At 37.5% G+C, this 103,187-nt stretch overlaps 6 protein-coding genes, 2 long non-coding RNA genes and 1 other non-coding gene across 66 annotated transcripts; 4 read left to right on the forward strand and 5 right to left on the reverse strand.

Annotated features, from left to right (window-relative positions):
* Nucleotides 1-29,411: 29,411 nt before the first annotated feature.
* On the reverse strand, nucleotides 29,412-30,227 carry LOC147515073 (protein FAR1-RELATED SEQUENCE 5-like). Its single transcript, XM_086592789.1, has one exon. It carries the CDS (start codon nucleotides 30,225-30,227, stop codon nucleotides 29,412-29,414), a length of 816 nt encoding a protein of 271 aa, XP_086448915.1.
* Nucleotides 30,228-32,029: 1,802 nt separating this feature from the next.
* Nucleotides 32,030-33,348, reverse strand: LOC147515074 (uncharacterized). Its single transcript, XR_015213358.1, has 3 exons — nucleotides 33,074-33,348; nucleotides 32,753-32,949; nucleotides 32,030-32,359 (listed from the first exon to the last, which is right to left on the reverse strand). It is a non-coding gene; the product is annotated as an uncharacterized LOC147515074 (long non-coding RNA).
* Nucleotides 33,349-33,369: 21 nt separating this feature from the next.
* LOC147515075 (uncharacterized) lies at nucleotides 33,370-37,939 on the reverse strand. 2 transcript variants are annotated; one of them, XR_015213360.1, is made up of 7 exons: nucleotides 37,715-37,939; nucleotides 37,036-37,093; nucleotides 36,859-36,926; nucleotides 36,732-36,770; nucleotides 36,241-36,585; nucleotides 33,494-33,578; nucleotides 33,370-33,420 (listed from the first exon to the last, which is right to left on the reverse strand). It is a non-coding gene; the product is annotated as an uncharacterized LOC147515075 (long non-coding RNA). The 2 variants fall into 2 exon arrangements; XR_015213359.1 differs by having other exon boundaries at nucleotides 33,376-33,578.
* Nucleotides 37,940-39,371: 1,432 nt separating this feature from the next.
* On the reverse strand, nucleotides 39,372-58,854 carry D2HGDH (FAD-linked oxidases family protein). 5 transcript variants are annotated; one of them, XM_086585919.1, is made up of 15 exons: nucleotides 58,715-58,854; nucleotides 58,375-58,616; nucleotides 58,152-58,253; nucleotides 57,160-57,207; nucleotides 56,915-56,985; nucleotides 55,955-56,073; nucleotides 54,343-54,438; nucleotides 54,149-54,258; nucleotides 44,048-44,128; nucleotides 43,236-43,336; nucleotides 41,434-41,542; nucleotides 40,922-41,027; nucleotides 40,606-40,691; nucleotides 40,388-40,513; nucleotides 39,372-39,845 (listed from the first exon to the last, which is right to left on the reverse strand). In XM_086585919.1, the coding sequence occupies exons 1-15, from the start codon at nucleotides 58,806-58,808 to the stop codon at nucleotides 39,753-39,755; spliced, it is 1,584 nt and encodes a 527-aa protein (XP_086442045.1). In that variant the 5' UTR covers nucleotides 58,809-58,854; the 3' UTR covers nucleotides 39,372-39,752. The 5 variants fall into 5 exon arrangements, 4 of the variants coding, with proteins under 4 accessions (XP_086442045.1, XP_086442049.1, XP_086442055.1 ...); XM_086585923.1 differs by having other exon boundaries at nucleotides 58,375-58,613; nucleotides 58,715-58,852; XR_015209792.1 differs by lacking the exon at nucleotides 40,606-40,691.
* Nucleotides 58,855-58,952: 98 nt separating this feature from the next.
* Nucleotides 58,953-76,061, forward strand: LOC147515077 (serine/arginine-rich SC35-like splicing factor SCL28). Of its 7 annotated transcripts, none has more exons than XR_015209799.1 (11): nucleotides 58,953-59,095; nucleotides 59,175-59,261; nucleotides 59,325-59,455; nucleotides 59,537-59,599; nucleotides 59,681-59,759; nucleotides 71,581-71,720; nucleotides 73,850-73,900; nucleotides 73,983-74,065; nucleotides 74,160-74,214; nucleotides 74,297-75,467; nucleotides 75,657-75,991. XR_015209799.1 is itself a non-coding variant. In XM_086585947.1 (11 exons), exons 6-11 carry the CDS (start codon nucleotides 71,604-71,606, stop codon nucleotides 75,797-75,799), a joined length of 561 nt encoding a protein of 186 aa, XP_086442073.1. In that variant the 5' UTR covers nucleotides 58,953-59,095; nucleotides 59,175-59,261; nucleotides 59,336-59,455; nucleotides 59,537-59,599; nucleotides 59,681-59,759; nucleotides 71,581-71,603; the 3' UTR covers nucleotides 75,800-76,061. The 7 variants fall into 7 exon arrangements, 5 of the variants coding, with proteins under 5 accessions (XP_086442073.1, XP_086442067.1, XP_086442070.1 ...); XR_015209797.1 differs by having other exon boundaries at nucleotides 59,175-59,235; XM_086585947.1 differs by having other exon boundaries at nucleotides 59,336-59,455; nucleotides 74,297-74,408; nucleotides 75,657-76,061.
* LOC147515078 (uncharacterized) lies at nucleotides 76,020-82,822 on the forward strand. Its single transcript, XM_086585935.1, has 6 exons — nucleotides 76,020-76,300; nucleotides 76,387-76,561; nucleotides 76,680-76,750; nucleotides 77,593-77,770; nucleotides 77,859-77,988; nucleotides 81,796-82,822. Exons 1-6 carry the CDS (start codon nucleotides 76,020-76,022, stop codon nucleotides 82,392-82,394), a joined length of 1,434 nt encoding a protein of 477 aa, XP_086442061.1. The 3' UTR covers nucleotides 82,395-82,822.
* Nucleotides 78,402-78,503, forward strand: LOC147515079 (U6 spliceosomal RNA). The gene has a single exon (XR_015214688.1). It is a non-coding gene; the product is annotated as a U6 spliceosomal RNA (small nuclear RNA).
* An 898-nt stretch (nucleotides 82,823-83,720) lies between the features above and the next one.
* Nucleotides 83,721-98,916, forward strand: LOC147515080 (uncharacterized). 47 transcript variants are annotated; one of them, XM_086586004.1, is made up of 6 exons: nucleotides 83,729-84,034; nucleotides 84,151-84,215; nucleotides 85,713-85,814; nucleotides 85,960-86,008; nucleotides 97,545-98,410; nucleotides 98,495-98,916. In XM_086586004.1, exons 5-6 carry the CDS (start codon nucleotides 97,745-97,747, stop codon nucleotides 98,738-98,740), a joined length of 912 nt encoding a protein of 303 aa, XP_086442130.1. In that variant the 5' UTR covers nucleotides 83,729-84,034; nucleotides 84,151-84,215; nucleotides 85,713-85,814; nucleotides 85,960-86,008; nucleotides 97,545-97,744; the 3' UTR covers nucleotides 98,741-98,916. The 47 variants fall into 47 exon arrangements, 18 of the variants coding, with proteins under 18 accessions (XP_086442134.1, XP_086442160.1, XP_086442151.1 ...); XM_086586001.1 differs by adding an exon at nucleotides 84,326-84,558 and having other exon boundaries at nucleotides 83,750-84,034; nucleotides 84,155-84,215; nucleotides 85,713-86,008; XM_086585997.1 differs by adding an exon at nucleotides 84,326-84,558 and having other exon boundaries at nucleotides 83,760-84,034; nucleotides 85,713-86,008.
* LOC147515081 (uncharacterized) lies at nucleotides 89,611-90,057 on the reverse strand. Its single transcript, XM_086592790.1, has 2 exons — nucleotides 90,025-90,057; nucleotides 89,611-89,939 (listed from the first exon to the last, which is right to left on the reverse strand). The coding sequence occupies exons 1-2, from the start codon at nucleotides 90,035-90,037 to the stop codon at nucleotides 89,611-89,613; spliced, it is 342 nt and encodes a 113-aa protein (XP_086448916.1). The 5' UTR covers nucleotides 90,038-90,057.
* Nucleotides 98,917-103,187: the final 4,271 nt, after the last annotated feature.

Here is a 103,187-nt window from a genome sequence, read left to right on the forward strand (position 1 = left end):
GAGATAATAGAGTCTTCATATTATGTAACTAAAGAAAACCTTGTTCTTTACTTTTGCTTCTACACTTTGTTTCCATCCTTAGCCATATATTTTTTTTTCTTTTGCTTTTGACTCCTTTGATTCTATTTTTGGAGTTCTAACTCTTTATTTTTTTTTTATTATTATTATTTTTTATTTTTTATTTAGATGGAAACTTACTTTTCTCATCTGAAGCGACTAACAAATTCTTGATTTCAAAGGTTCTTCCTTTCTCTATTCTCAGACTTATTCAAAGAATTGGGTAGGTTGATTTTTTATTTTGTTTTGTTTTGTAACAGGGTAAAGGATTTGCGGTTTATGAAAGGCTCAAGAAAGGCTCAGAGGGTCGACTAGCGGAAAATAATTCATAAGTTTGAATTTCTGGCTATATTGATCCAAAGAGGGCCTAAATTCTCTCTTAGGATATGGTATAGTGATCAAGCAAGTGGACGTGTGACTTTTCTATCCGGATTTTACTTCTCCCTTGTGTCATTTCTCAAATGTTTCACTCATATAAGGCTTTAAGCTATATTCTCACAGGATTTGTAGAATAAGTACTCTAGCCTAGATTTCATAAACTTACTACCAACAATCACAGATACTCATGTAACATATTTATAGATAGATGCAAGGATTATTACCTATATATTAGCCTAAGTTTCTAAAAACTATTCTAATGCAAAAGCTACGTGAGACTTTTAGATTATTGAGAGCATAGAGAAAGAAAACAATACCAATATTCCTAAGTGTATAGCATACTTTTTATTTATATTTTTAAAAATTTTGAATTTTTTTTAACTAGAAAACAAGTGCATATTATACATATCTATATCCTAACAGATGCCTTAATTACACATGTTTCTATGCCCCAAAACAAGAAGCATGCTTTGTCCTTAAAGTATTTAAATAAATAGGTTAGAGAAATACCATTGAAACGCGTAAAATTATGGAACATCTGTAAAACAAGGTTAAACATACTAATATAGAAAAGAATAACTAACGCAACTCTATAAGAGTTCCACCCGTAATGGGGTTAATGAGAAATAAATTGCTTGGGACATAAGCAGACACTAACTGAAATAAAAACTAACTTTAACTCCCGTTTAAGCATTTTCCTCATTTCCCTCTCTAAATAGAGGAGGTTCCTTCGCATCCTGCCATGCCATGATAACTTGCCAAGCCCGCCGCCGTGTGTCGTCAACTGGTGCTAACCTGTCTAGTGTTACTATGTCTGATGGGGTGTAAGGAGCAACCAAATGAGGTTGCACCTGCCATCCCCGCCAAGTCATTACTCGAAATGAGCGAACCACCCAATTGGTGGGTCTCATGACTTCAACCCTTTTCCAACCCGTGAACTGGGTACATAATTCAGGCAGACAACTGAGCATGATGCGGCAAACTAAAACAGGCATAAGAAGATACTTATGTCGCATGCTTTCGGCTCTCTTAAGACTAGCCACTAATACTCGGGGAATGTCATATCGGTGACGTCCCTCAGCTAAAAACAAGGAAAACGCGTCCCAATGGTACTATTTGCAAAGCTAAACTGCCAATCCCCTAAAATATTCATCAAGATGAATGACATAGTGGTGCCTACATTTAGGGACAGACTACCAAGGGCTATGTTGTAACGCCCTTGGCCCATTATATGAAATACCCCTCCCCCATAATACTCATGGAAATATGTATAGTCATAGAGGTATGTATTATCGGTTATATATCCCCACGTGTGAATAGGATAAGGTATTGGTATTCTCGAAACTAATGCTGCCACATACTTATTGAATTCTAGTGGTGTGTCATCAACCGTGACGGAGAATTCTTGTTCTCCATCCTAGTTACAATAGAACTTAACATTATTGTAAAAAAATTCAGTAAGCTTAAGTAAATACGAGTCGTCTTCACTTACCAGAAGATACCTCCATCCGAACTGCATGATCCTTTCACGGAACCAATGTCCATAAGTCTCGCTCCCCAACAAGTGTTCGAAAGATTGCTCCGGTATTACTATAGGAGAAGTCATCACAAAACTACTTTTTAGAACAGCTGCAACGATCCTAGAACAACCCACAAAAAATTGGAATTTTTCTTGCCCACAGGGTTCTGGGGTCGGGGTGCGCTCAACCTATGCCTGGGTAGGGCGCGGGGTGCACCTTGGTGATTTTTGAGTTCCACGCACTTGGGCGCAGGGCGCGCTCACTTTTTTCCTGGGATGGGCGCGGGTCGCGCTCAGGATGAAAACTGGAATTCTAGTGTTGTGGGCGCAGGTCGCGCTCAGTTCAGGGATTGGTAGGGCGCGGGTCGAGCTCTGATGAAATTCTATCAGACATTGCCTAGGGCGCAGGTAGCGCTCCATTGGGGCGCAGGCGCACTCCGAGCTGCTGAGTTGCTAAAATGTAGAAGAAAAATGGGAACCGTGGGAGTGAAAGGTGATAGATGAAAGTGAGGTGTAGTGTGGATTGTGAGTGTAGAATGAATGAAGTTTTTATAGGTTTTAAGTTGCTAAAACGAATTGAGAAGTTGCCAAAAAGTTTTGAGGCAATTGCCGGAAACAACTCATATTCTTGATTCTAAAACAACCCTAATATCTTTTAGAGTGAATTTAGGATAGAAACTGCCTAACTCATCGAGATTTCACCCTACCACAATATCTATTCATAGCCAAGCCCATATTGACAATATTCTCAACCCTCACTCCAAAACACATCCTAAACTGGAGGATGATATCACAAATCATGCTAGAGTGAATAATACCACCCCCAAACAATTCGGGAAGGTGGGACTAACGATAAAAATAATGCACAATTTGAAAAGAACCATATTATATTAAAATTGAAATTCAAACAATATTTAACAACCAAATTCCAATTTAAATACGGAATTCATAAATTAACATCTGAACTAAATAAAAAGCAAATACAAAACAACATCAACTCATAATATTCCTAAACCACTCGCTGTTGGTAATGGAAGGGACATGGGAAGGTGAGGGCTCCTGAGCTGCTGATAGGCCCGAGCCATCCGTCCTGCAGCGACGACGCTCGTGCCTCACAGACTGCTCCTCAGAAGAAGCACCCCCCCTGGGGTGGAAAGCGTGCAAGTATATCATCTCGAAACTTGCGCTGAGCTTCCATCTCGACCCTCGTCTGTTCCCACCGCTCATCCTCGTGCTGGGCATGAGTCTGGAAGTTATGATGCATGGTAGCCTGCCGAGTCTGGAGGTCTTCGCAAATAGTATTGAGAGAACGCATGCCACGATGAATCACAGTCATGCGTTCTGCATCCGACCTACACCTCTCTAAGGCATCGGCATCAAAACATGTCGTGTCTTCCTCATCCTCCGAGTCATCCTCTTCAACTACCCTCTCTTCAGGCAACCTCCAAACTCTCTGGATACACTCCGTATAAATATGAGGATTTCGGTGCTCTTTCAGGAAAATCCTATCAAACGTCGGAGTCGCTCTCAAGGTCATCATGATCTTCGTTATCAAAACAGGGAGAGGTGCAATACTCTTCCCAACTCCCCTAATCATGTTACTCAAAAACTCCAAAATACAGAACTCATACTTCTGCTCCTGAAATATCCATAGAATGTGAAGGCAGTTCAGACAGATGTCGCTGACTTTCTCCTTTCCTATGACATTCCTACCAATCCACTGAGCTATAACCAGCTGGTTGGTTCTGAGAGACGACTGGCTAACACAATGCGAGCTCGCATTGTAGTTCCCTTCCGAAACAGTCGCATTCATCAAAGGCCCAGTAAATTGGGAATCCTGTAATGTGGCATCGAGATGGAGTATAGGTGGAATGCCTAAAATCTCAGCCAACAACCCAGTAGATACTTCTCTCCTCCTCCCAGCCACCTTAACAAAAATCCTATTTCCATCTAACTCCCTCGTCCTATAAAACTGTCGGACCAAATCTTCATGGTAAAAATCGTCTGTCGAGTACCACAAGCCACTCCAATCTCTCCTAACCATCTCGTCACCGTAAAACGGCGCGAAGTGGTCGGCAGTAAACGTGTGCTCCGACAAAATCCGACGTCTTTGAGCCATTGATATTTTAGAATGATTTGGGGGTTTATAGGAGGTGTAGGAACAAGTTGAGACAACCTTACACAAAAAAAATGATGGTGGTGGCGCATGGGTGGCGCGGCAGTTCAAATTTTTTTGATTTTTGGTGGTTTCGGTGGTAGAAATTGTTGGGGGAATGAGTTGGAGAAGAATATATGGTTTGGGAATGAATTTGGCAATGGGTTAAGTTAGGCTTTTTTTTTTTTTTGGTTCTAGGGTTGAAAACATGTTAATGGTAGTGGTGAAGGTGAAGAAGAAGAACGCGATACGTTCTTGGGTTGAACTGTGGGCTTGGGCCCAAGCCCAATTCGAATTCCAATTCCAAAAAAATTCGATTTTTAGCGCAACTGCAAATTAAAATTACCGCTTCGTTACCGGTCCGATTTTTGTGAATTAGATATGGAAATGATCAGGAGAGAATTTCCAATCCAATGAACCATAAAACACTCTATTCCGACCGTGGATGACATATAAGAAGATGAAAAATGCCTCAAAATGCGTGCATGACGTAAGTTATGCAAACGAATGAACTCTAATTTCATAGATAATGTCAACCCGAATCGGAATACAATTAAACGGCCTTAACAACACAACTGGAAAGTTGAACAATCCAAGATGGAAACGAACACCCCACCCCCAAACAAATTTTAAACACAGAGTTTAGAAAATTTGTTTTAAAAGTGGGTCTTTTAAAGTCAGATTCCCAAAACTTCCTAAATTACTATGTTTGTGATTTTAACAATTTTTTTTTTATGAAAAATATTTAATATATAAAAAAAACAAGAAAATAATAATTGCATAATTCACACCATAAAAGAACATGACTTAAAATCCGAGAAACATGCAAGAGTGGAAAACGTGAATTATGTTTAACGTGGACTTAGGATCCGGTACTTACAGCCACACACTCCATAGGGAGGGCCCGATTACCTAAATGGTGCACTTACCAATATATGGAATTGAAAGGAAGTACACCAACGAAAAGGTCAGTCCGCATAGATAGGGTCCTGTAAAAGGACTTCCCCTACATCAGGGGATAAAAGCTCATGGAAATATTTCAACCGTTGGCTATTGACTTGAAAGGTACTATTGTCCTTGGGATTTACCAAGGTGATTGCCCCGTGAGGGGTGACTTCAGTAACCAGAAAAGGACCAGACAAACGGGTTTTTAATTTCCCTGGAAAAATATGTAGACGGGAGTTGTAAAGTAAGACCTTTTTACCTACCACAAACTCTTTGCGCAAGATTTGCTTATCATGAACGTGTGTCATGTTAGCTTTATAATTCTTTGCGAGATCATAAGAATCGCTACGGATTTCTTCTAGTTCATTCAATTGCAACTTGCGCTTGACACCCGCCTCATCAAAATTGAAGTTAAGGCTTTTTATAGCCCACATAGCGCGGTGCTCCAACTCAACGGGCAAATGATAAGGTTTCCCAAATACAAGTCTAAAGGGAGACATACCTATAGGAGTTTTGAAAGCAGTCCTATATGCCCATAAGGCATCAGATAGACGCTTTGACTAGTCTTTCCTATCAAGATTTACAGTTGCTTCTAATATCTTTTTGATTTCCCTATTAGAAACTTCTACTTGTTCGCTAGTTTGTGGATGATATGGAGTTGCTACCTTATGTGTAACTCCATACTTTTTCACGAGAGATGTGATAAGAGCCAAAAACTGTAGTTTTAACCCCTTAATAATACTACTTTTAGACCAATTATGCGAGTAATAAATAAGAGTTAATGCTAAATACGTGTTTTTATGTATTTCAGGCATGGAACTCAATTATATGCAAAAATGTGCCACTTTGGCGATATAAAAGAGAAAAGGGTTGGTTGATAAGAAGTTCTGTGATAAAGGCCAAGATTCAAGGAGACAAGGCCTTTATGAAGCCTGGTCAAAAGCTGAAAAGTCAACACGGGCAGAAATAGTGCACAAGTCAACAGAACTTCCGAAGACCATATCTTTGGACTCAGGCCTCGGATTTGAGCCTACCTTACGTCAAAACAACCGTCTCGGAAAGAGCTTTCCAATGGTCTAAGCCTTGACCCAATCAGAGGAGTAGAATTAGACAAAAAGTCTGCTAAAGTCAAAGACAGCTGAAACGGGCTCTGTGGACTGAAGAAAGTGGGCTTTGGGCTCGATTTTCCGGCCCAAAACATGGCTCCTCAGCCCATGCATGAAATTGTGGATCTGGTCTCCTACTTTACATAAAACAAGACTTAGCTCTTAAGAAAAAATGGTTAGATAGCTTAGAATAGAAAGTAACCATTAAAATAACTTGTAGATCTAGTTTTTGGAATTTCAATTAATTAATTAATTAGTTTCATATATTGTTTTAGATTAGTTATTAGAATGATTGTTCTTCATTGATTAGATAAATAAAATAGTAGTTCTTGATCATTTCAATTTTTGTCATTTAAATTTGTAGATCTAATTTCAATTCTTGTTGTTATTCAATTTTTAGTTATTAATTAGATTTGAAGTATTGTTAGTTAAAATTAGTTAAGTTCAAATCTTTATATTATGTCTAGTTTTAATCAATGGGAAATGATAGTTTGATGAATCAAGGCTAAACCTCTATTAGAAAGGTTTGATGAAGCCTTGATGAAAACTTAATTGTGTAGTATAGAATCGTTGTAAGAATATATTCTACTCTAGAAGGTTGTTGATTCGCCATGAGAATGGGTGGACGACCTCACATGCTAGTTATGAATTGGTAGAAATGCCATGTATAATTAGGGATTAGAACGACCAATTCTTACCGTAATAATTGGTTTACAACAATTCTATGCTAGTTTATTAAGTTGGATTCAAGGTGGAGTCAAATTCCCCTAATTCTTTATCTAGATTCAACTCTTAGCATTTTGTCATTTCGTTATTCGTAACTTGTTATTTGAATTCACATCGTAGTATAAATTCCAGCATTACTCTCATTAGACTTTGGATAGACTCGTCAATTGTAGAAAACTTGAATGCTAAAGGACTAGGAGTAGAACGAATATTCTATTCCAACTCTACGTCAATAGATTCGAAAGTAGAAAACAAATATCTTTGATAAATCTAGTAACAGTTTAGTTTATAGTTTTACTTGCGTTTAGAGTTTCATCGCTTTATTTGTGAGTAAGACTATCTTTTTATGGTTATCAAGATGTAACAACTCTGTTGCAAAAATGTGTTCCACCATCACTAATGATGGCTTTGGGAATGCCAAATCGATAGAAAATATACTCTTTAACAAAAAACACAACTGTCTTATGGTCATTATTACGGCAAGCCATGGCCTCTATCCATTTAGACACGTAGTCCATGACAACTAAAATATAAATGAAACCGTGGGAAACTGGAAAAGGACCTATGAAATCAATGCCCCATACGACAAAAATTTCTACCACCATGATTGGATTTAATGGCATCATATTACGCTTCGTGATTCGCCCAAGTTGTTGGCAACGAATGCACGTCTTGCAATGCACTTGGGCATCTTTAAAGAGAGTAGGCCAATAAAACCCACATTGAAGAATTTTAGCAGCTGTTTTCATACCACTAAAATGGCCACCACACTCTTTGTCATGATAGAATGAGAGAACCTCATTATATTCCCATTGGGAAATACAACGAAGAATAATCTGATCCGCACAATACTTGAAAAGGTAGGGCTCATCCTAGTAGTATAGCTTAACTCTAGCCAAGAATTTTTTACATTCATTTCTTGACCAATCATAAGGAATAACATCAGACGCTAAATAATTCATAATGTCAGCATACCATGGTGAAGAAAAAATAGCATACAGATGCTCATCAGGAAAAGAATCCGGTATAGAGTCAGAATCACTATCATCGTCGTTTGTAAGTCTAGATAAGTGGTCGACAACTACGTTTTCGACCCCTCGTTTGTCCTTTATTTCTAATGTGAATTCTTGCAGGAGAAGAATCCATCGGATTAATCTCTGCTTAGCATCCTTCTTTGCGAGAATGTACCTAAGGGTTGCATGGTCCATATAAACTAGAGTCTTAGAACCAACCAAATAAGGACGAAACTTTTCTAAAGCATAAACAACAGCTAAAAATTCTTTTTCAGTAGTTGTATAATTCCTTTGAGCATCGTTTAGAGTTTTACTAGCATAATAAATAACAGTGGATTTATTATCTAGTTTTACGTCCCCAAGATAGCACCAACTGCATAATCACTAGCATCACACATGAGTTCGAAAGGTTTAGACCAATCAGGAGGCTGTATAATGGGTGCAGAAGTTAAAGCGGCTTTTAAAGTTTCAAAAGCCTGTTTATAGTTAAAATTAAAATAAAAAATGGCATCCTTTAAAAGCAAATTAGTTAACGGCCTAGCTATTTTCGAAAAATATTTGATAAAGTGCCTATAAAAACCTGCATGGCCTAGAAAGGCTCTAATATCATGGACAGTCCGTGGTATAGGTAGAGTCGCTATCTTATCTAGTTTGGCCTTATCTACTTCGATTCCATCACTAGATACGATGTGACCTAGTACTATGCCTTTTTTCACCATGAAGTGACATTTTTCCCAATTTAAAACGAAACTCTTCTCTTCACATCGTGTCAAAACTTTAGACAGGTTAGACAGGCATTCAGTGAAAGAGTCTCCATAGATGGAAAAATCATCCATGAATACTTCCATGAAATGCTCTACCATGTCACTAAATATATGAAGCATACACCGCTGGAAGGTACCAAGAGCATTACAAAGGCCAAAAGGCATTCGTTTATGTATGTTCCAAAAAGACATGTGAAGGTAGTCTTTTCTTGGTCATCAATATCAATAATAATTTGGAAATAGCCAGAGTAGCCATCCAAAAAACAATAAAAAGCATGACCAGCTAGGCGTTCAAGCATCTGATCTATAAAGGGTAAAGGAAAATGATCCTTTCGTGTCATTGCATTTAAACGTCTGTAATCAATATAGATCCTCCATTTCATAGGACCATGCGTGGCAACATATTCACCCTTGGCATTACGTACCATGGTAATCTCTGATTTCTTTGGAACTACATGAATGGGACTTACCCATTCGCTATCAGAGATTGGGTATATGATACCCGCATCGAGTAACTGTAAGACCTCTTCCCTAACCACCTTTTTCATGGAAGGGTTTAAGCGATGCTGAGGTTCACGAGAAGTCTTTGTGTTATCCTCTAAATGGATACGATGAGTGCATACATTAGGGTCAATTCCCTTAATGTCGGCTAGAGACCAACCAATCACAGAATGATGTTCCCTAATCACCCTGATCAACCATGTCTCTTCCTCCTTAGATAACAGAGAAGATATAATTACCGGATGACTACCATCCAGATCAAGTTGAATATAATTTAACTCAGGAGGAAGAGGTTTAAGCACCAGGGTGGAAGGAATATCGATAAATGCTTCTGGAGGGTCCTCATCTTGAGTAATGAATACTTGCTTAGGCAACAGGTCTTCAAACTCTGTATATGGATCAACCGAAGGGTCTATGATTTGTGTAGACTCGAAGATGGTGTTGACTTCCTCTACGTAGGAGTCATCGACAAAATCTAAACTTCCAAAAGAAAGGAATTTATGCATATGGTTTTCTGGAAACGTGTTACTAAAGTAATCTTGAACTAAGCTCTCGGTCATGCTAACCTCTCCATCTATAGACGAATCTGGTAACTGTTTCATCATTTTAAAAACATTTACCTCAACCGAAAGATGGCCAAAAGACAAGGACATCAAACCATCACGGCAGTTTATAAGCGTGTTGGCAGTCGCCAAGAAGGGACGCCCTAAGATGATCAGAATAGAGTCGTTAGTGACTTCTGTATCAAGGATAACAAAATTAGCAGGATAGTAGAAATCCTAGACCTTAACAAGCACGTTTTCAACCACACCCTTAGGGTACTTAATAGATCGATCCGCTAATTGCAACGTTATTTTAGTAGGTTGCATCTCTTGTAGACCTATTTGTTTGTATAGATAATACGGGAGTAAGTTAACACTCGCCCCCAGGTCTAGTAAAGCGATCGTCGTGTGGGAATCTCTAAGGTGCATTGTTTATGCTGATGGGGCGACCGGGGTCCCTTGTATAACGATTCCATTGTGTTCCGTTAAAGTTGGAAACCTGTTCGTTAAAAAGGCGTCTTTAGGAATATTTGTCTTACACCTTTTAATGCACAACTCTTTGAGAAACTTAGCATGGTGAGGTAATTTTTTAATTGCGTCCAGAAAAGGTAAGTTTATCGTTAGATTTTTAAAAACTTCCCTAATCTCATCGAAGTTTGTATCCCTGTTTAACATATCTAATTTCTGGGGAAATGATGGTTTCTCTCTATATTTAGCATATAGATCAACTGGATGTCTAACCTTTGCTTTCTATTTCTTAGGTTGGGGTTTAACTGGTACCTCTATAGGGGTAGGCTCTTCAGTTTCTATTACGGTATCTAGTTCAATCTCCGGTATAGGGACAACTGGTGGGGTAACTATAGGCATAGTTACTTTGTTATCAACCACTCTCCCAGAATTGAGAGTGGTGATGGCATTTAGCTCACCTACGTTTTCATTTTCCATACTAGTATTACCATTTACCTCAAAAGCTGTGTTTGTTGTTTTAGGATTAGCTATCGCTTGACCTGGGAACACACCTTTGGGTTGTACTTTCTCTTGAGCTAACTGCTGTAAGGAAAGTTGGATGGCTTGTAAAATCTATTGTTGAGATTGCATAAAGGTATCGAAATGATCCGGTTGTGAAGGAGTGTTAGCTATAGGTTGTGTGACAGGAACTATGTCACGTTGATTATTAATTGGTGGATTTTGATAGTTATTATTTACCGGAACGATACCTCTATTAGTATTATAATTATTATTGTTATAATTATTATAATTACCCTAACCTTGTCCTTGTCGTGGTTGACCTTGGTTGCTATAATTATAATTACCCTGACCTTGTCCTTGACCTTGTCGTGGTGAGCCTTGGTTATAATTGTTTGCTGGCCTAACATTTTGATTATTAAACCCTGTAGGTGTTACTTGTTGATTATTTCTCCAACTGAAGTTGGGATGTTGTCTCCAAGGGGCGTTAGGAATAGAAAAACTATTAATTGAGCAAACATTATCTTGTTGTGACTGTTATTGTTCATAGGCGAGAGGACAATAGGAGTCGGGATGCTCTAGACTCAAACAGAAATTACATGGATTGGAGTTGACATTCATGATGGGGATAGGCGTTTGTTGAACAGAAATAACCTCTACCTTTTTAGTTAGAGATTCGATTAAATTTTTAAGTTCCGGATCGGGTTTCATCTTAAACATACCGGGCTTTAAGCATTTGTAGAAGAACTAGCGAGCAGAGAAATCGTCACTACCCCCCGTTATTATTACGCTTAGTTTGATCTTCTAAAAATTTATAAGCCTTTGAGGCTCCCTTACTTAGGAAACTACCCCCATTCATTATGTCAAGCACCTCCTTGTGGTGGTGTAATAGTCCCTTGAAAAAGGCACGAACTAGCGTGTCTTTCGCGAGGTTATGGTGTGGACACTCTATAAGTAGATCGGTGAAACGATTCCAAGCCTCTGAAAATGATTCATGAGGATTCTGTTGAAAGAAATGAATCTTGGAAAGCATTTCATCGGTCTTCAGTAGTGAGTAAAAGTGTTCCATAAACAGTTGAACAAGTTTAGCCCACGAGTCCACAGAATTTGGCGCTTGGGCAGTTAACCAAGACGCCGCCTTATCGGCTAAAGTGAAGGGAAATACCCTTAGTTTAATTTGTTCAGCACCAACTGTAAGATGGTGGAATGTAGTAAGGACTTGGTCAATCCTACGCATGTGCTGATAATGCTTTTCATGGTCTAACCCATGAAAAACGGGTAACAAATTAAATATATTTGGGGGGATTCGGAAATCCCCCACTGGGTCTGATAGAACGATGCAAGATTTAGGGCTATCATTCAAGGCTTTGTAAAAGTCAGAGAGAGGAGACTCTCTTTCTTCAACCATTACTTCAGGTGTGTGTGTGGTATATTAGCTAGAGGTGTAGTGAATGGTATACTAGAAAGACGTGTTTGTTGACGTTGCCGATTGTTTACGTTAGGCGTTTTTCTTAGGCCTGACCTTAATCTCATGCAAGGCTAAGCCAATCTTAATGAAACACAACAACACTCCAAACAATCCTGATATGCTAGTATGAACCTCTAACAGGAGATGCGAGGTGTGGAAGAAAAGAGTACCTGAATGCCTCCTTGCTTCGCTTATGAATAGCGTCTTGTTTACGCGTGCTCAGTGTGTATAACAAGTTAAAACACTAAAAACTATGAAGAAATGGAAATTTGAAACAAACCTGCGGAAATCGGGCAGTTTCAGCAGAGGGCGCAAGTCGCGCTCAGAATGGGCCTAGGTAGGGCGCAGGTTGCGCTCAGGTCAAGCTAGAGTTCCAGGCGTTTGGGCGCGGGTGGCGCTCCAATTTAGCCTTGGTAAGGCGTGGGTTGCGCTCAGAGAAAACCTCGAGGTCCAGGCGCTTCAGCGCGGGGGGCGGTCGTGTTTTGCCTTGGCAAGGCGTAGGTCGCGCTCAGCCAAAAAGTGGAGTTCTAGGCGCTTGGGTGCAGGTGGCGCTCCAATTTAGCTTGCCCAGGGCGCAGGTCGCGCTCCGTGTAATTCTTCGAGGAAAATTTTCAGTGCTGAAACGGACAACCACAGTGAGAATCAAACAAGGGTGGGTGGGTTATGGGACTTTGGAAAACTAACAATTCTACAGAAAACAAAACAAAAGGGAACTAAGATGGCAGCGGCGCCATTTGATAAATGGATAAAATTGAATATAATTCTACTCCGAATAAACGATGAAGTCTAAACGAAAGTAAAACTAAAACTTTATTGTATACTATTTATCAAAGATTTCTACTCTCGATACTATTGAAGTAGAGTTGGAATAGAAGATTCGTTCTACTCCTAGTTCTTTAGCATTCAAGTTTTCTACTACTATCAATCCTACCAAAGTCAATGAGAGTTTTACGAATTATACTACGATGCAATTTATACTAACAAGATAATGGGATTATAATGATTCAACTACGAAATGCTACGGAATACTAAAAGTTTGAATCTAGAATAAGAATTAGGGGGGGAATTGAATCCACCTTGAATCCAACTTAAGAACTAGCATAGATTGTTGTAATCCAATTCTTACATTCTTATGGTAAGAATTGATCGTTCTAATCCCTAATTATACATTGTATCTCTACCAATTCATAATTAGCATATGTGGAAGTTCACCCATTCTCATGGCGAATCAACGACCTTCTAGAGTGGAATAGACTCTTACAACGATTCTACACTATACAATAAAGTTTTCATCAAGGTTTCATCAAACCCCTCTAATGGAAGTTTAGCCTTGATTCATCAAACTATCATTTCCATATGAATTAAAACTAGACATCATAAAAAGATTGGAACTTTGCTTATTTAAACTCAATGAAAACTACTCATACAATAATTGATTTAAACTAATAATGACAAATAAGTAAATCTAAGAATTGAAACTAATAATTAATGGAAAATGAAATTAGATTATCAAGAACTAAATATTTTATTGATCTAACAACTAAATAACAATCATTCAATACTGAAATTAAAATAAGAATAACAACTAATTAATTAATTGAAAAACTAGATCCAGAACTAAGCTTTAATGGCTACTTTCTATTAATTAATTAAGAGCTAAGTCTTTTGTGTGTAAATGGAGGAGACCAGATCCATATTTTCGTGCTTGGGCTGAGGGTCCATGTTTTAGGCCGGAAAATCGAGCCCAAAGCCCAATTTCATCAGTCCACAGGGCCCTTTTCAGCTGGCTTTAACTTCAACATGATTTTCGTCCACTTCTACTCCTCTGATTGGGTCAAGGTTTAGACCATTGGAAAGCTCTTTCCAAGTCAGTCGTTTTGACATAAGGTACGCTCAATTCCGAGGCCTGAGTCCAAAGATACGGTCTTTGAAAGTTCTACTGATTTTTGTGTGCTGTTTATGCCCGTCTTGGCAACCAACCCTTGCTCCTTTATATCGCCAAAGTGGCACATTTCTGCACATAATTGACTTCAATGCCTGAAATACATAAAAGCACGTAATTAGCATTAACTCTTATTTATTACTCGCAGAATTGGTCTAAAAGTATTATTGTTAAGGGGTTAAAACTACAGTTTTGGGCTCTTATCAGAAATTTGAAATGAAGGATCTAGTACAACTGAAGTATTTTCTGGGTATTGAAGTTGCAAGGTCTAAAAAGGGGATTTCACTCTCACAGAGGAAGTATGTCCTTGATTTGCTTGCTGAAATTGGGATGTTGGATTGCAAACCGATGGAGACACCCATTGAGATGAATCACGGACTTGTCATTCATTCTGACCAAGTTCCTACTGATAAAAGCAGGTATCAGTGTCTTGTAGGAAGGTTAATCTATCTATCTCATACTAAACCTGATATTGCTTATGTTGTGAGTGTGGTTAGTCAATTTATGCATTGTCCTAGTGAAGAACATATGGATATAGTCTTTCGTATACTGAAGTATTTGAAAAAAGCACCTGGCAAAGGTTTACTATTTGGAAAGTATGATGCATTAGATATTATTGGATACACAGATGCAAATTGCGCTAGTGATAAAACTGATAGACGTTCTACATCAGGATATTTCACTTTTGTTGGTGGAAATCTTGTCACTTGGGGTAGTAAGAAGCAGAAAGTTGTTGCCAGATCTAGTGCAGAAGCTGAATTTCGAGGTATGGCACAGGGAGTATGTGAATTGTTATGGATTCGTACTATCTTGATGGAATTGGGCTTCGAACTTCAAAAGCCTATGGATTTACATTATGATAATAAAGCCGCCATTCAAATTGCACATAATCCAATTCAGCATGATAGGACAAAGCATGTGGAGGTTGATCATCATTTTATTAAAGAAAATCTTGACAGGAAGGTTATTCATTTTCCGTTTGTAACCTCTAAGGAGCAATTAGCTGATGTTCTTACCAAAGGTGTATCCCACAAGGTGTTTGACAGCTCAGTTGACAAGTTGGGCATGATTGACATCTATGCACCAACTTGAGGGGGAGTGTAGAAAGCTGTATTCTGCTTTTTGTGTTTAGGGCGTGACCTGTGCCCAGATATAGTGTGGATAGAGCGCGACCCGCGCTCTGACGTTCGGGATGTCTAGTGAATTGAGCGCGACCCGCACCCTTCTAGTTTAAACTAAAACAGTAACCCCATGCCACTGTGTTTCTCAAGCCACTGAATTTTGTTGTTTCCTATTTTGTAAACTCTATATAAACAATTGTAATCTCTTTAGAATTCAATCAAGTAAATATACACTGAATTGAATTGAATCCTCTATTTCTACAACCTTATGCTTTTCAATGCAAAGATTCGATTTTTATTTTCATATATCGCGTGTTAAGATTGAGCTTTTTCTTAGGGGATTTGTGAGAATAAGAAATTGAAGAGGATGCCATCGCTTGAATCGAATATGGTTGAAAAGGAACGAGCTTTCTTTTTCTGCTGTTTTAGGTATGTAGTTGATTCAATGCCTGGACTTATTAGTTTGTTTAGTTTCATCTGATTAGAATAACTTACATCTTAGCCCTGTTTTGGAAATATATAAGTTATAATGTTGGCTCCCATGTATTTTCAGTTCTTGCTCTAGTTAATGGACTTCTTACATTTAGTTGTTATCTAGTAACGGTGTTTCATTTGCATTGTTTTTAACTTATATATTGTTATCTTGTGTGGCCTTGGGCATGTGCACATTTTTGTTAGTAATTCTGCTTCACATTATTAAGATGGAAGCCTTAGTTTTAATTGTGTTGTTATGTCGCTTGTTGTGTTTCTTTAAATTTGTACTACTGAACCTGCATGTGATTGTAGAATACTCTGAAGTGGGGCAATTCATTTCCTTCTTGAGTTGTTACATTTGTCATCAAAGACCACTCTGTTTCTATGATTTCACAATACATTCATGCCATAAATTATAGTTGTATTCCATAGATGTTTGATAATAAGACTACTATTCTTTGGTTTTGCTAGCACCAGAAAATGTAAGATGTAAAATGTTTGAGTAGTTGAAGTGTCATGTAAATGTTTCTAGATTCCAGTAGTTTGAGACCTTGGTTAGATGGAAAGTTGGGATATAAGCGGTGATGATCTTTGATTGTTACTCGAAGATTCAAGTTCCATGGCTATGTTAAGTTATTTGAATATTTTCTTTGTACTTGCATTTAAATGGCAACTAGCTTTGTGTGCACGCGTTGAATGGTACTAGCCAAACAAAGAACATGATAAAAAGGGAAACAATAAATCAATGCCTGCTATAAGCCTATAATAGTATGCCTTACTGGCCATGATGCTTGAGGCATGTCTCAAGAAATCTTACTTTGGTCTGGCTTGAGGTGTACTTCTTGCACTTTCTTTAAAATAGTGCTATAAAATGCGGATGCATACTCTTGGTTTTGTTCAATCTGAAATAGTTGGTAGTTTAATCCAGCAGTAATTTCACTTTGTAATTCATTTATTTTTGGCAATGGAAAAATGGTGACAAAGGCAGACATGAGTTCAGTACAGATGGTTCTCAAACTCCAGTTATGGACCTTAACTTATGCTTCTAGTTGTGACTTAACATTGTTCTTGTCCCATATTAGGTTATATTTTGCTACTGATTGTGCTGATCGCATGTGTAGTAATTCTCATGGTTGAAGATCTTTAACTAATTTCTATAGTTGTAGGTCCTGTGAATCTCCTGAACAATCGGTCTTGCATGATGCAAGATCCAAATTATTATAGCTATTGGCGACATGAAGATCAATGGAGTTTTGATGTGCCTACTGCCAGAATTATTCGTCTTGAAGTGCCAAATCTTTGGTATTTTATTTTTGGTTATGTTGATATCAGCTTCTGGTTTTTCATTTTATATATTGGCATGTTTCAATAGCGCCACTCTCTGAGATAGTCACTGATATGTGATTAGGTGTTTGGTTTGAGTTTCAAAACTGATTACATAAATTCAGTATTCTCTAAGACTTTTCAGAAATTGGAAACGGATTAGACGACTATAAAATCTGACTTAACTCATCTTATATAGTGCTGCCAGGTAAATAGTGTTACATTAATGTTTTTTAAAAAGATATTCTTCCTATTCTTGCTTGATTTGATGTCATGTAGGTTATTGTTCAAAGAATTAACCCATTGGCAGCAACTTGTATATTTTCATTCAATTCAGATGTTCGTTTCGACATATGAGGTTTTCTTAACTTGTATATGTTCACACTTTCTTTGAATTTTAGGGGTGTTTTCTGCAATATTTCACAAAGAATTACAGCTTTTGCTAATTAACTTAGTGATTTCCTCAATTGAAGCAGGAATGTGGGGTGATTGAAGGCTATCATTTTAGGTCCTAGTAAGAACCCCATTTTCCACTTAATTTTTTGAGGCTTGTAGATTTAAATTAGTTGGGTGTTGTATAAGGAACCAAGGCGTAGTGTATGAAGATTGTCACTCCATCAGTTGGTTTATTTATTGTCGTCCTTTTAGCTGGTAAATATCTTCTTAGAGAAGATGATAGTTTCTAGGAGAATAAAATGAGTTGTTGTTGATTGCCTTTTCTGGGTTGATGTTTCCATGCAAATTCTTTGTTGTGATCTGATTTAGTTAATTAGATGACATTGAGTTTAGAACATTTTGTAAATTAAGCATATATATATTGTACAAGTACTCTCAACCCCTTTATAGATTTGGTTGCATTGACATGACTTGCTATAGTTCTGTATAGATGTCGTTCCATAACTTCTTCTCTTAGCATTTCTTCTTCCTAGATGCTAAGTTTACTCAAGGTGAGGACTCTTACCACTGGTATTAAATTTTTTTTGAGTTAATCTAGATTTCTATATTTTTATAGAGTTTAAGGTGGTATTGTTATGAAAATGATGTTAAATCCTTACTCCATGAATGTTGTGTTTGCTCAACAGAGTTTAGCTGAAGAAATTAGACAAGATTGGTGACAAGCAAGCAATTTCTGCCTATCTTTCTCTTAAGTAATGGAGATTTATGATAGGTTGTGTTAAGGTACCATTTCAATAAAGTGAATGTCATTGTGCAGGCAATCTTATGTACGTTTATTTCTTATGCATTTTGTCTGCCATCTTTCCTTTACATCTTAATGTTGTGTCATGTTTCTCAATAAATGTTTACAATTACTCTTTGACCTAAGGCTTTCTAACACAACGGATCAGGGTGAGGCAACGTGCTAGGTTATATAGTTTCACCTTGGACCCCCCCCTTGGAAATAGATATGATAGCAGTTTGCAACTACAATACAAATTGTAACCTTGGGCTTGCGACACATGGATATTATTCTAAAACTGTCGTTTGACAACCTATTATGACATTATGTTAGTTTGTGAATAATTTAGGTGTTGGCACTATGTTAATAATGGCCTCTTGTACCATCCACTATTAGGTGTCTTTTATATATATATTTATTGAGAAATGAGCTTTGCTTCCATCATAGCTTTAGGAAATACCACATTGGATACTTGGAGATTCTAATATGTCAATGTATCTTTTGTAAGGAAGCACCACGTAACTTTTCCAATTATTTTATATGGTTGGTTTATTATATTTCAGATAAAGAATCTTGGTCGTAAAACGACTTACACCTACAAGGAGATACTGGAGTGACATTCGAATAGAGTTTGTTCAGTTCATCCAAGAATGTATTATGGACTATTCTCAAGATGAAAACCAAATGCAAAACAACCACAAGGCTTAAGACATACACATGGGTGACTGACTTGGGCAAGATTAGGTTCTTTTTTTCAATTGGATTTGGTTGATTTAATTTATATGTATTACATTGGGAATGTGTTATTTACTTCATTATGTTTTGGAATATACAAATATATATTGGTTATCCAAAGGAATTGGCCGATAGTTCAATGGAATTAACACTTTATGAATGCTACTTGAAATTTAATGGATAATCTTCAAAGTGGCTTATTCCAGGTCCAATTCCATGTGAGGTCAGTTTTCACCTGTATTCGATATTTTTTTTAAACAAAATATATATTTATCACAGTTTTAACCAAACCGTCATGAATAGTTGTTCTTTTTGTGACGGTTACAAGATGATTACATTACTATTTTGTTAGAACTGTCACAATCGATATGCTTTTTTGTGACTGTTTTTAAGTGTTTGTTACGCTTTTATGTGGTGGATATAGGCTTATCTAGAGGAATTATTTGTGACGGTTTTGAAAAAAAAAATGACCACCACTCCGTCACGGTTTTAGAAAAAAAAAATAGTGACAAAAGAATTTTTGTCACTGTTTTTAACAGTGATATAAAGCTTTTTTTCTTGTAGTGCGACCACCCAGAGTACCTAGTAACAACTATAATATTTATGAACGGGTCAATTTGGTGCAATCAGAGTTGGAGATTCTTAAACTAGATGTGAAAGATATGAAAAGGGTTTTCAAATCGGCGCTAGCAGAACTCAAAGACAGTGTTACAACACTGAGTAGCCTGTTTTATGAATGGAAGAAACCCATACTGAAAGATATACATGCAGGCATTGAGATCATTGATGTGGAGAGCTATGAATGAGATGTCTTTAAGACACCTCCCCTTATGAGAAGATGCAATTGTGTGAGTTTGTTACTATTTCTCTACTTAGATTAACTTTCATATTCATGACTTGTGAACGATTTTATAGTCTGATCTATTAATGGTTTGTTGGTTGGGATGTTCACAGAGTGTCAAATTGAAATTTATACCACATAAAGTGTCATATTCACAACTGATTTCATAGTACTAAACACACCTCAATATGTCACATAGCGTATCATATTGAAAAATATACGACATAAAGTGTGATATTCAAAACTGATTTCATAGTAGTGAGCACACCTCAATATGTCACATAGATTGTCATATTCAAAATTATACCACATATAGTGTCCTATTCAAAACTGATTTCACAGTCGTGAACACAACTCAATATGTCATATAGAGTATCATATTTCAAATTATAGCACGTAAAGTGTCATATTCAGAACTGCTTTCATAGTAATTAATGAACACACCTCAATATGTCACATAGTAATTTATTCGCTTTCTAGATTGAATCGGACAACAAGGTTGAAGATTATCCATTTAAAGATGTGAAGGCAGACTGGGTACAACCTCACATACTGCTAACAGTGGAGGAAGTAATTGTATTCCGCTCAATATACTCACCTTGTGGAAAAACAGGGTAAACGGTGTTGGCTTTTGTACATGGTTAATTTCAGCAGAACTACATCCAACCCATACTGAATTCCTTTTCTTTGGTGTAGGGACTTTATCGTGGACTTCAACAGATGGTTGGAGAATAGATCCACATTTAAGTGCTTACTTGGGAATGGCAGAGTATCTAGCTTCGTATATTACGATCGCATTTTGTTGTGATGTTTTTAAATTATAAACTACTAATGTTTTTGGGATTACAAAATAATTTAATTACGTTGATACTTGTTATATTTGGTGTAGTTGGTCTTTGCTTGGTGTGCGTACCTAAACGCGGAGCAAAACAGCAATCCTACGAACAACAATAGGCACTATTACTACCCTATGCTAATGGGTGCGAGTAAGATATGAAGTGCAAATGGTTTTGTTCTATAATAAAAGGCTAACATGATGATGTTTTGAGTATCCAATGTTGTTATTTGTAGGTTAAAATAAAAAATGAGATGTAGCTAACTTTCGCGGCTCGTGCAATTCACTTGGACAATGATATTAGCGAATATCGAAGGGTAAGATGATTATACAATGACTCATGGTTTGATAAGGCAATTCCCAACTTTGGTAGAAAGTTCCACCTTGAACTACTTTTGATTGTGGTTGTGTAGTGGTTTGTGCCCGTCGTCGACGGTAATCACTGGTGGCTATATGTCTTTGATCCTAGTGCTCGCAAAGTTGTGATATTGGACTCTCTTGCGGGTAGCGCATCCTACATTTGTGGACGGACAGAGTCGATGAAGTCTATGGTTTGTTTTGTAGCTTCAAGTATTTTTGTGATCATTTGAGAATATCTCACAGTCCACACTTCATGTTTTCGAACTATAACTGACTTTTGTGTTTTCTTAGGTTACTAAAATGCACTATACTTTGTCTATGATTGGAGATTTCAATGCCAAATATTGTGGTGTGAAAGACTGGCTTATTGAGAAATGCAAAGATGTGCCACAACAATACAATGGGTATATAACTTATCTTATGGCCCTAACTTATAGTTTCAAATTTGAGTTTAGTGCAATCTTTGAAAGTATAGTAACTACGTATCTTTATATGTATAGCTTCGACTGTGGGGTGTTCATGATGAAATTCATGGAGCTTTGGGATGGGGAAAAGTTGGTACAGTGGTTTGATTAGGTAACTATCTCACACAATCTAGTATCTTTCTCATCGTCCAATTAATTATCTATAGTTTGGTTACCTTACATCTTCATTTTGACTAACCACGCGGATTTGTATATGAACTTGCAGGAGTATATGCCTTATTTCCGGCAACACATTGTTGTCTCAATGGTAATGTCAAAACTAAACAAACTGCGCCCATAGATGATATGGACAACGTATGCTTCGAGAAGTTTGCACGTCTTTTCTTTTGCCTCGATAGTTTGGAGACGTTGAAACTCAAAGACCTAAGCTTTTTGTGAATCTTGTAATTAGCCTTAACACAACATCTCTATCGTAGTGTTGTTCTTTTGGGAACTTTTTGTGAGATATGTAATGTAAGTTGACTTGTGGTGGTTTGTTTTGTTTATGATGGGATACAATACTGTTATTTCTCTACTTATATTAACTTTCATATTCATGAGTTATGAACGATTTTATAGTTTGATCTATTCGTGGTTTGTTGGTTGGGATGTTCATAGAGTGTCAAATTGAAAATTATGCACTCTTTAAGTACGTGTGATATTCAAAACTGATTTCATAGTACTGAACACGCCTCAATATGTCACATAGAGTATCATATTGAAAATTATACAACAATAAGTGTGATATGCAGAACTGAGTTCATAATACTGAACACGCCGCAATATGTCACATAGAGTATCATATTTCAAATTATACAACAATAAGTGTGATATTCAGAACTTATTTCATAGTACTGAACACGTCTCAATATGTCACATAGAGTATCATATTGAAAATTATATGACAATAAGTGTGATATTCATAACTGATTTCATAGTACTGAACACACCTTAATATGTCACATAGATTGTCATATTGAAAATTATACCACATATAGTGTGATATTCATAACTGATTTCATAGTCGTTAACACAACTCAATATATCACATAGATTGTCATATTGCAAATTAGACCACATAAAGTATCATATTCATAACTGCTTTCATAGTAATGAACATGCCACAATATGTCACATAGAGTGTCATATTGAAAATTAGAGCGCATAAAGTGTCATATTCAGAACTACTTTCATAGTACCTCAATGTCTTGAACACACCTCAATATGTCACATAGATTATCATATTGAAAAGTAAAGCACATAAAGTGTGATATTGTCAGAACTGTTTTCAACCATCATATCCTCATTCCAAAAAAAAAATGAAGTCAAATTAACAGGCATCATTTAAAAAGGAAAAGGTAACAAGCCAAGTTTTTGATTTCATAAAACATCTCATAAGCTAATATAACTAGTCCATTCTTCAAACAAGCAGGTCATGCAAATACAACTACGATACTTAGCTAACATAACTAAAAACAATACCAACTCGAGCCCTAAATCTAAGGAAATCTGGATACTTCATTCCAACCTCATGAAAAACCCAAGCATCCACAGTTAAATCCATAGCATCCACAGTCAAATCCATAGCATCCTCAGTTGTAAGCCCCCAGTTAATCTCATCAACATTCGTTAGCTTTTCGGGGGTGTTGCTTCTATTATGCTTTCCAGCAGTATGGTTCATCGGTTAGTAATTTGTACACCAACTCCCCCCTGAAATCAGTCATCACGTTTTGGTGTAATTTTGGGAAGTCATCAATGGAACGTGCCTTCCACTCCATGAATTTGCACACAAATAGTCCGCAATCCACCCTAAAGCTCAAACAAAAGAATTATTAAATCTCAAGTCACATTTCCAGTGTTAGACTAACATTATCACAAAAGAACTAGGCTAGAAGCACTTACGAATCTGGTCGTTGTTGATGGCACTTTCCAATTTCCAACAACGTAGCCTTTAAAAGGGGCTTCTTGCTCTTCTTCTGTGCAATGTGTTCATTTAAAATTGTATACACACGTTCCATCTGTGTTGCCATTTCAAATTGATAGAAGATATTACAAATATCATTAGTCACAAATACTCTAACAAAACCTACAAATTAAAATCGACAACAAAACAGTTTCACATGCAAGTGCACAAACTCAAGTTTTGTAACTCACTATTTTCGTGGCATTCCTGTAGGGAATGGATGTGAGGGGATATCTTGTGTTCATTGAATCAAAGTGTGTCCATACGTTATCCATCATGTTATAATGTAGGAGGGTCCAATGGTATCCCCCATTTTCTTTGACTGTTTTTCCACTATTTATAGGAATGAATAGATTCTTAACATTTTCGTGAAGTTGATGCAGTGGATCAATCAAATAAACCTTCTCAAGGTGTTTTGCAAAAATCACAGCAGTCTGTCAAAAAATATTAATAATAACCTAATAAGAATACCTCATAAGAATATGTAATGAATATACCAATACCAATAGTATGCAACACTGTGTATTATATAACCCTAAGAATACCTCATAAGAATATGTAATGAATATACCAATACCAATAGTATGCAACACTGTGTATTATATAACCCTAGGTTTCGAACATACACAAGTCATAGTGTCAAAGTAATGGCTAAGTGCTCTATTCTGATGCTTACAACCAAAATAAATTTTCTTCTCTATCTCTCGAGGATACCAATTTAATACCTGCATAGTGGATCCCATAAGTAAGTCAATTTTCATCGATGATATATAAGAAATTGAGAACAAAATGTGTGTTTGGCTTACCTTGCCATTAACAAATCTGTCAAGCATCAATTCTTCCAACTGTTTACCGTGTACTTGAATTGTGTCTCCATCCCAAGCAACGGTGCTGCAATGAAACACATACAATACGTGCACCAGTTAATACAATAACATATACATCTCAGTGATGGCCTATTCAATTGTCATTGCAAATACATACGACTACGCATTCTTTACAGTCAAATGAACAGTAGGCATCATAAAAGGTTTTCAAATTTACTTAGATTTTACATACTTTACATCTGCAGACTTGAAAAACCTCCCAAAAACTAGCTGCTTTCGAGAATTAAGACATTGAAACGCTGCTATTGATTCTATTGAAAGTAGTTTTTCACCGAGATTTGTTATAGTCAGACAGTTGTCAACACATATTACCGTAATCAGTTTCTGTTTTCCCTCTCTCATTCTTCTTCTTCACTTTTTGTGTAGGCGTTCTCGTCCTTTTCTTTTGATTTACAACCATTGATCGCAACTCCAGTTGTAGCTCCTCTTGGTTGGCTTCATTTGTTAGCATCACATCCACTGGAACAGACGGTGTTAATGGCAATGCTTGCATATCATTATCTCTAAAAGGTGACATCTCTTTTTCAGCCTCCACCCAGACTCCTTGGACTTCTCTTTAGCATCCTCTTCTCTTTCTTTTAATTTGGCCTTCAAGGCTTCATTCTCTGCCCGCAGGCTTTGATTTTCTTCTTCCAACTTAATACACCTTCCCCTTAAGTCATCTTCTATTGGAATCGGATCACTTGTCAACGTAACAAGCTTCACTTCCTTAAATTTGATTTCGGCGGTCACCTGAAAACACCGATAATAACTTCACACAATAAGAATGAAATGTAAAGTATTCATTTGACATTGAAAATAGGGGATTTGTCTGGACAAAAATTACATTGGAAAAAACTACTGTCGAATGCATTTGACATTGGAAATGATCAGTGTCAAGTTCATTTGACATGGGACAGAAGCTGAACTCACAAGTGATAAAAAATCAAATCAATATCAAATGAACTTGACATTACAACAGAGTTCTGAACAATGAAAACTACTTCCGTAATTGGAATGAAATTCTGATGACATTGAAATTTCGAAGAAGACTGATAGGGGGAAGGGAAATAACTTCAAATTCTAATACATTCACTCACCTTGTCCACGCTCAAATTTGACAAGGCCTGGGTACAAAGCATTTTGCTGAGTGTTACAATATCCCATCTTGCGAACGAATGTACATAATCAACAGGTCTATTTGGCATTACATCAACCAAATTGACGTGATCGCACCACCAGTATTGATATCAAGAGCCACCAAAAAAAAATTAGAAAACATGTAAAAAATGAAATTAATAATAAAATGACAAAAAAATAAAATAAGGCTAAACTAGAGTGAATTCAGATTGTAAGTTACCAAAAGAAGAACTGCGCAAGATTTTACTTTTGTAGGTTCACGGTAGTACATCTTCATTCTGCACATAAGGTTTTGATGTATCACTTTTGGCTAGGATACTTCATTCATTATTCTTACACTCTCTAAGTACTTCAAAAACCACCACTGTGTTCTTAATGGTGTTGGAAAGAGAAGAGTGGTGATAATGTATAATGAAATAAGTTTGATGAAGTCCTCTTCATCCTGCTTGCCATTCCATGAATTCACCACTTTATAAATAGCATTTACAATCAATTCCTTGGACAAGTTCTTTTCTCTGCCAAAGTGACGAGTCACAAACCCCATTTTACTCAACTCGTCTGCATCTACGTTTGTAGTCACATGACTCCCATTCATTGGCATACCAAACACTCTATAAACATCTTCAGCTGTTAATTTGACAAACACCTCTCCTAACTTTAATGCTTCTTCCCTTTCATCGTAAGTTTTAATAATACCCACTATGATGCTTGTTTTTTTTACCAACATTTGTTTGTCCAACAAATCATCAAAGAACACTCTAAAAATGTGACCAAATGGTGTTCTACCCATTAGATCATTGAAATCAACACGAACTTTTGACTCATGGAGTTTATTGGCAAGATAAAAAATTAGTAACAAGCTTGAGCGAAAAGGATAAGATTTCGTTTCTTTCTTATCTTCATCCACTACCTTCTCTTCCTTCTTGTTCTTGTTATCTTCATCCACTCTCTGAACTACCACTTCATTCCCTTCCCTCTTCTTAGCTGCTAACTGTATTTCCTGTTGATTATGCATGGAAATAAGTATAAGAAGCCAATTTATTCAAATTCGATCATTTAATAGCATTACATTCCTCTAAATAATCCAACCCTAAAAAACTCAAATTCGTATGCTTAAAAATCCATAAATTAACAACAAGCTTAAAAATTGTCTTTGACCTTCTCTCTTGGGCATCGCTTTTTGCTCCCCCTCCCCATTGACTCTAAATGCACATTTTCCTCGTTTTTTCTCTTCTTTGCTTTATCAACTGCTTTCATAGGTGTTGTTTTCGTCCTTGCTGGTTTTTTACTGTTGGTTGTTTTCTTCTTCATCTTCTGATGTGGATTTGCAAGTTCTGTTCTTTTAGGTTGTTGGAAGTTTGAAGTTTGGTTCTACCATTTAACTGTTGTCGGAAGTCTGGAGTTTACTGTTTTTACTGTTGATAGAGTAGTGGGCTTTAGGCCTAAACTCTACTTTAACACACTGAGATATGCCACATAAAGTATCATACTGAGAACCGCTTTCATAATAGTTGACACACTGAAATATGTCATATAGAGTATCATATTCCAAATTATACCACATAAAGTGTGATATACATAAATTTTATCATTTCAAAAGACTCATGGACTGACAAGTTCCAACATCAGTTAACTTCTTCCTAAACTGTAATAAACAAAATCATAATATCTATCCGATTCCTGAAGCCAAAATAAATACCATTGTAACAATTGCTCTAGCTATTACAACAATCGCTAAATCTTATGAGAAGCTTAGCAACAACTGCTTCAAACAACAAAAATACTCTACATTGTTCAGTTGCACATCTCTTTCCCTTACATCAAATATCCGTCATGCGGAAAAACACCCGCCCATCCTCACTACAAAACTTCTCAACATTAAATTTTTCTGGAGTGTTGTACCCAATATCATAACCTGGAACATCACCACTAGGAACATGACCAATAACTTCACCATTAAGAACATCACCACCACAAAATCCTGTAAGTTCAACAGAAAATCAAAATAAAAAAGTTGCGCCAACCATACAATCTAAGTTTACACTATAACGTCATCCCCATCTAAGTTAAACAAGTGTGAAACCAAAACATGTGTCGTACCTTGCTCACCATTGTGTTTATACGTATGTGGACACCTAGGCTTTTTATGCTCTGTAGATTGGCAGTTGCTACACTTGTACCTTCGAGATCCCGATGTTCCTTTATCCAATCTCACTAAGGCCACGAAACAAACAACATTTACTTACTTATAACCCAAAGAAATAAAATATGATGTGTTCCAAAAGGAAATTTCTAAAACTAAAAGTGAGATGCACATGCATGCATGTTATTATGTCTTCCCACACCTTGTTGTAACATATTTTGATGTAGGTAAAAGATAAATGGACACTCTTATCAATGCACGCTATCCACAGTTCTATACGGAAATGAATTTTATAACGTCCAACTTTCAATTTACACCCTGTATCTCTGTTCAACTCGTCATCTTCCTCACATAGGTCGGCAACTCGAGCAATGCGTTCGACATAGTTGCGGTTAATACTTGGACCTGTAAAATAGTGCAACACAAAGAAAATGTTGTCGAAATAAAGTAGAATCAACAACTAATCAAAAGATACCATTGGAAATATAGACATTACAAAGTTGGGACCATACCAAAGAAAAAATCGCAAAGGTAAATAAAACTTACCTCCGTCCTTCGGATGCAAGAGTGTGCATGTGGGTTTTGTGTGAGCTGTCTCACCATAATGGCCACACTTATTCTTTTTCGTCTCATTGTGACCTTGAAATCTGCTAGGATTTTACGGTCGGCCTTTGGAATTTACATATGGGGGATCATTAACCGATTGCCGATGTGTGGTTTAGGCGGAGTAAAAGGCATCTCAAAAGGAACACGCGGGCTGCCTTCATAAGCTGGTGAAGTCTCATTGGTTATTGGATTTTCTATTGGACTGTTAGGCATCTGAAAAGGAGCATGTCGACTGCCTTCAGAAGTAGATGGAGTTTGATTCTTTCTAGAAAAATAAGCTAAAAAAACTTTGAAAGCTTCAGTGTTTTCCACTGTTTGGGAGGCCCACAAACATATCTGGCTACATTTGGTTGTAAGATCACTGAAATGTATAACAGAGGCCGCTCGGTCAGAAAAGTTAGGAGCGCCTAATGGAACAACCAATTTAGCAACCCGTGTCCATCTCTTTAAAAAGCAACCCTGAGGTATCACACGAACATTCTCATGTTTGTAAACTGAAATGATATGTCTACATGGAAATCCAGACGACTCAAATAGCCCACATGAACAGCTAGCGTCCTGCAATACAACATTGTATCTCACAATCGACTTTTTTTGCATGTTCAAATGGGGACTCATGGTGTACACACGAATATTGTCACCCACATATTTTTTACCGTCTGCAATGTGCATCACTTCATCCTTTAATTTCTTCTTAAAACATCCAGAAGCAGCTCGAGTATAGATAGATGCAGCCTGATTTGCATATTCGTTCAAGTGGGTATGAAGGACTGGTTTGGTTACTGTCGTCATCACCTCTTCCTTGTGCTCTCGGTGCCAGATATTTGCAACTACCACTTCCATTTTTCCACACAGCTCAAACAACTGCATTCCAGCTTTCACATGAAACCGGATTACGGAGTTTATACTCTAGCAATGTTGGGTGCTTCTGCAACTGATAAAGAACTCACCATGGAGATATGCTTCTGCCCACATCTCTTTCTTCATGTATATCATGTTCACCCATTTGTTATTACTAACTTGGAATTTTTTCACGAGTGTTTCCCACCTTTCTTTGAACTCATTGGACTAGCACTTCATAAACATAATAAAGCATAAATCTTTTGAAAATCCAAGGATGTGGATATTTTTTAGACAATTTTTCATAATGTGCCAACAGCATAAGCGGTGTTTCAAATTTGGGATAGTAGATCTCACAGCCTCGCGCATCGCCGGGTCACCATCAGTGATCACTGACTTAGGGTGTTTGCCATACATCGCGCCAACAAAAGATTTTAATACTCACTCGTAAGACTCCACACACTCACTCGTCGACAATGCAAAACCAAACACTGCTGTTTGTCGATGGTTGTTCACTCCAGCAAACACAACAATCGGCATCATGTACTTGTTGCTCTTGTATGCTGAATCAAACAATAATACATCTCCAAAGCATCTGTAGTCCGCACATGAGGTAGAATCTACCCAAAATAGTCTAACTAGCTGCCCACCCTCATTTAAGTTATAATTGTAATGAAATAAGGGATTTCCCTTCACCTTGTTATCCATGAAATCCAACAGTGTGTTGGCGTCACCATCAATACATCGAATTCTCCTATCAAGCCCCATATGATTATACAAGTCTTTCTTCAAAAAACCAACACTTGAGAAACCTCCAGCCCTATGTACAAAAACATCCATCATCTTGCATTTATGAACACCAACATCAACTAGGCTCGTAGCAAATTGCAAATCTTCTTCACTTACATTTCTATGTGATCTTAAGAACATCGAGCTCGGATCTGATACAAGTGGATGTGTGTGTTCCCCAATAAAATCCTTCACAACCCACAAATTTGATTCAAAATCATAACCAACTTCAAAGCGGGCTTTACATTTAAACCTAGTGATGGCCTTCGATTCTCTGGATTCGATGTCGCGTTTTCTGGGTGTCACATTGTTTATATTTCGTTCACCAGCAGCTGAGCATAGAAATCTCCGCTTAACACGAACACCATTTGTATGCATTCTATAAGTATCTTTACGAACATTAAAACCGACTAACTTTGCATATTGATTGTAAATTGTGAAAGCCTCCTCAGTCGTCTTGAACCGCATAGAATAGAATGTTGCTTTGTCTGCTTTGAAAACTCTACTAGCCTCACACCCATCACTGTCTCTATCACTGTTCTCATGAATTTCAACATTTTCACCTCCCTCATAGATGTCACATCCATAAAATCACTATCCTTATACGTAAAACTATCAAAACATGAATTTCGAAGCCAATCTTCTTCGTCATCAGAGAAGTGATTCATCATCGGATTGCTACATGAAACAAGTGCACTTTTAGTGTATATTCACTCGTTTTCTTACTCTACGAAGTAATCACAGTGGTAATAGTAAAAAAAAATACATAAATGCTTGAACAGTATAATGGTCAGAACTAAATAATTATGGTGCTCAAACCATATACCACTTTGGAAAATTTCAATGTCAAGTTCATTTGATTCAATGTCAACTTTATTTGACATTAAATCACATACCATTCAATTGTGACATTTTACCTAGACATGAAAAAGAGAAGGAGCCAAAAGAGAAATCAACTAACCTCATACTTATAATTGTTGAAGATCAAAGTACACTATGAGAAATGGAGGCAAGAGTTCTCCAGTTGAACGGATTTTAGTGAGAGAAAAAGTTTAGTTTGCACCATATGGAGGTTAGAGGAGAGAAGATGTGTTGTTACTTTCTTACCCTTAACTATTCCTTTTGCTTGTAGCATACTCCTATTAAACTAATAGATGTAGCATACGCCTATTAAATTATTAGATGTAGCATAATCCTATTAAAGTGCTAGATATAGCATACTCCGATTAAATTATTATATGTAGCATACTACTATTAAACTACTAGATGTAGCATATAATTAAGTATCTAACAACAAATGTCATTGTAGTCTACATGCCATTACGTCACTAAACTAGTTCTTAAACCACTAGATATATCATCCGACCTCATATATCATACTATTTTTGTATTTTTTTATAAGTGAATTTTATTGAAATATGATCTGACCTCAAATATGATAATCTGGAGACAGTACAGAGGAAGTGAGATAGAGCCTCACCTATAACAACACATCGTTACAAACAGCAATGCACCCTCAGTAATGGGCAGAAACTAAGTAGTCACCAGTAGTAAGAAGTTCCAAGTGGAGAACCAAGTCCCTAAACCTATAATCCTTCCTCTCTGTTATGTTGTTAGGGTTTTTCGTTTTATTGTTGTTAGGGTTTTTTTTAGTAAAGGGATAAGGATAGCTTCTTCGTTGTTGGTTCCATTATTACTAATGATGGTTTTTTTAGGAGGGTTTTAGGATGGAGAAACTTCTGAAATATTTCGAATTGCCACCGACATTATGCAATGGAAAGTTATTCATATTTGTTTCTGAGGGAATAATAACATGATCGATGATAACTCCTCCGGCTTCAATAAATGCATAGGAATCTTACACTAGAAGTAAAAATTGATCAAATTCAATGTTTAAAAACTGTTAGAAGGTTTGTTTATCCCAATTATCCCCTTGTTTGTGTGCTTTGTTTTTCTAGGCTCCCCTTGTTTCTATTTCTAGGTATTTTTATCTTTTTGGTTTTTTCTTGTTTTAGCTTTCTCATTGTATTACACTGACGAAGGTGAACAAATTCGAAAACCACAATTTCAGTAATACAAACTAGAGGACTAAAAATGAGTCATTGAAAGCCGGTCACTTATTTCTAGCATGATGAAGTACATATGGACCATATGAGTCATTGAAAGCAAATCACTTATTTCAAGCAAGATGAAGTACAGATGGACCATATTTACCAAACAAGTTAAAATCCTTTTTGACCACTAATAAAATTCCAATAAAATTAGCCTCTAAAATTAGGGGATAAAATTCTAAAATTATTACAAGAGGTCGGTTATAACAATGTACTTATGATTTCTGTTATGGCTTGCATACAATACAACAGTTAATGGAACTCTTTTCTTATTGCCTTGTGAAAACATTAATTTTAAGGAGTTCTTCTTAATATCTATCACAAAACGATACTTGACATCTTTCTTAACCATCATCTCAAGTGCTTCATTTATGTAGTCGATTGGAATAACTTCAATCCTTGGGTATATCTTGTTCGCAGCACAGAATTCTAACATCTCCCGTGTATCCTTCGTACCACCCATTACACTCCCAGAGAGAGTTTTGGAACCTACCAAGAAGATAGGAAATTATTTTAGTACCGACACGACCACTAACAGCATATTACTATGCGTTATAACATCTCCATCAATTAAAAACCAGTTTCAGAAAGACCAATTCAGCAGGAAAATAGATAACTAACCTATAGGGATATTGAGGTCTGGATCCTAATAATAGTTGGTTTATTAGGGTTTGGTCCAGAAAAACTTGAATATTAGGGTTTAGTCCTACTTTTGGTTCTTAACTGCAAATCTGACGGTCACACATTTTACATTTTTAATGTGTGACCGTTAGATTTGCAGTCAAGAACCAAAAGTAGGACTAAACCCTAATATTCAAGCTTTTCTGGACCAAACCCTAATAAACCAACTATTATTAGGACCCAGACCTAAAAAACCCTAACCTATATTAAGGCTTGTGGGATGAATTCTAACTTCGCTTGGAAAGAAAGCCCACTAAGACCAAAACACCCATAGTCTTCAAGAGTGCCATGTATGGATCAAAGGGATGATCACCAGATGTAGTATCAACTATGAAGTCAAGAAAAAATTTGGTCACTATTCAAAAGTTTCTCGTCCCTTTCATATAGCATACCACTGTCTGTAGATAAGATAACCTATTAGAGGTATGCAAGCTCAAGAGGTAGACTAATGTGAATCATAAGTACCTATGGGCATTATCAATATCTTATCAAAAAAAAACAAAGAAGGCCAGTATAACTTACGTCCATAACATACTTCCAATTGTTGTTTGTCAGTGATGCGCACAAATCTGTCATCAACTTTAAGGAGATTCAGGGCTTCATCTTTTTTAGATGTACTTCTGCTGACAACTGTTACATGTAATCCTAATACCTTTCTGAACTTCACTGCCATATGTTAGCCATGTTATAATTACCACTAAAAAAGCAATACAAGTTTACTACTTGATAGTATGCAACACTATGTATTATATAACCTTAGGTTTCAAACATACGAAAGTCGATTCAAAAGAAATGGCTAAGTGCTCGTTCGAGGCTTCACGACCACTATCAATTATCTTCTCTATCTCTCGAGGATACCAATTTAATACCTGCATAGTGCATCCCAGAAGTAAGTCAATTTTCATCGATGATATATGAGAAAAATTTGTGTGCATAGTTTACCTGGCCATTAACAAATCTGTTAAGCATCAATTTTTCCAGCTGTTTACCGTGTACTTGAATTGTGTCTCCATCCCAAGCAATAGTGCTGCAATGAAACACATACATTACGTACACCAGTTAATACAATAACTTATACATCTCGGTGATGGAAAATTCAATTGTCATTGCAAATACATACGACTACACATTCTTTATAGTCAAATGAACAGTAGGCATCATAAAAGGTTTTCAGATTGACTTACATTTTACATACTTTACATGTGCAGACTTGAAAAACCACCCAACCACTAACTGCTTTCGTAAATCAAGACATTGAAATGTTGATGAATATTCTACTAAAAGTAGCTTTTCACCAAGCTTTGCTGTAGTCAGACAGTCGTCAACACATATTACTATAACCACTTTCTGTTTTCCCTCTCTCTCATTCTTCTTGTTCACTTTTTGTGTAAGCCGACTTTCTCGTCCTTTTCCCACATTATTTTTGTCACACTTAATCTTTGTGTATGTGATGTAGTACTAGGACATTGTTTATCCATGTCTATGGAACAACTCTTAACCTAAATTATAAGGAAATATTTGAGAAATTGGACATGATAGAGTTAGCTACCCCAGGAGGCTGTCAAGTTATAATGATCTATCCTCTCAAATTGAAAGTTTTTTTCAATTTGAGAAGATAGATCATTATAACTTGACAACCACCGGGATAACCAACTCTATCATAACCTTCTTTTCTTATATGAGGTTCCTATATTTCCTTACCTATTAGGCCGCGCTTTGAATGTGAATTCAAATAATATGGAAATGGCATAGTGAAACTCTCATACCTTTAGGTTAATTGTTCAGTAATAGAAAAGTTAGAGATAAAAATTGTCATAGTATTACATCACATAAACGAGTAGAGGTTAATGACACACCACTAGCAGTACCCAAATCCCCCATGTCATAGGCTCCATCTAGTAGATGATGATTATCGTAACCACTTTCTATTTTCCCTCTCTCTCATTCTTCTTGTTCACTTTTTGTGTAGGTCGGCTTTCTCGTCCTTTTCCCACCTTATTTTTGTCACACTTAACCTTTGTGTATGTGATGTAGTACTATGACATTGTTTATCCATGTCTATGGAACAACTCTTAACCTAAAATACAAGTAAATATTTGAGAAGTTGGACATGATAGAGTTAGCTACCCTAGGAAGATGTCCGGTTGTAATGATCTCTTCCCAAATTGAAATTTTTTTTCAATTTGAGAAGACATCATTATAACCTGACTGCCACCGGGATAGCCAACTCTATCATAACCTTCTTTTCTTATATGAGGTTCTTATGTTTCCATACCTATTAGGGCATGCTTTGAATGTGAATTCAAATAATAGGGAAATGGCATAGTGAAACCCTCATACATTTAGGTTAATTGTTCAGTAATAGAAAAGTTAAAGTTAAAAATTGTCATAGTATTATACCACATAAACGAGTAGAGGTTAATGACATACCACTAGCAGTACCCAAATCCCCCATGTCATAGGTTCTATCCAGTAGATGATGATTACCGTAACCACTTTCTGTTTTCCCTCTCTCTCATTCTTCTTGTTCACTTTTTTGTGTAGGCCGGCTTTCTCGTCCTTTTCCCACATTATTTTTGTCACACTTAACCTTTGTGTATGTGATGTAGTGCTATGACATTGTTTATCCATGTTTATGGGACAACTCTTAACCTAAAATACAATGAAATATTTGAGAAGCTGGACATGATTAAGTTAGCTACCCCAGGAAGATGTCCGATTGTAATGATCTCTCAAATTGAAAGTTTTTTTCAATTTGAGAAGACATCATTATAACCTGACTGCCACCGGGATAGCCAACTCTATCATAACCTTCTTTTCTTATATGAGGTTCCTGTATTTCCATACTTATTAGGCCGTGCTTTGAATGTGAATTCAAATAATAGGGAAATGGCATTTCAGTAATAGAAAAGTTAGAGATAAAAATTGTCATAGTATTATATCACATAAACAAGTAGAGGTTAATGACACACCACTAGTAGTACCCAAATCCCCCATGCCATAGGCTCCATCCAGTAGATGATGATGGTGAGTGTTTGTTGGAAACTGGGAATCAAGTGATAGTAAAAGTTGGACACATGCCCGCACCAATCAAAATTACCATTATTTTTCCTCATTATCAACATAAACAAGGAAAACCAATAAATGAGTATTCACGAGTATTCCACATAAATTGTCATACACTGGACTATATACTATATAAGATGTCATATGAAGGATTACTTCACAATTTTAAGATACTAATATACTACTCAATGTGTTTTATTCACAACTTCTTATAACTTATTAATGTTATCGTACTTTAAATGTCATAATCTAGAGTAGTTCGTTTTGTGTATAGTGCATTATACCAAATAAAGTCTCATACTAATACAGTGAAATATGCAACATGAAGTGTCTTTATCTTGGGCTAGTTCTCATATAGTTAACATACTGAAATATGCCACATAAAGTGTCATATTCAAGACTAGTTCACATATGAACTACGCCTCATATATATACTGCAAAAAGACTAACATACTGAACTATACAAAAAGAGCCTAAAAAGAGTTAGATCACTTTAACTAATTGAATTATGAGTGTTGAATTGTACCACATAAAGTGTCATATCAAAATATTGATGCACTTAAAACTTCACAAATAAATAAGAAATCACAATTCAGACAAGGAGATAGAAGAAATCAACTAACCTGATATTGAAGATTCAACAACATAGTCGGCCCCATATTCACCCTAAGGGATCTCTGCAGGTTTTATATTGGATCGAACTAAGGATGTATGCTGATACTAATTTTTGTATAGTGACATAAACCACCTCAAGTCTCATAATTAATGTCATAGTCGGTACAAACAAGACATTTGTAAAATTTAGCTCCAATGGCAACAAAGAAAGGAAAAGAAAAACTGGAGAAGATACAAACAGTGTCCCCATACCATGTATGATGCATCAATGAATGGATCATTGACAGCTACAACATCAATATCATCTCTGCTTGTTGCAATACGTAAGACCAACTTTCCAATCCGACCAAAACCTGCACGATGTTAATTTTCAGATAGACCGGAAGACCAAATGCATTCTATGCTCTAAAATTAAACTGTGACATTGCTAGTCTAGATGGAACCTAAAAGATGCAAATAAGCTAATAATAAACAAGATTTCAAGAAAAAAAAAGCTCACCGTTGATCCCAATCTTTGTCTTCCCACCGCTCCATGACTCTATACATGAGCAAAAATGACACCAAATAAGACAACTTCACATAATTAAAAACTAATCACCTTAAAAGTCCTATAATACAGCTCTTACTAGGAATGGTAGGGGGTGTCTCTGTGACTGTGGCTTTGATTGGCTGAATACTTCATCCACTACATTTCCTATCATCTCGATTTGAGAATCATGAGATTTCTTGTCTACAATATCATAAAAACCACAATGTTTGATCACTCAACTGTAAGGATAATGAGTCAACATGAACAGAGTTACCGAAAACGCTTGTCTGGACCTTAGCTGATTTCAGACTGTGATTGCCACTGAATGATTGCTGAGAAAGACAAAAAGTAACAAAAATCATTGTAAATTCAAAAAAAAAAAAAAAAAAAAAAAACTTATTCCTCTCTTTGAGACCATTTAATTCTAGAGGACGTCTAGTATGCGCAGGGTGCGCTGCCATAAGAGACATTGATTGCAGTACTTTTTTGTGCAATACACCCTCACTCCTGCCTGATGAGTGTCCTAGATTCTCTCCTGCGCACACTAGCTTTACTCTTAATTCTAACATGCCCATATGATATTGTTCGATCCTCCTCTTGATGTAACACTCACAAATATTGTAATGGATGATTGCAATGGAGGGTGTACTATTCACTATCACACTATGAATCAATAAAAGTTGGGGATGCAACTTAAGCAGTTTCCGACAAACAACACTAGCAACAAGAAAGGTGATAGTATCGAAACTTCATTTATATCTCCACTCATAACGCAAGATACTACCTTTAACCAAATAACCAATACTCATGTCCAAGCTCAAAAAAGTCAATCATTCATTAACAAATTATTTCTACAATTCAGCTCATCAAATCATACCAAAACAAGCAAGTAATCATGACTACATATATATATATATATAGAAAAATGAAATAATATTAATATTATATATCACCTTGGGAGGTTCAATGAAAGAAGGAGGTGATGCTGCTACAGTTGATCTAATCATAGTAGAGAAAGCCATGTTTTCTTCTTCTTCTCTCAGATCTATAAACCCTACTGCAAGAGAGCAGAAGAAGACTGAAATAAGAAAGCAAGCATAGGAAAAAAAAATTGTTTTTGTTCGGCCTTGTCTTTTTTGTTATGGACATTAAAGAGTTTTTGGAGAGAGTTCGTAGTGAGAGAGAGAGCGAGTTTTGGAAAGAGGGAGCATTTACGTTTTTACCCTCACTGTTGTTGTTTGCTAAAACTTAAACACCGGTCACAAATTTTAAAATGAGTAATTCACAGTCCTGCGCACACTAGCTTTTCGGTAAAATTTTCTTTTGTACCAGGAAATTGAAACCTGTTGGCTTTTATCATCACCAATAACTTTCGAAGTACATTTGAACGTTGTCATGAACTCATGGCAAAAGGATGAGAAAGAGTATCATAAAAGTTATGTGCAAAGTACTCAATTTAGGTACAAGCATTATTAAGTAGGCATCCCAATAATTATGGTTGAGTTGGTGACCCTCACATTACTATCTCCCCATATTATATGTTTCCACAACATTATAGAAACAGCAATAATCTCCGCGATTATGATCTCTATTACATTTCCCTCTCAGAGCATATTAACCAACATACGTTAATTATCACTTAATATTTAGAATTAGGGATGTAACACTACTTAGTTATTGTTGTTGTACTCGTACCACTTTCCACTAATTAATGAACATCCAGGAAATTTTCTAACGCAAATAGTTCTTTAATTCATGGATTTCTTCAAATGGTTCGTACAAAACTTCAACTGGCCAAAAGTGGCCTCAATTGGTCTTTCCAAGTTTTAGCTAAATAATTTCGAATCAAAGAACGCAAATTCCCCACAACAAAAATGAATACTAGTCTAGCTACCAAAGCAACTCGCCAATTTCTTCTGTCTTCTTCTCGTTCAAAATCCACATAAGTCCAACTCATGGTGATTCATCGTGGACATGGCCCGCGATATCCAGAGTACCCGCCCTTTGAATGTTCCGTGATTGTGATTGGAAGCCGCCTAAAACCGCACGTCTGTAAATCATGTGATTGTATGACTGTAAATTTTGGTCGCATTTTAAGCACAATTATCACCATGTAAATCATTTAATCATTCCATCTTCTGCAGGTTTTGTCTTAAACGGACATGTTCGTGGGAGCTTATACAGTGTCTTGCCTGCCAGTTTACACTTTACACCAGTTATCTGAATTCTATTACACCCGTTCAAATACAGTCAAGATTAAGTAATGGCAATAAACTAGTTTTCAACTGCTTCTTCACTTGATGTAGATAGCTCAAAATGATATGCTATAAGTTCTTTAACAGAAGTAGGAAGGACAGCTTATTAAGAAAATGACAAGTGAAACTGACAACTCTCCCCCGCCTGGATTCAAAATAGTTCAGAACCTTGCTTAAAACATTGAAATCTTGTTTCTAACTTCTTCGCATCGAGAACCAAGATCAAGACGACTACCATTGGGAGAAGGATGAACTCCCATTGTTTTACAAAGTTAAAACAGTAAATTTTCAAGTTATGGATCAGTTACATAGAGATCCTAATCATATAAACAACAGGCGCCTAGTTACACCGTCCTTCAACATGAATTGTGTATATCTTCAGATTGCCCACACTATTATTCATAACAGATATCTGTAGGTTCAATGATAAATATAGATGCATGTATATATCTTGATTTATTTCCTCGAGGAAACTTGCACATTCAAAATACAACGGCTTCTTAAATGATTATGAAATATAAAAGAAGCTCTACACCAAAGCCTTCCCGTCAGCATCCTTCCCAGTAATAGCATAGTAATGAGATATGATCCCACGCATACTTTATATAGCAGATACAACTCTGTAACTGCAATCCTGACGATGATGTTTTTGAATTGGAAACATCTCAAGGATTATTCAATCAAGTGACCTACCAGTCATAGTAAGAAAGAAGGCTCTGGAGTGAAGTGCCATAAATCATCCCTGCAAGAGCGTCTGTGGAATAACTTTATAGGGGTTCAGTATGCCACTGGGATCGAACAACTTCTTGATAGACGCCATAAGTTGAACCTGATCAAAGCATACCCCAATGCTCAGCTAATATGCACACACAGATATAGTCAAATATATCTGTAATTGGATACACACATAACAACAAAATGTCACAAAATATAGCAAAATCCACTGGTTGTTCAGTGTACTGAAAACCCGGAACTTGTCCGATATGTGACTGAATCTTGGAATCTCATGGTCCTCATGTGTTGATGTTTTCAACATATCAGAACTTCAGTGTCGTTCCGACATCTTACACTGACGCGCGACCTTTCTGGAGTTCACAACCATGGTATTTGAATCAACCACATGCGAGACCTTTACTTGCTGGGTGAACAGGTCTAAAGGGACCAACTCCATTAGACTTGCCGACTATGTAAAAACACTTTTAAAAAGTATGGATCATCACATGTTGCCCGAAGTAAGAAATATTAATTTTGCCAGCAAAATAAGAAAATTCATAATAACTAATAAAATAAAAATGTTATTCAGTTGAAATAGGCAGCACGCTAAACTGGCAATATGAATATAACAAAAAAATTTAAAAGGAAGACACTTACAGTTTCAGGTGTCTTGCTGTAGTGGATCTCATTGGCTTTCATTAGACCAAGACCGTGCTCTGCACTGATACTTCCTCGATGATTGGATGTCCACTCATAAACAAATGGCTCAATTTGTGCTAAAATCTTTAATTCTCAGTCCAAGTGAACAAGAAACTTAGTCAGAGTCCGTCGGGAGACATGAGAGTCTTAAATTAAAGTAGGAACAAGATAATTACAGTATCATCATACTGGGGTACTGATATATTCAGGTGCAAGTTAGCATCTCCGAGGTGACCATAGCCCAATACTTTTGCAGTTTGACCTGGAAATTCATTGCTGATTAAGCTATGAATCAACCATCTGATGGGACTTCAAAGACAGATGCAAACATGACAGTGACAGTATCGTAATACTGGTAACATATTTGATGTTTCAGGTTTTTCACAAAGGCATAAAGAATGCCATTCCATGTGAATGAACCATTCAAAAACACGGATAAAGATTCTAGATTAATATGTCAATAGCACAAGTAACAAATACATGCTCACTTACCAAGTCGAGCCCGCATTTTCTCAACAATGATGTACATTTTCTCAACAGGCAATGACAAATCATACTTATAAATGGCCCCTGCTTTCATCAGTGCTTCTGTTACACCCTGCCAAAAGAATTAGAAAAAACTAATGACAAACACATCCAAGGAAAGTTTCTAGTGTATATGAGTTAGACCGCAACAATTCATCTACAACCTAAAGGCACAACTAAATAAGAAAGAACTACGTGACATGAGTTCACTAAAATTAACACAAACATAAATGATAATAGAGCCTTTAATGATTTCAAAAGTCAACAAGGAAAGGAAACTAGAATGCATTACTCTGCAATCCATACACGAATTATTATATTATCCTCATACTCTCTTGCACTGTGGATTTTGTAGGTTGAGTATACCAAAAGCTCAGTAGACTACTCACTGCACTGTCAATATCTAGTTACAGGACCGCAAGTAAATCCAGGATAAAGAATACCATTTCAATAGAAATATAAAGAATACGATAGATAACCTCACGGATACGCCAGAATGAGGATGCTTGATTTATGTCTTGTGCGACAACACCATCAGATATCAAACCACTTTCCATGGAGCCAAGAAGGAAAGCCTCAAGTTTCTCTCTACAAGAATTGACAACACGTTAAAATGTTTCCGTAATTTTACCATTATTTTCTTTGACACGTAAAATATATTGGTTTCCTGAAAATAATCTTACCATGTTATAATAATGCCCAGATTACCCAAATTATGAATTTGTTCGTTTTAATAGAAAGAACTATAAATATCTGTTAGAGTTCTACGAGGACATCTCCCATGGGGATTTTAGAAAGTTCCTATTATGCAAAACTCTAATATTTTCCTATACATAGAGAGTGATAGGCCAAAATCAGCTAAGGCCTCTTTTTCTCTCTTTTCTCTCCAAACCTTCTTCTCCATTAATAATACTATACTTTTTACTTTATCTAAAGTCACGAATTTTTAAAAAGTTATAATCAAAAGGCATGGTTTTATAGTCATCTTACAGTGTCCAATCTTATCTCATAGGATAGCGTTACAACTTAAGTACTGTACATATGAATGCTCCGAACTAATATCGGGTCTTTGTTGTCCAGTTCAAGTAGCTAAGAGATTTTTTTTCCTTGATTGGTACACTAGTTGAGAGATTTTTATATTCGATCAATTGATGTGAATTAATAAAGTTCCTAGTAGAAGTATCAGTTACAAAAAGCTAATAATGGTACCTTCTTGCTCACTATAGCAAGGAATATTGGTATAGACTAGAGTTACAAGACCGCAAGCGCTGCTATTCCGTACAGCCCAGAGAAAGCATTGAAGAGGGGTTGGACTCCAATTTGGGTACAATACAGTCCATTCTATTCTTTCAAAAATATGTACTGAGCTCTTTTGTAATCCTTTTCTAATATAAACATATTCTTGGCCAAACAAAAAAATTATAGTTGAGGGTGAAGCTCCTAAAATTGATCAGATTTGTTGGATGATCTTGAATTTACAATTCAGGTCCCACTTTCACAAAGTTGGAGACCTCAAAAAGAACAAACGTGTTTTACAAATGTTCGTGGTACAAGATAATTTGTGGGGTAGATCGTCCAACTACCACTATGCTCTCGAAGTATGATATCAAGAAGTAACAGTTTCTCCTAACAACAAGCGAAACATTGGTAATCCTTCTGAATGCTCAGTGAACTGTCAAGAATTAATTTGTCAGAGAGAAAGAAGAAGTAGTGAATAGGGTGCGTGGATGTGCATCCTTCAATTTCAATCTTCGAGGAGCACTATTCGAGTGCTTCAATTATGGAAGGGACATCATAGAGGTGGAGGCTGACATAGAAATACATCCAGGAGTTGGCCCTCCTATTATGTCTAGCAAAACAGATTAGAATTTTTCATTTTTATTCTTTGTTCCTTTGATGAATTTGCATTTATCATCAAACAAAAGTGGGATACAAATACACGGTACAATTAAGTTTCAGAACCTTGAAACAGGATATGTGTAATCAAACCTAACTAATAGTGAATTTCATCATAACAATTAGGGTTGCCACAGTACTAAACCAATAAAGACACTTCAAGTGGGAAGGAAATATTACTTGTCATGAGTTTCGTCATCATCAAACAAAAGTGGGAAACAAATAAACGGTACCATTCAGTTTCAGAACCTTAAAATAGGATACATGAAACCAAACCTAACAACTAGTGAATTTCATCATAATGACTAGGGTTGCCACAGTACTAAACCAATAAAGACACTTTTTTCTTCCAAATTAATGTGAGCAAATGGGAAGGAATTATTACTTGTCATGAGTTTCGTTGCTGCCGGTTGTCTCAATAAGAACATAAAAGTTGTGTAGGGAGGGAGGAAATGGGTTGCGGACACCTTCAAGGTGATTCAAAACCTGATTCAATCCGAGCCAAAATCAAAACCCATGTTAAAGACAACAAATAAGTACTTTCTAAGACTACACTGAGCTCCATTAAAAAAAAATACTACACTGAGCTAGTCAGTAATCAAGACTCCAACTGATTGGGGGATCACCAGGAAGAGCTGAAGGCACTCCTACTTTTTTAGCACAGGAAGTGGGAAGGAAATTAGCAATACCAGGAATGTCACTCTAAATGTGGTAACTGATGAGCCTAATGAAGTGAGGCTCAAGAAGACTGCCTAGCTCCTTAGCTATGAAGAGTGTGATATTGATATAAATAAACTACAGTATTTTTCTACTCAGAATGCAAATCTGAAGAAGAAGTGACTCGGAAGGCGTGCTGACAATGAACGTCATCAAGCAAAATATAGTATGAAGAAGGGCCGAAGAAAAAGCAGTTGGAGAAACAATGTCTGGTTAAAGAAAAAGAAACCCAACAAAAAAGGTATGACATTGGAGAAGCAATCTAAAGATACGAAGAATTAACTCATATCAGGGTTTTCTTGACCTTGTGCCCAGCATTGTATCCGCAATTTAAACACATGTAGATAAACATCAACACGATGTGTGTAATCAGTTTAATAGAGGCCAGTGTAACAGGCAATTTATACCAATGTTGAACACCTGATAGATGTGCCAGTCACATTGTTAGATAGAGTAAGCAAAACTTTAGTACGGCCTTACCATGTCCATTGATTGGTTGTCCAGAAACTCAAATGCAGAAAGAACCTCTCCAAGTTTCCTTTTGGCTTCCATTAGTAGTTTCTGTTTACGTGGACATGAGATTTACTTGTCAAGTTATACAGAAGTATTCATAGTTAGAGATCAAAACCACAAACATGTAAAATAAATTTGAAGACCTATGATGCATGGATATGGGTACGGGTACTGATACAGCAACACCGATACGAAGTACAATACGACTTTTCTAAAATATTAGGATACGGGTACGGCCTATGGGTACGGCTAATTATTAGGAATATTTTTAAATAGAAGTGTATTCTAAAAATTCTCTTAGTAGTTCTTTGAGTAAAGTAAGTCAGAAACATGTGAAAAACTATTATAACACATGTCAAAGTCAACCCAACTTGAAACCTCAAGAAACAGATTACATTTTCAATTGAGCATAAGTGCATAACTATTGGGTTAGGTTTATTTCAAGGATTCCAGCTAGAATCCATTTAGAGAAGTTCACTCTCTTTCGAGAAAGAAGAGAAATTTGGAAATTTTGGTCATTCAAGTAAAAGAATTTTGCTAAATCTCCTCCGCCAGCCTCTCTCTCTAAATTTATTGGGATTCTTTGTTTTTTTGGGTGAGGGACAAGTATCCTAGAAGTATCCGGTACCCGTATCGGTATCGTACCCGACCGACACGGGTGCAATGACATTTTAGGAGTATCCGTGCATCATAGTTGAAGCCAATGAGAGAAACAAAGAGGTTTTGGTTCATTTCCAAAACTTATAAATGGATTTATACGAATCTAAGCATTTGGTTTGTAACTATGCAAGGCACATCCAATAAATAGGCAATTATGAGCTGTATAGTACAGACTTACTAGTAAACGTCCTTTTTTTCGGACCAACAAGAGAAAAATTATTAAAAAACTAACAGAGAATATCACATTAGGGGCCAAAGTAACAATGTTGCTATGCGAGCATAGTACAAAATCTTATGCCGACGTAAAATATCAGACTAGCCATTTTCCAATATTTTTGGTACATATCAGGTACAATAGGTTGGTAAGATGAGGTCAGGAATCACTGAGATCTTGGTAAATTGACACAAATACTGGAATATATCCAAAACAATCAGCAGTAAGATGAGTTTCCTCTTAGGGCCGATGTGTGCTCTAAATTTATATTTGGGTTCCCGTTATTGAGAGATTCCAACATAAACTGGCAGGGTGGAGGTATAGGTGTAGGTATCTCTCGAAAGGGGGTCGTTTGGTCTTGATTAAGAGTATTTTGTCTTCTCTTCCAATATACTTTATGTCTCTTTTTGTCATTCCAAATAGTATTAATAGTGTTGCTAATAGGATTGAGAGAATCATTAGGAATATTTTATGGGATAATTCTGTAGAGCAACATAGGTATTATTTGGTGAGGTGGGAGATTTTTTGCTTGGCTAAACACGTTGGTGGTTTGGGTTTGCGTAGTATGGTAGAATTCAACCAAGCGCTTTTGGGTAAGTGGTTATGACGTTTTGGGGAAGAGAGGAATAGTCTTTGGAGAAAGGTGGTTGTGTCTCGGTTTGGAGAGAGGCATTTTGGATGGGAGGGTGGTCCGGTTTCCATACTTTATGGGTGTGGAGTGTGGAGGGCAATTCTAAGGTGTTCTCTTTGTTCTTAAAAGGTATTCAATACAGTTTTGCAACAGGAGATGGGATTCATTTTTGGGAGGATCATTGGACAGGTGGTGGGGCAGGTGGTTGTGTCTCGGTTTGGAGAGAGGCATTTTGGGTGGGAGAGTGGTCCGGTTTCCATACTTTATGGGTGTGGAGTGTGGAGGGCAATTCTTAAGGTGTTCCCTTTGTTCTTAAAAGGTATTCAATATAGTTTTGCAACAAGAGATGAGATTTATTTTTGGGAGGATCATTGGACAGGTGGTGGGGCAGGTGGTTGTGTCTCGGTTTAGAGAGAGGCATTTTGGGTGGGAAAGTGGTCCAGTTTCCATACTTTATGGGTGTGGAGTGTGGAGGGCAATTCTTAAGGTGTTTCCTTTGTTCTTAAAAGGTATTCAATACAGTTTTGCAACAGAAAATGGGATTCATTTTTGAGAGGATCATTGGATAGGTGGTGGGGCTTTAGCCTTTGTTTTTCCTTTGTTGTTTGGTCTATCTAGTTTCAAAGGGAAACCCATTTTTATTGTATGGATCTGTATGGTTAGATCCGAGGGAGGCATATCTTGGAATCTTTACTCTCCATTGTATTCATTTTCTATCATAATCATATGCTCTAGTTAAGTCGATCTTACACACATTCCCTCCTGCCCCACTCATCCTATCATCATCGCCTCATTAGCAATAAGAATACCATCCAAAATCTGTCCAGGACAAAAGAACCTTGTTCCTGAGCGACCACACCATCTTTCTTAAGCCGAGAGGAAAGAACCATGGACACAATCTTATACACACTCCTAGATAAGCTGATGGGTCTTATGGCTCGAAGATCACCAATATCTTCTATATCTTCCACCTCAGGGATCAGAATCACATAAGTATTATTAAGGTTATGAGCAAGAAACTCATTCCTACTAAAATCATCCGGCATCCTCATAAAATCCGCTTTGATGATCTGCCAACACTTTTATAACCATCGGGGCAAGGAGATCAATCACAACCTATACTACAAATGGCAGACCACACCTCCTAGTCAATCCTCATTGATGTCTCTGAAGGAACTTACCATCTTGTACAAAAATACCCTCTAAAGGATGACCATTAACCAAAGGTTGAAACTAAAATAGGCTCCAAATAAAGCTCTGAATATAAATTCACAATATCATCTCTAAGACAGTCCTCACTCCTCACCTCTACCCTTGATACGAAGGGACTCAAGACAGTTGATCCTATTCCCGACTTAGACCATTTGACTGAAAAAAACTTGTATTTTGATCCCTTTAGACTACTATCTTAGTCTTGCATTTTTGTCTCCAAGGAACCTCCTCTCTCCTAACCACTACATCAAACTCCGAGACCAACTCAGTCTTTCTAAGTCACTCGGGAGAAGACAACCTATCTTCTTCTTCTCCAAATCAAGAACCCTAATGTCTTTAAGTTCTACCCACACGGCCAAAATTTCCTTATTCCATACTTAAATCTTTTCCTTAAGTGCTTTCAACTTATTGGCAAAGACAAAACGCAACCTTTTCCAAAAAAGAAATGACTCCCACCAATCTTTAATATGGTTGATAGTCATCAAACCACATAAGCTCAAACCTAAAGGGGGCAGTCTTATAACATCACACCCACACTCCAACAAGGTGTAGTGATGATCTGAATTAGCACAAGGGCCAAAATGATTGACTAAGTCTACGCCAATCCTCCTCCCACTCGAAGTTCACCAAAACATGATCCAATTTAGAAAGAATAGAGGCCTCTTGCTTATCAAACCTAGTATATCTACCCCAATTAAGTGGGAGATCCATCAACTCAAACCTATTCATGAAGTTCTCAAAATCTCTCACGTCATTACTAATATGACACCCGCCTTTTTTAACATGTGTAAACCTTAAAACACTAAAATCACCCCCACACACCAAGTTAACGCACTGGCAAAAGCAAAAGTATCTTCGAGTTCAGCCCAAAAACTATCAACGTTCTTATAATCAGACGGGCCATACACACCAGTGATAACATTACAAAGAGTCACCTTTGAAAACGCAAAGAATTGACACGGGAAAAAACAACCAATAGCTGACTCAAAAACCTGGATTTTATTCTTATCCTACAAAACAGCAATACCACCTGACGGCCTCACAGAGGGGAGGAACACCCAATCTGCATTGGGAACGTGATATAGGAATGCCCCAAATATCATTAACCAACTGAGGAGAGATGACCTCAAGCTTCATTTCTTGAATAATAACTACACCAGCACGAATACTGCGAATACAGTTCTTGATAGCTGGATGTTTAATATCCGTACCAAGGCCATTGATAAAGAACTGATTCTAAATAATTATAAAGAAACAGTGAGCAATATACACAAAATGTTATAGTGTTGGATAAGAAATACTGATCGCAAAACATTGGCAAATCTGTGAAGTAACTAAGTAGCCTTCAAATAGTAGTCAATACGTAAAATGGATGAGCTTCATCAGTATTGATCTTGTTGAACCATAAGCAATTTCAATTACCAGTGGGTACTGTGCAGCTTGCAACTACGGCGCTACCTCAAAGGCTATGCCCACGGCACTAATGGCTTGGCACGCCCCGCCCCGCCCATACCTTTGGCATAATTTGGCTCGCTTCCAGCTTGCCCAGAAAGGCCATACCTTAGTTTAGCCTATGAATGAACAAAATATATGTTTGTTTTTCAGAGGAGTTTGGTCTTCAAGTGTGGTCTCGTTGTAAATTATCCAGTCAATAGCGTCTCATGTATGTTTCATTTTTACATAGAGGGTCAAGGACCAATAACTCTGTAAATAGGCTGGTACTCAATACTCATCGATCCGGGTTGCAGTATGACACGGGTTTTCTCGGATCTGTTACCTTCTGTGATGAAGAGCAACAACAAATCAACAACCATTTAACCAAGGAAGTGTTAGGTGTAAGTGTAACCATAGTACAACAATGCTGTTCCAGGATGAAATATTGGTACCCAGGAGAACCAAAATTTTGGGAAATTTCCACAACTGGAGAGGCTGAAATATTGGTATCTCATGAAACCTTGGAAATTATTGTAATATTAGTCCTATTGGGCCTATACTTGGGCCCAACCTATGTACACTGTAACTCTGTTATTATAAATAGAAGATGGGTCTTACTTTGAGACCTAACTTTTACTGTCTCTCTTTCTACATGGTATCAGAAAAAAAACAGGAAGAGAGAAGTAAGGAGATCAAACCCTAGTCACCACCCTTAGCCACCACCCTAGCCGCCACCCCCTTCCTTCTTCCTGGCTCGGGCGTATATTAGCGACGCTGTGCCCGATTGATTTCTTTATCCGGCGACTTGTCTTGCCTCCTCCCTTTTTTTCCGGTAGGTTTCCGGCGTTTATCCGCGGTTTTCGGTAGGTTTCGGCGTTTATCACATTTTTCCGGCGGGTTTCCGGCGATTATAACTTTTTTTTTCTTACATCAAGGTACTATTCTTTGCACTATATCCCTTATCATGACGGATAACGACTCTAAAGGTGCGGATGATGTCTCCTTGTTGAATAATTTCTCTTCTTGAGAAAATTACTACCGCTCTTCTTAATGGGCGGAATTTCCACTCTTGGGCTCGTTACGTTAAAGCATTTTTTGGGGCCAAAGGGAAGATGGATTGGCTTGTTCCCAACAAGATGATTTGTCCAATTAATCTGAGACCACCTACCTAATAGTTGGTCCATGACCAACCCTGTATGATTCTAAGTTGGTTGTTCAACTCTATGGAGCGATGTCATGAGATGTTTACCTTTTATGAGACCTGTTGATGGTTTGTGGGCTGCTCTCTCCGAAATGTATGCTACTACGAACAATGAGGTTGAATTTATGAGCTCTACCGTGAGTTGGGTCGCTACCGCGGGGGCTCTTTTACGTCTTAGCTTACTTTGGGTACTTGAAGAAGCCGGAGGAGCTTTCTACTTACACTTCCCTATCCAAGATTCTTGGTATGACACCTACTATTATGGCGCTCTTGAGCGTGAGGAGAAACAGAGTTCATCGGTTCCTTATTGGTCTTCACTCGATTTTGAAGCCATTCGCTCAAGTTCTCAATCTTGCACCTCTTCCATCTCTTGGTGGTATGCCATTATTGAAAAACATGGCGTCGTGTTCGGATTACTTCTTCTCCGGTGGTTTTACGATGCACCGTCTTCTTCACGATCGGATGGCGTTTGTTGCTACTTACTTTCGACCCGGGGGTCTTCGGTGGCTTTCGTTCTCTTTGTTCCATCCGGGAACACTTCGTGGGCGCTTTTGCGATCATTGCAAGGGCGTTGGCCACCTTATTGATAGTTGCTATCGGTTGCATCGAGCCGTCCCAAGAGGGGTCGAGGGCTTAGGAGGCAAAGAACCTCGTATTGCGACTATTGGCGATATTTCCGGTAGTCATCATTCGGGGAGTTTCGAGGATTACGGGACTTTTACCCAAAGACGATTGATCGGCTTATGCATGCTATGTCTCTACGGGGGGACATCTAGTACTTACGCCATGATAACGCCGCCAGTACACCTCTTTGCGTTCCATATTCGTTCCCCTCCCATCCGGTTGGGTCCTTGATTAGGGGCAAATGATCATATGATGGTGAGTCTAGATTATTGTCGATAGCACACCCTTTTTTCACATCATGTCCGCGCATGCGGATGGCTCATATACACCACTATTACCCGTAAAGGTCTTGTTCGATTATCCCCCGCTATCTCTTTAGAGTCGGTCTTACATGTTCCTCATAGCTTAGCACTTAGCACGTTATCCGTTAGTCGTCTTGCTAAAGATTATCAACGTTACGTTGTTTTCTTACCCCATTCTTGTTATCTTGAACACGAAAGAACGGATTTTTTTTGGCGGGGCTATGAGCATCTTGGACTATACTACTTTGGAGATCCCCCTTGTCCCAAAGACTGCTCCACCGATGATCGAGTTTGCATGCTAGTGTGTTGCTGTGTCGGGCCGTTATTTGTTTTCTGGCGAAGTCTTTGAAAAGTTGGCATGCTTTCGGTTGGGCCATGTCAACTTCAAGTATCTATGTACTTTATTTCTGAATTAATAAAAGCATGCAAAAATACTCTTTTCATTGTGATACTTGTTCTTTGTCTAAACATGTGCGTAATTCTTATATTCCTCGCCTTTCTAGATCTCCTTGTATGTTTGATGTGATTCATACGGATGTTTGGGGCCCTTCTCCTGACTACCCTCTCGGCCATAGGTACTTCACGTGACCTTTATAGATGACCATACTTTCGGTGTACTTGGATCTATTTACTTCGCAAGAAATCGAAGTTCTCCCTATTTTCACTCGGTTTCTCCAACTCATTAAAACTTCGGTTCAATATCGGTGGTTCGCGGACTTGATCCGATAATCGCGAAGGAGTATGTTTCAACGAATTTGTCGCCCGTCTTAACTAATGGGGGTATCCTTCAAAGAATCGACTGTCCTTATACACCGAGCAAAATGGTGTTCTTTGAACGAAAAAATCGAGTCTTATGGATGTAGTTCGGTGTTTGTTGCAAGGTATGCATGTTCCTCGATCCTATCGGCATTATCGCGGTTCTTACCGGCCGTCTACGCCGAAAACCGCGACACCCGTAGAGTTCTTAATGGTAAGGCCCCTCTGCAAGTTGTATACCCGATCGTGTTCTCGTTTCCCATTATTCCCCGGTGTTTGGTTGTGTTTGCTATGTTCATGATAAAAGGCCTCTACGAACCAAATTGGATGATAAATCCATTCGATTGTGTCTTTCTAGGGTATTCCCCTATGTCCGCGGGGTATCGTTGTTATCATCCACCTAGTCGTAAATTAAGCCTCTATCATACCTTGGATGTCACATTTGTCGAGCATAGTGCATATTTTGGTCCTTATACATCCGCGCGGGAATCTTTGTCTTCCCTGCAGGAGGCTTCCCATTGTTTATCCTATTCCCCATCTTTTAATACTCCTTTGGTGGTCCCTCTACTAAACCTTTACGGTGTATACTTTCGTCCGACTTCTCCTCATGCTCATGCTTCAATGCTCATGCTCGCCCGCCTCGGGTAACATTCCTTCACCTTCAGTGATCTACCTCTTGTGATTGCTCCTACCGGTTGACTCCTATGATTGCTCTGTTGATTCTCCCCGCTGTTGAGCCCCTCGATTTCCTTCCGGGGACCGGGCATCCCCGGACAAATCACGGTTTTCCCACTAACCATCCTATTCTTGCGGTTTGTCTCTTATCGTATGTATCGCTTCTATCGGACATATCGACTTGGTTTCCTCTATTCGGATACCGCGATCGGTTCGAGGGCTCTGTCGGATCCACGTTGGGTAATTGCGCTATCGCGGTGAGATAACAACCACGAAAGCGAGAATCGGACTTGGGAAATGGTTGCTTTACCTCCCAAGACTTCGCCTGTTGGATGCAAATGGGTTTTACAAATGAAGTACTTGGCGGATGGTACGGTTGAACGATATAAGGCCCGTTTGGTTGCTAAAGGGATTTACAATGTGTACTGGGCGTGACTTTGGTGCGACCTTTGCTCCGTGAGCCAAGTTAAAATCTGTTCGACTTCTTATTTCCCCGGTCCTCCTCTTATGATTGGCCTCTTCATCGGTTGGATGTGAAGAATGCCTTCCTTCCGCGGAGATCCGGGTGGAGACGATTTACATGGATCCCCCACCGGGCTTTTCGTGGGTGAGGGGAGTATGCTAGGAAAGTTTGTCGACTCCAGTAAAGTCCTTATATGGGCTTAAGCGGTCACCACGAGCTGGTTCGATGGATTCAAAGGGTTGTCACTCTGATATGGATTTACCGGTGCCACTTTCGGACCATACATTGTTTGTTCGGGAAACTCACGGGGCGACTTATCTGCTTGTATATGTGGGCGACATTATTATTACACGAGGCGATCGATCGGGCATTGTACAAATTAAAGAATCCCTTCAGGAAGTCTTTTGAGGTTAAAACTTGGGTCACAGACGTTACTTTCTTGGCATTGAGATTGCGTAGTCCCAAGGGAATCTCTTTATCTCAACGAAAGTATGTTCTAGATCTTCCGACCGATCTGAGGGATCTTTGGGTTGTCGACCGGTTTCTACTCCTATGGTGCCTAACGGTAGGTTAGTTCGCGAGACGATGGACCATTATTGTCGGATCCATCGACTTATCGGTATCTTGTTGGGCGTCTTATTTATCTAGTTAATACTAGACCGGACATTGCCTATCTTTGTGGCGCGAGAGTTAGTCGATTCATGCATGCTCCACGTCAATCTCATATGGATCGCGATGGAGCATATTCTCAAATACCTAAAGTCTTGCCTCGGCTTAGGTCTCTTCTATCGCGGCCGGGTTCCACGGGGTCCCTTAGAATCTTACAATCGATTCGATTATGGAGGTTCTATCGATATCGTTCCACTTTACCGGCTTTATGTGCTTTTCGTGGGAATCACCTTATCTCATGGAAAAGCCGAAGCAATCTGTTGTCTCGGATCATCTGGCGAAAGCCGGAAGTATCGTGTGCCCGGCTTTGGGCACTTGTGAGATTATGTGGTTGCGATCTATTTTGGGAGAGCTTGGTTTTGCCTGATCACGGATCATCCGTGACTTCAATTGTGACAATCAAGTTTTGCCATCCATTTAGCCAGATTTCATCCTACATGAAGCGGACTAAGCACATAGAGATTGATGTGCATTTTTCTCATGGGAGAAAGTTAAATCTTTGGGATTGTCTCCCCGCCCTTTGTTAGGACTAAAGGCACGATTGTCGATACTCTTACCAAACCCGATGGGGACCTGGCGATCTTAAGCTCTTCCATTGGCAAGTCGGGTCTATTGGATATCTTCGCACCGGCTTGGGGGGAGTATTGTAATATTAGTCCTATTGGGCCTATACTTGGGCCCAACCTATGTACACTGTAACTCTGTTATTATAAATAGAAGATGGGTCTTACTTTGAGACCTAACTTTTACTGTCTCTCTTTCTACAGAAATATTTCAGATATCAGTTTTCTGAAATTCTGGCCGATATCATGATTTTTATGACATTTTAATACCATCTCTATCCATTTCTCTTGCAAGCTGCTCACTGCTCAGGAATCAAAATGCATGTTCAATATGATCCGATAAGTTCTTACTACTTAAGAAGCTTGGAAATAACCATTAGTGAGCATTGTTGCTCAAAAGATGGCACTCCAAGTCTTCTACTGTGATAGCACACTAAACTCCACCAAAGTAGAACCAGGAAAGAAGGAAAAGTGAAAGAAAGCATGCACCTTTAACTGAAATAGTAGACCTTGTAATTTCATAAGCTCTTGACATAAAACAACAAGCATTTTCCAGAAAGGATGCACTAACACAACTAAATTAATGGCGAAAAAGGCTCAGTGACAAGTAAGCTACATAAGGGAACAGAGAAATTATTCTTAAGATATCAGAGATATAACCAACCTGACAGCTAGAATAATCTTTACAAGCAAGAAAAGCAAGATTTGTAGAAGAAAGTCTTGGAGGGGTAAGTATTGAAATCTTGGTAATGATTCCCAACGATCCTTCACTTCCTATACCAATAAGAGTCGCATGTAGCCGTATCATTGGGATATCCACATTGAATTAACATGCGATCATATATAACTATTTCATACCTATAAATAATTGTTTCAAGTCATACCCTGTGTTGTCTTTGCGTAAAGTACCCAGCATGTCAAGCACAGTACCATTAGCTTGGACAACTTCAAGACCTGAAAGAACAGATTTTTCATAAACACAAATGGGAAAATGGGTTTTACATTTGTACAAAATCCTTCGATCGCCTAAGGAGAGGAGAGCTAATTCTGGAGTACTCATAAAATTTTAGAGGCTCTACAACAAACAAACATACATACCATTAACTTCTGTAATAGATCTTGTAATTCAATTATATGCTTGATTTCATCATAGAAAAACAATAAAATATTTGTACTTTGTAGACCCATCTGCCTCACTCTTAGCATAGAAAAAAGTATAAAAATGTTCAATGTGATCAAACTAATGAAAAATGATAGCTACTCAAACATAAAATTAGCAGGCTATGCGAGATCAACATACATCAGTATCATATAAATGTCAAGTTTAATTTCTTGAAACAACATTTAAAGCATGGTATACTCCTGCAGCGAAGAAGCGCAAAAGGAAAAAAAAAAAGATCATGAGAAACAACAGAACCAATATTTTACATCACTTCAACAATAAACGGATACGGAAACAGATATTCCTTGACTGTTGCATCACAGCTTGAAATTGCCACAAAGTGGCAGGTTTACATACAATCTGCCAAGTGATTTTTATCAAAACCTTGATAAGATGCATCGAATCTCTTGTGTTCAAACAATCTGCAAGACCATCTGTGTAGGATGGTAGAGAAGAATACATGCAATGGAAATCAATCTCCAACACTTCATGATTGGTTTTGAATTCGTCTTATTAGAACAGTTTTACTATGCACGGATGTAATCTTGAACTCCAATCATAAAGTCATAACAGCTGTGTGTATAAGTTATTGCCAATACTAAAACCACCCAGTTTGTTTATCGCTTCCTACATTTTAACATGAAGTTGACATGCTTTCATTGTTGGTCTTAATACCACAACATTGTTTAAACAGCACAAAGGTGTTTTTTTTTCGGATCGTTAAGTTTTGGGATGCAGGTGGTGTTTCTTGTTGGACAACTAGGGACATATGATGGTGGTTGTTTGCTTTTTTGGAGAACTAAATGTGTTGTTTATTTTGCTAATAAATCACTAAATAGTACATATACTGAAAATCATGTCCAGCTAAACAAATACAAATGTAAATACCTCCTTTCAGGTACTGCAAGGTCTCTCATAAACGTTCTTTTACAAGTAAAAATGATTTATATTTCTCAATTGATAAATGATATCCTAAAAACGCATCTTATCAACATAAAATGAGAACAAAACCTATACATTTTCTGTGGTTCCATGTACTAGTTATAAGCATCTTTCTTGTTGGTACAAAATGTACATTGTTATGAGTCCAAAACAGAATATAAAATATAACATAAACTGAAGCAGAGCAGTATGTGCGTCACAAATTGAGCATGAAAGAGCAAAGTGGTGCGCACATCTTAAATGGAAATAGGTTGGTTATACAACTGATACAATGTTATGCAGTTATTAAATAAAACATGACAGCTGGAGCATAGTAAATTATCTACCACAAAGCAACTGTTAAAGCATGTATTACAGAAACCTCACCAAGTATACTCCCATGAAGTGATCCGTAGCGAACAAACCTCAAACCACCAGCATTGGTCGAAACATTTCCACCAATTTGACAGCTTCCTTTTGCACCCAAATCAAGCGGCATAATGAATCTGCATCAAATATAAGAAGTTAGAATCATAAACCGGAAGATGAAAGGGTGCATGTTTGATATATACAACTGGGCATAAGGAGCACCTGAAAATTGTTAGTGCAAGTACAAGATATATACATATATGTATATATATATATATATATATCTGTGTGCTTGTGTGTGTGTTTAAATCTGAGTGTTTGCTTTTCTCAGTGGGAATAAGGCCGTGACTGAGAAAATACAATTACACCACAATGTACACAATGTAAAGCGTTGAAAATGGTTTGAATTCACATCTAATTGGATGACATGATTGTTCCAATTTTTCAGTATTCAGATTTGTATAGCAAGTTTCATTTCATTAGGGAACAAGCCATCCAAAAGAGTGTGTTGCACATGGCCTGAATCATTATCAGAAGCGGAAAGAACAGAATAAGGAGTTCCACGCCCCTCATCTCCATATGTAAATATGAAAATAGTTCTATGTTCATAAGTCCTGATCAGCCAACAATCCAGCATAAAACTTTAAAAGAAATATAAAAGTTTGAATAGAAAATCACGTAACCTAAGGAAGTATCAGTTGGGCACACAAACAGGTAGAGAATTGGCCAATGAGAAATTGAATAATTTTCGTCTGCTCTTATGATGAACTACCCAAAAAAGGTGCACAGAAATAACTGATTCTAATAGCAGAAGTGTGACCCATACTTATTTAGTTATTTTATATTGGATTATTTGGATCGAAAATGACTAGTCTAATGATAGGTATGTATGATCCCCCTTTTGAAAATTTTGAGTTGGCACCCACAATGAACAACAGAACAAAGAAAAGTGTGCGACTGAGTCTAATAGACATTTACCCTTCATTAATCAGGAAAGAATCCAGGTTCTCTAATATGCATCCTGCTTCACATACAAGTATACCACTGACCTATAACATAATGCAAGATAAGCAAGTCATAAAGAAGTACGACACTATCTATAGCGAAGACACAGCAATAACTGACCACCCGGGAATAAGGAAATCCAAATCCAGCCACTATTTACAACAACAACAACAATAAAGAGTATCTATCGATTGTATATTTAGTGTTCAGTAGTATACCTTATCAAGGGAGATAATTTTATTCATGGAACCAAGAGTAACTATCACCTGCACATGACGGCATAATAAATAATTCAAAGACATGCACAAAGTAAAACAATGAATGCATTTATCATGCAACAAGTTTGTTCGTCTGCATGTGCCTTTGTGTGTCCTGGAATATAACTATTACTGGAAAAGCTACAGTTTGACTAAATTTATTTTTTCTTAAAGTTACTATCATAAGCTGACTGGAAATAACAAATATGACATCTAATGTTCCTCGAGTACCAGTTAATTACTGTATATGTGGTCCAATCCATATACTCATATGCTACTTTATATTTATTTTTTTGTTTTTAAACTAAGTAAATAGTCTATTGACAATTTGACACATCAAGTTCTTAGTAAAAGTAAACTGAAAACAACCAACAATAATAAGTATACGTACGCTGTTTTATCAGCCAATACATACATCAACTTATAACAAGCATTAGAAACCACATTAATTAATTGGACGGTAACTGTGTCCATGAAAAAACCTATTCAAGGTCACATTGACACCGGTATGCGTGTCAGTTTTCAAAACGACGACCTATATGAAGTAGATCACTGAGGCACTAAGTTAACAAAAACTTTTAATCAAGTGAGCACAGTGAACGTTCTACGCAGAAGAGAGTACGCAGACAAAAAAGTGGAAGTGTTTGGTTGGTTTCGGTCTAGGTCTATCTGTCTGTCCCATCTGTCTGTCCCTCTCTGCTCACGCCCTCACTACTTAACAGTGTACTAGTATTCTTTAGTTACACAAATACACTTCTCGGGTTGAAGACAAGTGCCATATCATATCATGAAGTAGTTCAAGTGACTATCAACAGATTAGGCTCTTACGGTTTAAAAGAACTCCAAATTTGAAATGATATGCATAACGTGTCTGTCTGTCCCATATAAAACTGACCACACCGAATTTTTTTTTAAAGAATATGAAGTGTCCATGTTACATAAACGTACGTTACCTCGTCAAAAACAGGCACACTCCCACCTACAAGACCAGTATTCCCACCTTGTGGAACAACAGCCAAGTTTCTTGAATTACAATACCCAAGAATTTTTGACACCTGTATTACATGCACATGCATAAACTTTATATTTCCACACGTATACACAATTTATATTAAAGAAACGAGACACGTACTTCATTATATATATTATTATTATTAAAAAAGAGTAAAAACAAACCTCTTGAGTTGACTTAGGTTGGAGTAAAAGTTTACTCGAACCTTTATATTTCCTCATCCAATCCACGTTAGCAGTTGCCAGCCTGTCTTCATCTTGAATCACATTTTTGTCACCTAATATTTCCTTGAAATGTTTTATGTCCTCAGTATTTATACTCGAAAATGCCGGGTTCCTCTCGATTATTTTAGTGCCGAAATTTCGTTTGAAATAATGAAACTTGTTGACTTTTCTGTTAATACCTGCTGACATAATAACAAGTTTGTACGTGGATAGAATTTAGAAAATAATTATTATTAATTAATGATAGAATGATAGATAGGTTGATCGGTTTAATACATACCTGAATATGCTGACGTGGACCTAGGAGGTGTGGTTAGTGATTTTGAGTATAGGTTTGTGAGGATGCGTTGGGACGTTCTTCTCAGTTTTTCCATTTTTTTTGTGTTTTATTTGGAATGATAACGTTAGTGGGATGTTGAATGGGTAAATACTAGGCTTTGGTTATTCTCACCCCGCAAATTGCTTCCCCGTACACGTGGAAGTACAAATAAATAAATAAAGATTGGGCCCTCTTATAAAAATTTTACTCCGCCGCAGACCGAAAAAAAAAAAAAAAAAAATGGGGATTAGAAAAGAGAGTGAACAAGAACAAGAGGGAGTCCCACACTCACCTTCCACAATCTTTGTGTCAAACTTACCTTATTCCTACACCAACTCTCAGGTACGTACACGTACACACTTTCTATCATCAAATAAAAAAAATAACACGTGATTAATTAATTAATTTGTTTTTATTTCAGCTTGCAGAAACATTTGGCGATGTGGGCCCCGTTCGCCGCTGTTTCATGGTCACTCAAAAGGGTTGGGGGATTTGGTTTTGTTCAGTTGTAAGAAGTGTTTCTTTTATTTATTTATTTATTGGGTCATCATATATTTTTTTATTTATGTAGTGCTGCTGCAGAAGACGCTGACCGTGCTGTTGAATTAAAGAATGGCGCGTTAATTAGTGGGAGAAAAATTAGAGTTAAACATGCTATGCATCGACCTCCCAATGAGCAACGCAAGGCAAAATCAAATCAAGGTTTTATATAAATTTTATTGACAATATAATGTACATTATTGTTGCATGTTTAATGATATGCCCGGTCCCGATTTAATACAGATAGTATCAAGACAAAGGAGAATAAGGAAGTTGTTTCTTCATCTAATGTTGTCCCTGAATCAGGTTGGTCACGTTTTACGAAAATGCGGTAATTGTCACTGTCTTTGATTTACTATTGATGTTTCTTTTCGTGGAAAATTTCAGGGCAGTCTAAGGTAATTAGAAAAACAAAGGCTCTCCCTATTGAACTTACTGATAAGGAGGATTGCTCAGATAAGCAGAAGTAAGGACTATTTTAATTCATATACTTAGTAATGTTTTCCTTGATGAAACTAATTTTCTTCAACTTATGTCCGTATTACATCTATACATCATGGTTTCCCCACTCCCCTTTATCTGACAATTGTAACTAGTTAATGGGAGAGGAAGATAAAAACAAACAATCACGAGGAGGCCTACTAGTGGAGAAGATCAATTAGGTAATTGATAAGTCTCAATGACTATCGACTCATACCTGAATTAGAGAATAATTCAAGAAATCCTTATCTGGTACAATCAGTAAAAGATTTAGGTTGAAGCAACAAATTTTTTTTTTTTCCTTGGATCCACAAATGCACTTTGGTGTTAATGATAATAATCCTTTTTTCTTAAGTTCAGTCATCAAAGGGTAATTAGAAAAAAAAAATGAGAAGTCAAGAGTTTATGCCCTTACCTTGGAGAGATGAGATATATGTAGTTCTTGGTCTCAAGATCAGTGTTGTGCTCATATGAAGTATTTGCTATGCCTAACGGGTAATAGAGTATACCTTCAACCCCCTTTATATATATTGTGGGGATGGCTACCTTGACAGCCTCTTTTGATAGCCGATCTTATCAACTTGCTCTAGCCGTTCGATTTTGTCTAATCCAACAACCAGATCTTGCTTAAAGTAACGAAGGGATTAGTCGGGGGCAATCATTTAATTTCCCAAATTAATCACTTTCTCTCCCCTCCTCTCCCTTTATATATATTGTGGGGCTGGCTACCTTGACAGCCTCTTTTGATAGCCGATCTTAACAGCTTGCTCTAGCCATTCGATTTTGTCTAATCCAACAACCATATCTTGCTTAAAGTAACGAAGGGATTAGTTGGGGGCAATCATTTAATTTCCCAAATTAATCACTTTTCTCTACCATTTTCCTCTCCCTTCTAACCCATTATTGCCTGCTACTCTACTCCATTTGAGCTCATCTCTCTCCCTCTCAAATCCCTGCCCCATTTATATTTTCTTTCATCTTAATTCCATCTCTTTTCTTCGATCGACATTTCGAAAACGATTTTTTAAGATAAAAAAGACATAATTTTATCTCTTGTTCTGAGTTTTCTCTTCAAATCTTTTTTATAAGGAATTGGGTAGAAATCGGATGTTTAATTTTAATATATATAGGTTGTGTGTGTACATATTTTAGCAAATAAATATGTGATACGTAGCAACATTTTCTTATCGCTCAGATATGGTCTTAGTGTGGGTAGGATGTATCATAACACACTTTAAATCCAAATCCTGACTAACTCACTTCTTAGGTTCGGAAGTGAAATAAGAAGAGAAGGTTCGGAATTGGTTGGAATAGTAGGCTCGGAGAACTGGAGGTTCGGAACTAGTTGGAGTAGAAGGATTGGAGAACCACTTTCTGACTAGGAACTCCAAATCCAGAACTACTTATTTCGGAACTCCAACTCCCAATCCGAACCTGAACATGTTACTTTGTTGTTTAAGTCAATAAAAGAGACTTATTGACTTACGAAACATGAACTTCTAGAAGAGTCTAGATAAGACTTAACAAGAGATTGTTTCCTAATTAAACACTAATTGCTTATCTCACAAGTAGTTATGAGAAATTTAATCTATTCTTATAAATAAAATAGTTGAACTACGCTTTGAGTTTGATTCCTCTTCACAGGATATATAGGCAGCCATTAAAGAACGTGGTTCAACTCATCATCTTCTAGATCTTTTCTTCTTCTTGATTCAATATTTCTCATTGTTCTTTGATCATCAACATAATATTTGTATTTTTAGATTAAGAAAAATCATCACACAATTGGCGCCGTCTATAGGGAACCATACATAATTGATTTGATTTCTTGGTCGAAATTTTTTCAGTCCTAGGTTCTCCTACCCACCAATTTTTCTTGGGTTTTTTGTTCTTATAAAAAAAAAATCTTCTTTTCTTCACTTTGATTCAAAATCATGGTTACTACAAGAGCCAACGCAAATCAAGATAACAAGGAAAATAATGAGATCAATAACCCACATGTTATTGGTCAAAGACAATTTGAACGTAGAGGAGATCGTCATGTTAGGCAATGGCGTGAAGAAGATGAGCTTAACAACGATACTCTTCAATCTGCCATAACCAACCAAGCCATCATGGATGTTGTGATGGCCGAACATGGTCGACAGGAGGCCCGTTTGCGTTTTTTCTAAGACTACTACCGCATGAAGGAGGGTTGTTCACCTCCAAGAGTGTTGCCTGCTGATGGAAACTCGAGGAGGCAGTTCTGGCCACCAAGTCTCGACCATGGTGAGGGTTATGTCCCTGTGCCATATATCCCTTATTTCGTTGGGTACCATAGTGACTAATCAGATTCAGATTATAATCTAGAATTGGATCCAATCCGACACTCGAGTTCACACGGAACTGACTTCTCTTGGTATTTAAGTTCTTGAGGTACTGGGGATGGACATCCGGATGTGTTTGCCCGAAATCCACAACTCTCAAGGTCATCCTTGGTACGACGAAGACTTTCAGTTCCAAGGGAACCTTCATTGCCTCGGAATCCCACAGTTCCTGATCCAATTTTGCAAACTCTTCCACTCGATCTTGGGAACCTAAACCGCGTCTTCATCGAGATGAGAACTACGAGAGTCCAAGTCTGAGGTACAACAACGAGCGAACTCCAACCCATAAACCAACTACTCTTGCATGGCTCAAGGCTCAAATATTGGAGGAACTGCAAAGTTCGAAACCAACCAAGATGAATGAGTCAATCGTTCAGTCAGCAATCGAGGGAGACATTGGAACTCCTTTTTCACGGCCTGTTATGAGCGAATACATCTCTCATGATTATAAACCACCGAAGTTCTCTAAATTTAATGACAAAGGATATTCGGTCTCTCATGTGCTCAGTTATCGTCAAGCAATGGTGGGTCTTTCTAAGGAAGATCATTATTTGTGCCGGTATTTTGCTTCAAGTTTGACAGACTCGGCACTCATCTAGTTCACAAAGCTGCCCTGGGAATTCACGAGTTTAAGGAGCTATCCATCAATTTCATTGCGAAATTTAGTTGCAACCGGCTTTACATTAAGATTGTTGATGCACTGTTTGACATGAAGATGACGAGCGTATCAGGGATTTCACCAAAAGATTCAATGAGGTTCAATTACATGTTGACAACGTCGATGAGACCCTCGCCATAGTTGCTTTTAGGAAGGGATTAGATCCCGCTTCTGGTCTATACACGTCCGTAAAGAAAAAGAAGCTTGCGAACATGACAGATTTGCAGGCTAGGATCGACAAGTATGCGAAACTAGAAGAGGACCAATTGGATAAGGAATTTTCTCACAAAAGAGTGATAACCAGTGTCACCTCCGCTCTTACTGGTAGGAGCTCTACTAATCATTATAATGATAGGAAGTCCGAGAGACCACAGTCGGGGCAAAAGTCATTTGGTAAGAATTCCTATAATAATAAATCCAAGAGACAGAAGACTGGTGACACGTTCAAAAGTGGTAAACTACCCCTACCAGATAGGGACTTTCCCACTTTAACTCATCCTTATGAGGACATCTTTGAAGTTAACTAGGAACGTACAAGATATTGATGAAATATCCTCCATCGTGAATCCCGATGCTAATATGTACTGTTTCTAAGTAATGTTACACTACTCTTAGCTTCTAAGAGACAAAATTTTCACAGATTTGGATCTGCTTCCACTACACTTGGGGCATGATCTATGCCAATCAATTTTCAATAAAAGTTATATTTCTCTTTTTAGAGCATTATTCATTTTATAATTTTCTGCTGGGATACTTCTTGGATGTTGGGTGAGAAATCCCATATGTTGGCCAAAGTTGTATTAGAACCTTTAGAAAGCTTTCTCGGGATGATGAGTGCAAGATCTCATGTGTTGTTCCCTGTGTGATGGAGAAAGTTTAACTTAGCTTGGATTTTATCCTCTTAAAAGCAGTTCTAATGCTTTGTACTTATAAGTGTCGGTTTATGCATTAGATTCCAGACCATCCATCTAAGGACTTTACAGGAAATAATACAGGGACACACCCTACACCCTACGTTCCTTAACAACACTAAAGGTATTTACAGGAATTGACACAGGGACAAACCCTATTTTCCTACCAAACCTTATTTTTCTAAGATCCGCAATACGAATTTGCATGAAATATAACATGCCACTTTCGTCATTTTCCCTCATCAGTCGCATGTGCGACCCTCGGAGGGAAAATGGGGGCATTTGTGTATACATATTTATGCAAATAGGAAGCAGACGCGCATATGTCAACATTTCCATAGTGATCAAGCAAGGTGTAAGTATGGGTAAGAAGTGCCAGAACTATAAAAGGAGTTGTTAGATCTTCAAAACTGACTGGTATTGCAGGACTGCCTAGTTAGGAATAGATCTTCGGACCTGACTGGTATTGCAGGATTGCCTAGTCAGGAACTCCAAGTTCAGAACTCCACTTCCTAGCTAGTTAGGAACTCAACATTCGAAACTTGTCAAAGTTTGGAACTCCACTTCCTAACTAGTCAGGAACTCTATGTTCAGAACTTGTCCAAGTTCGGAACTCCACTTTCTAACTAGTCTAGAACTCAACGTTCGGAACTTGTCCAAGTGTTCCGAACTCCATTTCCTTACTTGTTCGGAACTTGTCCAAGTTTGGAACTCCACTTCCTGGCTAGTCTGGAACTCTACGTTCGGAACTCCACGTTCGTAACTTGTCGAAGTTCGGAACTTGTCCAATTTCGGAACTCCACTTCCTAGCTAATAAGGAACTTAGGAAGTCCAATTTCGATACTGCTCTATTGAGTAACAAACCCGAAACTGCTTTGTCAATCGAAGAATCCAAAACTAGAATCCAAAACTGCTTTGTCTAGTGACGAACGTGAATTGCCTTGTCAATTCAAGAACCAAGGCATTACTCTATTGATCGAGACTTGGAAGTACTTGAGGGCATCTATTGATCCAAAGAGAATGGTGTTCCAGTCCATAATGATCTTAGTCTTAGACGAGACCGAAAGCGATAGTTCCACTCTTGGAGAAGCCGGAGTTGAAGAATATGGAAATACCTAGTTAAGTGGTTCACTCGAAACTAATGTCTCGGTCATCAAAACTGCATGTGCCTCGTTGGCTAAAAGAATTAGGAAGTAATGCACCCGGCACTGCCTTCTCAATCAATGATTCTGGATCGGAATTGCATTATCCTCAGGTACCGAGTCCGAAACTGCTTTGATGATTATCACATCTAGAATTGCATTATCACTCTTTTGTCCCGCGCTGTCGAGTAATGAATCTGGAACTGCCAGTCAAAGCACTGAATTTGGAACTGGCCGCACCAATTGAAGAACCCGATACTGATTATTGGTGAGATATTAGAATTCGGAGCTCGTGCTCAACAGATAAAGTCGGTACTGACTACTTGCTTGATCGACTAGAAGTGATGGTTCAATTTTTAAAACCAAAACTTAACCGTTTAGTTCTTCTTCAAAAGAATTTGATGGTATCACCAAGTTTCTTGGAATTAGAATTGGCGGTGAAAAGTTTTAACAGCAAGCACCAACAAAGCTTCAACATGGCGGCAGCAATGAGTAGTAGATGAGACGATGGGTGCATAAGTTTGGAGGAATTGACAAGCTTCCATGTATCCTTAAGCAAGAAAAAGAGGACCAATTATTTATTTCCTCTTGCTGACCATGTATTTCCGATTACGGAAACTAGTTTCGGCATGACCTCCAATCTCGTAACCAAGTGTAATCAATTCCGAATGAGTGCATGTGGGGATTGACCTTCCATCACGCAAAGTGACAAAGCCAATTCCGGATGAGTAATGGGCTTCACATATTCCGGATGTGGTTTTGCAATTTCGCATGTGTTGCTTTAACCAAGTCCGGATGGATTAGCTTGACATGTGGTGCTTTGAGTGATTTCTCAACTCTGGATCATGGAATGGCTTGGATTCCCTTCTTAATCTCAAGTCCAGGTCTTGTGCAGCGTGTGCTTATTTGCTCAGGGCCGGGTTATAAGGTATGACAGGTCTGGGTTACTATAATTTGTGAGACATGACAGGTCCAGGTTATGATAAGGCTTAGCTCGGTCCGAATCTTCTCAAGTCCGGGTCATATAATAAGACATGTCCGGACCAGGAAAAAGTTTAGTTCCTACACCTTGACACTCATGATCTATTTATCCAAGTCCGGGTCACGGTGATTTGGAAAAGTCTTGATATGTCCACATCCGGATTATTATAAGACAACTTCGGGTTATGGTTGTGGCATGTTCGGATAACATAATTCTTTGAGTTGAAATAATGTGAGATTTTGGGAATAAATTCCAATGAGAAAATCGTGGTATATTGCTCAGTGTTTTTTATGTGGTTCACACAACGGGCCTCTTTTTCCTTGGGGGTTTGAGTTACAACCCATGAAGAAAAATGGGGGCATCTGTGTGTACATGTTTTAGCAAATAAATATGTGACACGTAGCAACATCTTCTTATCGCTCGGATATGGTCTTAGTGTAGGTAGGAAGTACCATAACACATTTTAAGTCCAAGTCCTGACTAACTCACTTCCTAGGTTCGGAAGTGAAATAAGAAGAGAAAGTTCGGAATTGGTTGGAATAGTAGGCTCGGAGAACTGGAGGTTCGGAACTGGTTGGAGTAGTGGGGTTTGGATAACCACTTCCTGACTAGGAACTCCAAATCCGGAACTACTTAGTTCGGAACTCCAATTCCCAAATCCGAACCTGAACATGTTTCTTTGTTGTTTAAGTCAATAAAAGAGACTTATTGACTTAGGAAACATGAACTTCTAGAAGAGTCCGGATAAGACTTAACAAGAGATTATTTCCTAGTTAAACACTAATTACCACAAGTAGTTATGGGAAACTTAATCTATTCTTATAAATAGAATAGTTGAACTACGCTTTGAGTTTGATTCCTCTTCACAGGATATGTAGGCAGCCATTAAAGAACGTGGTTCAACTCATCATCTTCTAGATCTTTTCTTCTTGATTCAATACTTCTCATTGTTCTTTGATCATCAACAAAATACTTGTGTTTCTAGATTAAGAAAAATCATCACACAGGATGGATATGGAATTCTGCCGAAAATATATGGAATTGGGTACAAAATATAATTCATGTGTTGTGTTCTTCCTTTATGGACTTTGTTTGTTGTGGCAAAATTGAAGTTATAATACTGTTTTGAGGCTTTTGCTTGTGTGTAATTTTGTCTCCTACCACTATTTAAGAAATGCAATATTCTTTCATGATGTCCACCTACAATACTACAAATTAGATCCGTAACACATGTAAATGAATCTCTAGCACATATGGCACTCTATTTTCCATGTACTGTGTGGAACACTAAGATGGTTTTTTTATTCAAACAGTAGGAGATCGAGTGACATTGAACTCATGAAATCACAGATTTGAATTTTTTTTTTAATGTTGGATGAGATTGAATTATGCGATATGATGGGGAAGAAAGACTTAATTAGTAAGTGAGGTGAGAAAGATTCACTGATTTCAATGGGGTAGATAGGCAGCGAAAATTGGTGAAGATGAAGAAATGGGGTAGTTCTAATTTTAAAATGTTGACCTTCATTTCCTTTTTCCAGTTTCAAACTTTAGTTATTCGTTTTTTTTCTTTGTTAACTATTTTTTCGTTCGGCAACTTTCAAGCTTGGTTTGCCATGTTTCTTGAAGCTTCACCCATGTATTTGAGAGAGGAGAGAGAGTTGCAGAGATGGGTTTTGTTGAGAAGGAGAACAGTTGGGTGATTTTTGGTTTTGATTTGAGAAATAGAAAGTAAAGTGACGATTGTACCCTCCCTGATTCCTTTGCTAAATGAGAACAAGATCTGGTCGTTGGATAGTCTAGAATCTAATGGATGTACATAGCTGTCAAGATAGGATGTAAGAATAGGCTGTCAACGTAGCCAGCCCCATATATATATATATATATATATATATATATATATATATGGTATAGCCACTCCCATTAGAGCCACTCCAAAAACGTACAAAATCATATCTCATCCTACCAGTTGAATTAAGGGCTGATGTTTTGTAGATATGATCTCTCCACCATGAATAACATGTTCGGCTCATTCAAATATGTCTAACTTAATCAAATGTTATTATGAAATCGGAAAATTCTAAACCGTTAGATAAACGTTCAAAATTGAACACTAGCTTTCGCAATGTTAGACATATCCAAATATAATCAAATTTTGTGGGCATGATATTCATTGTGAGAAGATCATATCCACAAAATTAAGTCTTAATTCAATTTTGCGTTAACCCCGATTTTGAAAATCATTCAAGTTTGCACCCTACACCATCAATTTTTTGTTGGTATTTTGCATATTGCTAACTTTGCACTTATGAAATAGTTGTTGGGTTTGTGCCCCAAATACACTAAAAACAATTTTAAGCATATAATTTGAGTGTACCCAGTTTATCTAGTTTAGACAAACGAAGAGGATAAATACTTACTTTGGTTTGTTGTTAGATCCTCCATTTTAGCTTGTTTCTTCAATATTAGATGGTTGATTAAAAAAACCCCAGGGTTAAATCATTGGTCTTACGTAATACCCGTGCTCACAAAAATGGCCGGAGATATTGAAACCACCAAGATGGATAGTGTTTTAGTCAATTGCTCTCTCATTCTTCATCCTCCTTAGTATTCATCTTCTTCGTTTTGACTCAATTTGATGAATTTCGTAATCTCCAATTTGATACTTAAATTTGGGGGTTTATACAAACCTCAACGGCTATTTCATAAGGGCAAAGTGGCAATATGCACAATGGGGTTGCAAAATTTAATGATTTTAAAAATGGGGGGTTAACACAAAACGCTGCACACATTTTTATTTTATTTTATTTTATTGGTTTGGGACGCCCTTGAATTTTTCATCCCCTCTGAATAGTAATTTATTTTCATTTTGTTGCATTCTATAATGTTGAAGTGATGTTGATCTACATAGGACTCTCTATACTTTGTAACCTTTATTGGAATTTCAGACTCACTATTCTACCAATTTAAAATTCAAAATGATTATTAAAAATGCTTGGGTTTTAATTTTTTTGATTTATTATCTATGAACCAAAGTTTTATGGATTCATAAGATATGTGATTATACACTTTTCTGGTTTTCTGAAGGGTTGCTAGGACTAGGGCTGTCAATGGGTTTCGATAACCCGATAACCGATCCGAACCAAACCGATAAAAAACGGTTTGGGTTTTGATAATTTAGTTTGCCCTTTACCGAACCGATAAGATATTGCTTTGGTTTTGGGTTTGCCCTCCACCGAACCGATATGAATCCAAACCGATATGAACCCGAACCAATAAGATAGCATTTTAGTAATATTTATGATTAATTTTGTGTGTGTTTATCAAATTGTGTGGTTAAAATTAATAAATTTAATTTAAGATTTAATTGATTTTATAGTTTTCGGTTTGGCTCGGTTCGGGTTTGGTTTGTAATATATCTTATCGGTTCGGTTCGGTTTCGGATTAAATGTAATATTATCGGTTTGGTTCGGTTTCGGATTCCCAATTTTCTTATCGGTTCGGGTTTGGATTTTCCAAAACCCGACCCAAACCGATCCATTGACAGCCCTAGCTAGGACTGTCGTATTCGGTGGACTTCTCAATGCTGACATGGCTGAGGAAGTCTTACGCCGTGCAAAAGAAGTTGACACAGTATGTTCCATAACCTATACTCTTCCTAAAGAAGAGCTTGAACTCAATGGTTAGTATATTATCTTTGTTTTTTATCGTCTTGTGGTATACTTTGTGTCAGGTAATGCACGTAGGTTAGAATTGAAGTTTACGAATCTCTTACTACAATTAATAGGGATCGCATGATTGTTTATAGGATGTATATTCTCTCTTTTGAATACGTGCATCAAGACATATCATGTAAGATAATAAGTATTTGAGTATGTACATGCTTCTTGGTCCAGTACTCATTATAACAGCTATCAAAGAATAAAATTTAGGAGAACTATCAAAGAATGGAGATACGTCTATTTCCTATAAGTCTGTAACTGTAGTGCAAGTGTTGTTGATAAAACTTTAACAAGACAGTGGATGCGTGTGTACTGTATATGGGGTATGCTGGTGGTAATTGGAAAATGGTAAGCCATCTGAGTAGTATGAAAACATTTTAGTTTTGTGTACAAGAATGTCTTGTCATACTCAATTGGAATATTTCAAAATAGAGAATATTCTGTATTCCTATTCTTCTAAAATAAACAAGATTTACCATTGTTTAATTTCCTGCAGTGTCATATAATAACTCCTTACCCCTGTGCTTTAGTTTTCATTCAGCGTTTCCTGCTAAATTTATTCATTCTTCACATAATAAGTAAATACATGTTTATTATATTCATGCATCTTGATCAAGGATGTACCAGGATCCTTTCCCAAATTGGCAAATTAGATTGATCACACCAGACATGGTTCTTGTTTAAACTGTACCCAGTTGCAAATGAAAATTAATTTTCATTACTAGCATACGAAGAGCCTTGCAAACACTTGCGATCAATCAAGAAAGAAAAGAACAGAAAAAAAGAGTGGTCCTATACACTGGCATGAGTAAGGTGTTCTACTGGCCATGTCACAAAGCATTTACCTCATGGATATGAATGTGCAGATTTTCTATAGTTATGTGGTTACATAAAAAAAATTAGGAAAATAGTAGCTAAAATTGAGAAGATCCAAGAAAATAAAAAGGATGTGGAAGCACATATCAAAAGAGGAAAAGAGGTGTACTTTGGTGAACTCTTCTTTATCTACTATTCCATATTAGTGATATTACTATATTTCTTTGCTCCTGATCCCTAAAGGTGTCACTAAGCACTTGGTGAAGCTATCTAGAAGATTCGTATGGGGAAGGGAGGAAGGAAGGGAAAACTAAGATGCACATGGTTAAATGGGATAGGATTTGCCTACCAAAGGAAGGAGGCTTGGAGATATGGCAAAGCTTTACTAGCAAAATGGATTTGGAGATATGGCGAGGATGATGAACATTTATATTTATGGTGGAGAGTGGTGGTGGATAAGTATGGAGAGGGGGAGAATAAGTGGTTGTTGAAAGAACCAAGAATCCCTTTGGGAGTTTGAGGAGCATTGCAAATGGATGGGAGTATGACATAAGTTAAAAAAAGGCGTGACTTTTCTACCCAGAATCAGGGAGACCATTTCATTTAGGGGGTACGTTTGGGTGGGGGAAACCTGAAGCAATTTAGTGAAATTTATAGCTTGGCGTGCAACAAGAATGCCTTGATATCCGATCAAGAAAAGAAAGCTTTGATATCGGATTATTGGGAGAGGTGTAATGGAGGGGTGGTGTGGGGCGTGTCACTTTGAAGACCTTAACAATTGAGAGATAGAGAACTTTGAAACTTTCTTGGAGTCCATTTACCATGCGGGGAATAGATTTACTCAAGGAAGTGGTTTTGGGAAGAGAGATGGGTTTACGGTGGAATCCACCCTTTTACTTGGTCTTGGCCAACGAGATTACCTACAAGACAGGATTTCTATATTCCCACAAACATATTTAGAAGAAGTGTATCCTGTTCAAAGTGGCCCCTCAGGAGATGTCCTCTTAGAACTCTAATAGAGGAGTTGCTTCTTAGGAATACTGCAAGCTTCAAATTATATGTTGTGACATCATCTGGTTCATAGCATCCCTTATATTTTTTCACCAGTACTCCCCTACTTATTAAACCAGGATGATTGAATGATGTATGTTTATAAGGTAGATACGTAATCCAGCAACTAACATAGTTTTGGTTATTATCATTCCTCCAGGTCTTGCTCAAGATGGATGCAGAATGGAGGCGTTAGCTGTATTATATGAGAGTGTTAGAGCAGCACGTGCTTCTGTTGGTGTGTTACATCAACAAAAAGTAAAGGGTGGTCTTGTTTGGGCACGCCAGTTAGGTGGTGAGGTATATTGTTGATATATATATTGTTTATTATTAAGTGTGGAATGTCCATATGTTATTGATAATAATTTTTATCTGTTGTTCAAAATTAGTTGTTACCATGCAAAAAATAAAAAAAATAATGGTTCAAAACTACATATTATCTGGATAACCTTTTAGTAGGGGTGTGCAAAAAACTGAAGGAACCGACTTAACCGACCAAACAGGGTGGTTTTGGTTGGTTTTTTAATACTGCCAGTTCGGTTCGGGTTGGGTAAGTTCAAAACCGACAAACACGGTTTGGTCTTCGGTTTTTAACATGCTAAACCCGTGAGAACCGACCCGACCTGACTTTCTTTTGTTATGTTTTAATATTACATATAATGATAGCCATTGATGTCAAAATCTAATGGTGGATACACAAAATATAACTAAACCAACCCTAAACAATATTTACTCCTCTCTCACCCATCACCAAACCGCCTCCTACCTCCACCTTCCTCTCTCCCTTATACAATTAAAATCTCTCTCTTCTTGCTCTTTCTCTCTATTCCAACTAATTATTCTTGTTTCTCCCTCTCTCTCTCTCTCTCTCAATATAAAGCATTTTTTTTTTAAAATCTCTCCTTATTACTTTCATTGGGTTTTCTTTTGGAGGAATTTCTTGATCTAAAAAATCAAATTTTAATTAATTTAGTGTGTTTTTTTTGCTTGAAACTAGAGATTTGTTTTTGGATCTGTTTTACAACTGAAAAAACCGACGAACCGACCCAAATTGTTCGGTGGGTCGGTTTTCCATATTGTCAAACCAACTGGGTCGGTTCGGTGGTTGGTTTCACTCCAAACCCGCCCCGTGCACACCCCTACCTTTTAGTACATTTTGATTACTTAATTGTCTGATCAAGGAGTCATAAAATTAATATGTTGGAGGAGATATAACTTTTTAATTTATTTAAAAGATATTAAATTGATATAATATGCAATATTACATCAACACCAAAAACAATAATCAAGACTATTGATCATGGACCGCCCAATACCAAACTACCCCTACCCCACTTAAGCACAAAAGAAAAGAGACAGACAAGAACAAGCATGGAAGAAAAGAAAGCCAAACAAGAAAAAATCTGAATCCTAGATACCATCACCAAGGTGATTACTGGTTATGATATCATAACACCGAGCATATCCAATGTAGCATTTATTATCTTGGGAGGATGAGAATAGTATGACTTGTCAATTTGCCAGCTTGGGTATTTTTCTATTATTTGCTCAAACTTCATCTCTTTTTTCTCTTCGACCACACCCCTGCCCTCATTGTTGATAGTGATAAGTATGAATAAGAAACCAGGAAAGTACTGTATTGAAATGGCAAACTACAGTAGTAGTCATCCTGACACTTTTAAAATTTGTTTGCATGTTAATTGCTAAGTTTCTTTCACTCCCTCTTTATCATTATATATTTTGTATACATGGGGTCAAGATGGCGTTTGACCCAACAAATTCTTTGAAATCCCACGTGTTCAAATATTTGTGAGTTTTGAATATTTTGGGATTTAATATCTCTGTTGATATCATTAAATTCCGGTGGATGTAGATCATCAATGTTGATATCACTTAATTTTAGTGAACTAGAGATCATCACTAGTATAGCTAAAGAATGTTTCTATTAGCTGATTATGATTGGTAATATTATGAAATAGACGATAGTGATTTTCTCGTCGGTAGTTGAGTTGTTGATACGAATACAACATAGTGAGGAAACAGCCAAACCAGTAGAAAAAATAACAACATAACTTTTTCTTTTCTTTTTTTCCTTTTTTCCCTTTTCCTTTTTTTTAAATCTTTTTAATTCATAAACTAGTTAAAGCTGACATGGATTGTGGTGAAATGTGGATCAATCATGTGTAGTGTGAAGTTGTGAACATCTACACTTTTTAAGAGTGCGGAAAAATTAAACTTCAGAATTACATAATGTTTTATATCTTTATCTCCCACCATTTTACTTGTTTGCTTTGCAAATTTATTAACATCTTGAGAAGCGGCATGGAGATACGCCAAAGTATCATTGAATTGCTTTCCACCTCAATTGCTTACTCGTAGTAGTTTTAACATATCTTCGATCTGAACAGTGCTCCTTGTTTGTGAACCAGGGTTCCAAGACTCAGAAGTGGAAACTGATAGTTCGAAATCTTCCTTTCAAGGTTTTTTATATAACGATTAACCTCACTATACTTGTTTTCTGTTGGTGGGTATACTTATCCATATTATAAATCATTAATGCAGGCGACAGTGAATGAGATCAGAGTTCTGTTTTCATCAGCAGGTTTTGTATGGGATGTTTTTATTCCAAACAATTTGGAGACAGGGTATGCCTAAGTTCAAAAGCTGTATTTATTTTTCAGAGTTTGTTTGATGTAGTCTGCAAGCTTGCCCTCTCTAATCAACAGTTTCTCTTTGCAGATTGTCTAAGGGCTTTGGATTTGTTAAATTTACATGCAAGAAGGACGCAGAAACTGTATGAGTGGTTGTTAGTGATTTAAATTTTGACTAGTAAAGGCTTTGATTCTTCTAACAGTTAGGTGTTAATGTTTTTATAGGCCATTCAAAAGGTTAATGGACAAACATTTGGTAGAAGACCCATTGCTGTTGATTGGGCAGTTCCGAAAAAATTATTTACTGCTGGTGCTGATACTGTCGATGTAACAAAAGGTGGTCAATTACGTTTCTTTAAGTTCCATTACCGATCCCATCCCCCCTCCCCCACTTCCGCTTTTTTCTTTTGTCTCCTTTTACAACTATTCTAGGAATAGAACACTAACCATATAGTCTAGTCTTTCAGTACCAAAAACATTAGCTTACGTATGCTACTCGGAGCATACTCTTAGGATCTGTTTGGAAGATTTCCTTTGGAATTGGATTTGAAAATATAATTCCAAGACTTAAGATTTCAAGTAGTTAAAATTCCTGAATATATGGAAATCTCAAGTTTCTGCCCCCTATAGAAACTTACGATTCCTTGATTTTGGGGTTTCCATTCTAGCACATAAAAGGGTTTTGAGATTTACTTGAGAAACTGATGCTCTTTCAAGATGAGGCACAGTTTTCAATGGGAAGCAACCATATATATATTTGGTTTTAATGGACTGGAATAGGGAGAGTCAGAGAGATTACAAATAATACAACTAGCGAAGAGCCTGCATCTGCACTTGATGAATAACTGAGAAAATGGTGAAGTAATGATATAGGGCTCTGGGAATGGACTATTCTTTCAGCTATAAAAAAAAAAGTTTAAATGATATTTTCACGTGGTATTCCTTTATGTACTTGTAGGGAGAGGTCCTATCAGGTCGGTCTGTCTGTCTGTATGGATATAAAAAAGTGGTTTGGAAGTCTACGTGAGAAATTGAGGCTTTATGCAGAGAGCTCTTCAATGGACTGGGACTATCTGATTTTAGAGAGAAGAGAAACTTGTTGCTCCCACTGGAAACATAGCTTCTTTTTCCACTCTGCTTTACCTTATTGGTTGTTTCTCTAAGCATGTTAGGGAAGAGGGATTGGTTGTTTCTCTAAGGATATGATTGGTTACCCTTCAAGGCCGTTTTTTTGTCATGCTTATAGAAACGTTCTTCCTGATTTTCACCACATGGTCGCACAATAAGTTAATAGACATCCAGTTTCTGCTGGCTGTTGGATAAGATGGTCTTTCATGTTGTGCTCTTCTGCTTCTGTTGCTGCTGCTGCTGCTGCTGCTGTTGTTGTTTTTAAAAAGTAAATTTATTTATTTTTTCTTTTCTTTTCTATCTACTCCCTCTTCTTCAAATTTGCAGTTCATCTGGATGGTTATTGCGTATTGTTGATGTATTTATTGTTAAGTATATCAGTATAATGAGACTTATACGGCATTGCATGTTCTTTTATTTTTTGTTTACGTTTGACACTGAAGCTTCTCTTTCGCAGGGATTGAGTGTGACGCAGGGAGTGATACCTGTAGTGATGATATGGAAGATGATAGCGCTGATGGTGATGGGACATCACCACCCCTTCATGCAGAAGGTGGCGTTCCAGAAGATGCAAATGCCACTGACAGTACAGATCCCTAGTTCATTTTCTGAGGATATTAGGAAAATTGTATACGAGGATGCTATAGGCATAGAATACGTGAGATTGTAACAAGCTTATGACGAGTATTATTTCTTTTAATGAAAAGGGGTAGGGGACCTCTCTAAAAACCTCGCTTGCCTACCAAAAAAAAAAGTACCCAATAACAAAGTAGATTTGGAAGAAGAGACAAACATTGCAAGAAAAGTTCTTAACAATTTAATGGCATCCTCTGCAAAAGAAGTACCACCTTGTCTTGGTGAAGATTCCTTGTTGCATCAAAATGATGAAAGTGTATCTACCCTGTCTGTACAGCCAAAACCTGAGAAATCCAGGAAAAATGAATCAACAATCATCGAGCAGAACAAGGACGAAAATGATTTGCAGACAACAGTTTTTGTAAGCAATCTCCCATTTGATATTGAGAGGGAGGAGGTGAAACAACAGTTCTCCGTTTTTGGAGAAGTACAGTCCTTTATCCCTGTTCTTCATCAAGTTACCAAGTAAGGATATAGCTTTCTAGAACAAGCGTTAGTAGTTTAATGTTGTTATCCTTTTCAGTTATTATATAAATGTCCTTTGTGGGCAGGCGACCTAGAGGAACTGGATTTCTAAAGTTTAGTGTAGCATCTGTGGCTGATGCTGCTGTTTCAGCTGCGAATGCTACATCTGGGTTAGGCATTTTTCTGAAAGGCAGACAGCTAACTGTTTTAAAGGCGTTGGATAAGACATCAGCACATAATAAGGAAGTAGAAAGACCAAAAGTGCTGATACTGACCACCGAAACATATACCAGTTTTTATTTCCCAGTTAGATTGTTTTATATGGCACTTCCTCTTATTTTAGTGAACTCAACTCCATGCATGTTTTCTTTATCAACAGGAAGGCGTCATTGTTGAAGGTTCATCAGCTGCTGAAGGTGTTTCAGCAAGTGATATGATGAAGCGCCAAATGTAAGTAATTCCAAAACACCTTGTCTATATCCAAAATGAAAGAAGTTATTCCTCCATCTCTTTGTTTAATACTATAATACATGTCGATTCTATTGGTGTCATTCATTGTGTTTTTCGTAGGAGACACTTGGTATTTGGTAATTGTCACTTTGACTGATATTTGAAATCACATTGAAAGTTTATATAAACCCTATAATGTTTCACTCCAACTTGTGGATGGTGATCTTATGACCCATGGGGATATAGAAGCTGTTGTATAGATGGTGGAATAGCTGAGAGATTCTTTTACGGAGAAGAACGAAAGGGAAGCTGACCAAATCATTTGTATCCCTGGGAATCACTTGTCTTCTTTATGAAAACACTGATTTGGTGGTTCAGGTGTAACTTGAGTTGGTGAAATAATCGAGCTTTTGAAGTACCTTTAAATGTGAACTAAACTAATTGTTCTATTCGACTATTGTGAAGTAAGGCACTATTGACGGGCTTTGAAGTTAACACTTCTACCTTTGTATATTGTACTCATAGCTGACTGTCAGTCTTTTATAGTGTTACCAAATGAGAAATTAGAAATTTTAAAAGGCTTAATACTCTTGATTATGTAGCTTGCTGAACATCCTAGTGTGAGTGTGATTTCTGATTAGCATGTTTTCCCGGGTTATCAAGTGTTTTAAATTCGGAAGATATCTGTCCGAAAGCCAGAGATTGTGTTTTCTCCAAGACAATTTCAGGCGACATGGTCGCAATGTGTCAGGATCAATTCATCCTCTCCCCTTTTTACCCCTCCTGGCCAGCAGTTCATATTCTTGTCAAAGTTGGATTAATTAGCTATCTGTGGTTTACAGGTTGGAAAAGAAAAGCACTACAAAACTTCAGTCTCCAAATTTTCATGTCTCAAGAACTAGACTAATGATCCACAACTTGCCGAAGTCAATGAAGTCAATGACGGAGAAGGAACTTAAAAAGCTCTGCATAGATGCAGTTCTTTCTCGAGCTAGCAAGCAAAACCCTGTGATTCGCCAGGTAAGTTGCACTTAAATAGTAGTTGGATCATAAGTTTGTTAGTGCATGTCTGGAGATTGTTTTATCGACATCTGTTCTGAATATTCAGATAAAGTTTTTGGACAATTCAAAGAAAGGAAAGGTTCCATCGAAGAACTATTCACGTAGGGTAGCTTTCGTGGAGTTCACAGAACACCAGCATGCACTTGTGGCCCTGAGAGTTCTTAACAATAATCCTGGTAATCTACTTTCCTATTGACTGATAGTATATCGATGTTTGTAGTATTTTGAATTCACATTGCGTCTGGTCATTGGTAAGTCTTTGCATATGTTCATCCTATATTCCTATTAATACTTTTTACTTTTTTAGTAATTGTTTTGTTAACTCCTGTTGTTTGGGGATGCTGAAAGTCACCATAGATGCGTGGCACACGCACAAACACACCTTTAATTGAGTCAACTTTGCAGTATATAGAATTAAATAATGTCAAGATTTTATCTCCTTACAGTTGGGCTTAGTGAAGAACGTTTATAATACAATAGAAGGGTAGTGTGAAGGAGGATTTCTAGGCGCATACAACAAAATAGAAACCCTGACTCCTCTATATCATAACAATACAACATTTTTACACCCAAAGATACTGTCTTATTTGTCCGTCCAGGGACGTCCTCTAAAATTGAAATGATATAGAGTTGATTAGCATCTCCCCTGGGCATGGATGAATGGGTTTCTGTGCACTCCAATCTTACGTTTAAATTGCTCACGTGAAATGTCAATGATAGAGTAGTATCCAAGGCACGTGGGTAACCTGGCATTTACATGGAACGCAAAGATGTGCCAACTAGGTTGGTATTCACTAGACCAATCATTATCGCATCCCACCTCAACCTTCTAAAAGTGGGAGTCTTACAATCCGCATCAAAATAGACTTCTTTCACCTCAAGAGTTTTTGTTGCAGTTTTAAATGCTCCAAGATTCTCTTAGACGTCTTAGTTTTTGTGTAGGGGAGAGACCTCACTTAGGGAATAATTTTAGCGACATCTATAACTTGGCATGCAACAAGAAAACATTTAGCCTTGATATCGGATTATTTGGAAATGGGTAACGAACTGGTGGTGTGGAATGTGGCACTTTGACAAAATCTTAATGATTGTGAATTGGAGAGCTTCGAGGAATTCTTAGAATCAATTTACCATACAGGGAATAGGTTTGGAGAGATGGCTCAAGGAAGTGGGTTTGGGATGCAAAAGAGGGGTTCACCGTAAAATCCTTTTACTTGGTCTTGGCCAACGAGTTTACTTTGCAAAATCTTGATGTTGCAGAGAGGATCTTTAATTTCCCACATAGGATTTGGAAGAACTTTATTCCATTCAAAGTCGCCTTCTTTTGTTGGCTTGCTTACTTGGAAAGGATCAAAACGGTTGACAATCTTAATAAAAGGGGTATGAATCTTCCAAACCAAGCTTTTCAAAGAGGAAGAAAGTATTGATCATATTCATGTCAATTGTCCTTGTTAATTGTCCACTTGCAACGATGTTTGGACTTTGGAATACTTTCATATTCTCGTTCCATAAACCTTGGGCTCTACCAGTAAATGTTAGAGAAGCCTTGGTGAATGGTGAAGGAATTGATTCTCAGTTCTTTGTCTACCATGTTGAAGTGCCTAGCAGATCATATTTCTAGTGCAACTATGTGGATTTTATGGAAGGAGAGAAACTTGAGGATCTTTGAGCATAAGGAGATAAAAATTCACAAAATTGTGGAAGAGGTCAAAGAAGTCTTGGTAAATTTTATTTGTAATTAGGATACTCTTGTAACTTAAGGGGATGGGTAGTAGGTTCAACCGAAGTAGCTTCTTGCTACCTAAAATTACTACATGTAACTTTTACTAACTTTTTGGAATTTGAATGAATAGAATTTAGTTTTATTGATAAAACAAAAGAAGATTCTCCTAGTTTTTCCTTTCATAAAAAAGTTTCAGAAGATTCATAAATACTATTTTAAAGATTTTTGATAAAATGAAATGCTAAAGATCCAATTGATTTTTTGTTATCAACTTAACAATTAAAAACTGTCTTCCTTGAATTTCTTGTGATAAAAACATATACTCTCATTTCCCAGTAATTCTTCCATTAGAAGTAGACTCATATACATTACATATACTGATATACCTTCATTTGGGTGGTACTTTTAACTGGTAACTGTTATCTGTGTATGCCACCTTTATAGAGTATATGAACATTAAATAAATCACAAGTGATGGGTTATCTCTGTGTGGAAGGAAGAACCCACGGTCATAGCAGGGAAGTAGGAAGTTTGTGCAAGTCACATTTGTACAGCAGCAAAAAGATTCGCTCAAGAATTAGACATAGCTTTATGGCTGAGGAGGGATTTCTTTTTTTTTTTTTTTTTTTTTTTATCAGCAAAACAATATTTTATATTAATAATAATGAAGATGTAGCGTGAGAGGTTCACACTACTAGAATTACATATAAATGCTACACCTCAACCACAAACTCCCATCTAAAAATGAGGTCTTCCAATTTCAAACCTCTAACACTAGGGAAGAAAAACACCCATGCTTACATAAGTGTTTTACATTTGACAATAAGCTGTTGGACATCCCTAGACTCATCATCGAAAGTTCAACGATTGCATTCCAACCATATGGACGATGTAACTGTGTGAGCTATACATAACCTTTGCCAGTATCCGACTAGCAGTGGAGATTCTACCATCTGGCTTGCAGTTGAACTGCCCCATCAGACCTTGTGATGCGTCACCATGACACTTAAGAGAATACATGAAATAGAAAAGGTTTATTCAGATTAAGGGAATCATGATAGCTAGGGAAAAGCATAACATCGAAGTCACTATCATATAGCTTTCAAATGGGCTGGGAAACAACAAGGTAGAACAGGGCAAAGGTTCTTAGCGAAAATTGCCTTAAATAAACTGAAAGCAAATCACTGTAGCTTATCACAAGTCGTGGTTAACGACATGCAAATATGTGGTTAACAGGGAGAGTGAAACTCATAAGAGAATCTCAAAAGAAAAATATAACAACTAGAGGCAGCTAAGATAAAGATTCGGAGTCAACTGCAGTTATAGGTGAAAAATAGGTAACTATTATAGTGGTAAAATTAGGGGTGCAAACGGATAGGTTTGGATTCGGATATGCCTGTATCCGAATCCGAAAATTTATACCGATATCCAAATCCGATTTCAGATAATCGGATATCGGATAATATCCAATCCGAAAATTAATATTAATTAAAATTTTATTTGCTTTGAATAATTCATTTTACCACTATAAAAACTATTATAAATATATATATTTGTCATTTATTATTATTATTTTGTTATTATAATTTTATATTATTAGTTTATGATTTTATATAATATTTTATACAATAATAAATTAATTAATTAATTAATTATATATAATAATTATTAATTTTTTAAATCGGATTGGATATTTTCGGATGCGGATATGGCAGTTCGGATCGGATATCTTCGGATGCGGATATTTTTTAAACCAGTTCGGACATAAAAAATTATCCGAATCCGATATCCGAAATTTTCGGATAATATCCGATTTTTCGAATACGAATTCAAATCGGATTTGAATATTTGGATATCCACTTGCACCCCTAGGTAAAATTCATAGGGTGGTTTGCTTGTTACTTAAATTGGATATTACACTTGGGGTCTTGTGGGGAGGAGGCAGGTCTGCTATTCCTACTTGGCTGCTTGTATACGTTTGCAAACCTTAGTCGGAACCTGCGGTCTTATAAAGCCATGCAAAGTTGGTTTTGTTTCTTTTTTTTTTTTGCTGTTTTTTTTCCGATAATTAGTTGGTTGATGTTCTGTTTGATTTCATCAATAATATGTGGTTTGGTAATTCTAGTTGGCATACTTGCCCCTTTTGCAAGTTTTTTAAGCATATCACCTATTTACTTGCCCAAAAATGAAAAAAACCCCCCCTACTTACTTCCTTTCTTTGGTGATTTAGTTTTGATTTTGTTTACTTTATCATGTATAGAAACATTTGGTCCTGAGCATCACCCTATTGTGGAGTTTGCTCTTGATAATGTCCAAACATTAAAGGTGCGGAAATTCAAGTTACAAGCTCAGCAGGACAATCATACTAGTGCAGAGGATGAACATCAAAATACGACACCAGAAATATCAGATACACGCCCAAATTACAAGGATAAGAATAAAAAGAGAAAAACCAAATCAAAGGGTCATGATGTATCCTCGGAGACATTGGTATCTAGTCAAGGAGACAAAGGAGAAGGCAAGTTCCCCAAGGGAGCCACTGAGAAAGACTTATCGGTGAATAGGAAGCTGAAGGGTAATCCATCAAAAGAAACGAAGGGGAAGTTTGCTTCCAAAGATAAAACTGTGGGTTTAACTCAGAATTCAAACAGCAATGGAGAAGGTGCTGAGACCAATGTTGGAAAATCAGTCACTGGTGCAAATGTTGGGGATGGCACCCTTGAGTTGAGATCTAAACAAAACATGAGAGCGGTTTTTAAGAAAAGGAAGTTAGACGATGTTGTGGATTCCAAACAATGGGACAAGAAGAGTGAAGAAAAAGAAGACGAAATCTGTTTCAGGGAAAGAAGTAGTGGATAAACTTGACCTGCTCATAGAACAGTATCGATCTAAGTTTTCACAAAAGAAACAGAATACAAGTGAAGGCGAAAAGCAAGGTTCTAGACAACTCAAAAGATGGTTCGAGTCTTAGTCTGCTGATAAAACAAGTTTTGTAATTTGTAATATTATTAGTCTTTCGACCAAAGTTTGCATACAAGCATCACTCATGGTCTCTTCTCGGTCAGAGTTGTGTTGCCTCAATTTGATTTCGCACCAGTCAGCAATCAGAAGTGAGTTTTCTACCCAAATTTTGACTACTGTTTCCATTATTGCATGCATAGCACCAACGTTCTTTTTTATCTTAAGATCTCAAGAGTCCCTACTTTGTAATACAACCTTTGTGAGAATACTACTTGCATCTGGTTATCTGGATGAATGCAATTTCCGTCAATCTGGACTATTTACAAGTCTCGTCTAGAATCCTAAGTCTGCATACCAGACCTTGGCACAGTAAATCTATTTGCATTTTCACTTTACTTTAGTTGATATTTCTTGTAGATGTTTAATGTTTAACACTGATTTGGAACTGAAATTTGAAAGCTGGCTTATTCCTAATAAGGATTCAGGAACTATCTTTAAGACTTATAGGAGAAGTGGGAACATTGAAAGGATCTAAGACTCTAATCTAGGTTTTTCAACTAGTGATCTCAAAGCTGATGATCTATTGTCTTCAACCCTTGTTCTTGATTCTTGAATTGTACTTTGCTTAGGTAAAACAGGAAAGAAAGGGCCCTGAAAATGACAATGGCGTTGAATCCGTGTACTTTGAACTTCCTCGCCTACTGTAGTTTATGATAACAATACATGGTGACTGAATTAGGTCTTATTCAGCAATCGTATTAAGTACTATTACTAGGGTTAAAGTCTTGACCTACGATACGATGATGAAGTCCCACCTCCAAAACAAGTAACAAACTAGTTGAGCTCTTAAAAAAAGAATCTCGCCGTTGTCTCATGGTTGTCATTTTGCTGATTTGCTGATTGTAAGGCTATAAAGCTCACTATATATGTATCTGAATGTCTTATTTGGCGGCGATCTTAGGTAGTTTAGTTGAAACCATGACTTGGGATCAAGTCCCATCTTCGGTGCTTGACATCCACTTGACCACTTTTTAAGCTGAAGTAGTTGTTATCTGTGTCATTTTGCTGTAATATTTTCGGTAATGGCCCATCTAACAGTTATAAATAATCTAGGGTCTTAGCAATAGCGAATTCACCTCCGTCACCACAGGAGCAAATAAATAATTTCACATAATATTTAATTGTTTTTTATCAAAACTGGACCAACGATGTTTGACAATTGTATAAAATCTTACTATATTAGAAAAATCTAGGGGTCGATGAACAGTATTTTCACCTAAGTCAGAGGGACATTTTTGTCTTTTCACTCTCTATTTGGTGGACATTCTAGTCTTTCAACTTAAAATATATCTATCTCGGCGATTCTAGATTACTCTCTCTGTGTGCTCCCTAATCTCTCCATTCATGATTTCTTTCTCTCCTCAATACCAAATCAAAAATCAGGTTAGGATTTTTAGTTACAAAAGTCACATAAAATCATATGTTTTGATTAAGTTTAAAGGAAGGACTGACTTCTATTGAATTTCGCCTTCAATAAAGTAAGCAATTTTATTTGGGTTTGTTCTCTTGAGTTTTTCCGCATCTGGTTTGAATATTTGTAAAATCCAAATACTAATTTGGATAGTTGAAACTCATTTTATACGAATGAATCTAGCTAGGATGGAATTGGTGAATCTCTGTTGTTATCTCTCTATTGCTTATGAACCTCCAATCGATCAGGTATGATTGCATTTGGTCCAATCCACATGAGTTCTGTTGTTCTTCATAGATGGGAATAGAGACTTCATTATAGCTTGAATGAAAGATCATATGATACGTAGCCTTTTCAGACATGATTGAAGGAATGAATACAAGAAAATCTATATATGGGAATTTTCAAGAGCTTTATCTGTATTGCTACTATGTGGCTGGAACTGTTGGTTTGATGAGTGTCCCAGTAATGAGGATGGGGATTAGGGATTGCACCTGAATCTCCAACTTTAGTCCACATAATCTATGACGTAGCGTTGTGCTTGGGTATTGGTACTCAACTTACAAACATTCTCAGAGACATCGTAGAAGAGTAAGCATTAATACCTATATATAAACTTCATTTCAGTTCTTACGACAGAAATTTGTCATGTTCAAGATTGCTAGCCATTCAACGTATTGGTAACATTATATACAATAAGTCCATTTTCGTTGTTGTTAAATGGTGGTCTTAATAATTTTTACATCAGTTGCCATAGTCTAAATCAAATTTCGGTCCTAGAAGTATATATGTAGCAATGCTTCTAATATTACAAGATTTCAGTGTAGCAATACTTATATTAATCATACAATTCTACCCATTAACATCGTTTTACTTCTCTTAAGAGTACTTTATTAAGATGAGAAATTACATCTTCCACAAGATGAACTTGCGCAATTTAGGTTGTGTGACGAAGGTGTTTTTTCGAGGAAGATTTCAGATGGGTGGAGATCTCAATCCAGAGAAATAGAACGAAGAGAAAAGAAAAATTGGTGTATAATATTCTACTTCATTTGACAAGTTCCTATTTGAGGTGCATGTAGGCTGATAGATGTGCCAATGAACAACTGCATAAATAGTGGGATCAATAAAATCTACAATCTCACTCAGTACAACTTTGCATCACTTAATAGGCATCTTGCTTGCGCTTACAACTTTGGAAATGGAATCAGTTTTGGTGATGGCTTTGTTGGGGTACTGATAACCTTAATTAACTTATTGAGATGGTATAGTCAATCCACTTAAGAGAGCTTAGATCGATCAAAACTAATCAGTAGGTGACGCTCTATTCTTTTTACAACCTCATTTTGTTAGTTATGTAATATTGATGTTGTTGAAACATACATGATAAAGGGAGGACAATGTGTTAGGTACTTTGTGCCATTGTCCGGACTGAAGTACCTGCCAAGTGCCCATTAATTGTTATACTTCACAGTTTTTATGCATGCTAAACATTTTCTAACCTAAATTGTTCATTCAATTTAAGACAGTCTCTAATAGAAAAACCGAAAGAACGCTTAAAGATCAACTTGATTTTCCTCCCAACATTTGAAGTAATTGTCCTTTCCTTGATTTCCTGATTGCCTTTAAAATGGATTTCCCTGATTATTCTTGAATTATTTTCTTGATGTTTTTAACTTCCATATGATTCATGTTTGTGCAATTAAGCTATAAATGTTTGACATGATTTTACTTCGACTATGTAGGATGCCAATAACAAAGAGATTGAAAACGTCATCACCCTATCTGGGGATCATCTTTATCGAATGGACTATATGGACTTCATACAAGTACAAAACTGAACGTAGGTTAGTTCGTTAGGGTTGTTCACTTAATAGTTTCGATCTTGACAATCTACTTGCCTCAATTCTGGAATTTAATGCTATGAATTTAGAGTCATCACCGGGAAAGTGGTGCTAATACTACTCTTTCCTGTTTGCCCATGGATGACAGGTAATTGGTTCATTCAATTTTTAACATAAGATTATTCAAGTTATTCAAGGTACATTACTTATCGGTTCTATTGTTAGATACATGGTTAAAATGAGTTCCATATTTAGCCATATAAGTAAGCCTCATCTATGCACTTAGACCAGTAGATACATCATATAAAGGGAAATGATAGTTGAGTTTCTTTACATTGGAATGTTTATGAATTGTCATCAGTTACCGGTGTCATAACCTAATCACTGAAGTAGGAACATTTTGTTTTCCATGATTACAATAGTTCTTTTTTCTTTTCTTTTATATTTTTTCTTTGACTAGACTGTCATTAATATTGTCTTTTAAGGAGTAATATTTGTTCTATACTCATCACAGTTGCACAACAGATTTTGGTTTGATGAAGATAGACAGTAAAGGAAGGGTCTTTTCTTTTAGTGAAAAGCCTAAGGGAGTCAATTTCAAGGCAATGGTAATCATGTAATGCCTATATATATGTACATTGCTTCCATAGGAGTTTATGTCTTCAAGAAGGAGATACTTTTGAATCTTCTGAGGTATATAATAACAGTTCGAGATTATTATGAGTTACACTATGTACTTATTTGTTATTATTTATTTTTCTTGGAGGGCCTGCTGTTGATCCAACGATATATGTAGCAAAGAGAAAGAAACTCATAAGAAAAGGCATGCACTTTAGTTAACTTGGTGAAATAGAGCACGATTTTATTTCAATCGAGCAGAAGAGAAGTTTTGTTGGTTTGAACCATATATTAAAGGGGGAATTTGTTTGGAAGGCCCCATGTGTGGAATCACAATTTAGAGCTTCATGTGTTCTCTAATTTTGTTCCATCTTAATTTTTGAAGTTTGAATGGGTAATGTCTTCTTGATGTTGTGAACAGCTATGTTTTCTTCCGTCAATGTAAAAATTGAATTTCTGATTTTTTTTGTTTTTTTGTTTTTTTTTACTTGAAATATTTTTCTAACGTTTTGTTTGCCTATTGTTCACGTGTCTTTTGTTGACTTTTTTGTCTTTTCACTTGGTTATGTCTTATATTCAATTTCAGTTCCAGGTTTGAATTATTTCTAAGATGAGAAAATGACTTTTTTTTTTTTTTATTGTTAAGACGTAAGTGCATGATGCTAGTGTTTTTTAAAGATCTTGGCAATAGGGAATCTATGTCCGTCACAGGGGCAAATAAATAATTTCACATAATATTTAATTAGTTTTTGCTGGACTACCAAAAATAAGAAATGACATTTTTGCACATATGACAGACACAAATCCACTGTTCCTATTTTGTTTTTTTCTTCTCCTATAAGTCCCACCATAATAAAAGTAAAACAATTTTTTTAATTTTTCTGTTTCTGTGGGTCTTATATGTTTTTCTTTGTTGAGTCGTTCTAAGGCAATACGAACTAGTTATATTTTGCCACGTGGAAAAGAAACTTTCGTACCACTAAAGCCAGTTCCACACAGAAAAGAGACGGAAACTGACCTTAGCATGTGCGTACGTTGGAAAGAAACTAACCACCAGTTCCACATTCTTTGGTTTGCACCGGTGCTGCCCCTACCATAACCGGCACGGCCACCGACTCCTTTATTAATTTTTGTTGGGCATATTTTTGGATTTGTTCAACTCTTCTGTTTTTTTTATTCAATGACCTATTCATTCACACCAAAATATCATTATTTTTTTTTAAGTGTCTGCGAATTTGCTAGGTGGGTGGGAATAAGTTGAGAAATAAGTGGAAGAGTCCGGTTGGGGGAGAAGAAGAAAGGTACGTTCTGTACTTACTTCTGTTCGTGGGCTTGAGGTTGATTTGGTTTTTATCATGTGTTTAGAAATAAAACAGAATATAAAAACTGGCCCAGTAACCGGTTATTGCATAGCCGGACTCCTGTTCAGCCACATGCTATACTAGCAGTTTAGATGCAATCTGGTGTAACATATATATTTCTACTATAAATAAGGGTGTGTTTGTTAACTGGCAAACTTCTAGTGGGAAAATATAAGATTTGCCAGTGTTTGTTTGCAAAAATTTATAGTGGGAAAATATAAGATTTGTCAGTTTTGCCAGTATTTGTTTACATGGTTTTTCTCCAGTGGCAAATGATATTTCAATTTTTTGGAGATATTTTTTTTGGTTTTCAAACTCAATGAAGTATAACAAAAAATTAAATAAAATAAAATACAATACAACTCAACTTTAATAGTACACCACCACCACTCCACCACACCCACCACACCACCTAATTGCACACACTAGGGCCACATTCCCCCCTCAGCCTAGATGGTTTGTTCCGCTCACTTGATTAAACGGGCTAGTATGCTATTTTGTGTTTAATTTCTCTAACATTTGCGTTTGTTTCATTATGTCATCTTTGATATAAGTAAGGGATCGAGGCAAAATGCAAAATGAAGAGCCATTTCTTATAAACAACCACACAAAAATTGGAAACGAATAGCGTGAAAACAAGGGGAACGAAACAACACTCAGTTTTTTTACATGCATGTTAGTAAAAAACGGTGGTTAATAATAGAGCTGGTCAAGAGACCTTCTCAAAGCTGAATACACTGCAAGCCAACCCTGCTGTGAAGGATGAACTCCGTCCCAAAAGAATGTGGACTTTGGATTTTGGCATATCATATATTTCTTCACTCCATGCTCATCAACGCTTCCACATGAATATTGATTACTTATACCCAAGCAGCAAGGCTTCAAGGGGTTCTCAAATTTCGAGCTTCCTGTACAAGTTATCGAATTATTCATCAGTACTAGCGACTCATCACATGTGCTCAATAAAATGCACAAGGAGAAATGTAGCAGCTACTGTCACATGCGCTCAATATTGATTACCTTTCTCGTAAACAAATGGTGAGGATAGGCAATACTTTAGGAATAACAAATACCAAGACTGATTTAAATAAGATGGATGACTACGATGCTTTGTCCATCAACTCAGATTGGGGTGAGAATGTTCGACTTGTTAGTTTCAACAATGCAGCCATTCATAATCATCTCCTCTAGCATGAAACATAATGTCTAACTCACACTGCACAGTTGGGTCACTTTTCCATTTAATGATAAGCAAAATGAGGTTGAATTCAGGAGAACATACAATTTGCAAAAACTCATCCAATCTTTTTTTCGAATACATTATGTACAGACTCAATTTAGAAAATATTATGTATATATGTAACAAGAGGTGGATTGAAAATTCTCACTCATCAGTGTTGAAGTAGACATTTTTTTCCCTCGCGAAAACAGTATCATTGTATCTAATGAATCGAGGTTTCAAGCAGTAGCAGCAGCACACCACCACCACTCCACCACACCCACCACACCACCTAATTGCACACACTACACACACTACCACACACACCAACCAACTACACACACACAAAGACTCAACAAGAACACACAATAAAATATCCAAAAGTAACATCAATGTCACTTAACAATAATATATCGGTCCACCACTTAACAACAATCCCACAAAAACATATAGTTCAAACATAGAAATAAACAAAAAACAAGGTTGAATCAACGTCCAGCTTGTTCTAGCCTCCTAAACAACCATGAAGCCTTGATATCCTCTTTAAGGCCCAAGAAGACCTTAATAAGCCTATCATTCTCGACCAGCAAGTCAAGCGACCTTAAGAAAAACTTCGGGATTCATATCGGGAAGAGAAGCGCAAAGCATCCTTCAACAAATCTATTTGGTCTACTTCTTCTTCTTGTGGTTCTGGTTTGAGGGCCTCGGCAATTTTTGCCACCGCTTCAGTTAACACCTTAAACGAAGGGGGTTCAGGTATATCCTCAAAGAATCGAGACTTCCTAGTCTTCTTAGAAGTAGGTGTAGTGCTTCTAGGACCACTCTCAGTTTGAGAAGTATCCCCACTAGTATCTGAGGGAGCACCAAAAGCTGAGGACTCACTAGCATCAGAATCGTCACCCCCATCTCCTTGGGTTTGCCTAGAATCATCTAAACAAAAAGTTGAAACAAAAAGTTAATTTCAAAACTAGTTAGACACACAAAATTCAACTCTATTTACATCTAATCAACTTACCTCCATCCACCATGTCATCATCGAACCCACTATTGCCCCTTCTCCAGTTGCATAATCATTCCCAAAAATGAGACAACATTAGTCATAGTAAAGGAAATGATTTCTTGCGAGTGTTTTGCAACGGATGAGCCTAAATCCCACAATATACCAATTAATATGGCATCCAAAACCAAATCCTATAAAAAAAAATGAGATTATTTTATTACCTTTACATAACTCTCCCCCATGCATTCTCATCTGCATCAATTCTTTTGGTCTCTTTGTTGAAAGACAAACCAAACCCACTAGCATCAATCGCATGTTTCAGAACTTGCCAAGCAAGTCTCATTGTTTTCAACCTCGACTGACATTGTGCGAAACACAATTCATTCCAAGTCGGCGTATTGATCTCATCAATGATGCGCTTCAAGCTCTCTTTCCTCCACCCATTATCTGCCCTCTTGCCCCCAAGATGGCTAACTCCTCTAACAACACCTCTACCAAGATGGCTTCCATGTTGGGATACCATCTAATTTGGGGCGATCTTGTTTTCACAACTTTTTTCTGTTTTCCACCATACCTAGTTTGAAGCAATGACCAACAAAGAACATAGCATAGTAACATATCAAGGTAACAAATAAGAAAGATTGCATGTGAATAAAACATTATAAGTAGTTGAAACATAATAGTGTCTATTACAAAAACAATCTAATAAAATCATAAGTCTACTACAAAACATCACTCATAAAATCATAATATCTATTACATCACTTTCGTTATCGCCCACATTGCAATTGACAACTCATCCCTAAAATTAGTCCACCCAATGCTTGCCTGCATATCAATATTCATATTTGGAGCATTCAGAGAGTTGTCAGCCTCTTCCTCATCATCAGTGAGCTCCTCATCACTCAATGTATTATCAGGATCTTCTTCTCGCAAGAAGTTGTGCAATGCACAACATGCAAGGATAACCTTTGTGTGTGTTTTGACATCGTGGAAAACTGCATGCCTTAGATAGGCAAATCGCTTCTTCAAGAGACCGATTGTCCTTTCAACAACAGTACGCAAAGATGAATGGCGAAAATTATATTGTTCTTTATGATTTTGAGGTTGAACTTCACCGATCTCTCTAAGATGGTACCGTACACCACGGTAAGGCGTGAGGAACCCTGGCACTAAAGCAAATCCAAAGATCCGCAAGATAGTACTTGCCATTTGGAACGAAGCTTATGCCGGGACGAAGTCACAAGACTCCTCAACAACCGTCCATCGTGTGCCGATCCCTCCCACCTCGCTAGCACGTATGTGAACCTCATGTCAAATGTGCAAGCTACTAACACATTTTGGTCCGACACACCTTTCTGTTCACGATACCTAGCCTGTTGCGCTAGTGGTAAATTGATTGGAAAGTGTGTACCATCAACCGCACCCACAGCATCCTAACATAAAAAACTTCATAAATATTTATTGAACTATTAAACATTGAAATCAGAATGATCCTATCCATTTTCCAAAAAGTTGACTGACCTTGAAATAACAATGCCAATGATGTGTGTTGGTACACTCGCGAGGGGAGTTATCAGCGGTAGCATTTGTTACTAACTCTCTGAATAAACAAAGGATTGCATCCAACACAAGATGGAAATAACGGTGAACTGTTTCTCCTGAACGGAAGAATTGAAATGTTTCATTCCGATTACGCATGTCATGCCCAACAGTGTTGAGAAATAGGGCAACTTGCTCTTCCAATGTAACATGTCTGCTTTCACGTAGACCATGACCATGCAAACGAGTGCACAAGCGACGAAACATTGATCGCCTCATCCTTAATTGCTCGTGGCAAAATCATGTCGATTTGTATACATCCTACCCAATCTGGTTCTCCGCACTTGATCCCAATTCCTACGAGGACCTCTAATAAGAGCGGGGGGAGCCCTACGCTTAGGCCTATACCTCCCAATATACATTCTCCTATACCACCATGTCATCATTATATATGCACTTATAACTATAAGTAGAAATGCCACTAACCTCTGGCCGGCGTTCGGTAATCATTCTACAATATTTCAAAAAGAAAAAAAAAATTAATAAAGTATACAAATTCATGTACTCAATTAACGAAACATACAAATTGATAAAACATACATGCATGAACAATGTAGAGGAAGCTCACCAAACAGAAAAAATGACAAAATAACAAAAACAAAGACAAAGACATACTACGTACACCAAACCATACCCAGTCCAAAAATAAGCAAAGTAGCTAAAACCATATAATAAGAGAAGATTCGAAACAAAGGCTATGGTTCACCAGGTTCTACACAGACAATATTTAAAAGGGCATTCCCGAAACTCTTACAAGAATTAGACCACCACAACAAAAGGTTCATATTATTGGATCTATAGAAAATTTCCTTGCTTTTTTATGACGTGTGAAGTTTCCATTCTTGCAATTTGTTAGAAGTCAAATTGCATTAGGTAAACCTACTCAATATGGGAACTTCTGTGTTAACTCAGATGGTTTTAGCAAGATTTAGTTTCCTATTGTAAGAGACTGATTGGTTGGGTATGTAGTTTCTTTGTATGGGATGTCGTCTAGCGCTTAAATTTGGTCGAGTTATATTTGCCTCTTTTATAGGGGTATTATTCCTCACGAGGTTAGTTGACAATCGATTCTTGATCAAATGATATCGAAAGCTTACATGGACTGACTCTACAAGAGAGAATATAAGTTGATTGAGCGAAGTTGATTACTACACCTGTTTTGGGTTGGCTTAATCTTTAGAGTAAGAGGAAGTGGCGTTTCCGTTGTCCTTAACCAATGTGGGAAGCTTATTGCTTAGCAAAGATTAACGCATTTATGAGCTTCTATTAAATGTGTGGCTTCTTTTTTGTTATGACGATGTTTCTTTAGATGATGGCACTAGATGGGTGCGGTTTCTCCATATTTGTCTCGGGAATGATGGCATAGGTGCTATAGCTAATGCTTATATAGCATGGGACATGTCGTGTTTAGGATATCTATTTGCATTTAGCTTTGCTGTGTCATAATCTGGCTTCTCCATATGCAATAGTATTGGTGGAATCATTCGAAACAGTGAAGGAGAGGTCTTCACCGCTTACACAAAAAGGGAGGAGAGAGATCAGTCCTATATCAGGAAATGAGGGCATTCCAATTTAAATTAAGATTTGAGAGAAATAGACAGTAGATGATTAAGCTGTAGTTACGGACTTATGCCCACACGTCAAGTTTTAATATTCACAGATTAGTATACATAGAAGAAAAATAATATAGCAGAACCAGTATTCAAATCTCAAGGCATCAAACCGACCTCTGAAGTCTGAAGAAGGACGAAATCACCTTTGCTAGTTTCTAATTTTTAATGAGTGAAAATTCAATCAATCACATTGTAAAAGACAGTAATCATGATTGAATTTTCTAAAAATACAAGACAGATAAAATCATCTCGATAACGGTAACGCGTGCCTTATGTAGAAAATTTACCCAAAGCAGAGAGATTTGACAGTAATAGTGAAAAAAAAGATTGAGATAAGAGAGAAGAGAGATAAGAGCGAGAGAGTATACCTGAAAAGAGAGCGAGTTGATGAGAGGCGGCAGTGAGAGAGAGAGAAGAGAGATCGAGTGGGAAAGTTGTTTCTATTTGCAGTGAGAAAGAGAGGAGAGATCGAGAGGGAGAGTTGTTTCTATTTTCCTATCATAGTGGGAAAATACCGGGTGACTAATTCAACTTTGGGGGGAGGTGTTTTCTATTTTCCCACTTCTAGTGGGATAATTTGATTTGCCGGCTAATTCCAAATAGTGTTTGCCAGGGCCCTTAAATACACCCAAACACTGGCAAATGGTGCTTCTAGTGGGAAAATACAATTAGCCACCCCCATTTGCCAGTTAACAAACACACCCTAAATGACAAGTATAAATGTGTCAAAGACTTGCACCTGGTCTTGGTGTAATAATCAAGCACACTTTTGCCTACTTTATTGGTGATTTTGGGCGAGTGGGCGATTGTTTGAGTGCGGTCAAGAGTGTTACTATTCAAACGAAACTCCTAAACATAACTGTAAAGGAGCGTTTTAGTGATTCTTTACAAATATGATAGGAGAGGAGAATGGGTTTGAAAATGGAAAAGACTGAGTTCGTTGTTGAGCGAACTGCCTATGTATCTATCTCTCGATTCTGAGGGGAGAGAAGAATCAGGTCCAGCGTAATTCATGTAGGGGGTATATATTTATAGCTGGTGAACGTGGATATCTGTCTAACATGTGTGCTAACAAACACAAATGTAGGGTTGAGATTAAGAAGGAGTGTTGGAATGGTGTTGGTTGAAATTTTGTAATGATGGAGAGTGGTTATGGTGGTTCGTAATTTGTGGAAATAGAATGTGTAAGTACGGTTTTGGCAATGATTGTTTCTAGAAGATAGGTTGAGTCATGTGACAAGCCTTTTTTTGTGTATATAGATGGTGTATGGTCGTTGAACAAAACAGAAGCGTATCAAAACCTAATTATCCCTCAATAAGTAAATGATGAGTAGGGTATCGTTCCACTTTTAAGTGTATATTATGTGAAGGACAGGACTGGAAAGGGGGTTTAAGGGATTAAAAACTATGATTGTAGAGATTTTAGATTCTAATGCTAAACTAAACTAAATTAACTAAACTAAATTAACTAAACTATTGATAATTTATAAGAGAGGGAATTCAAGAGATTAGAATCCACCAATACTTTTAATCTATGACCTTCTGCTTCATGGTTGTTCTTATAAGTAGACTACAATTAGACAATCGAGCGAGTGCCGATGCCCTCTTGGACGTAGAAACATCGTTAACAATTAACTCTACTTAAGGTTGTTCCTATGTTTATGCTATTAATATCTTATTTCCTTTTATGTAAGCTCGGGCAGCCATTCAATGTATTACCGAGAGCAACATCAAGGAGTACTTCCTAATAGAGCGGCCATTCAATGAATCACCACTTAAGGCAAACACAAATAATACTTCCCCTAGGCAGCCACTCCCTGAGCTACCCCTTCTAAGGAAACACAAAGAATACTTCTCTAACTCTAAAGAATTATACTACTAGAAGAAAAGTAAAGAACACTAGCATGATATTAATATTGCAAAACATAAACCCTATTCTATACTTCCATCCCCTGGTGTGGGCAATGGAACTAATAACTAAAAACATAAAGAACTAACCTGATTGAAGAACACCATGAACCAGAAGAATCATTAAACCTTAAGCACTGGCTTCATCTCCTCCCTTGAAGGAGAAGATTAGCCTTCCATAGAGAAGGAAGAACACGAAGAACAAGAAGAAGAAAAGTCGAAAAACATAAGACTAGAAAGACTAATTTATTAAGACTCGGCTAGTTAAAACCGATCTTTTATATTAATCTCTCTCTGCCTCAAGTTCTGGAGACAAGAATATAAGTGAATTGGCAATTTACATGCGACACTTAGGTCCTCTATTTATAGAGGTTACAATGAGCTCTATAAGCATTCCAAACCGTCATTTGTTTCCTAATACAAATAGACTTCTTTCATAGTCCAACTTCGTCTCCAAAACTGAGAAGAAATTGGCTACAATGTCAATCTATGCGTCTGGATGCACTATTCATGCGTCTCAGACGCGATCAATGCGTCTGGACACTCGATCCATGCATCCCAGACGCGTAAGCCTATTTTGTCTCTTTTGCTCTATCCTTCTATCCTCTTTTGTGGGCTTTGGTCCAAACAACGAATCTTTTGGCCTTGGGCTTCCAAATAGGCTTTAAAATAGGTCCAAGTTGCATCTTTAATAGCTCTAATTCCTTGGCTTTCTCCATGATTGTCCACGGGCTTCCCATGTGATCCTTAATGCTTCGAATTGCTCCATTTTACCCCTTTTTATCTAATATTCCACAAAACTCTCTCTTTCACCTGTAGAATCATAAAACATAACTTACAAACACTATTAGTCTACTAAAATGGCTAAACAAGATGCATAATCGAGGGTTAAATAGCACTTTTTGAGCACTTATCATCATGAGATAGAACGCTCTATATGAAGATGTGCGAGTCGATCTGTTCTAGAGCGATCTCATAGCTCGTGGGTGTGAGTTGATGATGTAGGTCGCTCTGAAGGTAGTTCAGGGAACTAGGTCAAAGGTCAGTGTGGTATTTCCGCTATGCTGGACACGTGCTTGATATTCCTGAATGAGGATATCACTCCCTCACACAGCCCCCTCTCAGTAGGGCGTGAGGTTCATTGAAGCGACCTGCTAAAAGAAAACGGTGGCGCGTGTTAAGCATGAGTAAAGATGCGAACTGGCGTGAAAGGAAATACCCACCATGCTATGGAAGTCAGTTCGTGTTGTATGACGAACTGATGTGGGGTGATAGTTGGCATGTGACTGGCACGTGAGAGAATCTGGGCAGTTGGTGAGGAAACGTGTCACCGCTTTTTCCAGAATTTTGAAAAGACAGGTCTTTGGTAGACGTGTGCGTCCTAGGGCTTAGGTTGTAATCATGATGCATTGGGAACTGGAGGGGCGGCTGTATAAAATAACTTTTGGAGATTCAAAAAGTCATTTTTTATTTCGTTTCCAGAACTGCAGAGACTAGAACTCTTCAGGTTAGTGCTTCTGCCATTGTTGCTGCTCATTTTTCTTGTGTTCTTGTTTGTTTCGTTCAGTTATTAGGTCGTATTTAGCTTGTTTTGTTTAGGATTTGTAATCACTAAGAAAAAAGATAAATGTCTGATTCGAACGATACTCGATCTGAAGAGATTCGAGAAGTATCGTTGAGCTGTGGGGAAATGGAGGAGGAGAGGGAGGAATTAGTAAAGTTTAAGGGTGAGGATGTGGAGGAGGAAGTACGATCTGAATCTATTGTTGCTATAGCTAGTACTTCAGGTCGTGATGAGGGGTCGTCTTCTAGTGGGTTGCCCCCTAAGGTTGTAAATAAACGTGCAACGAAAGCTTTCGCTGATCTAAGGGAAGTGTACGGTATCCAGGGGGCGACCTGGAGATACACGAACTGGACAAGAACGTAAAGGTGTTCAGTGAGAGGTACACACCACCGAACTACGGGATAATAGTCTACAAGGGGCAGGTGAGGGCTGGTATGAGGATATCGTTCTCGAAGATGGCTTGTGATTTTTTGACGTTCTGTTAGAAACCGCCTTGCCAGTTTGTGGGTAATACCTGGAGGCTACTTAGGGTGTTTGATTTGCTGAATATGAGTGGTGAATACCGCATAGAGGTCGCTGACATTATTGAGCATTACTCGGTAAAGCGATCTAGTGCTTTTAACTTTAGCTTGCAAACAGTGACTAGAAAATCTAGTGTGTTGGATGGTGTGAGTAATAAGGCTTGGGAGAGGAGGCCGTTGTTGTTAGTGGGGAACTTATGTGCTGGAGGATGTAGTTTGCAAACTAGGGTTTGCAATTTTTTGGGTGGGTAGGAGTGAATTATTCTGTTGTTCCGATGTTTGAATTGTTGATATGTTAACTAACATGGTTTTGTGTTATTTTTGCAGAGCTCGTTATAAAGAAGCGAACTAATCGGAAGGTGATAGTGAAGTTTGCGAAGTTAACTCGGGCTCAGAAATGGGAGAAACTTCCTGAGGTCGCGAACTTCTTTGTGGAGCGAGGAGGTCGCGTGATTAGGGAGAAGAGGAAGAGTCAGAAAGAAAGGGCTCGGAGCTAAACTATTCGTGACTCTTCCAGTGACACAGTGATGGAGAAGCGTAAGAGCAATCTGGTGACAAGGGAAGATAGGAAGCTAGGTCGTGCTGGTCCTAAGCGACCCACCGGAGGTGCTGGTGGGTCTAGTAGGCGACCTAAAAGGGGAGTGGGGTCGAGTAGCTCTCCCTTGGACTTGGAGGATATCACCTTCAAGCCTCACGAGCGTAGCAGCTCGCTGAAGAGGAAAGCTGATACGACTGAGCAGGAAGCTGCTAAGGTTGTCAAGGCTGCGAGGCATGTGCTTGGGGATAGCTCCGATTCTGGGGGCGCGTCTGGTGGTGAAAGAGTTGGTGGTAAGGCCACTCGTAGCACCAAGTCGAGGCCTGTGCCCGACTTGAGTATCATGGATCTAGAGGCCTTTGGGGTTAGTCAGAGTCCACCACCAGTGTCTCGAGAGCCCAGCTCATCGGCTAGGTTGAAGGTCCCAAGTAAGGTTAGTGGGAAGTCTGTTATGTCTAATGACAATTTGGAGCGCCAGGTGGTGTACGTGGATGACCATGGGGTGCAACGAACTGTTAAGCGAACTGATGTCAGCTTCAAGTCTAGTAAGATTGCGTCTTGCCTTATTGATTACGTGTCTCTGGATGGCACCCATAAGGAACTGGACTCCAAAGGCCTTGCTGACAATCTTAGGCAAATAGATGTGGCTCACTGCCTGGTAAGTGATGCTCTTTAGATCTTGTTCATTACTTCTGTATCTGCGTTAGAAATATCGACTGTTGTTGTACTTTTATGTGTGTAGCTTGTGAGTGGATATCAGAAGCTGAAGGAGATTGCTCAGATCGCTGAGTCAGATAGGGAGTCTGTATCAAAGTTGAAGGAGGAGTTGACGAATGTCCAGGAGGCGTATGCGCTTGATCGTCAGGAGCTTGAGGGACTGAAAAAAGTGCATGAAAATGCTTGTTTGGCAAAGTTGCTGATGAACAATGATCTGGTCGGAGCGAAGTTGGTGATATGGTTATATACTAAAAACATTACTTTGTATTAACTCTAATTTTTTATATTTTAAATGAGAATCATATGGGCAAATGTTATGCATATTATATATGTTATTAGTTATATGCATGCGTCTAATACTTTATGTTGTAGGTGATATGGTGTGTGGTGAGACACAAAAGATCATATCATCAGTACCTTATAAAGTATAAGTAAACGTTCACAACCTAGATGGATTTGAACAAACCATTGGTTTGGTTGTAGTATAATCTGGTATTAGTCTATCTTGACTACAGAATTACACTAGTACACTTTGTGTGTATTGAACAGGACCAAGTGAGGTTGTTTCTCTTCATACTGACTATATAAGAGAACAAACACCTCTGTTATTATAGATGATTGTCCTCTTAATCCAGATATAATAACGAGCACTTACGTGCATTGTACATTGCTTTAAATCATCAATGAGTGAGATTCATTTGTAAATCAGCAAACTCGATGGATTGGGTAATGACATTGTATGTAAGGTGTGTTGTTGATTATAGAAGGAATCCGTGACCCGCAAGAAGTTGATGATGTCCCTTTGAGGAGCTCATAAGGATTGTCATGTAAACCCTATAGGTGGATTTAATCCGACATGACAATGAGGTTGAGTGGTACTACTCAAGGATATAAGAAGTTGATTAATGTAGTTGTCAGTAACTTGACTTAATCAACGGGCATTCGATATCTTAACACGGGGAGATCAACGAGCATATAATATGGAGCCAATAACCGTAATAAACGTAATTTGGGATTAAGGTGGTAGTCCAATAATGGCCTTTAGTGGAATAAGCCATTTGTTGACGGACTTGGGCCGTGTGTTTTGGGCGAACATGGGAAGCCCAAGCCAACATGGGAAGCCCAAGCCCATCAGGAGACCTAACCCTAATTTCTCCTCATGGTTCCTGTTGTAGCCTATATAAAGAAACCATTTTTCTCTTGGCTGAAATATTCAGTGATTTCTCAACAGAGGCAAAGAGAGAAAGAAAGGGTTGGTAGATCGTTGCCCACACAACGTCCATTCTAAGGATAAGAATATAACAGAAGATCAAGAGGTTGCTAATTCGTAGAGCTTGGATTCTCAGAGATATCACAGCTGATCAAAGGTATGATTCCTAAACAAATCGTGAATACCCTTATTCTGCTGTGCATAGGTTTTCACATATTGTAAACAGTGACATGCAACCATAACGGTTCCTACAATTGGTATCGGAGCATGTAGATCTGTTGGTAGATGTAAAACTGCTCTAACTTGGTTTTGCAGACATCTATACCAACTGTTATGGTCAAAATATATAAAAAATGGATCGACTTTGTTTTATTTTTTTTTGAGAGCACAAACGCCCTCTAAGTAAAACAACATGTTTTCAAAAAAAAAAATTCAGTATTTGTTTATTGATGGATGTAATTTAAATCACAATTTGTATCGTGTTGTTTTTATCCAATGATGTAATTTACTATAAACTCCAAAACTGAGAAGATGGATTGGTCTAGTTGGTGTCTCTTGATTCTAGATCCGATGCTGTTTTCATCCTGGTAACGAAGTGAAATCTGTTTGTTATTCGGGGTTCTATGCGGTGATTTCGTGAGATTTCCAGTGAAGGAAACAGGCCGCGATTTCTTAAAGAGTTTGGCGAACAGGAAAGAGCAATGGATATGGCCATAACAGTGGGAATTTATTTTCCATTTTATTGTTCATATTTGCTTATTCTATATGCATGTTTTTATTTGTGGATGTTTGCGCTAAAAACTAAGCCCGCATCAATAATAAATAACATGGACATAGGCCTAACCAGTAAATAGAAAGACCCTAAGTTCTAAATAACTAAGTGGGTGCGGGAATTTTGTTTCGTATAAATCCTACGGTCTCCATTACTGGTTTGTTGGTAATATAATTATACTTGCGCGTCGGTTTTAGTGCCTTCCTCCATATCGGATGAGTCTAATTACGGATCACTAGAACAAACTTTTAAAGGACAACTATATGAAATTATTAATGAATAGATTCACTCCTCCATCTGAAGGGATTCATTACAAAATATAATGGACTTAGTGTTGAGTAATGGTATACACTTAGATGCAAGTAATGGTATCCTCCCCATCGGAGTCACTGCTATTATTTGTAGGACCAAAGAAAGGTCAGCATATTAGTTTTACTTGTCTAGATGGCATGTGTCCACTCTAACAAGTGGTGTGCTATTAAGTTGACGAGAAGTAGAACTAATAGGAAAAACCTCTCTACAATGTAATGTAGATATGGTAAACGCCCACACTATTGTGGCTTACTACTTCGGTGTGTAGGTGTCTTGACGGGTTAATTAATTAATTTTAAGTTAACTCCAAAAGTATTTCCACGAATGTAGAATGGTAAACGTCCACACTATCGTGGCTTACTACTTCTCGGTGTGTAGGGTGCTGACGGGTTGATTAATTAATTAATTTTTTTGTTATTAACTCAAAAAGTTTTTGCCCTACATAAATAGTTTTTTTTTTATGTGATTCTCAGGTTTTCAAAATGGTTACTTTCAACCCACTAGCAACTATTCTTAAGGAAAACAAACTCCTTGGCCCTAATTACATAGACTGGAAACGCAACTTGGATATCGTGTTGACTGGTGAAGAGTACAAATATGTACTCAATGAGGAATGCCCACCTAAGCCTAAAGATGATGCTGGAGAAGAGGAGAAAGGAACATATAAGAAGTGGATCAAGGCAGATGAGATGTCGCGGTGTTATATTCTGGCATCTATGTCAGGTGTGTTGTAACATCAGCATCAGGCCATGACCACGGCTTATGATAAGATGATCAATCTCAAGGAACTCTTCGGACACCAGAATAGGGCTGCTAGGCAAACTACCATGAAAAACTTGATGACCACAACTATGACTGAAAGGACTCCTGTAAGGGATCATATACTCAGGATGATGGCTTCTCTGAATGAGTTGGAGATCCTTGGAGCTGATATCGATGCGGAAATGCAGGTCGATATCATTCTCATGATGCTGCTTGAGAGATTTGAACCGTTCTGCCTTAACTACAACATGAACAAAAGGTTGTATTCTTTGGCGGAACTTATGACAGAACTTCAGTCAGCTGAGAGTCTCTTTAAGCAGAGTTATGTTTAGGTTTATGCTACTGAGAAGGTTTCTACTTCTACGCCTAATGGCGGTAAGAAGAAGAATAATGTTTAGAAGCATAGGAATATGGCAAAGAAGGGCATGGGACCTCAAGGAGCTGTGAAAAAGCCTAAGGGCTAGTGCTTCAAGTGCAAGCAGCCGGACACTGGAAGCCAGATTGTCCTCTTCTCAACCAAGAGAATAATGGAGACCGGTATGTCTCATGCACTAGTCATTTAACATGTTTAGCGGTGTTATCTACCAGTACCTGGTATGCAGATACGGGGGCCACTAACCATGTCTGCATTTCATTGTAGAGGTTCCAGGAAACCAGAAAACTTAGTGCTGGAAGGATTACCATATCTTTGGGGGATGCTACGAAAGTAGTAGCTGTTGCAGTGGGAGATGTTTGTTTATCTTTTGGTAGAAATAAGACTATGGTGTTAAAGAATTGTCTTTTATGTGCCTAATTTTAGAAAGAACTTGTTTTCAGTTTCTATGTTAATTAAGGATGGGTATCCTGTTTCTTTTAAATGACAAGATCGTCATTAAGAAAAATAAACTTTTTATCTGTTCTGGTGCATTAGAAGGCTATTTATACATTATTAATCTTATTCAACCCACAGCGCATTAAATTATTACCCCGAGTAGTATTATTCTAGAAGTATTAAGAGAAGAGACATTAAACTACTTCAGTACCAATAGTACAAGAACAAGAACCACAACGTGTCACTAATGATGTACAAGAACAAGACGTGCTTCGTCGTAGTGGGAGGGTTGTTAGACAACCTGATAGGTGGATTGGTTTGGGAATGTCTTCAGACATAACCACTGATAACCAAGATCCTGATCCCTGGACCTACAATGAAGCACTCCAAGATAGAGATGTAGAATCTTGGCAAAGGCAATGATTTCTGAGATGGAATCTATGGATTCTAATCAGGTCTAGGAGCTTGTAGAGCCACCTAATGGTGTAAAACCCATTGGATGCAAGTGGGTCTATAAAAGAAAAAGAGGGGCAGACGATAAGGTTGAAACCTTTAAAGCAAGGCTGGTGGCAAAGGGTTTTACTCAGAGAGAGGGTATCGATTATGAGGAGACCTTTTCACCAGTAGCCATGCTTAAGTCTATCCGAATTCTTTTATCTATCGTAGCTCATTTCGATTATGAAATTTGGCAAATGGATGTCAAGACAGCTTTCCTTAATGGAAGTCTTGAGGAAACCATCTATATGAAGCAACCAGAAGGATTCATTGAAAAGGGTCAAGAGCATCTTGTTTGTAAGCTTAAACGATCTATTTATGGAATTAAACAAGCTTCTAGATCTTGGAACATTCGT

Source organism: Coptis chinensis, chromosome 2 (assembly GCF_015680905.1).
Source record: "Coptis chinensis isolate HL-2020 chromosome 2, ASM1568090v1, whole genome shotgun sequence".
Taxonomy (NCBI): domain Eukaryota; kingdom Viridiplantae; phylum Streptophyta; class Magnoliopsida; order Ranunculales; family Ranunculaceae; genus Coptis; species Coptis chinensis.

Excerpts from the sequence above, each read along its gene's own strand:
- LOC147515080 (XM_086586008.1), top strand. The coding sequence starts at position 97,745 with ATGGAGAAGCGTAAGAGCAATCTGGTGACAAGGGAAGATAGGAAGCTA. Across the intron at positions 98,411-98,494 it reads TAGATGTGGCTCACTGCCTG|CTTGTGAGTGGATATCAGAA; the intron begins GTAAGTGATGCT and ends TTATGTGTGTAG.
- D2HGDH (XM_086585919.1), bottom strand. The coding sequence starts at position 58,808 with ATGGAAAAACTGAGAAGAACGTCCCAACGCATCCTCACAAACCTATAC. Across the intron at positions 58,617-58,714 it reads GTCCACGTCAGCATATTCAG|CAGGTATTAACAGAAAAGTC; the intron begins GTATGTATTAAA and ends TTATTATGTCAG. Across the intron at positions 40,514-40,605 it reads TACCCCAGTATGATGATACT|ATTTTAGCACAAATTGAGCC; the intron begins GTAATTATCTTG and ends TGAGAATTAAAG.
- LOC147515077 (XM_086585947.1), top strand. The coding sequence starts at position 71,604 with ATGGAGGCGTTAGCTGTATTATATGAGAGTGTTAGAGCAGCACGTGCT. Across the intron at positions 74,066-74,159 it reads CCAAACAATTTGGAGACAGG|ATTGTCTAAGGGCTTTGGAT; the intron begins GTATGCCTAAGT and ends TTCTCTTTGCAG. Across the intron at positions 74,215-74,296 it reads GCAAGAAGGACGCAGAAACT|GCCATTCAAAAGGTTAATGG; the intron begins GTATGAGTGGTT and ends ATGTTTTTATAG.
- LOC147515078 (XM_086585935.1), top strand. The coding sequence starts at position 76,020 with ATGGCATCCTCTGCAAAAGAAGTACCACCTTGTCTTGGTGAAGATTCC. Across the intron at positions 76,562-76,679 it reads AGGAAGTAGAAAGACCAAAA|GAAGGCGTCATTGTTGAAGG; the intron begins GTGCTGATACTG and ends CTTTATCAACAG. Across the intron at positions 76,751-77,592 it reads GATATGATGAAGCGCCAAAT|GTTGGAAAAGAAAAGCACTA; the intron begins GTAAGTAATTCC and ends TGTGGTTTACAG.
- LOC147515073 (XM_086592789.1), bottom strand. The coding sequence starts at position 30,227 with ATGCGGTTCAAGACGACTGAGGAGGCTTTCACAATTTACAATCAATAT.